Source organism: Phocoena sinus, chromosome 11, assembly GCF_008692025.1.
Source record: "Phocoena sinus isolate mPhoSin1 chromosome 11, mPhoSin1.pri, whole genome shotgun sequence".
NCBI lineage: Eukaryota > Metazoa > Chordata > Mammalia > Artiodactyla > Phocoenidae > Phocoena > Phocoena sinus.
In genome coordinates, this window is record NC_045773.1 from 18,775,858 (window position 1) to 18,920,036 (window position 144,179).

The 144,179-nt window shown below is 44.0% G+C and overlaps 3 protein-coding genes across 4 annotated transcripts; 2 read left to right on the top strand and 1 right to left on the bottom strand.

The window, feature by feature from the left end:
* The first annotated feature begins 21,982 nt into the window (after positions 1-21,982).
* PROK2 (prokineticin 2) lies at positions 21,983-35,244 on the top strand. Of its 2 annotated transcripts, XM_032648555.1 has the most exons (5): positions 21,983-22,353; positions 22,466-22,667; positions 26,114-26,239; positions 33,310-33,372; positions 34,888-35,244. In XM_032648555.1, the coding sequence occupies exons 1-5, from the start codon at positions 22,184-22,186 to the stop codon at positions 34,990-34,992; spliced, it is 666 nt and encodes a 221-aa protein (XP_032504446.1). In that variant the 5' UTR covers positions 21,983-22,183; the 3' UTR covers positions 34,993-35,244. The 2 variants fall into 2 exon arrangements, with proteins under 2 accessions (XP_032504446.1, XP_032504447.1); XM_032648556.1 differs by lacking the exon at positions 33,310-33,372 and having other exon boundaries at positions 21,989-22,353.
* Positions 26,115-112,137, top strand: EIF4E3 (eukaryotic translation initiation factor 4E family member 3). The gene is made up of 12 exons (XM_032648554.1): positions 26,115-26,239; positions 39,270-39,400; positions 40,989-41,097; positions 65,949-66,016; positions 69,300-69,470; positions 69,920-73,313; positions 87,994-88,066; positions 97,425-97,519; positions 99,117-99,177; positions 101,767-101,833; positions 105,556-105,711; positions 110,136-112,137. Exons 6-12 carry the CDS (start codon positions 73,132-73,134, stop codon positions 110,180-110,182), a joined length of 681 nt encoding a protein of 226 aa, XP_032504445.1. The 5' UTR covers positions 26,115-26,239; positions 39,270-39,400; positions 40,989-41,097; positions 65,949-66,016; positions 69,300-69,470; positions 69,920-73,131; the 3' UTR covers positions 110,183-112,137.
* On the bottom strand, positions 44,847-48,589 carry GPR27 (G protein-coupled receptor 27). The gene has a single exon (XM_032648553.1). The coding sequence runs from the start codon at positions 48,269-48,271 to the stop codon at positions 47,138-47,140; it is 1,134 nt and encodes a 377-aa protein (XP_032504444.1). The 5' UTR covers positions 48,272-48,589; the 3' UTR covers positions 44,847-47,137.
* Positions 112,138-144,179: the final 32,042 nt, after the last annotated feature.

Below are 144,179 nucleotides of genomic sequence, written 5' to 3' on the forward strand. Positions count from 1 at the left end.
AAATAAGTAAAAGAACAGGGTTTGTTATCTTTGCGGAAGTCTTTACCTGCAGTAATGGGTTCATTTAAATCAGGGTTTCTCAACCTCGGCATTATTCACATTTGGAGCTGCATCATTCTTTGCTGCGGGGGCTGTCTTGTGTGTTGTACGACTTTTTTTTATATGTATATAAATTTATTTATTTATTTTTGGCTGCGTTGGGTCTTCGTTGCTGCGTGCGGGCTTTCTCTAGCTGCAGCGAGCGGGGGCTACTCTTCGTTGCGGGGTACGCGCTTCTCATGGCGGTGGCTTCTCTTGTTGCAGAGCACGGGCCCTAGGCTCGAGGGCTTCAGTAGTTGTGGCTCGCGGGCTGTAGAGCGCAGGCTCAGTAGTTGTGGTGCACGGGCTTAGTTGCTCCGTGGCACGTGGGATCTTCCCGGACCAGGGCTCGAACCCGTGTTCCCTGCATTGGCAGGTGCATTCTCAACCACTGCGCCACCACAGGAAGTCCTTACAACAGGAAGTCTTACAACAGGAAGTCCTGTTGTAAGACGTTTACCAGTATCCCTGATCTCTACCAACTAGAGGCCAGGTGCACCCCCTCCCCCAAGTTCTGACAACAAAAATATCTCCAGACATTGCTAAATATCTCCTGTGGGGCAAAATCGCCCCCGGTTGCAAAGCACTGGTGATATGACCTTTTTCATTTAAAAAGCCATTTTTAAATCTATAAGTTTTACCTTGATTATTTACCAAGTTTATAATGAATGATAAATTATATCCAAACTACAAGAGAGTGAAGAAAATAATCTTCTTTTGGTCCTATAGACCGACCTTCTTTTAAGTAAACATTGAAAACAAAATCTGCAATTACATACACACACGCACACACACACACATATACACACACATACATACGTACATACATATCAATATATACATACATATGTACACTATACAGATATACACACGTATATATACACACTCACGTATATGTGTACATATATATGTACAAATCACAGAAGAAACTCACTCTAAGTGTACTTTAGGTAAGTCATTTCTCCCTGTATATCTCAGTTTCCACATCTACAAATGGAGAAACTTATGTAAGATAAGTCATGTAAGATATCTTACGTAGTAAGCTTATGCAAAATAGCTCAGAAGTATTTTTCTCTTTTAAAATTAGAATTATTCCATGATTCACTGAAAAAATTTCTAAGTTACCCTGGACCTTAACCAGTGATTCAGTTTACAAAAGAGGGATTTGCTTGCAAATTTTAGGTAAATAGGTCTATAGAATGAAGCATACTGTTTTTCTTTCCAAAAGTCTTGTTGAGGAATATAATTATTTTAAGGTAGAAGAATCGTCGTTGATGTATGTATTTTAAAATTCTACAAAGTGATTGTGCCATCATTGATTCAAGGTCAGGCTGGAAATCGTTATCCTCTGGAAGCATTCATGATCAGGTTCTTTGCATTCTTTTGCAACTGGCCACAGTCAAAGGGAATATGTCAAGAAAAGGTCAGCAGATGCTGAGGTGAATCCATTTGCAGAGAAGAAAGAAATGGAAGGGGCTATTTCCATGGCTTCTAAGAGAAACAGAGAGAAATGTGAAAAATGAAAACTAGTTTGCAGTGGCAAACAAAATGAACTAGTCTATAAGTATTTCATAATTTTAGCCCCATAAAGCCTCATTGTTTGGTGGTTATCTTTATTATGAGTAATCATGGGTTGCTTTGTGTTTGTTTCTAGCTTTTTCTGCTGATCTCTGTACCATCCATCTCTGAAATAGCACCCACCAATTTCTTTTTCATTTACCTCATTCTGGTATACAGAGAATATATGTAGTCATCAAGTAGGAAGTTAGAGACATACTATCCAATTTAAACGTATAAAGTACATTTTTAGAGTCAAAGAGTATGGCCTATAAAAATGAAAAGCCAAAGGTAAAGACTTTGGTAATGTCTTCCTTTAGAAATAGAATAATTTTGGAGATAGCGTCTGTTTTCCCAAGAGGTCGAGAAGGTTCTCACGGGAGCAGTTATGTTGCTTCCTGTGTCTTGGGAAGGTGTGTATAGCTCATCAGTAGCTGAGATGTGTACAAAGTATCCCTCTTGTCTCAGAAGTGGGGCACCCATCTCTTGCCTTTACCTGTGCATATCCATCCTCTCTTCCTTTGTTACTATCACCTTTATCTTCCTTAGGAGAACCACCTGTTTCTCACCTTAAGTTCAAGTGGTCTGGTGGGACTACCCTCACATGTGTACCATCCCCACCCCACCACCCCCATATCACAAGCCTGTCCAACAGTGCAGTCCGTCCCTGTGGCTATAGTGATGGGTTCAGAGATGAACACCTAACCCAAAATGGTCCACCGAGACTCAGTCCTGGGATCTCTGTTGGAATTATTGGAGAGGAAGGTTTAGCCCCTGCTTTCGGTAAATGAGAAACAGAGACGGTGTCAGCCTGGAGCTGCAGGAGCTACCTCATTCAAGAGAGCCCGACAGAGGAGACCAACTCAACCCAAAACATGATGAAGACCAGCCTGGACCCACCCCTGGTCCTTCCACTTTCTAGAGTACATAAAATCTTTCTCTTTGCTTAAGCCAGCATGAATGGGGTTTCATTAGTACTTGCAACTTAAAGCTTCCCGAGGAATTCAGAAGTCAAGTTCTGTAGAACCTGGAACAGAATAAGGACCCAGAGATACTTGTGAAATGAGCCCGTGTTTGTTTAGGGATCTGTACATCACTGGCAGAACTACAAGACACAAGCTAGGTAGTGGTTAACAAAAAAATCAGGGTGTGTATTTGGGGAGGGACACACACGGGCTTCAGAAGCACATGCGGTGTTCAAATGCTGAAGCTGAATGATGGCCACACAGGCCCTTGGTTTATTAGTATTTTTTAATGTACATATATATTTTACACTTCTATGGTTAGATTCTATGTTTCCATTTTTCTGAAGTTAAGAAACTTGCACAAAGCCACAGGGCTTACAAGTGGGGTTATATTACTCCTTAGCTCACAGGGTTGGGAGGATTAAATGAGACAAAGCAAGTAAGGCTTTAGAATCACGCGTGACACATGAGAAGCGCTCGAGATGTTAGATGTTGGTCTAATAATAACTGTTCGGGGATGTTGGGAGGATTATAGAAGGTAATACATACTAAACACTTAGCACAATTTCTGGCATCTAGTAAGTGCTTATTTTAATATTTGCTATTATCACTTTTATCAGAGCTGGTTCATATCTTTTCCTGACAGACATATCTTCCATAGAAGTGGGTCATCCATGGTATTTGTGGGCTGTGTATCTTCCTCCTGCCATCAGGCTCTCGTAGCTTAAGACATTTTGCTCAAAAAGGATATGGGTAGAGATATTGGTACATTTTCTGAATTCTTGTCCAGCCTTATGTTTCAAACAGCTTCACAGCAGTGTAGAAAAATTTTAATTTGTGTCTGTATCATACAATGCAGTAGTCACTAGCCACGTGTGGCTGTTTAAGTTAAATTGAAAATTTCATTCCTCACTTGCACCAGCCACATTTCAAGTGCTCCGTAAGCATATGTGACTGGTCGTACTGTCCTGGACTGCATGGATATGGAATATTTCCATCACTGGGGAAAGCTCTATTGGACTGCCCTGTGCTGTATCGGGAGTGATTAAAACCAGAAGTGGAAAAGCCGCAAACCCTCCATTTGCAGAACTGGGAAGGGAGGCATTTTGGGGGGAAGCCTTCCTGGCTGTCTCCCAAAAGAGGCCACAAGTTGACCTCACCCTGATTCAGTGATGATCGTCCAAGGTCTCCCTGAACCTTGCAGACTCAGAGCCTGACCTTCCGCACCTCCAGAGAGGGAGCAGGGCACTTGTGATAACCAGGTCTCCTTGGTGTGGGTCATGAAGTTAGAAGGCCAATCTGTTCATGTAGGATATAAACCCTCACTGCCCAAGGACCAGCGCTCAGTCCCGCTGGCTCCCAGAGCCTCTCCTCCCCTGTTTAAGCAGAGGGCTGCAGGGATCCAGAGTGAGCAAGGGCAGTGGCTTGTGTGGTCTGAATGTGCTCTTTGCCAAGCTTAAGGGAGACCTGCCTGTCACTGGAGACAGGCAGGCACATTCTCTGGCCGGGCGCCCTCAGGAGTGATGATGGTCAACATTGCTGAATTGTATTCTGGGGCTGTTCCTTTTCTTTTTTCCTCCCTCCCTCCCTCCCTTCCTTTTCTTCTTTCTTTCTTTTTTCTTTTAACACCTTGTTTGAAATAATTTTAGACTCAGAAGACATTGCAAAAATAATGCAAAGGGTTCCCTACTACCCTTCCCCCCACTTCCCCCAACAATAGCGTCTTAAATAATCAGAGTCCATTGTCAAGGCCAGGACACTGAGGCTGGCCTACTACCCTTTTCGTCTGATAATAGCAAATGTTCTATCGGGTCCTTAAAGTGCATCAGGCATATTTATTTCTCGTAACCGCGCTCTCCTGCAAGTAGTATTATTATTAGCTTCATTTTATTGATAAGAGGACTGAAGCTCTGAGAACTTCACTATCTTTCCCAAGGCTAGTCAGGTCGGAGATGGTAGAGCTGGGACTGGACTTCATCAAGTCTGACTGCAGAGCAAACACTCTTTAAATACAAATCAATGTTGAAGAACTTTAACAAGCAGGCCTCAAAGGTCAGACCGGAAGCCTTTTTACCTTTCACAGCCTACATCTCTGAGTTGATTCAGTATCTGTTAAATCTGCCCTGCCTCAGGAGGGGAAAAGGGGAGCTGTTGACTAGAGCCCCCAAATTTTGACAGCACATTACTAAACCCAAAATTTGCCCCAACTTTTAATAAATGTATAATGATATTTAATAAAAGTAAATAGTAGCATTCAAAATATAAAGTGTACCGCAGGGGGTTGTACATGTCAGACTCTGACTTAACAAGGTCATCAGTTGATATACGGTGACTCGTTATAATTGGGACATACATTCAAAAGTTAAAAAAAAACAAAACAGTAGAGGCCTAACACTTGAGGAAAACAGAGAAATTACAAACACATTCAGTAAATAGGTAGATAAAAATACAGAAGGATATGCAATGGTAATAGCCGACATTTTCAAAGACTCATATATGCCAGGCACTGTGCTAGGCACATAGATATTTAGATAAGTCACTTGCTTTTTTTCTTACTCTATGACATTAGCCTCATTATCATCTTTGTAATATAACAGCTAACAAACAAAGATTGGGGACGTACTGTATGCCACGCAATCTGCTAGACACTTTACATGGTCTCACTTAATACTTTCAGTTCTTCTTGTTATTACCTACCAGTCATTTCCTCCCTATTAGGTAGGTATAAGGGTGCTTATAGCTTACATTTATTGAACTCTTACAGTGATGCAGTTGATGGATCACATGTACTCCTTGTTTCATTTAATTCTCATAGCAAGTCTCTGAGGAGGGAGCCATCATTATCCCCATTTTACAGATGAGAAAGCTGAGGCTCAGAGCCATGAAGGAAAAGAGAGCGGTTGAAGGAGCCCTGATTCAGATGTAGACGTGTCTCTCCAGTGGTCAGGGGCTACACACCACGTGCTCTCAGATTTTAGAAGAGACAGTTAAATGTTGACTGCCGTCCTTTGCAAGGGAGGCCATGCACAGCTTTGACCCTGAAGAGTGAATAAGTAGCAAGACAGGAGAGGGACCACCCTGCGGGAGTGAAGGCAGAAGCAGGGATGCTGATGGATGCTCCTGGCTTGTGTGACTCCAGGAAAGAAACCTGCTTGCTTAGAATTCAAAGGTGAGACTACTGAACAGGAAGGCTGGGTTCAAACCACAGGGAATCTTCCATGCTTTTCAGAGGGAGTGTGGACTTAATGAGATGAGCTCTTCGTTTCAGAAACAGTTTAGGGCTTTGAACATGGTAGTGGTGAAACTGGGGCTCCACAAAGAACCATCTGGTAGCAACATGCAGTGGTTGCTGGCTCTCACTGCACTTTTCTCCCTGTAGGCATATAGCAGGGTCTCTGGTGAATAAAATTGCCTCTGCTTTCCCTTCACAGCTCCCACTGCCCTCTCTGCATATAAAAGAAAGGAAATCAGGAAGAATTTCATCTGACAGGATTCTGATCAAAACTTGACTGTTCCACTAGAAAAAAAAAAAATTGAAATCTACTCTTGTACACAAACAGTGTGTCGGAGATCAGTGTACAAATCAGACTGGCCATTAATTAATTTAAAAATAACAGCTGGAAGCACTTGGTGCTGGGATAAAATTTGGGGTTTTTCATCAGCTTTGAGGACTGTGAGCCCCTCAGACAAGGCGGGGTTCTGGAGCCCCACCCACTGTACAAGGAAAACACTTTGAAGCACCCATAACTCATCTGACCACACTCCCTGTCTGCTCCTCCCTCCATCTCCACCTGTTATGATGGCGGTCTGTTAAACAGCCCAACCCAGGAGAAAATGGGGGGGGGAGATTGCTGTAATGAGATCATAAAAGCGCCATTACTATGGATCATTGGCTATGGCTTGGAAATACTTTCGTTATGGTGAATTGCATCTATCAACTCAAAAACATTTTAGAAGTAAACAAATGAGTTACCAATTTACCACCTAGGATTCTCCAAGTGAGAGTTTATCCCACCAAAACTAATTTTCCAACAAACACCCTCCCCCCACCAGCCTATGCTATCCTTTTTGCAAATTCATGGACCAAATGTTGATGATACTTAGGTATACATTTAGCAAACCCAAACTCTGCCAAAGTGGGTGAAGGGCAAATGACACCAGTGGATAGAGAACCAGGGTGCTTTAACATGAATGCACAATTTGCTGGCCATCTCTCTTACTGTAGGAACGATAGTACCAACGACTGCCATGACTCAACATACAGGGCAGGAATATCTACAACATAGTCTCCTGTATTTGGAAAATGTGTTTATAACTGGTTTGTAGATGGGTACCCATACCTCACGTGTAGTCAAAAAACAAAATAAAACAAAACAAAGCACCCTGAACTAGGAAGCAAGAGAAGCATGCCCTACTCCTAGCTCTGTCTCCTTTTTCCTATGAGATGAAATCTTTTGGATTCTCAGTTTCCTCGTCTGTAAAGCAAGTTAGATGAATCAGAGTGTCTGAACATTCCTTGTATTTGGTTGATGAGCTCATCTCAGACTGTCTACATATTCAAAACACGTATTCTAAAGTTAGTGGATTTTTTGTTAAGGCTGGCATGTGGTCAAGATAGGGGATTTAGATTTGCCTAAAATTTTATCTCTGATATGTGGGAAAAGGGCTCTATCCCCACATGTTTTGGAAATGCTCTGTTGCACCATGTTGGGCTGGTGTCTTCTTGCAAGACTTCTCAGGGCCTTTAATGTGTCGATATGAATTGTGAGTCCTTAAGAAGTGTCCAAAATCATTTGATCATAAAGCTCTGTATTTTTCTAAGAAGGAACACTCACAGGCAAATGCTGTGTTAGAGCCCTGAGCCTCCAACCTTAAGCTCACTCTGCTGATCTTTCTGCCTAAAAATACAAGCAGGATGCCTTTGATAGGCTACCTGTGAGACCAGAGGTACCAGTCTTGTCTTAGAACTCTGACAAATGAAACTGCAGAAAAGAAATGTTGATTGCCTCTTTCCTTTATAAAAAAAAATTAATAGCTCTTCTGAATCTGTTTTTTAGGGAACCCTCTGGAAAAATTCCCCCTAAACACAAAGTCCAGAATTGTACCTATTTTCTGCCATTTTGTTTTTAAGTCTTGATCTCTTAGTTGAGAAAGAAGAAGTCTTAAGACGAGTTTGAGGAAACTTCATAGCATAGTGATTGCTTCTTCTGGTTATTGGTACCTAAATTTTTTATGGCAATATTTAAGTAAAGCATATAAATGGGAAGGGAAGCTATAATATTGAAGTTTTGGGCATCAAACCAACTTGGGTTAAAACCCAGCTCTACTACTTAGAAGTTACTGTGATTCTGTGTAACATAATTATTGTCTCCTAATCTCACTTCCCTTGTCTGTAAAATGGGGATTGTGATAGCTGCCCCATAGGGTAACTGCGGCTATTATAGAAGATGTATTGAGAATTACTGAGTGCCATCCATACGCAAAGCATAGAGAGAGATGGCTTTACGTTTAGGAATGAAGACTCTGTTAAACTGGTTTGTGCCTAACACTCCTCTACCTAAGATTGGTTCAGGATGGCAGAGTAGAAGGACGTGTGCTCCCTCTTGCAAGAGCACCGGAATCACAACTAACTGCTGGACAGTCATCTACAGGAAGACACTGGAACTCACCAGAAAAGAAACTCCACATCCAAAGACAAAGGAGAAGCCACAATGAGATTATAGGAGGGGCACAATCACAATAAAATCAAATCCCGTAACTGCTGGGTGGGTGACTCACAAACTGGAGAACACTTGTACCACAGAAGTCCACCCACTGGAGTGAAGGTTCTGAGCTCCACGTCAGGCTTCCCAACCTGGGGGTCCGGCAACGGGAGGAGGAATTCCCAGAGAATCAGACTTTGAAGTCTAGTGGGATTTGACTGCAGGACTTCGACAGGACTTGGGGAAACAGAGACTCCAGTCTTGGGGGGCACACACAAAGTAGTGTGTGCATCAGGACCCAGGGGGGAGGAGCAGTGACCCCATAGGAGACTGAACCAGACCTACCTGCTGGTGTTGGGGGGTCTCCTGCAGAGGCAGGGAGTGGCTGTGGCTCACCACGGGGATAGGGACACTGGCAGCAGAAGTTCTGGGAAGTACTCCTTGGCATGAGCCCCCCTGGAGTCCACCATTAGCCCCACCAAAGATCCTCCAGGGCCCAGTGCTGGGTCGCCTCAGGCCAAATAACCAACAGGGAGAGAACCCAGCCCCACCCATCAGCAGACAACTGGATTAAAGTTTTACTGTGCTCTGCCCACCAGAGCAACACCCAGCTCTACCCACCACCAGTCCCTCCCATCAGGGAGCTTGCACAAGCCTCTTAGATAGCCTCATCTAGTAGAGGACAGACAGCAGAAATAAGAAGAACTACAGTCCTTCACCCTGTGGAATGAAAACCACATTCACAGAAAGATAGACAAAATGAAAAGGCAGAGGACTATGTACCAGATGAAGGAACAAGATAAAACCCCAGGAAAACAATGAAATGAAGTGGAGATAGGCAACCTTCCAGAAAAAGAATTCAGAATAAGGGTAGTGAAGATGATCCAGGGCCCTGGAAAAAGAATGGAGGCAAAGATCGAGAATATGCAAGAAATGTTTCACAAAGACCTAGAAAAATTAAAGAACAAACACCTAGAAGAATTAAAGAACAAACTAACAGAGATGAACAATCCCATAACTGCAATGAAAAATACACTAGAAGGAATCAATAGCAGAATAACTGAGGCAGAAGAACGGATAAATGACCTGGAAGACAGAATGGTAGAAATCACTGCCACAGAACAGAGTAAAGAAAAAAGAATGAAAAGAAATGAAGAAAGCCTAAGAGACTTCTGGGACAACATTAAATGCAACAACATTCACATTATCAAAGTCCCAGAAGGAGAAGAGAGAGAGAAAGGACCCCAAAAAATATTTGAAGAGATTATAGTTGAAAACTTCCCTAATATGGGAAAGGAAATAGCCACCCAAGTCCAGGAAGCACAGAGAGTCCCAGGCAGGATAAACCCAAGGAGAAACATTCCGAAACACATAGTAATCAAATTGACAAAAATTAAAGACAAAGAAAAATTATTAAAAGCAACAAGGGAAAAATAACAAATAACACACAAGGGAACTCCCATAAGGTTAACAGCTGATTTCTCAGCAGAAACTCTACAAGCCAGAAGGGAGTGGCATGATATATTTAAAGCAATGAAAGGGCAGAATCTACAACAAAGATTACTCTACACAGCAAGGATCTCATTCAGATTTGACGGAAAAATCAAAAGCTTTACAGACAAGCAAAAGCTAAGAGAATCCAGCACCACCAAACCAGCTCTACAACAAATGCTAAAGGAACTTCTCTAAGTGGGAAACACGAGAGAAGAAAAGGACCTACAAATAAAACCCCAAAACAGTTAAGAAAATGGTAATAGGAACATACATATCGATAATTACCTTAAATGTGAATGGATTAAATGTCCAACTAAAAGACACAGGCTTGCTGAATGGATACAGAAATAAGACCCATATATATGCTGTCTACAAGAGACCCACTTCAGACCTAGGGACACATACAGACTGAAAGTGAGGAGATGGAAAAAGATATTCCATGCAAATGGAAATCAAAAGAAAGCTGGAGTAGCAATACTCATATCAGATAAAAGAGACTTTAAAATAAAGAATATTACAAGAGACAAGGAAGGACACTACATAATGATCAAGAGATCAGTTCAAGAATAAGATGTAACAATTATAAATATATATGCAGCCAACATAGGAGTACCTCAATACATAAGGCAAAAGCTAACAGCTATAAAAGAGGAAATCAGCAGTAACACAATAATAGTGGGGGACTTTAACATCTCACTTACACCAATGGACAGATCATCCAGACAGAAAATTAATAAGGAAATACAAGCTTTAAATGACACAATAAATAGATAGATTTAATTGATATTTATAGGACATTCCATCCAAACCCAGCAGATTACACTTTCTTTTCAAGTGCACACAGAACATTCTCCAGGATAGATCACATCTTGGGTCACAAATCAATTTTGTGACCCTCGGTAAACTTAAGAAAATTGGAATCATATCAAGGATCTTTTCTGACCACAATGTTATGAGATTAGAAATAAATTACAGGGCCTCCCTGGTGGCACAGTGGTTGGGAGTCCGCCTGCCGATGCAGGGGACGCGGGTTCGTGCCCTGGTCCGGGAGGATCCCACATGCCGCGGAGTGGCTGGGCCCGTGGGCCGTGGCCGCTGAGCCTGCGCGTCCAGAGCCTGTGCTCCACAACGGGAGAGGCCACAACAGTGAGAGGCCCGCGTACCGCAAAAAAAAATAAATAAATAGAAATAAACAGAAATAAATTACAGGGGGAAAAATGTAAAAAACACAAACACATGGAGGCTAAACAATACGTCACTAAAAAACCAAGAGATCACTGAAGAAATCAAAGAGGAAATCAAAAAATACCTAGAGACAGATGACAATGAAAACACAATGATCCAAAACCTATGGGATGCAGCAAAAGCAGTTCTAAGAGGGAAGTTTATAGCTATACAAGCCTACCTCAAGAAACAAGAAAAATGTCAAACAATGTAACCTTACACCTAAAGGAACTAGAGAATGAAGAACAAACAAAATGCAAAGTTAGTAGAAGGAAAGAAATCATAAAGATCAGAGCAGAAATAAATGAAACAGAAACAAAGAAAACAGGAGCAAAGATCAATAAAACTAAAAGCTGGTTCTTTGAGAAGATAAACGAAATTGATAAACCTTTAGCCAGACTCATCAAGAAAAAGAGGGAGAGGACTCAAATCAATAAAATTAGAAATGAAAAAGGAGAAGTTACAACGGACACTGCAGAAATACAAAGCATCCTAAGAGACTACTACCAGCAACTCTATGCCAATAAAATGGACAACCTGGAAGAAATGGACAAATTCTTAGAAAGGTATAACCTTCCAAGACTGAACCAGGAAGAAAGAGAAAATATGAACAGACCAATGACAAGCACTGAAACTGAAACTGTGATTAAAAATCTTCCAACAGGGCTTCCTTGGTGGCGCAGTGGTTGAGAGTCCGCCTGCCGATGCAGGGGACACGGGTTCGTGCCCCGGTCCGGAAAGATCCCACATGCCGCAGAGCGGCTGTGCCCGTGAGCCATGGCCGCTGAGCCTGCGCGTCCGGAGCCTGTGCTCCGTGGCGGGAGAGGCCACAACAGTGAGAGGCCTGCGTACCGGAAAAAAAAAAAAAAAAAAAAAATCTTCCAACAAACAAAAGTCCAGGACCAGATGGCTTCACAGGTGAATTCTGTCAAACACTTAGAGAGGAGCTAACACCCATCCTTCTCAAAACTGTCAAAAAATTGCAGAGGAAGGAACACTCCCAAACTCATTCTGTGAGGTCACCATCACCCTGATACCAAAACCAGACAAAGATACTACAAAAAAAGAAAAGTACAGACCAATATCACTGATGAATATAGATGCAAAAATCCTCAATAAAATACTAGCAAATAGAATCCAACAGCACATTAAAAGGATCATATACCACGATCAAGTGGAATTTATCCCAGGGATGCAAGCGTTCTTTAATATACACAAATCAATTGATGTGAAACACCATATTAACAAGCTGAAGAATAAATACCATATGATCATCTCAATAGATACAGAAAAATCTTTTGACAACATTCAACACCCATTTATGATAAAAACTCTGTAGAAAGTGGGCCTAGAGGGAACCTACCTCAACATAATAAAGGCCATATATGACAAAACCCCAGCAAACATCATTCTCAATGGTGAAAAAATGAAAGCATTTCCTCTAAGATCAGGAACAAGACAAGGGTGTCCGCTCTCGCCACTATTATTCAACATAGTTTTGGCAGTCCTGGCCACGGCAATAAGAGAAGAAAAAGAAATAAAAGGAAGACAAATTGGAAAAGAAGAAGTAAAACTGTCACTGTTTGCAGATGACATGATACTATACATAGATAATCCTAAAGATGCAATCAGAAAACTACTAGAGCTAATCAATGAATTTGGCAAAGTTGCAGGATATAAAATTAATGCACAGAAATCTCTGGCATTCTTATACAGTAACAATGAAAGATCAGAAAGAGAAATTAAGGAAACAATTCCATTCACCACTGCAAGAAAAGAATAAAATACCCAGGAAGAAAGCTACCTAAGGAAGTAAAAGACCTGTACTCAGAAAACTATAAGACACTGATGAAAGAAATCAAAGATGACACAAACAGATGGAGAGATATACCATGTTCTTGGATTGGAAGAATCAGTACTGTGAAAATGACTACACTACCCAAAGAAATCTACAAATTCAGTGCAATCCCTATCAAATTACCAATGGCATTTTTTACAGAATGAGAACAAAAAATCTTAAAATTTGTATGCAGACATAAAAGACCCTGAATAGCCAAACAATCTTGAGGGAAAGTGAAGCTGGAGGAATCAGACTCCCCGACTTCAGACTATTCTACAAAACTACAGTAATCAAGGCAATATGGTACTCACAGAAAAACAGAAATATAGATCAATGGAACAGGTTAGAAAGCCCAGAGATAAACCCACACACCTGTCATCAACTAATCTATGACAAAGGAGACAAGGATATACAATGGAGAAAAGACAGTCTCTTTAATAAGTGGTGCTGGGAGAACTGGACAGTTACATGTAAAAGAATAAAATTAGAATACTCCCTAACACCATACACAAAAATAAACTCAAAATGGATTAAAGACCTAAATGTAAGACCAGACACTATAAAACTCTTAGAGGAAAGCATAGGAAGAACACTCTTTGACATAAATCATAGCAAGATCTTTTTTGACCCACCTCCTAGTGAAATGGAAAAAAAAAAACAAAAATAAATAAATGGGACCTAATGAAAGTTAAAAGGTTTTGCCTAGCAAAGGAAACCATAAACAAGACAAAAAGACAACCCTCAGAGTGGGAGAAAATATTTGCAAACAAATCAACAGACAAAGGATTACTCTCCAAAATGTATAGACAGCTCATGCAGCTCAATATTAAAAAAAAAACAACCCAATCCAAAAATGGGCAGAAGACCTAAATAGACATTTCTCCAAAGAAGACATACAGATGACCAAGAGGCACATGAAAAGCTGCTCAACATCACTAATTATTAGAGAAATGCAAATCAAAACTACAGTGAGGTATCACCTCACACCAGTTAGAATGGGCATCATCAGAAAATCTACAAACAACAGATGCTGGAGAGGGTGTGGAGAAAAGGGAACCCTCTTGCACTGTTGGTGGGAATGTACATTGATACAGCCACTATGGAGAACAGTATGGAGGTTTCTTAAAAAATTAAAAATAGAATTACCATATGACCCAGCAATGCCACTCCTGGTCATATACCCAGAAAAACCATAATTCAAAAAGACACAGGCACCCCAATGTTCATTGCAGCACTATTTACAATAGCCAGGACATGGAAGCAGCTTAAGTGACCATCAACAGACAAATAGATAAAGAAGATGTGGTACATGTATACAGTGGAATATTACTAAGCCATAAAAAGGAATGAAACTGAATCATTCAGTTTGGATGGACCTAGAGACTGTCCTACAGAGTGAAGTAAGTCAGAAAGAGAAAAACAAATATTGTATATTAATGCATATATGTGGAATCTACGAAAATGGTACAGATGAACCAGTTTTCAAGGCAGAAATAGAGACACAGATGTAGAGAGCAAACGTATGGACACCAAGGAGGAAAGGGGGGGGGGTATAAATTAGGAGATTGGGATTGACATGTATATACTAATATGTATAAAATAGATAAGTAATAAGAAACTGCTATATAAAAACTAAAATTCAAAAAAAAATTCCTCTACCCAGATGCCTTATTATTTCACATCCTTTCTGTCAGAAGAAAAATAAATATGATTCACATTTAGGGGAGAAAAACAAATTGCTAAATGAAATTTAGTGTGGGATAATGAATAAATGTTGATCTAGAATAATAAACAAGTAATGACCTAGCCGTGTCTTTTATCTTTAAGAAAAACTCTTTACTATATGAGACTTCCTCTTTCACTCTGGAAAGTTATCAAATATGCTACAGATGTGCATAACGATCCCTCCCTTTTGATGAAATACATGATATATAAGCTTTAGCCTTAGGCCCCTCTTCAAGCTAAAAACGAATTTTAAAGCCATTCAGCATTATAATGAATAAAACCTAAATCTTTTAGAAGCAAATGATCATCCTGACCCCTCATATTATTTCAGATGTATCTTATACTAATTGTTTTAAGAAAACTCTTTCTCCTGGATTAATATTTCAACTATTTAAAAATAGGTAAACTTTATTGTACATTATCACTTGAATAGACCAAATAATTTTAGTGCCTCCGTAGACAATTGGCTTTCAAATTGAAGCATAGTGATTTATTTTTTAAAATAAAGAGAAATCATCAGCATTGAAATAGATTAAAATAGATGTCTACTTAGAATTGTAAAAGCAATTCCATTTTTCTTATGTCACATTTAAAGCATGGTTATTATTTTTAAAAGATATTTCAGATGGATATTATGGGTTTATTAACAAGAAAAGCCACCGTGTAATAGCACAATGATAAAGGATGAAGGGTGAAAAAACAAGCCGAATACCTATTTTACTTTTTTTGAATGCATCTCAATGAAAATCATTTACACAAAGAAAAATGGGACCGAGCTATTAAATTATCAGGCCCACCTATTATGCTGTGATAATTAGAAGTCATACGAAGATGATACACAAAAAAAGTAAGTTGTCAAGCAAGTTGGAATCACTTTTTGTTTGTTTGTTTGTTTGTTTGTTTTGGGTTTTTTTTGGAATCACTTTTAAAAGTAGAACTTCACGTACAAGAGTAATGAAAGTGCTCTTCGTTTATATACGTGAGAAAAGGTTTCAGGCTCCCAGTTCAAGATGGCAGACCAAACACACATTTATTGCCCTTCTACCTCAAATTCTACCAACAAATATATATTGAGCACCTACTATGTAACAGGCAACTAAGATGAAATTACATCTAACAAGGTGAACATGGTAGGTGTCCATCAGGAAGGTAGCACTTGGGGAAAATTCCCAAACTCAGGAAGCAGATGAATTAAACTGAAAAACCAGAGAGATCATCAAAAGTACAGCCCAGGGCTTCCCTGGTGGCGCAGTGGTTGGGAGTCCGCCTGCCGATGCAGGGGACACGGGTTCATGCCCCGGTCCGGGAAGATCCCACGTGCCGCGGAGTGGCTGGGCCCGTGAGCCATGGACGCTGAGCCTGTGCGTCCGGAGCCTGTGCTCCGCAACGGGAGAGGCCACGACAGTGAGAGGCCCGCGTACCGCAAAAAAAAATAATAAATAAAAAAAATAATAAAACAAAAGTACAGCCCATAACAAGCCCAGGAAAATATGGTGGTAATGAATTTGCCCTAAAATAAAAGAAAAAGAAATAAATTTGCCCTGAGGCTCAGTAGAGAAACTCCAGACTCCTCTTCTTTATCACCTAAAGCAGGAGTCAGCAGAAGCTATAAAGGACCAGATAATAAATGTTTTTAGCTTTGTGGGCCATACAATCTTCCTCTCAAAAGCACTCCACTCTTCCCTTGTAGTCTAAAAGCAGTCACAGACAACACAAAATCGTGGTGTAGCTGTGTTCCAATAAAACATTATTTAAAAAAACAGGTAGTAAATCACAGTTTGCCAATCCCAGGCTATATTGTATGAAATGGACAAATAAAAAATAATTTAAAGGGAATATATCTGGCCAGAATATTATCTCCAGCCCAGCCTCTTCTCTGTACCCCAGGCCTGTCTGGCTGCCCTTCCCCACATCCAGGTAGTTTCCTGCACCCCAGCATACCTGTTGTTGATCAGTTATACAAGATGAATCCTGGTGATGAATCTTGACCTTTCCTTTTCCACTGTTTATCTCGATCAATAGTAGGTTCTGCCTGTTCACTGCTTGAGTAAATCACTTCACTTCTCTCCCTCTTTACTGCCAATAACCGTAGCAGAAGCCCCTTGGACCACTACAGTAGCCTCCCATCAGATACATCTTCATCCACCCATCCATCTATCTGTCCATCCATCTACCCGCCCACCCACCCATCCATCCATCCAATCCCTTCTCCACATTTTCAGTAATTCGTTCACCAAATGTTTATCGAGTGCCTGCCGTGTGCCAGCCACTCTTCCAGGCACTGGACTTAAATTGGTGAACAAAAGATATTTTTTTTAAATCCCCAATTTTGTGGAGCTTCTATTCCGGTAATGTGTGAGGCGGGTGGAGCAAGACAGTAAATATAATATATAAGTAAATAACAGCACCAGAAGGTGCTAAGTGCTCTAGAGGAGAAAGCAAAACGTGAAAAGGAGTAGAGTGAGGGGTATCTGGAGAGCTGGGGCAGTTGCACGTTTATCAGGGTGGTTGGGAGAAGCCTCTGAGGTCGGGGTGGAAGGAGGGAGGGATTCAGTCATGTTCCTATCATTGTGGGGAAGAGCAGTTCTGACAAAGAGAGGTTTCAGAACAAAGTTCGCAGTGTGGGGGCCTGCCTGTGTGTTTTGGAGCCTCCAGGAGGCTGGTATGGCTGGAGTGGAAGGAGCTGAGGCAGCTGGAGGGATGATAGGATGTAGAGGGCAAGGGTGAAAGGGTGAGGCCAGGGGGCCAGTAAGGAGGCGATGCTAGTCATCCAGGCTGGAGATGATGATGGCTCCAAACAAGAGGGTGGCCCTGGGCTTCCCTGGTGGTGCAGTGGTTGAGAGTCCGCCTGCCGATGCAGGGGACACGGGTTCGTGCCCCGGTCCGGGAAGATCCCACATGTCGCGGAGCGGCTGGGCCTGTGAGCCATGGCCGCTGAGCCTGCGCGTCGGGAGAAGCCACAACAGTGGCCCTGACAAAAGGAAAAGAAGGGTGGCCCTGACAAAAGGAAAAGTGGTCGGATTCCAGATGGATTGGACAGGGGGTGTGGGAGAAAGAGAAGGTCAACGGTGGCCCCAAGGTCATCCTCAGGAGGTTGGAGTTGCCTTCACCCAAAGAGCTTCAGGGTAGGGACACGAGGAGTTTGGTACTGGAAAAGAGTCTCCTTTTCAAAAGCTACTTGCGCCATGCCTGGTCCATCCTTATGTTTTCTCTCTTCCCCAGCCATATTAAGACTAAGATCCTCAGCGTGGCCTACAAAAGGCTCTGTATTGGGTCCCTACCACTGCTCTGGCTTCACATTTGTACCAGACTTCCCTTTAGACTCGTTCTTTGGGCAACACTGGCCTCTCTTCAGCTCCTTGAACATGGATGCTCTTTCCAGTCTCCAGTAAGCAATTCCCCAGCCTGGAATAATGCCCAGCCACCACGCATTCCCGCTGCCCGCATTTATCTCAGTTAAATCCTGTTCAAGCTTCAGATCTCAGTTTTGACACCATTAGCTTAAGGAAACCTCCAGGTCTCCCCATATGCTCTCTCCTAGTGCTCTACATGTTTCCTGTAATTACATAATTGTATGATTATTTGATTCATGTCCTTCTTCCCACTAGACTATAAAATCCCAGGGCGCTGGATTCACATGCTTTGCCCACCACTGTACCTCCAGTGCCTTACACAATATCTGCGTATAGTAAGTACTTAGTAGCTGTCTGTTGAATAAATGAATTTCAGTTTACCACCGGCCTAAAAGAAAATCGTTTTTACATTTACTTTTTTTCAGAGTCTTTGTATAATTCTAGTATAGGGAATACTGAACTGGAAAAAACACAAAGGAAATAATACATTATCATTTATAATAATTACTAGTATCCTTCAAAGTTCATTATGCTTATTACCGAGTCCAAAGTTGTACTGCTCGCCGCACAACAGGTCAATAAATCAAGAGATGCGTTGTTAGGGCAAGGAATAGTGACTTTATTCAGAAAGCCAGCACACCGAGAACATGGTGGACTTGTATCCCAAAGAACCCTCTTGCCTGAGTTAGAATTTAGGCTTCTTTTATACTAAAAGGGGAGGGAGTAAAGTCAAACATTTCCTGGTTGCCGTCAGCCTCCGGGAGGGGATGTGTTAATTTCTTCCTCCCTGCAGTCATTCACGGGTGGGTCTGGTCAGGATGTTCCCTGAGAGCTAAACAAAGGTATTTCAGCTTAATGCTCATTACCTGCGAGGCAGGGTTCCCAGAGATGGGCCTTCATGGATAATTTAAGCTTATAGGCAACATCCCTTTAGTGATTAACTTGTAATAGAATTCAGAGGTTCTTCCCTATTACGTGCTCATTAAGGAGTCCAAGCCATGAAGGATTCCTTTCCTGTAAAATATGGTGCTGCCCACCAGACTTCTGGTTCTCCTCAGAAACCAGAGTGTATTACAGACTTGCATTGTCTGTCACCTTGAAGACAGACTAAGTCCTTTGACTTCTTCTTGGCCATTAAAACGTGAGCAGAAGTGATAGGTGTCAATTCCAGGCAGAGGCATTTGAGAGCTGGTGTGCAACCCTCCAGCTCCATTCACCTGGCTTGGTTCCCTGTGGCTGCCATGAGAAATTACCACTACTGGGGGGCTTAAAACAACAAAAACTTAATCTCTCACAGTTTGGGAGGCTAAAAGTCCAAAATCAAGGTGACAACAAGGCCATGCCTCTTCGGAAGGCTCTAGGGAAGAAACTTTCCTTGATTCTTCCACGTTCTGGTGGTTGTTGGCAATCCTTGGGGCTCCTTGGCTTGTAGATGCATCACTCCAGTCTCTGCCTCCATCTTCACTGAGCCTTCTCTTTGTGTGTCTTTGTGTCCAAGTATCCCTCTTCTTTCTCATATAAGGACACCAGTCATTGGATTTAGGCCCACCCTAATTCGGTAGGACCTCGTCTTAAATTGATTACATCTGCAAAGACCCTACTTCCAAATAGGGTCATATTTACAGGTACTGTGGGGTAAGAACTTGAAAACAGCTTTCGGTGGGGACATAATTTAACCCATTACACCACCCTACACTGGCAGTCATGAAGCACATGTTGAGATGGAGGCTTGGTCAGCCTGAGTCCCAGAGGGACTATAATCAGAGGTTTGTATCTCCTAGTGTACCTCATTTCAGTCACATGTCCCCCGAGTAGAGTGGCAGGCTGAATCAACTGCCCCAGGTAAAGCATGTATCCCTCTAGGTTTTTGATGAGTAAATTTAATTGATTCATGTAAATTAAATGTGCCCACACTGTATATCTCTTTCTTGTAACCTGTATCCAGACTGTCGTCCATAGGATATACTCTCAGTGATCATCAGTTCCTGAGGGCCTGACACATGCCTATGTGCCAAGAGGAGTGTGTGCTAAATTAGACACAAGGATCCTTATCCCAGTGAGTATATAATCTAGTCTGGTGGGCAAGATAGAAAAAACTATCAGTGTTGGCTGACATTATCAGAGGACGCCACAGGAAGAGACTTAATAAGAGGCAGTGCTTAACAGGGCTCCCAGTATGTTTTAAGGACTGTGCTAATAAGCGCCTTAAGGTATTATAATCTTTAAACCCCATGGAGGTGGTATACCTTGAGGTTGGTATTTTTTCATCCATTTTACAACTAAGAAAACAGAGGCTTTAAAAGATTTAAGCAACTTGTCCACTGGTCACTGAGAATTCCAATCCAAGTCAGTCTGATTCACAAACCTGGCGTCTGTGGACTTTCCTGTACTGCCCCTTCAATTCAGCTGAGCCTTGATGGTCTGCTGGAACACGGGAGGCTACACTCCGAACTACACAAAGTTTGCTTCTCCTTCTATAGTTATCCCACGGCTGCATTGATCATATGGGACAATTAACGGTAAGGAAGAGAACAGAATAAACTACTCATCAATTTCTATTTCGCTATTGGCCTTCCTAGCTGATATTTATGAACTAATTAAACTCAGCCTTTCATCTTTCTAAGATGGAACTACCTTTCAGACTTCAATTTTCTAACTTGGCCGTGGATGCAAAGATCTGTCATATCAGAGGCCTTCATTTCTCCTCTAAAGCATTAAAACAATTAAAAGAAACAGCAGGATCAAAAGAATCAATATGAAACCAAACCAACCCTATTGTTAAGTGTTTCCAACCTTGTTTCAAAACAGCCTTATGAGGATTGTTTTCCAAACAGCAGTGTATGAAGCCATCTACTTTTGAAAACTGATTTTCCTATGAATACGTATCTGGTTTTCTATGCTTGGAGAAGCAGGGAATACCCAAACTGGCGTTCAGTAGTAACAAATATGAAATAGACCATTAAAAAAAAAAGTTGTAGGAATGTTAAAATCCTTGTTGACTGGTTTTTACGTTTACCCGGCAGCATTCCAGTGCTAGCGTTGGCACGGAGACTGGAAAAGGAAACTTTCCACCAATCTGTCACTTGCTACTGTTCCCACTTATTTTACCGTGGATCCAATTTTAACAGTTTTTTAAAACATAAAAAAAAAAGTTTGATGCTTTTTTGCTTTCTCTTTCAAGACGTTTCTCAAACATAAAAACACGCATGAAAAAGCTTTGTAAAATCAGTCAAAGATCTAGTTTTCCAAATACTCAGCTGTTTTCATTAGGATAATTGCCTGGTTTTTTGTTTTGTTTTGTTTTTCCACGTTTAGTCTGAATGCTTTGCCATGGGGGAGCCACACAGTCTGAAAGTAACTTTGTCCCCACTCTCCTCACTGCATTTATTACAGAGGCTGGAAGACGCATCTGCTTTTCAACAGTTTGTGGTCCTTTTGAGACCAGGGAAAGCTGAGGTTTCAGGAAGAAAGTTGGGCTTCCCAAAACTTCGGTGGCAGCAAGTTTGGTATGGTCACACCTAGGATTTCTTGAAATCAATTTCGTTGAGGAAGAACAGTCTGAGATTCTTGGAGCTAGGCTCAAGGTCACAGGTGGAAGGCAAATCTGTCACTGGTCCTCTCGTAGGTGGCCTAGAACCCAGTAGGCACTCAAGTCATGTGGACACAAATGAACGAATCCTAGTACCGCCGTATGGCATCTTACAAAGACTGAACGGTGATTATCTTGGGCTAGAAAGTAAAAGAGAGAGCTGCCTACCTAGAGCTTAAGGGGCCTCAGGCTGGCATCCGAAGCCTGGCGATCTCATTCCGCTTTGGCATCATTCTGAATTGCTCTGCCTGAAGCTGGCGCGATGTTAAAGAGAGAAAATGCATGCGAGGAAAATCAGAGAGCAGAGGGTCGGAACCAGATGTGAGCAGAAAGGAACAGCATTTGAAATGAAAGAAAGAAATTGGACTCCCACAGCTGGAAGCACAGACCCCCTCAGCGTCGTCAGGGATGTGGGATAATTTTGCCCTCCCTTTGTTCTCCCCCCCCCCACCCCACCCCCCGTCTTCCACGTTCCCAGGGCGTTTGTTTGATGTCTTTCTCTGTTCGATTACTGGACCCTAAGGACGGAACCAGAGTCAGTAGGTGACATACAAAAATGAACGAATTGAGCGGTTCTTATAACCTCCCTTGCTCCCCCCCCGTGTGTCCACAGCGCCTAGCATGTAGTAGGCGCTCCTTAAACATCTGGAGAGCAAATGAGCTGCAAGTTTGCGGCGCTGAGCACGTGGAACTGGGGAAACCAGGACAGCAGAGGAGGGTGTCCCCGACCACAAAAGCCATGCGGGCGCGTGCGGAAGGCTGCGGCGGGCGCTGCCTGCGTGGCGCCCGGGGCGGGGGCGCGGGGGCCCGCGGCAGCACGTGCGCGGTGAGGACGCGGGCCGGGCCGGGTGGGCGCGGGAGGTGTGCCCGCGCCGTGGCCCCCGCGCGTGCGGCTGCCCGGGTGGCGGTGTGAGTCACTGCGGGGCTTGTCTTTATAGCCGCCGGCAGGCTCGCGCGAGACGCCGGCCCGCCAGCCAGCCGCTCCGCGCTCCAACCCGCGCGCCCCCAACGGCCCCCCAACCGCCGCCCAGGCCCGAGGGCGCCATGAGTAGCCCGCGCTGCGCCCCGCTGCTGCTCCTGCTGCTGCTGCCGCCGCTGCTGCTCAAGCCCCCCGCGGGGGACGCCGCCGTCATCACCGGGGTAAGCGGCCCCCGGTGCACCTGTCCGCCCGGGCCGCGCGCGCCCGAGAGGCACCGGGTGGGGGGGTGGGGTGGCGACCGCAACGGGGAGGCGGGGGCCACCGGGGGGTCATCCCGGGTGGGGACTCCTGCTCCAGTCGCCCGTTGGCGCACTTGGAAAAGTGCCCCGCTCCCAAAGCCGCGGACGGCCGGGACATCGGGCGCTCCCTGGAAGAAAAAGTGACCACAGTCTCACCTCATCACCTTCATCACCACCATCTCCCGCTTGCTTCCCCCTCTCTCCTCGTGTTTGGTCTGTTTTTCTCTTAAGCTGAAAGAAGTTTCCTTTCGCGGTTTTCTCAAGCACTTTCCCCAGACGTTCCAGCCTCTATCCTTAAAATTTTAGTGTCCTGAAATGCAGAGGGGCAAGACCAGTACCCCCAAATCCCGGGAGCCTGAATTCTGTAGTCAAGGAGTTTGCTCCCCCAGGCATCCTCCGCAAAAACCCTTGGAAATAACTTGGTCTGAGGACATATGTGCACTTTGAAAAGCAATGTGGACGCTGCCTTCTGGGTTCCAGGTTTTTTGGTTTGTTTGTTTTTGTTTTTCCAGCGTCCCGAGGTTCTCCCTGTAAAAGTTTTCCACTTCCAGTTACTGATAAAGCACCTCCAGCGCTCTGGCTTAATTATGGAGTAGGTTGCCATGTAGATGTTGCAGTTTAGAGAGATGTCTTCATCATTTGTACAAGTAGGAACTAGTTCAGTTCTCTTCTGCGTCCACCAACAACCAGTTTTCTTTGTGTGGATCCCAAGGATGAGTTTACAGCACAAGATAAAAATGTCTAGTCTTCGTCAACAATGCAAAATCGCTACCATTTCCTGCTTGTTAAATGCTTTACTCTTCTTTTTTAAGTCTGAAATTATTTTACACCTCCATTAAATTATTTCAGATATCTAAGTGCACACAATAGGGTTTAAATAAAACTTCTGTGTTTGAAATGATGATGCACAGATAATCAAATAACATTTAAATTTAAGGGAAATGTCATTGTCTTGAGAAAATTAAGCTCTGTTGTCTCCATGTTAGTTAATAGGCTTATAGCACATTGAAAGTCCTCATACTAGAACAGTATGTGGTTACAGCCAATAGGTATTTGGGTGACAGCCAAGAGATGCTTAATTATAAGCATTGTGATATTTATTAGAATAGTTTGTAGAGATTTTTACAAATGTATTTGAATAGCTTTGTCAGTCCCTGTGGTTGAAAAAGAGTTTTTACAGGTCTTTCGAATACATGAGAATTGAAACCTGATGAGTTTCTTTTCCCCCTCTTCCCCTGCTGGCTCATTTTAAATTTCTCCTAATCCTCTGAGTCCCAGATTCCTTTGTGATATAAGTATCTTTTTGTTCCATTCACAAGACAACACTATTTGAATAGATCAGCAGCGGGTTAAATATGAAGGGCATTAGGAAACAGCTGTCTAATTAAAAATATATAAACCTATGCAGGTCTTTGTATGTCTGAGAACTGAAGCTTTTTGTGTTACGAAATGAAATTTTATCACATTGAATGTTTATCTGTTAAGGTTTAGACTGGGCTTATTATATAATGATGTGTGCTGTTTTTCTTGTTGTTTTAAATCAGTGCTACAAAAAAAAGAGAGAATTTAAAAAATTTCTCTAAAACAACATGGCAATAAAGAAATGTAGTTATGTTTCCATGACAGGAACCATCTGGAGTCAAATAAAAAACTCAATAACTTATCTAGATATGTCATCTCTAGGCTGTTAAACGTCCAAGTGATTGGTTGAATTTTAAGAGATTTTGGCTGAATTTTGATTGTCTTATTAAAAGAGCTAGTGGGGCTTCAGAATTCCTGCTCTTGAGCATCTGTTGAAGTAAAATATTGCCTGAAACCTCCACCTTAAATATTTACTTTTGGGGGGGGTAGTATATGTAGTTATTTTTAAATTGATTTATATGGCCACATAAATTTTTTAAAGCAGTATTGGAAAAGATCGTGTATTGAACGTCTCATTTATGGAATGTAAAATGGCTACATATGTGTGATTTCTGGCATTCAAATAAAAATCGGAAAAGTGGGAATGTTTATATATTTTCCTATAAATGTTCGAATACCCCAAGATGAAAATTGTAGTTTAAATCCAGATATTTGTTTTAAATAGCTCGAGAAAAAATTCTTATGGAGGAAAGAAAACCAACTCTAAAACAAGATAGCTGATCACTTTTAACGAAAAAATAGTGAATAAGAGTGTGCCCATATATTTCCATTTTGAGAAGTTATAGCTGTCCCCAAAACCAAGAACTCTGAAGAAGTGTTTTAGTTGTTTCCATGAAATCTACATTTAAAATTTGTGTCTAAATTATACACTTTTTAGCTTCCTACGTATATAGTACAGGATGCTTTTACCTTATCACTAGCAAAACATTACTGCACACCGTTGAGACAAAGCATCCTATTTATGGTTGGTTTAGGAGAGAATAGTTCTTCAGATCTATTTTCATGCAAATAAGTTTAGACTTCATTATTTACTTCTACTTAGTCAAGTATGGAAATTCTTCCGTAGTTAATTCTTTGATTATATGTATTTACAATTTTTTATATCAGGAACAACAGTCTTGAGTAATCACTGTTGATAATTGCATCTGTCGCTTGCATTCCTAAATCTGATGGATCTTATAGGATAGTTCAGGTAATTTTGTAATGTACACATATGTATATCCTAAGCCAGTAATTTCCTTTTTGCAGGTTACTCACCCGGAAAAGAGTAATATAAGGCAAAAAGTCTTGCTCTGTCCATTCTCAACCTGTGAGATTTCTTTCTTTCAAAAGGAAATGGTGAAAATCAAGTCAGTGGTGTGAGAAACATCAAATCTTGTGAACCAAAATGCAAATATTTGAAAGAGAAAATGAGTAGTATTTCAAAAATCGACATCAGTGCCTTTATGGGTCTGGAGCATTTCATGCCAGATTTAGAGACCATTTAAATCCCTTTTTAAAATTGGGCCCAATGTATTCTGCAGTTAATAGTTATAAAATCTTGTGATTCGATTTATGGAGTTCCTAATGGCCATGTATGGTAAAAGACTAATATAGACACGTTCTTCAAATTCAAAGCTGGTTCATCCATAAAGTGCAAGAAAAAGAGAGCTCATTTTGTTTTTTAAAAATCTTGTGGTTTAAGATTTTCATAATGTGTGGGCCATTATTTAGGTGATTTTTTTTTTTTTTTTTTTAACCCAAGTGGGAAAATCACTTCTGGTCAGATTTTGTTGTAAATATGTTCAAGCAAATGAAGATAACAGTTCTTTTTTTATATGTAAGATTCTTAAAATCATAGTGGTTGGATATTAAAAGGGCATGTTTTTTTTACTGCTAATTTTAGATCCCCTTAGCCTGAGTCATTCCTGTTATCTGTATTTATGTGTTTGCTTATTACATTTCAGGCCTGCGACAAGGACCCCCAGTGCGGTGGAGGCATGTGCTGTGCTGTTAGTATCTGGGTTAAGAGCATACGGATTTGCACACCGATGGGCAAAGTGGGAGACAGCTGCCACCCGCTGACTCGTAAAGTTAGTATATATATTTGTGTTCTTGGTGCTTCTCTTACATTGTAGTAACTCAACTCTGAGCAAGGCCTGTGTGACATGAAACCCAGGGTAACGTGCTAGAAGTTGGGAATCAGAAGTTGAAGTGGAAAACCACTTCCTCACTCCTTTCCCTTTCCATTTGAGAGAATTGTATCCTTTACCATCCTTATTCTATTAATCATTTACATATCATGCTTCTCGTGGCATTAGAAGCATTTCATGAAAATAATTTCAAACACTTAAATTTGCTTAAAAAAATTTAGGATATATATATATATACTGCGTATGCTTCTTTGCAGAAATCAGAGTATGCACGCTCTTGAAAAGACGTTTAACATCAGACCTGCCAAAAAGGCAGAAGTAAATAAGTTTGTGTTTTGGTTTTTGCAGAAAATCATCCATGATGCAATCACTCTTGTATCTTAACTTGAAAGTCCTCTATTTTGACTCTCTCCACAGGATGCCTTGTTCACAACCGTGGAGGTTCATGATATTTAACGTGCCAATTTATTATCTAACAGCTCAATATCACAATGCCCTGAACGCCACTTTTGAAAAGTGACTGCCGAGAAGCGGCAGGACCAATGGCAGGAGTGGACAGGGCTTTAGAGGTTGTGTGTTCCCAGGGGTTGCAGACTCTCCTGACTGCAGGGGTCGGGCAGCTGTACATGACATCTGGAAGGGGGTGGGTGGCAGGCAGGAGAGAGCAGAAAAGTTTGTGGAACCTGGAGAATCCTTGCCCTTCAGATTCAAAACGTTTGAAATACAGTATGAGTACAGCCAGATCCCCCAGGGATGCCAGGTTGCAGGTGCCTTGCTCTTCTAGTGGTACGTCTTCATTTACCCAACAGTTACGCGGGGTGCAGGGGCAGGGATATGTGCTGAAGGACAAGTCCCAGGCCTGGTGGCTCGTTGGCGGCGAGTTCAGTCACCTGCAGTGTTCTCTCTACACGTGGTATCCTCTCGTCTTAAAATAGGTTGAATGTTTTCAAAGCAAGCTAGATTCCACCTTCTGCTTCTTTTTTTTTTTTTCCCCCACGTGCGGCTTAGGGTTTAAAACTGTAGTAGTGCCAAACATCTTTCCCGTCCTCCAGAGTTACAGATAACAGCTAATATTTTGACTCTCTTGGAATGAAATAAAGAAGGACGTATATTGGCTTGGGTTTCGCTCTGTGCGCTGTAGTGGGGACCCTGGTTGATTGGACGCATCTGAAGACGGCATTGGGCTCTCCTGTGGTTTTCTTGAGAAACACTTCCTGTTGTGTTTAGACCTTTCCTCCCCGTGAGCCGGTCTTGTCGTTTGTAAGCATGATATGCACCTTTTATTCTTGGCCATTTTGAGACAGGAAATGTTTTAAACCATTAGTTGTCTGGCTCTGTGCCAGACTCTGCCCCCCCCACTCCCGTCCCCACCCCAGGTGGGGAGGGATGGTGAAGCCCCAGCCGTCTTTGACCTTGATCTCAGTTTTTATCATCTGCCTTATCCAACGAGAGTCATCTTTTGTCCATTGGAGTTGCTGTTGCTGAAAAGTTGACTCTTAACTCACCCGCCTTTAAGACTTACGTTGTCTTCCTACAGTGTTAGTATGACCTCAACGTGTGCCCCAGGTACAAGAATCTCAGGGCCAGTTTGCTAAAGCGAGTGAAGAGTGACACATTCTGGGGGACTATTTTTGTATGAATCGCAGTACTAGTTGCCGTTCGTTGGATGCAGTGGTGTACCAGACACTGGATACTAAGTGTTGTGGATGTGTTTCTCACGGTAATACTCACAGGAAGCCTGCGAAGAAAGATTTACTTTTGTCCTATTTTCCGTGCAACAACGTTCAGCGGCAGAGGGGCTCAGTGAGTGGCTGAGGTCCCGAGGTGATAGGTCAGAGGGCAGGCTGTGGATTTCACTTCCGTCTGATGCTCCATTGTCTGTGTGGTCTTAACCACTATATTCTTCTACTTCCGTGAAAGCTGTCGTCGTGTTTAATTTGAACATGTTTTTCAGTGCAGTTAACCCGAACTGGTTTGTGTGGGGAAGATGCTCACTGAGATGAGGGACAATGGTCCAGAGTTGGCCCCTGTCTCATCCTGTAGTTCCGATGAGTTTTCCAAATCTGACATATTTTGACAAGAGAACCAGATTCTGCCTCCCTGGGTTCCTCTAGTTTCTAGTTGAGGTTTAGTGCAAGGTCAGTTCTGAAAGGAAACAAAGTCACTCTCCTGCCGTAAACCCAGGGACATCTCTGTGCTGTGTTTTTATCACACTTAATAGCGAAGTCTATAATAACCGAGTAGGGTTTTCCTAATAGAATTAAGTGATAAAAGAACTGAAGTACTGAAAAAATAAGATTTTAATGTCAGATCTGAACTTACCCCCTTGTCAGATGCCCACTTGAAATGTGTTTCTAGACCTCAGTGTTACAGCTTTTCATATTGGTTTTTTTTCTGTCTTGAAAACACATTTTCATAGGTCATTTCAATGACCGAGTTCTAGTCCCAGAGTTGTTACTTGTCTTGGGCGAAATTTATCCCGGTGAAAATCTAGTTCTTCCAGAGTATCTTTCAATTATATTCGATTCAAAACAACTCAAGAACAAACATTTTTTAATAAACATATCCTGGTGAAACTCCACTCTGAAGTTTTAGAGCTCATTAGTAGATGGTAAAAACGTAGATAGAAAATTCTTTTTAATGCGATGTGTTTATTACTTTTACCTCCCTGTTTTCTTTTTATTTGGTTAAAAAATAAAGTGGATTAACTCTGACTGTGGTCCCAGGTATTGGTGCTTTAAAAACATGGGCTATGAATAGGTGAGGACTACACCTGCTCAAATTTTAAACTTTCCATTCTGGTTTGGTCTTGACATTAGCCACAGGTGTTTGTTTATTTTGATAAAGTGAACAGTATTTGATGAATGAAACTGAGACCTTTAAGTAGAAACTGGTGGCCCCTGAGTTTATTTTACTGTTTTGTTTCTCAGATGTATCAATTAACTTGTAGAGTTTACAGTCACTGCTAGGCTACGGTTTTGTAATTGTAAAGTTTTTAACTTCACATTTGATAATTCAAAAATAGAACAAAATATGTCTACTTAAAAAGAATAGGATGCATGTTTTCTAAACACATTTTTAGGCAAATAATAGTTTTAACATGTATTGATTTTTAACAATTAGTTTTTTAACAATTAAGAATGCATTCCTAAATCGTATGTCTACTGGGAATACTTTGCTGTTTAAGAAACATTCGTTTCTATTAATACCCACACTTTTAGAGTTTATAAAGATTAGCCATGTCCATCCCATTCTGATTACCCATTGGCTTTGGAAGTTTAGAATTATGTGACTAGTACTTTTATTCTTATTGCTTATTATTTTATCAAAAAATTTTATCAACTATGTTTCCTTCAAACAATTAATCTTGTTTTTAAATTACATTCCATTTTTTATGTTAACATTTTTAGCCCTCATTTTGGTTTTCTATTTTTATTTTTGAGCTGCACTTTAAAACTTGACTAATACATTTTCCTTTTCTGAAGCAAAAAATTTCTGATTAAAACCTGGGTCTTGTTCATGTTAAAAAAAAAAAAAGGAAGAATTAAAAAGTTATTAGCTGTTTCTATTTCAGAACCAACTTATGGTGAAACATTATAATTTCCGAATAGAGTATAAATTTTTTTTTAATACTGACTAAAATATAACTAATATAAGTGCAAAATTTAGCGAAAGATGGGTGGAAGAAACAAAGTATACTCATTTGCTGTCACAGATGTCAAGAGCCACTGTCTGCATTTGCTCTCTCAGGACAGCTTCATGCCCGTGATTACAGGTTCAGATTGGCAGAGAGACTCACAAGACATGAATATGCTTTAGGTTAATACGGGGTTTCTCAACCTGGGCTCTTTTGATGTTTTAGACTGGATGACTCTTTGTTGTAGGAGCCGCCCTGTGCATTGTAGGATGTTTATTAGCAGCAGCTCTGGCCTCTACCCCCTAGATGACAGTAGCATCCCGTCCCAGTTGTGCCCACCAAAAGTGCTGCCAGACATTGCCACATGTCCCCTGGACGGGGAGGACGGGGGTGTTGGAGGCGGCTGGAATCACCCCGGTTGAGCACACCTGTCTAATACTTCATTTACTTAGCCTTACAGGACACAGCGTAGGAAGTACAGCATCTTAGCCTCCTTGGGAGCTCATCAGCTCCCCGAGCACACAGCTGCTTTTGCCCTCTCGTCCACACAGGTGCTGTGGCTGCCATACATGATTGCCAGGGTGTGTGTGTGTGTCGGGGGTGTCCTCTTGACTCATAGAAACTACCACTCATTTCTTGCAAATCTTTTATGATCCCCCTAGTTCCAGAGGCTCAAGGCTCCCCCAACTCAAGTGCAGTTTCACCCAACCAGTGAGGCTGACCCACCATCCCCTGCTTTTCTTTACCTTCTCTGGGGACACACTGCAGTGGGAGGCCCAGGTCCATGTCAGGTCGGCCTCCATCAACCCAGGCCCCAGGTTAACCCTCTACTCACAGGATGGGAGCAGATAAAGTACTGCATGATTTAGGGTTATGTGAGTATATACCTACTCCAAAAAGATTAGAAGAAACAGTTTAGAACTTTACCAAATTAAGATACGGTGGCACTCTGCATAGCTATTAAAACCAGAAGCTGTGGGACTTATCATTTTTATTTTATGCACTGTTATACCATTTGAATTTTTTTGAGCTGTGTACTTCTATTGAAAAAGTTGTAACAAGCCTGGTTTTATTAAGATTAAAAATATAACAGGGCCAGTACTTTTTATGTCACGTGACTAGGCTTTTCTGCACGTGTCCCATTATGTTTCCTTCTTTGACACAATTGACTCTGTTTTGAGAGACAGCACGAATAATACTTCTGTTTCATATCAGGACTGCTTTCTCTTTAAAAGTGCTGCGAATGTATTGGGAATCATGCCTTCTCAAGAGTGCTGAAGGTTCTGCCTCGGTAACTTCTAGAATTTGCTGGTTGGAAACCTAGACTATTAGAAACATTGGCTTGAGTGTATAGTTGATTCTAAAGTAAACCATCAAGTTGGTACTGAGTGATGAGCTCCTTGGCTCTATTTGTACATCTGAAGATGCATCTTCCACGAACACTTTCTCATGCATGTGTGGCTGTCAGACACCTATTAGGTTTGTCATACAGTGAATGTAGAAGTAGCAGTGAATGGACCAGTCAAGAAACGGGCAAGTTATCTATGGGGTGTATCGTGTCAGAAGTCGTGGTCTGTGTGGTTAAGAGCTCACAGATGGAGGAGAAAACTGCTACAGGCTGGTCCAGTGAAGAAGGGCTCAGAGGAAGGAGGGAGAAACACAGACTGGATCTTGGAAAAGCATAAAAATAAGAAAAGGGCATTCAGGTATAAAGGGACCTGCAGGACAGTCTAATCATTATGTTAAGTGCAGTTGGAGCAGATCTAGGTTGACGCTTCCACAATCTTGGTGCTCTCAGTAAGAAAAAGAATAACACAAAGATATTTTTGAAGGTTTCACAAAAGCACACGACCTAGTGAGCACGTTGCCAGGGCCCCTCCTAGACCCTGGAGGGACCCTATGTAAGCGAGAGCCTTTGGCTTCCGAGTTTGGGGGCATTGATCAGTGCCAGGCAGGGGGGCTTGGGGTGAATGGGGAGCTCCAGGACCTGAGAAGGTCACCCCTTTACCTCCAGGGAGGTCACAGCCTGTGGTGGGCGCAGGAGCTAGGACACACTCGAGAAAATATTTGTTAAATGCCTGTGTGCCAAGCAGAGTGCTGTGTCCTCAGAGACAAGAGTCCCTTTCTTCCCAGAGCCTGGAGTCTGGGCCTGGTGGTATTTGGAAGAAGATGGAGCTGGGTTTGACTGTGACACATTCCTTTTCTAGCTGGGTGACCTCAGTCAGGTGCGTTAATTCACCTCAAGAGGGGGCCACTTGGCTTGTGTCAAAATGAGGCAGAAATCTGGCTCCCGCTTTGGTGTGACATTCATACATGATGCCTTGATGTGGCCCGGCCCGTGGCAGGCCGCCAGCATTAATTTCTTTTTTCTGCTACTTTTGCTGAGGACGACCTACGTGACAAGCCAAAGAGTGACCATGGTGTCGAGATGCACAGAGCACCACACTGAAACCAAGAGGGCACTTCTTCTGAGTACCTGAAGCTATCTTACTGGGTATCTGTCATTGAAATTTAAGTCCCATGAAGGGCAGCGGCCTTTCCTGTTTGGTTCGTCACTGTATCTGCAGACCTAAAGTCGGGTCTGATATGTTGGTGACACTCAGTAAATGCCTGTTGAATGAATGAATAAAAGACACATGCTTGGCGTTCTCCATGGATACAGTTTGACACCCTTATTACAGTTAGAGCTCACTTGTTCCAGGCTCCTTGGATATCGCTGTCTGTGTTCATTTTTCTCAACCTCAGCACCGTTGACATTTTTTTATACCAGCTAATTCTTTGCTGTGGATACTGTCCCCTGACTTGTGGGATGTTTAGCAACATCCTTGGCCTGTAGCCACTGGGGGCCGGTAGTGCTGCCCCCTCCCCTCATTTGTGACACACAAAAATGTCTCTGGACGTTACCAGATGTCCCCTGGGGGGCTGGGGGCAGAATCACCCCAAATTGAGAACCATTGGTTTGTGGAGTCGTTCGGGGCTCGGTGAAAGGAATCTCTCAGATCTCAGGGTCACGAAAGGATCATAAAGGTCACGAGTTATAGCATCTCATACCATCCACTTGTAGCTGTCCAGGCCATTCCTGCTGCCTCCACCTCCTCTGACATAGTCTCGGTGGCAACAAACGAGCCAGCTATCCGTGGGCCTATCGACACACACAGTGACAGAACCATTCTAGCACGCGTCTGCATGGAGCCGATGGCCAAGGTGCCCCCGAGTAGGCGCTGTCATTAGAGCCTTGAAAATAATGCCCTTGCAAAAAGACAACGGAACTGGAATGGCTCAGCCTGTTCACCTCATACCTCCCCTGCCGTCCTACTGCTTCCCTTTCTTTCCTGTGTATTTATGATCTCAACCATCTCCCTGGCCCTTCCAGAACCATTTTGGAAGTGGAAGGCAGGAAAGAAGAAAGAGGAAGAGAAGAAAAAGGAAAAAGGAGGTAAGAAGAACACGAGCATGGGAGCACCCAAAGATAATGCCCAGAGTAATCAGCCTTGACCGTTGTTGGACACCCATAGAATTGGGTCCATCCAATTCTGTGGGTCATTCTGTGGGTCATCCAGTGCAACCTAACAATAAGGTTAGAATGGTTCTGCCACTGTCTGCAGACAACCTTTTGTTTGATGTATAAAGAAATGATTTAGAGGGCATCTGGAAGATGCATCTCAGATTTTCTCCTAAGGACAGATTACTGGTGTGGGGCGGCCTCTTTTGGTGGAAAGAATAGGAAATACGCTAGAATGATACCAGAGAGTTGGGAGGCGGGAAGGATGCATTTCCGTGCCTTGCGGAAACTGTAGAAGGATCCCGGAGGGATGAGTCTGTAAGAACTGGCCTCTCATATTACCCTGGGTCAGGTAATTTGCCATCCCATTTCATTGAATATCCATTGCCTCCAGGCCTGGGGTTAAACTTTCTCCCTATCACTTGCAAAGCATGCAGGTTCTCAAGAGGGCACCACCCCTACAGGGGGAAGAATGGTTTTTGCTGTTTGCCTCTAGAAAGCATACGTGTTTTGAGGGTCCTCCACTTGCCGCGGCACAGAGAACCACCACCCCTGTTGCTGGTTGACCCTCCTCAACCTGGCTTCACCCAAGACATGAGCAGGGCTTTTAGAAATAGCAATTGAACAGCTCTTGGAATGAAGCTGACCTTTCACTGCTGGTTCTCCCTAAGCCCAGGTTTGCTTTATTGCATTTCTGCAAATCGAGCTTGCCTCCTTCCCTAATTTTACTCTTATTGTCCCCTTGCCCCACCCAGAATTTTGACTTCGTCTCACATCTTTTTTTTTTTGGTGGTGGGGGGGGAGGAACGATTTCTGGGGGTTTTTTTATAGATTTTTTTTTGGGGGGGGGCCGCGCTGTGCGGCTTGCGGAATCTCAGTTCCCTGAGCGGGGATTGAACCCAGGCCACAGCAGTGAAAGCACCAAATCCTAACCACTAGACCACCAGGGAACTCCCTCACATATTTGCACAAATGTATGAATTTATATATTTCTCATTATCAGTGAATTTTTATTTGCTCACAGTATACATGTGGTTGTGCCCATAATGTTATGTTCTTCTTAAGGAGCTGCAGTCACAGGACGCTCTAAAAAGAATTAAAATGAGAACAAGTAGAAGGCAGTGTAGCTTGCTGGTTAAAAGCTTGGTCCCTCAGCTCCCCCTGCCAGCCAAGCTTCAAGTTCTGGATATGTGACCTTGGGCAAGCTCCTAATCTCTCTGTGCCTCAGTCTCTTGTCTGTAAAATTGGGTAAATTAAAGTATTTGCCATCTTCACAGAGTGGTCGTAAGGATGGAAAAGGATAATACATAAAAAAAATGCTGAGCCTGTTGTTTGATGAATAGTTAATACTCAGTAAACACTAGCTATTACTATTCAAAGAGATTTCTCAACAAAGTTTTTGTTTTTTTAACATTTCCTGCTCTGACTCAGTTTTCTTTTTTATTTTAGGTTCCATTTTTTGGACGGAGAATGCATCACACGTGTCCATGCCTGCCCGGCTTAGCCTGTTCACGGACTTCGTTTAACCGATATACTTGTTTAGCCCGAAAGTAACCACTTTAGAGGAGAAACTTTAAGTGTGAACAGCCACACGATGTCCGTAAAGTCTGTTTACCTGTGATTGTGCCAAACAATTAATATGCCAGAAAGAAATGCTATTGCTTCCTCAGCTTTCCAAGTAACGTTTTCCTCTTTGATTTTTTTTTTTTGCGGTACGCGGGCCTCTCACTGTTGTGGCCTCTCCCTTTGCGGAGCACAGGCTCCGGACACGCAGGCTCAGCGGCCATGGCTCACGGGTCCAGGCGCTCCGCGGCATGTGGGATCTTCCCCGACCGGGGCTCGAACCCGTGTCCCCTGCATCGGCAGGCGGACTCTCAACCACTGCGCCACCAGGGAAGCCCTCCTCTTTGATTTTTAAGTGATGTGTTACTTTTCTTTTTTTTTTAAAATCAAAAGCGGATTTATGTTTTGTATAGAAATGTAAAGTGCAAGGCATTATGGAGCCAGTTCTCATTCATTTCCCTGTTTGTGTTTTGGTTTGGCTTTTTTTTAATGCCAATAACTTGTCCATTTTCACAGAAGTGCGGAGAATAGGAATTTGATATTTTGGTACAGAAACTTTCTTTTTCTTAAAACACCCCCTGCCCCACTGCGTGCGCGCGCACACACACACACACACACACACACACACACACACACACACACACACACACCCCTTGGTCTCTTTCCCTCACTCCTCAGTGAGTTTTAAGACTCTCATTTTATTGTTTGGCATTTCCCTCTGAGCCTCTAGCATTTTAAAGTGGGGATCCACATCCTTGAGCTTGCTGGCAGAATCACTGATGAGAATCAAGCTTTTTGCCTGATACTTAAACAGTGAAAAGAATGTGTAGTCGAACTAGACCCCCCAAACTTCTCTTATATGGAGTGGAGGCAGGGGTGCTTCTGAACTTTAACTGGACCTGCTTATGCAAGTGGGTTTCAGCTCTGCAGTTTGACTAGTATGAGGACAGAAAGAATGGGAAGTCAAATTAATTTAGTCCAGATTTCTAGATTTGGGATTTTTTAAAAAGACTTTTCCAGTATAATATTACATTTATTTCTTTTCCTTTTTATAAAGTTGCTTTTTTTTTTAACGAAAGTCTCCTAGCTAGAGATGTTCTAGAAAATGTCACTTGAAGAGGAAGTATTGATTTTAATCTGGCATAACACTAGTTATCATTTTTAAATCGGTGTTAAGTTGTCATTTAAACTTTATTTGTAACCCAAAGGTCTGTTGTAATGGATTGCCCGACGTCCCGTCATTTGTACCTGTATCAATATTGCTGTGTAAAAATTCTGTATCAGAATAATGATGGTACTATATATCATTTGATTTATTTTTAATATCATATGCTTATTTTTGTCACAGCTGTCAGTTGGTATTGCAAGCGGATTTCTATATAGCCCACGTTCTAAAATGGGTAAAGACTCCAAAGTCGGTAATATAGTACTAATAGTGTGTAAGTTTTCATTTTACGTACTGGAAGGTTCTGTTTGCATGAGTTTTAAGGTAGTATAAAAATAATGTGTTAAATCAGTGAGGTTTTGGAGCATGAAGGAAAATTATGACATGCAAAACTGACTGTAATCAGGAATGGACTCACAGGACTTCACTGTCTTGATTCAGCCAATAGTAACAGGGTGTTGATCACGGGTGGTTAGGCAGGGTGCTAGGTGCTGGCCGTACGGCGATGCCAGTGTAGCCTGGCCTTGAAAAACCCACCAAGTGTTGTAAATGGATTCAACGTTGCAAATAAACAACTTCTGGAATGTGTTTAACTGACTAAAGTGGCCGTGCTAACCCACTAACAGTTGCAAAAAAAAATTGTCCATTTTGTAATTGTACTAAGTGCCATACTTGGTCATAGAAGGACTAATTTTGGTTCAGTTTAGTTTGGGTTCAAGAAACATTCCTTGGTCAGTTTGTTGGATAAGAAAAATAGACTTCAAGTGGAGTTATGGGTAATTTTGCTCAGTGCTCTTTTTATATAACGTTCAACATGTCCTTTTTCATAAGTGGTGAAAATTTGATTGGGTCCATCATCTGTTTCCCCCCAGGTTAAAAGACGTATAACTTTTATAAAATTTTGCTTTTATATATATCAACTTAATATTTTAAATCGCTACCTAAAAACTTAGACTACATGTACACAGCCAAGAGAACAAATGTGAAGCTTGTGTAGAAAACTTAGAACTGTACCTACTGAGTCACTACGATCCAAAGAAAAACAGAACTTTGTCATTTGTTACCTCTCTCCATCGTCATTATTTTTATTGAGGAGTGTACCCTTCTATTTGGTTATTATTATTTAACTTGTTACCAAAGTTAGCACCTATCAAACCATTGTTTCAAAAACCTTGTGATCATGCTTCATGGAGAGCCTTTAAAATAATTCTGTGCAAAGCACACAAAGTCTTGGGCTGTAAAGATGGTGGTGCTGTTTCTTCCAGTCCCCGGGACAATCTCTCACTGAAGCTGGAACTTCGTAGGCCAGAATTTCTAAAAGTAAGGTAAAGTGAGAATTTATGCAAGAAAACTTAAGTCATCTATCTAGTCTGATATAAATATTGTGAATGGATTCCATGCTTTCTAAGGTAGAAATAGACCTTATGCCAGCAGCTACTGACCAAACTCAGATGGACCTTTGGATTTCTTGGCAAACATTGATTTTCATGAAAACTGTCATGTCTGACTTGAGCCTTTTTTCAAGAGCAGCATTTTTTTTAACTGTAGAAAAGTGTGTGCCAAAACTGTGCCCTCACAAACCCGGTTATCTAACTGAAGACCTTCATCCTTCCCAGCACATCCCTGTGTCTTTTGTTGGAGCTTTACCAACCCAGACCAGCGATGGGTGAAACACATAAACAGACTTTACTCATCGTTGGTCCTATCAGAAATCTCACCCGACTCTTTTCTCACTTCATTTTTCACAAGATTATAAAGTCAGGCACCGTTTTAATGGTTTTCACAAGTGGTGTTTTCTCACGTGACTGGGAACAGGCCTGTTCCCTAGAGACAGTACTGAGGCTGGCATGAGCGTGTGTGGTTCATTCTTCAAAGCAAACAAGCAAAGCAATAACTTCTTATGGAAATTTTTAAACATCAACAAAACTAAACCAAATTGTATGAGGAAGCCTCTATCTCCATCATGCAGCTTCTTATCAATAATTATCTCCATGCCAGTCTTGTTTCACCTCTACCCACCTCCCGCCCCACCCTCAAACCTTCACCTCTCCTGTCTTGTCTCGAATCAAATCAGTTTCGTCCCTTCTCCATAGGGTCCACTGTGAGATGGACGGGCACAGCCTTGTGTGTTGGTAGTAACATCAATCCTTCTTCTTTTATGATGGCTCTCTGCTTAGATGTTGCCAAGGACCTTTCACTGATCAGCCTGTCCTCCTGAACATTTCCTCTTAAGATATATTTTTGAAATCTCAAGTTGGAGTTCAAAATGGAGGCGCAAAATATTTTCAGACCCAGGATGTGCGTATATGAGTGAATATTTACTCTTGTATAAAATTTTAAAAGAAAACGTTTGCTGCTCGAAGTAAGAAATGTTCACAGTAATATTGCTAACTGTGTATTGTGATTGGGCTCTGGGAGTTAAATGTTGTCTGCTATCGTTAGTCCGCTGGACAACTGATGTTAAACATTCCCTGTTAATTCTCCTGGATTCGGTTAGGGAGGGGGGAAATCCCTGAATGGAAGGTATGGCTGGTAGACTCCAATTGTCTTCCACAATTCATTTATCCATTCTCAAATTCTCTCTCTCCCCCGCCTCCCCGTCCCTCTCTCTCTTCTCTCTTTCCTCCCTCGCCCGCTCCCTCCTTTCTCCCTTCTTTCTCTCCCTCCCCTTGCCCCTCCCCCAAGACGTTTTACCTGGGTACCGGGTCACTCATCTGGACATCTAGAGACTGCATTTACCAGCAACCGGTAGCCAGATGTAACTTAGCAATGGAGCGTGGGCAGAAGTGATATGCCTCACTGCCTTAAAAGTAAATTGCACTCCCCTTCCTCTCCAGCAGGGAGATGCAGCAATGAATCTGGCTCCTTTGGACCCAGAGAGTGAAGGTAGGGCTAACCCACCAGTGGGTCACTGAACGACTTCCTGAAGCAGTCACCCAGCAGCCCAGAGAAGCAGTTCAGCCACTCTGATTCGAGGGCTCTGTTCAAACACTTCCGCTTCTCCCCTAATCAATATGAACGGAATCATTTTTTCAAAAGTGCATCATTTGGTTAATACCTCTTTCTGTGATCTTAAAAACTTTGTTCTGGTGTTCTTGCACAGTGAGTGGTTGCCCTGCAGAAGGTGGACTCAACCCCCAACCCCCCAAATTGGTTTGGATGTTGGGACAGATGCTGCCACACACACTGGAAAGACGTGACGACATTGATGACTCACGTCGTGGGATTTTTCTGGTGAGAACAGAGCAGGTGTACGTCAGCCCAAAGTGGCAACAGCAAGGCAGTTTGGTTCGTTTTAGCTTTTATTATGGTCAGGAGGCAGGGCTGGGTGAGAATTCCTACCTGCTGGGGTGGGGAAGAACAGAGAGGAGAGTGTGAGGCTGGAGTGTGGTCAGTGCTTAAACACCCAGAATGGAGTTTTCATGTTTATTGCAGTCCTGAAAAAATATCATAATGACAAACTGATAACCAAATGGAAGAAGAATCTTCAAATCAGAAATGGTTAAATTCACATTCTTTGGTCACAAGAGCATTCCTTTTCCATACACTAGGAAAATGTGTAAATGTATTTTTTTTTAATTTATTTTGGCTGCGTTGGGTCTTTGTTGCTGCGCGTGGGCTTTCTCCAGTTGTGGCGATCGGCGGCTACTCTTCGTTGCGGTGCGCGGTGCACTGGCTTCTCTTGTTGCGGAGCACGGGCTCCAGGCACGTGGGCTTCAGTAGTTGTGGTGCACGGGCTCAGTAGGTGTGGCATGAGGGCTCAGTAACTGTGGCTCGCGGGCTCTAGAGCGCAGGCTCAGTAGCTGTGGCGCACGGGCTTAATTGCTCCGCGTCATGCGGGATCTTCCCAGACCAGGGATCAAACCTGTGTCCCCTGCCTTGGCAGGCGGATTCCCAACCACTGCACTACCAGGGAAGCCCCTAAATGTATTTCTTGACGCTACTGTTTCAAACTCAAATATGTCATCTACCCACGGATTAAGAAATTTGGGAGACAGAGTCACTGAGGCTCATTACAACGCAAATTTTCTTATGCCATTTAGATGAATTTTAATCTCACCAAGAGGTGCTAGAAAAAAAAGAATAAACTTCAAAAGACAGACTTTCAGTGAACGAAGCTGTTTTTCCAACTAGCAAAAAGTAAAGTAACATGCCGTTAGCAGAAGACTAATCACGCCTTTGTATAATTGTGTTCCTTTTAATAGAAGCAGGTATTAAATATATATCTAAAGGTGTTGAATTCTAATATCTTTATAAAACTTATAAAGTAACTTACAAATTAAAAAAAAATCTTTTGTCAGACCACATGTCACCCTACTCATAAAGGATTAGAACAATTATGCAAATCAAATTCTAGAAATAGCTTTGGTATCCCATAATTCCTCAAGATAGATATGCAAATGAACTGGATCGTGACTGTGGGTTAAAAGAATTACACACTATACGGTTAAACTCTTTAGTATGTCACTCTGCAGAATGAATACCTGTGACAGGGGTTCTTTCCTATCTGTTCTTCCTTTTTTTTTTTTTTTTAACATGTTCTTTTTTTCTTCTGCTAAGCACATTGCAATGCAAATTGGTCAGGACTCAGGGACTGTGGGGGAAAATATAACGGGGTGGGGGGGAATAAATATGTTAAATGAAAAAGGCGAGGACAAGTTTCATCCCCTCATGCATTTTGAGTTTTATGATCTCTAGAGAATATTTTAATAAGGCATGTATTAAGTCAGCGTTGCAACTTTAATAATTTTTCAAAGCCTTTCAAACTTACAGCACATCTACGTATTTTCAAGAAAGTGAAACCATTTATTGCACCCTCCAGGTTCCAACACAGGTTCTAACCGAAAAACAGTGTGTGCTTCTCAGATATCACATCCTGGCAGAAAGCAAGATTTTCATCCCAGAAAGCTACGCAGACTGGCATAACTCAGGTAATAAAAATATCCCGAGTGATGTTTTTAAATATACACTTTCCTACCAGTTTACATCTTCTCTACCTAGAATAGGCTGGCCACTTAAAACTTAATTTGTAAATGACTAAATTATTCCTCCTAGAAGCCAAGTGGTAAAATAGCTTTAATTTACTTGTCTCCTTAATGTTACTGAGAAATAAGACAGTTGCATTTATGCCTTGACGTTGCAGCTTAAAACATTTGTGCATGTTTTCTCTGTGTAATTTGAAGTGACTTTGAGTCTTCAGGCTTTCAGATATAAATTTCAAGCTGTTTATTTATCTTAAATGCCTGCAACCAGTATATAGGGTGAATCGAATACTTACTAAGACTTTTCTTCTCCTTTTCCCTCGAGCAAAAGCTCGAAATACCTTTTTCTGTAGGGTGAGCCTGCTACTCCTCCTTCCTTTGGAAAGAGAGGAGAGTGGTCTCCTGGAGAGCTACCTGTTTGATTCCTGTTCGGTTCTGACATTTCTAATCTGACTTGCTGGCTCTCCCTGCAAAAAGATTTTAGGTAACAAACTTTCTCCATTCGAACGACCACATCCCTTACTGGCACTTGAGCATTCGCATAGAGTTGGAACAGAAAACTTTGAAGAGAGAATTATGTGGTTTTATTTCCCTTAGAAACACTTATTTTGAAAATGGACCCCAGAGTGAGGAGCATGCGGGAATCAGAAAGATGGGGAAGGTGGAAACTGGACAATGTTTTGTTCCGTCTTCTGGTTTTTCCTGCTTTCCTCTGTAGGGCAACCAGAGACAGTCTGCCTAAGGGCCCTTTCCGGGCAATCAGCTGTGAGGTCTGTTCTCCTCATTATCCCGAGCTCTTTTTCTCGATCCCTCTTCTGGCGTATGTCATGTTCTGCCTTGATTTGTGGTTTGAGGCACATTGGCCAGGTTTCTCCAATTACCTTGCTAACTCATCAGCGAGAGAACTGGACCTTTCTTATCCTGTGTTTCCCCTGCACTTCCCAACATAGAAACTGGCTTCTTATTCACTTAAATACCTTTGTGACCACCTAGAGGGGTGGGATAGGGAGGGTCAGAGGGAGATAGACGCAAGAGGGAAGAGATATGGGAACATATGTATATGTATAACTGATTCACTTTGTTATAAAGCAGAAACTAACACACCATTGTAAAGCAATTATACTCCGACAAAGATGTAAAAAAAAAAAAAAAAGAATCCTGGCTGCTTCAGTCATTCTTGTAAAACAATAAAATTAAACTTATAAAAAAAAAACCTATGGATTAGATGGATTCATTCAGGTGGTTTTCCAGATACCTGTAACTAAATTTATCCTACTAAAAGCTTAAAAATACACTGATCATGGTAACAGTTTTTATAAAGTGCAATTAAATAGAACCAGCCTTGTAATAGTTATTTTTAAAAATCTTCTAGAGTTATTTCAATCTAAGAAATCAAGTCAAATCTATTGTATTATTTTTTTCCAGAGCCAGGTTAATCTAACAGTTAACAGCCGGCTGAATGATCTGATAACTGGAAATGTGAATTGAATTAAATAAGCCTAATTTTAAAAAATTTGTGACTACAGTTCCAGCATATCAGGCATATCTGTCAAGGGAGTGGAGAGGATGGAATTGTTTTAAGTATTGTTGCAGTTAATTGTTGCTTCAAATAACAGGCTTTCTGAATATTAGTGCCTGAAGCAATAGCAGTTTTTATTTCAAGACCAGAAATCTAAAATCTAGAGATACGAGTTTGCATGTTTGGGTAAGTAGATCAACAATGTTAAAACAGATGTCTGCTCTTCTTATCTTTCTGGTCTGCTATTTTCACCGTGTTGACAGTATCTCTTCTCATGGTTGCAAGATGGCTGCTGTGGCTCCAAGCATTACAGCCTCATCAAAAATATCCCAAAAGGAAGGAAAAGGGAGGGCAAGAGGGCTCTGTTCTTAGGCTGAGGTAGATCCCAAAAGTCTTGTCCAAGTTGGAGAAAAAGCATAAAGAACCCCGTGGACTCAGATCAAGTTTGCTTTTAATATTGTTTACTCGAGAAACAGCTAATAAACAATGCAAAGGATAATGATATGGGTCTAGAATATGGATGGGTGGAGACAGTTTCCCATTACCTCCTTTGCCCCTCACAGAGGGGGTCTTGAAGTCCAGTGGTCTTGGAGGATCACACAGAGTGGCACGTCTACCGGGTGAATGGAGAACAGTGTTTCGAGTCCACTGCATTTTACAACCTCAGCCATCTCAGTTCGCGGACAACTTGAAATGCCCGTAAGCCTGCTGCTCAGCCCACCGTGGCACTCAGATCTATTGACTGTGTTTGGAGACTTGGAAAGTTTTCAGGACCTGCATGGGGACAATCTCCCCTTCTCTGTAGAGGTTAGTTCACCCTTTATGTCTAAGAGTTCAGCCTGTATGTTCGAAAGCTTAACAGCGGTTGAGTTGGGAAAAGAGGAAGTAAGGACTTTGGACGCAAGAAACAACACAGCAAAGGCATGTTGGTGTGACCCAGTATGGTCTGTTCGGGGCACTGCCAGTGACTTGCAGTGGCTGGAGCACAGAGCCTGAGTCGGGAGTGGGAGGATGTGAGACCAGCGCGGGAGCCAGGAGCCCAGGTGTGCACCGTGCGAGCCCAGCAGAGGGGTGACTGGGCCAAGAAGGCCTTCCAGAAGCCTTGGATCTGAGTCCAGCACAAACCTGATATTCAGCTAAGACGCTGGGGTACAGCTGTACAGGTTAGTTATGCCCGTGTCATCCCAGTTATTACACATTGTGAATATTGCCTCTGCTCTGGAGGAGGTGGCGAGGGAGTCCCCAGGCAGAGGAGGGGGACGGGCTTTCCAGGGAGCGCTTATACAAAGGTAACCAGAGAAGGGCGAGATGGAAATATAAGGGGAAGATGAGGCCAGGGTGGTGGAGGGGCCGGACCATAAAAGGCCTTCTGTGGCAAACCAGAATTTTGCACTGGTATGGGTCATGGAAAGACAGTGAAGGGTAGAACCAATCTTGCCAACCCAATGATCCATCCTGACTCAGCCCCGGGACCTGGGACCCTGTTACCTCTTATGGGCAGGGTGTTTGAAAATGTAGATGGCTGATGGTGAGCCCAAAGCCTTGGCAGAAATGATTGTGTTGTATTTTCTTTCTTTCAAAAAGAGGGAGAAAGAAAGGAAGAAAAAGAGAAGGAAGGAAGAAAATAGAGGAGGAAAGGAGGGAGAGAAGGAATAAGAGAGGGAGGAAGGGAAGAAAGAAGAGGAAAAAGGGAAGAAAGGAAAAGGAAAGAAAGAAGGAAAGGTAGAAACCAATATGGCAAGACTGACAAGATCTGGCAAGGCTGAATGGTGCATATGGAGGTTATTCTTCATCGTTATGGTTATTGATTTGTTCTTCGCCTCCCCACTTAGAGATATTTCAATTTGTAAAAAATGAACATGGTCAGGTGGAAATCTAAAAGTAGATATGTCTTTCCGCAAAGCGATTTGACATATGGTGTCAAAAGACCTAAAGATGCTCATTTTTGACCCAATAATTCCATGCCAGGACATGCAGAGATTTATAGACAAGCAATCTATTTTCTTTTGCTTCAAGTATAGACATAACCCATTAATTTCACCTGGGGAGGAGTGGCGGAGGAGTTGTGCTAAATTAACTTGTCAATGACAGAAAATGTGCTATTTTAATGGAAGTCTTCCCCAAATACATTGTTCCTGTCCTGGTACAAGAAGTAGAGTATTCTGAAATACAAGTAACCTTCTCTTGATGATTCTTTATTAAGATAATTAACAATCAAAGTACAGGCTAATAAATTCAGTGATGAAAGTAGCTGTTGAGGTGCAAGGGGAGTTTTGCTCCTGCACCCTATTCCTCTGGACAGCTAGTTCCTCCGCATCTCTTGGTTCTTCTTTTTCCTTTACAGTTGGCCGTCATTTCTCGTTACTTGTCACTTGAATTCTCATTAGAAATCTCCCATCCAGTCAGAACAAAGCAAAACAAAAAACAGGAGTTAGCCCTGACAGCCTAGTTCCCATGCCATGGCAGGTGCTAAAAATTCTGACCATCACATAGGCTTAGTGACTTCTGTTTTTTGAACTTGGATCACTTGTGGCTGGTGGGGGGATGTTGGACGAGGAGAGATTTACTTCCTCGGCCTGTCTTTAGATAAGCTAAGATTTCTGATGAGTGGCCCTTGGATAATTAATGTCTACCCGGTCGTATGATCTGGGGAGAAACAGGCTGATAGTTACTCGTACTTTCCAAATAGGAGACTGTCTGCATAGACTGATTGACATTTACGGACAAAATAAAATAATGCTGACCATTCACCTGCGAAATTGGCCACACCCTCTTATTATGACTTATCCATCTTGGACTGAATATTTAGTAGTTTATATTATGCGCAACTCAAATTTCAATATATTTACTGTACCCACTTTAATTATTATTTTATCAAAATGGTTACTTTGCTTACATTCATGTTTTATATGTTCATAAAAAAGTTTTGAAGCAGTATATATATATACTGCTTCTTCCCTTGAAGAGAAGATCTGCAGATTTTTTATCTTGCATTTTAAGTTAACAAGCCTCCAAATGTCTTAGAAATTATGGTCAGCTAAACAGCATGCACTAAAAGGATAATAAAAACATGAGTACCTTACTTAGACGCATATTACCACCTGTCACAGTCTCAAACAACAACAGGAACAAAAACCCACTCCAGAATGAAAATACTGGTATATTTATATAATGCAAAGAGAAATACAGATATAAATCCTCAAAACGGAAGATACGTTAATAAAAATGTAGCGTTATAAGCGAAAAAATACAGTACTTGCAGAATTTAGTCTTTCAACTTAAGGTTACAACGTGTCTAACAAAGAAATAGTACTTAAAATTATAGTTCTCATTATTAATTTAAAATAACCATCAGGAGAACAGCACAGCTTAACCTAGCAAACATTTTAAGGAAATGCTTTGTCTCATAGAAGTAGAGTATCATTATATTCCATCCATTTATACCATGAACAAAAGAATAACAGTTTTCAAAGTGGCAATTAGTTTCATCAGACAGAATAAAACTGGGCTCTTCAAAGCACAAACTGTTCCCCTAAAATTATTTTAATTTTTATTGGCAAAAAATACCTAAACAGTTTTGATTTAGCACTCTGCTTGTCTCTGAGCCCTCCCCTCCGTGAACCACAATCAGTACATACAAAAACATGCAATACTGTATTTTCTCCACACCATTACTAACCAAAACACTTCTTACTCTTTTGAAAGGTACAGTTTTACAGAAATGTTTCCACTCAAGATTGGTATGATACAAAGAGCAGTTGTCGCTGACGGGCATTTGCTAGTAGTATAAAGCAAGGTAGGAAACAAATCTTGTGTTACTTGTTACTGATTAAAAATGACTGCCTTGCTACTCGTTCCCATTTCTGCTCTTTAAATTCAATATCAATACTGAACAAAATTCTCAACGCCTTCAAAGAACCACAGCAGTCCAACTGACCCCACCGATGGCAATTCAGAGGGAACTTGAGACAACTTTCCCTCTTTTCTCCTGCTGCCAACAGAAGACCCTCAAGAAATCAAACTTGTTAAGTCCCCCTGGGTTCCTCTACCTCAATGCAAAATGTAATGCCACTTGAGGTTGTCAAAAATAGCTTCTGTAGAAAACTGGCCATGGTCTTTAGGAAAGGTTGCATGAAAAAAAATTAGTTTAGCTTTTATTGTAAAAAAAAAAAAAAAAAAAAAAAGAGTAACTCATGGAATAAAAGACATCAGTGCCAGTACAAAGATTCCAGGGCCTGCTGTCAGGATGAAAATATATTTAGGAGAACAATCGCAAGGAGCTGGGGTGGGGCTGGGACTTCGAAACCCTCCCCCCAAAAGGAGTCTGTACAATCCTAGTGATGATGCACTTCGAGAGCCGTTTTGAAGGCAGCTCAGAAAATTAAAAAGGGGGCAGAAGGGGGAGAAAAGACGTCACTGTCCAAGCCAAAGGGAGAGGCCGGGTTGCGGTGCAGGTGAAGGGAGAGCCACTTATAAACCGATGCCTTTCAAGTCGCAGGGGAGGGTGGCCTGGGTGGCCTGGGGGCTCTGGCAACAGGGGAACTGGGCTCGGAAGCAGTCCCTGAGCTCTCTGTTGAAGAGGAAGCACACGACGGGGTTGATGCCGGCCTGCGCGAAGGTCAGCCACACGGAGGCCGTCAGGTAGGCCTGGGGGACAGCGCCGGGCCGCACCAGGACCCGCATGTAACTGGCCACGACGTAGGGCCCCCAGAGGAACAGGAAGAGCAGCGTGATGGCATAGAACATCTTGCACAGCCTCTTCTCTGTCTTGAACTCCTCGAGCACGAGGAGGCGGCGCGCGCCACGGCCGGGCCCGGCCGGCCGGATGCCCACGAGCGCGGGCGGCGTGGGCCCGCGGCCGAAGCCCGCCGTCCAGTTGGCGGCCGCCTGGCCGGTGGCACCGGGGCCGTGGAAGGTCCAGTCGTGGCTGACGGCGGGCACGAGGCGCGCGGGCCGCATCTTGCGGCGATCGTGGATGAAGAAGAGCAGGCGGAGGTAGACGAGGTGCGTGGCGCCCACCACCACGGCCAGCAGCAGCAGGAAGCCCAGCGCGCCGGGGGCGCCGTCGGGCCGCTGCTCCAGGGCGCACGGCGCGTCCTCCTCGTCGCCGCCGCCGCCGCCGTCCAGCACTGGCGGGAAGGCCGCGGCCAGCGCCAGCGCCCAGGCGGCGCACACCAGCATGGCGGCGCATGGCCAGCCGGCCAGGCGCTCGGCGTAGAATCGGTGGTGCGCTATGGCCAGGTAGCGGGTGACGCCCACGCCGAGCAGCAGGAAGGCGGCGTGGAAGCAGAAGAGCGCGGCCAGGAAGGCGAGCAGCTTGCAGCCCAGCGCGCCCGGCGGCGCCCCCGCGGCGGCCGCTGCCCGCCGCGCCGCCAGCATGACGGCCGGGAGGCAGGCGAGCGCGCGCAGCCCGTCGGCCAGGCACAGGTCGAGCAGCAGGTAGTACGGGGCGCGGTGCAGGCTGCGCTCCCGCACGATCAGCAGCGCGAACAGCACGTTGCCCGCGAGGCTAACGCACAGCAGTAGGCTGAGCGTGGCCAGCTTGAGGCCCAGGGCGGCCGCCTCGCCGCCGCCGCCGCCGCCCGGCTCGCTCGCGTTCGCCATCGCGGCCTCCCCGGGCCGGGCTCCGCGCTCCGCTCCGGGGCCGACCCCGGCCTCGCCGCTCCGCAGGCCTGCCGGCCGGCCGGAACTCAACCAAGCGCGCGGGTCTTCGGCGAGCTCCCGGGCCGGCGGGGCTCAGCCCGCGCCCGGGTGACCCCTCCTCGGCTCCCCGAGCTGCCGCCGCGTCGCCGCCATCTCAGGAATGGTGCGCGCAGGAGGCGACGGCCACTCCCTGCGCCTCGGGCGCCGCGGGCTTCACTGCGGACCGGGCCGCGCCACCGCCCGCAGCCCCTGCATCCTCCTCCTCCTCCTCCTCCACCTCCGCCGCCGCCGCCGCCGCCGCCGCCGCCGCTGCGCTTCTGGGCTCTGCCCCGCGCCGGGCCAGCGGCCGTCCCCGCCGCCGCCGCCGCCGCCGCCGCCGCCGCGGAGCCCCCTCCCCTCCGCCGGAGCGCGCCGCGTGGCCGCCGCCGCCAGCCCCGCCGAGGCATCCCGCGCCGCCCGGGCCGGGCTGGGCTGGGGGCGCCGCCGCAGCAGCTGCGGGGCCGGGAGGCGGCCGGGAGGGAGGCAGGGCCCAGGACGCGAGGTGGCGGCAGGTCGCGTTTGGCCCCAGGTAACGGGGGTCCGGCGGCGGTGCCCGGCGCCCGCCCTGGGGTCACTGAGGTGGCCGTGCGCGGGGTGGGGGGGGGGGAGGTTGCCTGGCATGGCAGGGTCGGGAGGCCTCGGGGCGTGGGGGCGGGGTGTGGGACCGGAGGATCTGGGATGAGCCCTCTGCCCGCAAGCTCATAGTAATTCACAGTCATCGTCGTGATCACAGCCTTGTAACCTCTAGTATTCAGGTCAGCACTGATGTGGGCGGTAGTGTTCTGGGGAGCTTTACGCCCTCAGCGTTCACAGAAATGACAAAGTTGGTTCTATGCTTAAACCCGCTTTATATCTGAGGAAGCAGAGGCTTGGAGGTCAAGGGAGTTGAGAGCCGGTAAGTGGTAGAGCTGAGATTCAAATTTCACTCGGTCTGATTTCCACGGCTGGACTCGCCAGCGACCCTGAAGCATACCCTGTTCTCTGCCCCATTCGTGGTCCCAGTGAAGGCATCTGTCAGGGAAAAGAAATTCAGCATTTTCCCTTGATTTGGAAGGTGAATCCCATGCCACCTTCCTCCCAGGGTGTCAGTCTTCTGGGAAGCCCGAAAGGGCAGCCCCTGTTCTGATCCTCACCTGCACCAAATTGTCTCCAGGCTTTGCGTAGGCTGTTCCCTCTGCCTGGACCAGCCCCTCAACGGGCTCCCCATCCTCTGGGTCACTCTTCTGACCAGTCTAGCTTACTCTGTACCATTGCCCATTCATTTCCTTCTTAGCATTTAATTATTTGGTATTACGTATTTTTATTGCTTTTGAAGATCCCGTCCTTTCAACTGATCTCTAAGCTCCAGGAAGGCAAGCAACTGTGTCTAGTTTTTCCTAACCCTGTATCCGCAATGCCTAGGATGGAGAAGCCAGAATTAAGAAATATGTTCTTTCTTAGGTACACTCATTTTTTTCTTTGTTTTATGCAGAATATTATTTATTGGCATGGCAGGCACTGTGATGGGCATTTTTAGGATGACACAAGATCATAGAAAGCCTTGTCAGACTGAGGAGTCTAAACTTTAGTCTATAGGCAGTCAGGAGCCCTTGGAGGTTTTTGAGGGAAGTGCTGTGATTAGAAAACGACTGATGTGCGTCAGGAAGATTATTTTGACAGTAGTGTTTAAGAGGAATGACAGAGCAGAGTCTGGAAGTCTAGTCCAGAGCCTTAGCCTTTAATGTGCCCAGAAACCACTGGGGATCCTGATTCAGTACGTCTGGATGGGGCTGGAGATGATGCCTTTCTAATAATTTCTTAGGCGACACTAATGTCTCTGGTCTACAGACCACACTTGGAATAGCAAGGACCTTGAGGGCATTTGGACATTTTGTAAAAATCTAAGTGATGGCCAATGAGGGCCTGACTTAGGGCCCCTAAGTGGCCAGGGACAAGTGGCTGACCAGGCAAGTCTACGGATATTTGTTGACAGAAAAGAGAAGTAGATTTTGGAGAGTGTTTTGGTCAGGAATTGCATTTTGATAATAGTAGCTCAAAAATGTACACGAGTTTATTTTCTTCATAAAACAAGAAGTCTGGAGGTTAATGGCATTGAATTATTGGCTGTAAGTCTGAGTCTCTGAAAATCTTTTAGCCCTTTCCTCGTGATCAGTAGGCTGCTGACACCCCAGCCATTCCCTCGGCATTCCAGGCAGAAAGGAGGAAAAGAAAAGAAGAGCAAAAGTGTCCTTGCCATCTAAGTGGGCCTCCTCTGAAGAGTTTTCTAGAAGGCCTACATGATAACAGACACGTATTCATTGGGTACCACTCTCAGCAAAGGATATTGGGGAGTGATTTCTTACTTTGATATTTTAGAGCCAGGCACATAGCCACAGACGGTGAGTTCCAGCCTTGATGTGGACCTTAGCACTTGGGCTGCTTCTGCCCAGAGGAAGGGATGCCTTCTTTTAACGCAACCACAACTCTGGTTCCTTTATGACACTGTTAAGGGCAGCCTGTGTTCGCTGAGCACTTGCTATGTACCAGGCGGTGTGCTGAGTACTTGACATGTGTTGTCTCGTTTCATCATTCTAAAGGCCTTACGGGGTGGGTACTGTTATAATTTCCATTTTGCAGATGAGGCAGAGAGGTTAATTTGTTCAGGCTTTCACCAAAAGTAAGTGTGAGAGCTGGGACTGCAAGGCAGAAAGTCTGACTCTAGAGCCCACGCTCACAACCACCACGTATTGCCCCTTCACTGTAACTGCAGAAAAAGGTGCTACCTTGGTAAAAACAAACAACCCAACACTACTGATATTCACAGAATTAAAGCCGCTTCAAAGAGGGGAGAGATTTTCAAAAGCATCTCATCCAGTGTTTTCATTCTGTGAACTCATACATGGCCGAGTGGGCAGTAGAATCCGGGTCTTCTCACTCCTAGGTCAGTCCCCTTACCACTTAGATGAAATCTTCATAGTATTTGTTCTAATGATCACCTGACATTTCGCTTAACCTCTTGGCATCTCAAATGTTCCCATTTACAAAAGGAGAAATTGGACCAAATGATTTCAGAGGGTCCTCACCTCTGAGGTTCACTTTGTATATGAGAAAATGAAAGGTAAATGGTTATACAATCCCGGATGGGGAGAGATTTATTCTGCATAAAAAGACCCATAAGGAGAGACAGTAGTTCCTTATGATTTAGGTTTCTCTAAGGTTTCTGCTTCTCTCCAGGACTCAGTACGCTTCTCTTTGGGATTTGGATTAGTCATCTTCTAAGGATCAAATAGCAGAAGCAGCAATAGAAAATATATAAATCACGGCTCTCACAGCAGTTATATGCCTGCTTCTTTCATTGTCACCATTTGTTCAGAAGATTAATACTTAAGGAAAAACTATTAACGTTTCATTGCCAGAATCAACTTATTTTCCCTTTATTGTTTCTCGGGAGCTTCACTGAAGAATTTAAAATAGTTTCTTAGGCGCCAGTTTGAGTGCTAGCATCTCAAAGCGTAACAGCTCGGTGGGATTCTTCCCTCTAAGAGAAATTGCTTCCTTTTGCACATAGATAGAAAAGTTGGGGTTTCCACCCCAAATTAGTTCTGTTACTTCTTTGCTGCACATGTAGGTGATGTGAATGGTAATGGAAGTCTGCTGTTCGGAAGACTGGTCGACAGACCTTGACAGATTCAATCAAGGCCATGGTCCCCATCATCACGGGAGCCAGTTTGGCTGATGTCTCCTGTCCAGCCTCAGGCTTCTGGCTAGTCATCTGCCAATGGGCATGTTGAGCGTCAAGTTAGAGGAGGTTGGTTTGACTTAGTCTCATCCCAACTCTTAGAAAACATGAGGCAAAATCTATGTCCAATGGATGCTGAGTTATCAAAGGATATTACTCAGATTGGCCTCTCCATGGGAGGGAGTCATAACTTCAGGACTGCAAATGGACTTGGAGTTAAATATACCTTAGTTCATATCCGAGTCCCATCAATTACTAACATGTATCCTTAGCCAAGTCCTTTACCTCCTCTGAACCTCTGAGCTTCAAAGGCCTTTTGCGAGGAAGATTCCATTAAATTCGATCCATTTACAAAAAAAGAGTGTAACGCAAGGTGTGCACCCAGGTGGTGTGTAATAAATGGTAACTACATTTTTTGCTCTTACTAGACTATAAATGCCTTGGCTAACCATGGCTTGATTGACTTTTATATTCTCAACCTAGCCTAGGAGGATGCCATACACACACACACAGACACACACAGACACACACACACACATATATGTGTATATATATGTGTCTCAATATTTGTGTGGCAGGTGTGAATGTCAGTCTATAAAATCAAGGGTGCCAGAAATATAACTGCTTCGTAGAAACTTAATTTCTGACTGAGTTGCCATTTTGCATTGATGGTGAAGAAAAACATGTAAACTTGGTGCTTCTGGGGTTTCATCATGGACCTTTGCTTCTTTGGGATGTGACCTAATTCCAGGCTAGTGCCCAGATTGCCCAGCACACAGTCGTTCAGGGTAGTGTGTGCATGTGTATGGGAGGTCAGTGATGTTTGGTCAGTTGTTGCCATGTTTTTTCTCTCCTTAAAAGTCATTGTGGTTTGGTGATTCTTAGCTGTCTCATGCCAGACTTGGGGCGTGAGAATAGGGGCTGAGGATCTATATCGTATTAGATGTCTCTCAGCTCTATGTCTGGGAAACCCAGTGCAGATCCCCTCTCTCAGTACCCTCTCGCTCTTCCCTTCTGCCTTCGTCTCTGGGGGCTCCCTGTCTACTCCAGCACTGGGGAATACTGTTCTTTCTGTTCTAGATAGTATAATTGGTCAGTTCTCCTGGGAATCGGTGGTCCAGAATTTTAGGTGTTTGGGAGAACAAAAGTCAGGAAGCTACCTTCCGTAAACCTCCTCCTTGGCGAGGAAGCCTGGACCCTGCTATCTGCTTCAGTGTGGGGAAGGAAAGGGAAAAACAGGAAGAAAATGATCAGGTCATATCTCAAAATATTGTCCTTGCTGTATATGTTTGTTGAATGAATGACTGTAATATGTCATTCATGTGTACGTTCATGGCATACTGTCACACTTCTAATAAGCAAAATATGGTTTAGTGGAAAACTCTTTTAACAGTTTTCTCCATGTGCAAAAAATGAAGTTGGACCCTTACCTCACAAATATAATGTACAAAAAATTAACTCAAATGTATCATAGACATAAATGTAAGGGCTAAAACTGTAAAACTTAGAAGAAAACATAGGAGTGAATTTTCATAACTTTAGATTAGGCAATAGTTTCTTAGATATGACACCAAAAGGATGAGCAAAAAGTGGAAAAGATAGATAAATTGGATTTTATTAAATTTTTAAAGTTTGCACTTCAAAGAACACCTTCAAGAAAGTGAGAAGACAACCTACAGAATGCGAGAAGGTATTTTCAAGTTATATATCTGATGAGGGAATTGTGTCTAGAATATATAAAGAATGCCTATGAATCAACAGTAAAAAGCCAAACAGTCCAATTTAAAATTGGGCAAAGGGTTTGAATAGGCATTTCTTCAAAAAGATACACAAATGGCCAATAAATACATGGAAAGATGCCTACCATCGTTAAACATTAGAAAGATGCGAATCAAAACCATAGCGAGATACCACTTCACACCTAGTGGGATGGCTGTTATCAAAAAAATAGACAATAGCAAGTGTTGACGATGATGTGGAGAAATTAGAACCTCATACAATGCTGGTGTATAAATATAAAACGATGCTGCTGTTTTGGAAAATGGTTAGGAAATTTCTCATAAGTTAAACATAGAGTTACCTATGACCCAGCAGTATATACCACTCCTAGGTATATACCCAAGAGAAATAAAAACATGTCCACATAAAATTTGTACACAGATGTTTATAGCAGCATTTCTCATACCAGCCAAGGGGGGAGCAATCCAATTGTCTGTCAGTGGATGAGTGGATAAACAAAATGTGAGTTCTCCACGTAGTGGAATATTACACACTCATAAAAGGGGATGAAATACTGACATATGCTGCAACATGGACGAACCTTGAAAACATTATGCTAAGTGGAAGAAGTCAAATGCAGAAGACCATGTATTGTACACTTGCATTTCTATAAAATGGCCAGAGTTGGCACATCTATGGAGACAGAAAGCGGATTGGTAGTTGCCAGGGACTTGGGGTAGAGGGGATTGAAGAGTGACTGCAAATGGGTATTGGAGCGTTTGTTTTGGGGGTGATGAAGTTGTTCTAAAGTTAGGTAGTGATGATGGTTGCACAACTCTGGATGTCCTAAGCAAGTACCATAATTGTGCCCATATTTCATATTAAAGTCAGGTCACCTCTGTAACCTTAGGATGTATCCTTATCAAAAGAGTGCTGCCGGCCTAGAAAGTGACATGGACTCCTCATTGCTTCCTGAGTGAATGTAAGCCTTTAAGGTGTGAACTCTCGGGCCCTTCCCTGGGGTTGGTCACAGAAATCAGTATGTCTTGCCATAAGGTTATGTGTACAAGGGCTGTGTCTTTGGTTTGCTTCTGTATTTACATGCTTTGATGCCGAAATGAACTTGGGAGGAGGGATTAAGAAATTCTTATTCAGTCAGTAGCTTTACAGTCCAGCGTCTACCCATTGGGAAAGATGTTTTTTTTTTTTAGCTCCATTAGTGCACCAAGGTGTTTTGCATACACTGTCTAGTTTACTTCTACAAAACCCTGTACCCCCATTTTACAGATGAGAAACCTCGAGTCTTATGTTAATTACAGCAGTTAATTACATAGTCTATAGTGGTAAAGCAAGGTTAAAGCCTGGTCTACCTGGCCTGAAAGCCTGCATTCTTAATAAGTACACATACAGGGCTGCGTTGACTAATACATAATTGAGGGGGAAAAAAACCTATCAATATCTTATAAATAAATACTAAACTGAAGGTTGTATTACTTGGTACAGAATTGAGAAAAACCATTATGCTATAGGCGGTATTTTAATCGTTTGAAAATGAACGCTTCTAACATTTAGAAGAAACAAAAATATACACTTGTCACCACTTAAAATCTCATTTTTTGATATTTTGGTAGTATATTTTTTTCAAAGAGTTATAGCCATGGCTGCAAGTGAGAAAAAAGCCTTTTATGTGGCCCCTCTCTTTTCTATTGTATAATGTTTAATAGCTGCTTCAGCTCCCTCTAGGGTTAAATCATGTTGTGATCCTAAATTTTACTTTTGAAAGATGGAATGCAACTATCAGGACAAGGGTGCTACTGTGAGTGCCAAAGATGATAGGATCAAACCTGTTGCTTAAATGTTCTCTTCCTGTGTGTGGAATCATGATATAATTAGTAGATATCAGAGCTACTACTTCTGTAATCCCCTCCTCCCCCTCCTCTCTTATGTACTCAAAAATCAAATAGTGCATTGATTGTTGTTATTTTCTATTCTAGAGAATTATAGAGACTATAATTTTTAAGATACAGTTTTTTGGAGTACACCCTTATCTAATGGTCTAAGCTATGGTACTGAGGCCCATAAGACACACCTTTAGGGATGTACCTACTCTTTCTTGATTTTCTGTCTTACCAGTTATCCAATAACTTTCTTGTAATGAAAAATGAACGTTTAACTCTTTAAAATACCCACCCTCTATACACGTTCGCATCCACACGCATAAATTCTTCCTCCGCCCGCCCCAAGCTTTGCACTGGGTTTTGATTTAGATGAAGTGTAGAATCTTTCACTGGCCAGAATTCTTACCACTGTTAGGGAGAGTATCTGCAAAAATAAAAGGTGGGCTTACCTCAGAGACAAGGCAGACCGATTTTGATGGTGAAACAAGCCACATAAAAGGTATGACTTTGGCACATTTCTCCTTAGACTTCCATGTGATTTTAAGAAGGTCTGATTTCAGTGTCACAGACATTATGAGTAAACAGCTGCATTTCTCAGAGCCACCCCACCCCCTGCTGCCACCCTTCTGCCACTCTCCTAACAGGCATAGAACTCTAATGAATACAAGTTAGTTAGAGTCAGCTTGGCATCAGTGAGCTGTGGAATTGTAAAATTCCATCTTGTGTAGTATAGTTCACAGCTGAATCACACATGAAAACTACATTTTGTGAATTGTACACCTTTTTTGTTATCCTCAGAGCTAATGATTGTGGTTTTTCCTCCCCGTAAAGTGATGTGTGCCTGTAACCCACTCAAATTTTTTTTTTTTTTTTTTTTTTTTTTGGCGGTACGCGGGCCTCTCACTGTTGTGGCCTCTCCCGTTGCGGAGCAACAGGCTCCGGACTTGCAGGCTCAGCGGCCATGGCTCACGGGCCCAGCCGCTCCGCGGCTTGTGGGATCTTCCCAGACCGGGGCACGAACCCGTGTCCCCTGCATCGGCAGGTGGACTCTCAACCACTGCGCCACCAGGGAAGCCCCCACTCAAACTTTTTGACAGAACCATACAGTTTCACTCACTACAGCCAAACTCATCATGCAGTCAGGTGGTTGTATTTTTGTCCTTGGAGACATCTCTCCTGGAACCTTCATTCTCTTCAATCTGATCTGAACAGCCGTCTGCACGACTGTTGCCCTGGCACTTCCCTTCAACGTCATGTTTGTCTCTTCACTACCTTCCTATGTCAGAGCTCCTGTTTCCTGTAGCCCACATCTTTTTCTTCTTCTTTCCTTCTCTTTCTTTCTTTTTTCATTTCTTTATTTATAAATTTATTTATTTATTTATTGGCTGTGTTGCGTCTTCGTTGCTGTGCGAGGGCTTTCTCCAGTTGCGGCGAGCGGGGGCCACTCTTCATCGCGGCACGCGGGCCTCTCACTGTCGTGGCCTCTCTTGTTGCGGAGCACAGGCTCCAGACGCGCAGGCTCAGTAGCTGTGGCTCACGGGCCCAGCTGCTCCGTGGCATGTGGGATCCTCCCAGACCAGGGCTTGAACCCGTGTCCCCCGCATTGGCAGGCAGATTCTCAACCACTGCACCACCAGGGAAGACCTTTTCTCATTTATTTTTTTTATTTGTTTATTTTTTTTTTTCTCATTTATTTTTATGTGGTGTATATATCTCAGTAAGATTTTACATATCTGAAACCGCACTTTTTTTACCTTCATACGTGATTGATAGTTTGGCTGGGAATAGAATTCTCCTAGTTTGGAAATAATGGCTAATGATGTTGAGCATCTTCTCATGTGCTTATCTGCCATCTCTGTATCTTCTTTGCTGATAAATCTGTTCAATTTTTTGCCCTTTTTTCATGATACCATTTGTATATATTTTTATTATTGAGTTTTGAAAGTTTTAAGAATATATTCTGGAGTCAAGTTCTTTTTCAGATACATGATTCACAAATATTTTCTCTTGGTCTGTGGCTTCTCTTTTTATTCTTTTAATAGTGTCTTTTGACAAGCACAAGATTTTGATTTTCACCAAGTCCAGTTTATCATTTTGAATTATTTTATGAATCTGATTTTTCTGTCATATCTAAGACATCCTTGCCTAAGTCAGGGTCACAAAGATTTTCTTCTGCGTTTTCTTCTAGAGGTTTTATTTTCTTAAAATTTTGTGTTTCATATTAAGCTAAGTCTTATAAATGGTATGAGGTATGGGAGGTATGGATTGAAGTTCTTTTTTTTTTGCATATGGATAGCCAATTGTTCCATCCCTCTCTTGAAAAACTACTATTGTTCACACAATTGCCTTTGCATTTTTGTCAAAAATCAATTGTTCATATATATGTGTGTTTGTTTCTGGACTCGCTATTCTGTTCAGTTTATCTACATCTATCTTGAGGGCGATACTACACTGTATTGATTAATGTGGCTTTTCAATAAGCTTTTAAAATCAGGGAGTGTTATTTCTCCAAATTTGTTCTTCTTTTTCAGAATGTTTTGGCTATTCTGAGTTATTAGCATTTATATATAGATCTTAGAATCAGTTTGTCAAATTCTACAGAAAAGCCTGTTGGGATTTTAATTGGGATTGTGTATAGATCAATTTGGGGAGAATTGAAATCTTAACAATACTCCATCTTCCTCTACATGATCAAGGTATATTTCTCCATTTATTTAGGTCTTTAATTTCTTTCAGCAATATTTTGTAGTTATCAGTGTACAGTTTTTACACATCTTTCACCACATTTATCCATAAGTATTTCATAATTTTGATACTATTATAAATGGTATTTTTAAAAACTTCCATTTCTCATTCTTCAATCCTAGTATATAAATATATTATTGAGTTTTGTATTGATCTTGTATCCTGAGATTTTATTAAACTCACTTATTAATTCTAGTAGCTTTTTGGGGCAAATTCCATCAGGTTTTGTACATAGATGATTGTGTTGTCTGTGAATAAGGACAGTTTTACTTTTTCTTTTCCAATGCTTTTTATTTCTTTTTCTTGCCTTATTGCACTGGCAGTAAGTACAATGTTAAATAGAAGTGATGAGAATGGACCTCATTAGTCTCTTCCCCCATATTAGAGGAAAAGCATTCAGTTTTTCACCATTAAGCATGATATTAGCTGTAGGTTTTTGTAGATACCTGTAGATGAGGAAGTTCCCTTCTATCTGTACTTCCCTGAGAGTTTTTTTTTTTTTAAATCAGGAATGAATGTTGGATTGGCAAATGCTTTTTCTGCATCTTTTGAGATGATTTACTATTTCAGTTTGTTAAATGATGAATTATATTAATTGACTCCCAAATGTTAAACCAATGTGCATTCCTGTGAGAACCTCTAGTTAGTCCTGATGTATTATCCTTTTTATGTTTTCCTATATTCTACTTGCTAAGATTTTGTTTGAGATTTTTGCATCTATATTCATGAAGGTTATTTGTTTCTAATTTTCTCCTCTTGTACTGGTTTGTCTGTTTTTTGCTTCAGAGTGGGGCTGGCCTAATAGAATGAGTTGGAAAGTATTCTCTCCTTTCCAGTTTTTTTTTCTGTGTGTAGTTTGTGTAGAAGAAGAATTTATGTAGTTGGTATTATTTTTTCCTTAAATATTTGGTAGAATTCACGAGTGAAGCCATTTGAGCCTTGAATTTCCTTTGTGGGAAGGTATTTAACTACATATTACATTTCTTTTATAGATATATGGCTATTCAAGTTAGTATCTATTTCTTGAGTAAACTTTGGTAGTTTGTGTCTTTCAAGGAATTTTTCCATCTCATCAGTGTTAATTCATTTTCAGAGACTTATTAATCAGCCCTTTGTTTTCTTTAGAATTCCCTCGCTGTCTGTAGAGCCTGCTTGATATCATCTATCTCATTCCTGATTTTGGTAGTTTGTTTCTTCTCAATTTTTTCCTGAAAAGTCTGACTAGAGGTTTGTCAGTTTTTTTAAATCTCAAAGAACTATATTTTTGTTTCATTAATTTTCTCTGTTGTTTTTCTGTTTTCCACTTTATTGGTTTCTACTCTGATCTTTATTATTTCCTTTCTTTTACTTAATTTGAGTCCAGTTTTCTCTTTCCAGTTTCTTAACATGAAGCTGAGTTCATTGATTTGAGACCACTATTCTAAGTATTCTTATTATAAAATTTTCCCTCAGTACTCTTTTAGCAGCCTCCCACAAATTTGATGTATGTGTTTTCATACTTATTCATTTGAAAATACTTTCTAATTTCCCTTTTGATTGCTTTTTTGAACCACGGGTTATATAGAAGTGTGTTATTAACTTATATATATTTGGAGATTCCCAGGGATATTGCTGTTATTAATTTTTAATTTAATTCCATCGTATCAGAGAACATACGCATGTGACTTGAATTCTATTAAGTTTATTGTGATTTGTTTTATGGCCCAGAATATGGTCTGTCTTACTTAAATGCTCCTTGTGTACTTGAAAAGAATGTGTATTGTGTGGTTGTTAAATAGAATGTTCTATAAATGTCCGGCCAAGTCAGTCGATAATGTTGTTGAAATATTTTATACTCTTAGTGAATTTCCGTCTACTTGTTCTATCAGTTATTGAGAGAGGGGTGTTGAAATCTCAGACTATAATTATGGATTTTCGTATTTCTCTTAGCACTTCTAACCGTTTTTTCTTCATGTATTTTGGAGTTCTGTCATCATCAGGAGCAACATGTTTAGAATTGCTGTGTCCTCTTGATGAAGTAACTCCTTTACATGATTAATTGACCTTTGTCATTCCTGGTAATATTCTTTGCTCTGAAATTTAATTAGTGTGATAATAATATAGCCACTCCAGCTTTCTTTTGATTAGAAGTGGCACAGTATATCTTTTATCTACTCTTATTTTTATATTTAAAAAATTATTTCATGGTAGGATATGCTCATAAAATCAAGCTAAGGATCAATGTAATGTCTAATTTTGCTTAACAGTCTATGCCTGGGATTTCAGGATGTCTGCTTGTATGTGTGTGTTTGCGTGTGTGCATGGGTGTGTGGTTTCGAATGAATTCTTGAAGTTCTTTCATTTTCTTAACAGTTTTTCTCATATAGTCTTGGTTCATGGGAGGTGCTCAGTAAATATTTGTTAAATTGAAAGTTTTTGTGTATTACCTGCAGAAAGAAAAATAGACTTTCTATCCTTTTTACTTTTAACCTGCTTCTGTCCTGTTGCCTTTCTGCTCTTTTTTTGTTGTCATTGTTAAGGTTTGTTTTATGTCCAGGATGTAATCTATATTAGTGAACATTCTAGAGCATTTGAAAAAAATGCGTATTCTGCTAAAGTGCGGTATATCTCAGTTAGGTATTGTTGACTGATTTTGTTGTTCATTTCTTCTTTACCCGTGCTGATGTTCTCTGTCTCATAGTTCTATCGATTGCTGAGAGTGGAGTGTTTAAGTCTTCAGCTATAATTGTGGATTGCCTTTCTCCTTTCTGCTCTTTCAGCGTCTGCTTTGTGTATTTTGAGGCTCTTTTGTTTGGTGCACACATATTTGGAGTCATTATGTCTTCCTGGTGGGTTGATCCTTTCATCCTTAGGTAATGTCGTTTGTCTCTAGTAAACTTTGCTCTGAAATCTATTTTATCTGATATTAGGAGAGCCGCTCTTACTTCTTTGTTTTAGGTTAATATTTACATGGTATATCTTTTTCCATTCCTTTTCCTTTCCATTTAACCATGTTGTATTTGAAGTGAGTTTTTTGTTTATAGGATATTGTAGGATCACAGGGTTTTTGCTCGTGTCATTGTTTGTTTGTTTGATCCACTCTGCCTGGTGAAGGTAGAAGCCTAAGCTCCCCTCTTGGCCTTGCTGGTTTGGGTAGAGGTAGGGTCACAGTCTTTCCCATGGTGTTTGGTTGGTGTAGAGTAGTTCTTGTCTAAAAGTTTTTATCTTGCTTGGCTACTCCTTTCCGTGTCCTTTGGTTAGGGAGAAAGGCTTTTGTTGGGGCTTTTCTTGTCTGTACCCATTGTCGTTTCCAGGTTGTCAGCTTTTCCAGCTCCAAATCTGGGATATACGTGGCCAAAAAAAAAAAGAAGAAGAAGAAAAATCCCAGGGAACTCACCATCATGTCATTCCTTGGGTCCCAAGGTCCCTAGCTGGTGTGCCACCTTCTTTAAACCTTCTGTTTGTTTCATATATAATGTTTAGGAGTTTTCACTGTACTCTGTGAGAAAAACTGAGAAAGGCATTTCTACTCCATCTTGCTGGAAGCATATTTCTTCTCTATTGTCTCTGAAAAGATGTGTTACTGGACACAGAATTCTAAGATGACATTTTTAAAATTTCAGCACTTTGAAGAGATTGCTCCACTATCCTCTTGCTTGTATTATTTCCCATGAGAACTCTTCTCTAATCCTTATTTTTGTTTCTCTGTTCATAGCGTATCTTTTTCCTGGTATCGAACAATTTGATTATGCTCTGCTTTGGTGTGATTTTCTTCATGTTTTTGGTGTTTGGAGTTCATTGAGATACTTGGATCTGTTGGTCTATATCTCTTAAACGGTCCCTCTCTAGAAGCAGATGGTTCGACCAAACTTACAGCAAATGCTAAAACAGCTGTTAATTTGTAGTTGAACTCTGATGTTTACTAGTCCCGTATTGTTTATTTAATAAGCATCTATAGTCTTTGTACACTTTTTCCACAGTGTTCAGTTTTTAGCATTTGGGAGCATAATTCGAATCCTTCCCTAAGTCAAAGGCCGAGCTCATTTTTCATATGACAGAGAGACGTCTTCAGGGAGGTGAAACTTGTCCTCAAGAGAAGAGTTTATACATGTTGGGAGCACAGGCTTGGAACCAGACTGACTTGGGTTTCAACTCTGTACGTCTTGCCGTGTAATTGTGGGAATGTTCTTTAACCATTTTGAGCCTCCAGTGTGTAAAACGGGGATGATAATTGTATCTACCTCATGGGGTTGATATGTGGAATAGCTGAGATAAGTAAATATGGAACATAGTTAAGCAGTCGTGAAATTGTAGCTATTATTGCTGTTGGTATTTTTTTTAAAGTAGTCTGTGTTTTTTAGTGCAGCTTTAGGTTGACAGTAAAATTGAGCAGAAGGTACAGAGACTTCCGTTACTCCTGTTACCCCTACATATGCACTTCCTCCCCTACCGTCAAAATCCACCCAGAGGGGTCCAATCCATGAACCTACATTGACACATCATTGTCATCCAAAGTCTGTAGTTTACCTTAGGATTCAATCTTGGTGCTGTACATTCACTGGGTTTGGACAAATGTATAATGACATGTATCTGCCATTAGAGTACTGTACAGAGTAGTTTCACTGCCCTAAAATTCCTCTTTTCTTTGTCTATTCCTCCCTCCCTCCCCGCTAACTCCTGGCAAATACTGATCCTTTTACCGTCTCCATGTTTTTCCGTTTTCCAGAGTGTCATATAGTCAGAATCATATAGTACGTAGCCTTTTCAGATTGACTCCTGTCACTTAGTAATATGCACTTAAGCTTCCTCATGTGCTTTCATGGCTTGATAGTTCTTTTCTTTTTATCCTTGAATAATATTCCAGTTAATGGTTGTACCACAGTTTATTTATCCACTTACCTGCTGAAGGACATCTTGGGTGCTTCCAGGTTTTGGCAATTATGAATCAAGTTGCTATAGACATTTATCTGCAGATTTTTGTGTGAACATATTTTCAACTACAGTACTTTGGCTAAATATCAAATAATATGATAGCTGGATCGTATGGTAAGAGTATGTTTAGGTTTGTAAGAAATCGCCACTGTCTTCCAAAATGGCTGTACCATTTGCATTACCACCAGCAGTGAATGAGAGTTCCTGTTGCTCCACATCTTCATCAGCATTTGGTGTTGTCAGTGTTTTGGATTTTGGCCATTCTAATCAGTGTGTACCCACATCCTGTTGTTGTTTTGATTCGTAATTCCCTAATGACACGTGACGTTGAGCATATTTTCATATGCTTATTTGCCATCTGTATATTTTCTTTGGTGAGTTGTCCAGGTCTTTGCCCATTTTTAAATCAGGTTGTTCATTTTCTTATTGTTGAGTGTTAAGAGTTCTTTGTATATTTTGGAACTGTTGGCGTTTTCATTTGAATGATCATTGTCTTAAGTGCTTGGACAAAGGCTTTGTTGAGACCTCAGCATTCTAGGCTGCAAAACATGTAAAATCTTTTTTCTCATCTTTTGGAAGGAGGTAGAGAAATTATCTTCACCTGAAAAAAATTACAAGATGTTCCCAAAGGAACATCTTTATCCAAAAAGAATTTCCAGCTACCTCTTAGATATACTGTGACTTCATGGACCTTCCAAGCTGTGAATCTTTCCCCACAAAATTAGCTTGTACCATGTGTTTCTTGATGATTGCCTTAGTAAGTAGTGGGAAATGACTGCTCATCACAGCCTTGCCTTTCTTCTGTGTCTTTCTTACATGCATGTCAATTAACAAGGGCCTGTGCTGTAATCAGCAGCAGTGACAGTACACCTGTTAACAAATCACCCCAACTTCCAGAGAACTGGCCTAGATCATTCTGTAAAACATAGTCACTAATGCTGTAGAAGAAAAATATGTCCTATTGTTAATGAACGTGGTATTATATTGTCTGATTTCCATCCTTCACCCCTTCACTGTGCGTCAGTAGATGTATATCATGGGATTCACTTTCATTTTATGCCTTTTATTTATGCCCCAGTTCTTTTGCAAGTAATTTTAATTCTCCCTTTTATGAGAGTGAGGCTCTGTGTCTTTGTAGTTCTATATAAAATAAAGGGAATGATTGTTTTTAATGCATATTTGAAAGAAATATAATGGATTTCAGCTACAACAATTTCTCCCCATTTAGAGGAGATGAACACCTAGTTAGATGAAGAACGTCATTCCTAGTATAATTTGAATACATCCTGTTTCCATGACAACTTGTACTTACCAGCTTGCCTGCAAAAGAAGTGTTTACACTGGGGTTCCATTTCTTTTAATTCCAATAATTTCATTCCAGTTTGGGGCTATTTTTTTTTTTTTTTTGACATGGGCTGCTTCTGAGGGAAAGAAACCAAAAGACCATTTTGGAGGTAACTTCACCTTCAGAGTAAAAGGAGGGGAGTCACAGGGCAAATGCTAATGAGCATGGGAAATGAAGATATTTTTGCAGGTCATAATCATTTTCTCCTATCTTCCAGTTAAATTAAATCAACAGAGGTGATGCAACAACTTATTAAGATACTCTTTGATTGGACAGAGAATGATTCAGTTCTTCATTTCCATCTGGACATTATACTCATTAGGCTTGTTTCCTTACTGCTAATATATGTCTTGCCTTTATGGACGGTTTGTGCCCTCTTACTGCTAAATTTCGATTCTTGCAAAGAGTATGGTCTTATTAATGGTTTTCCCTCAGAATGAAAGATAGGAGATTATTTGCATCATTGACTATGCTTTTGCAACATATGAAAGAAATGATACTGTATTTTATTGACAAGATTATGTTTCATACAATATAAAAGATGACCCTCGGGTATTTTAGGAATGATAGAGAATCATCTCAAAGTTAGGATAGTTCAGAGTTTAGTTCTGAGGGATCTAGAAGGTTTTGAAAGGACAAAAATGATTCTTAATTATCTCCAAGATCATTGTCAACATAGTAAATATTTATGACACATGCAAGGTGATCTGTGGGCTACCAGGTTGCTCATAACTCCCACTAGGGACCACATTTTGTAACACACTTTGTGTAAATAATATGTGCATATCCTTCACTTCCCAGAAAAAGACACCATCTTACCATAAAAACCAAGAAACTGTTAAAGACATACCATAACGTGCAAATTAACATTATCTACAGAATATGTAGCAAATGAAAATCAACAGGAAAGAAGTAAAAAAATGACAATATCTTTCTTTATTGGGAGCATGCAGTTCCTGCTGATGGTAAGAGATTAAGTGACTGTGCGAGGTTTCATTGGCCTAAAATGCTGTTTGAAAGCATCTTCGTGATTCCTAATGTAGCACTTTGCACACGGTAGTTATTGTTCTAAGAATTTTATGCGATTACAGGTTTTGGGGTTTTTTTTTTTAGAAAACAAGTAATGTGGTTTCATTTCAAAAATTGCTTATTTTCCTTTTCTAATCGCCCATCAGTTGATAATAGCTTCTCAAATTTTAGACTACTCAGCTCTTAATAAGTAAATGACTTATAAAACATTTCATGAATGTTTTAATCACACAGGGATTCATCATCTCAATATTTATTGAGTATACGCTACACGAGCCACCTGTTCTGTGGAGACCACAAAGGTAGGCTTCCCACCCTCAAGGAACTTAGGCTAATATGGAAAATAAGGTACAGGTGGTCATTGCGTAACATGGCTCATCACCTCCTAATCGTTTGCTGAGCAAGTTGATATTTTCTATATCAGGATTTCTTAAGCCATAGAATGATGTGATTATTTAAGATTAAACATAAAGCTGTAGAAAGCACGATGCCCTTCCTCGGAATACTGGCTTGCAGAATGCTCCCCTTGGTGATATCTGAGCCATAATTGACAGCTCAAAACGAAATCTTATCCATAAAGCAGTGAGCTTCTTAGCCGTGAAGAAGTGACCAGCTGGTTGCTGGTCACTCTACCAGCAATACACTCCCACCATACCAGCAATTTTCAGCCGCTGTGGGGACTGGAGGCCTCCATGATGGACGTGGCAAGCCACGTGCAACAGCCCATACTCCGTAGACGTGCTCCTAGCAAGACCAACCGCCCCGGTTTGCCGAGGACCGAGGAGGGGTTTTCCAGGACTTCCCGTGCCCCAGTCCCAGGCAGACCAGGACAGTCGGTTGCTCTACACATTCTTCTTTAACTCTCCAGAGTGCAAAGGAGAACACCTGTGGTCAAACAAGCACAGGAGGTGTGCGGCTCTCCCCGCCAGGAACGGTCATCAGGAAACAGCGCCCAGCACTCGCGGGGCATTTTAAGGGCTCATGCAGAGCCTCGCCTCCAGACAGCACCGCGAGGCAGGGACTAGCAGGGCACTCACTGTTCAAGTGAGAAAAAAGGAGATGCAGAGAGCTTGACTCAGTTTTCCAAAATCACCCAGCTGTTAAGTGTGGGCAGCTCACCTTGCCTCTCTACTGTCCATCTTTTCCTCTCCTTTAAAAACTTCCAAAGACCATGTGGAAGCCTGCTGGCCTTCCTCTTCAGGTCCCGTTTCTCATCTGAGTCATCCTCACCTCTCTGGCTGATCGATGGGCCTGGGGGAGCATTAATAACTAGTCTTCGATAAGGAGTCAGTGGTTTGCAGAGTATATTTATTGCAGGGAGGGGAGGGCACATAGTGGACACAAACCTTGGCAACAATTTAAATGCCCAACAGTAGGAGTTGCTTTTTAGGAAAACTAATGTGCTATCCCCAGAAAGGATACACTGACCGGGGAGAAAGTCTAGAAACTGGGAGACGAATGCACAGACTGTTCCTTTCAAGCAGTAGCTGTTGTATACCCAGTTCATTTACTGAACAGCTCCTGGTGATGTGTCATACATATGGCTGGCCGTGGGCACACAGCAGAGCAGAACAGGGGCCTGGCCCTCTGGGACCGGATGCTCTGGTGTGGGATACGCTAGGTCAGTGCGGCTGGGACACGTGCTGGGAAGGAAATGATCAGGGGTGGAGGCGACTTGCTGTAGAGCGGGAGGCTGGGGAAGAGGCTGCCCGGAAGGCCTGCGTGGGAGAAGGGACAGCTGTGCAGAACAGAGGGGCTGGAGGTTCAGGAGAGGAACCAACAGGGGCCGATGCCTCAACGCTGCCACAGACTTGGAAAGGCAGGAAGGATCCAGAAGATGCTGAGGTGAGCCCTGGTGGCCACCGGAAAGTCTGAGCTTTCTCCCAAGAGCTGTAAGAAGCCAGTGGAAAACTTCAGACATGGTCAAATGGGTGTTTGGGGACAATTGCTCAGGCTGCTGTCCCACAGCGGGTTGGAGGGAGGCTGGTGCCGGAAGCAGGGAGACTAGTGTGCTTGGCTGGACCTCAGCAGGTGAGGTCCGAGGGCGGGTGCCACCCCTGGGAATAAAGAGGAAGACCAGTGCAAGGGCGGGAAGACAGGACAAGGACTCAGGGAGGTGGAAGGTGGGACAACCGAACCTCAGTGCCACAATTTCCAAGCCCAGTGACTGGGAGGACCGCCGTCTCCTCATCACAAGGGCTTTAATAAGTGCTCTTTCCCTTTGCCCTCTCTTTTCCACTTGCAACCCTGAACCAGACCTTCAGGGGTCTTTTAGATTCTGTAACATTGCTTGAGCTTTTTCCATGTGCAGCTTGCAGGGTGCCTTAGACGTGTTTTCTCATGCATGCCTCAAAGCAGCAACAAGAGGGAGCTCTTGTTATTTACCTCTTAGTTCCACAGGAGAAATCTGGAGCTCAGCAAGGTGAATAAAACTTCCCCGGGTCACACAGCTTACCTGGGGCAAGGTCTTGGTGAAGGCAGGATTCAGTCTCACTAAAGCAATCACTCTCACACCACACTACAGTCTCCCCTTACACCCCCAGTGTCCCAGAGGCGTTTCTAGTCTCCCCCACCCGTCCTAGCCTTGCCCTGGGACGGACCAACCGCAGCCCTTGCCTTTGCTGGAAGTGTCTGTCAGGGTCTGTGCCTCTGGCCTGTGCCTCCAGGCCCAGTATCTGGGGAGACAGGTCTGCCATCTAGTGGCCACTGCCTTCCTTTTTCCTCCGAGCTTTTAAAAGAAAGGAAAACGTCGGGAGTTTCCACATACAAGACAGGCCTGCATATTTATAGCATCACACCCTGTAAACAGGAAACTTTTCAGTCTTAGAGAAGGAGCCCAGTAACATAAACATAGCATATTGCCAATGAGTTTCTCCACCCATTCAACAAACACTTAAATAGATATATGTATTGTGTGTGTGTGTATCAAATATTCATTCCACTGCTAAGTGTGCTTCCTGAAATAGGGATTTCTTTTGTCTGTATTGCTCGCTAATGAATCTCAAGACCCTAGAACAGTGGCATTTACATAGCAGACATGCCACAGATATTTACTGAAAGTGGAATAAATGACTGCTTAATATTTACTGCATCTTTACTGTATACCAGGCACTTGATGTGTACGTTTTCTCATTTAATCCTAATGACATCTCGAGAGGTAGGGACTATCAGGATACCCATTTCTTAGATGTGGAGACAGAGGTGCAGAGGGATAAGAAGCTTTCCAGGTTTGGGGAGAACTGGCTTTTGACTCAGATGTTCTGACTTTAGAGACCCTGTGTTTCATACTGTGCGGAGTGCCCCTTGTGTGCCAGGCCTCGTGTGCAGAATTGCCACCGTTCAGACGAGCGGTAGAAATACCTCCTGGGGACCACTTGCCATTCCCCTGCCACGTTTTGTCTTTACTGAGTGAAGCTTCCCTTTCCACAGTGCTGTGACAGCAGTAAACGGAGTGAATTCAGGAAAGGCTGGCTGTCCAACGAGTCCCTGTCACTAGCTAGCTCTGTGGCTGTGTCACCTTGTACAGTGGCCCTGAACCTCAGTCAAAGGAGGAGACTGAGTTCGGATCCCTGCCTTCCCTTCCAGCTCCAACATTCTACTGTTCCTGTGACTCCCAGGGAGCCGGATGTGAGTGGAAGACAGAGGACCACTTGTTACTAGGCAACCAGTACCCACCTCACCCATGTTGCCATGGTGATGATGAAAGTCTGGCCGATGGGATTACCAGCTCCTGTTAATTGCATATGAAAGCTGAAGGTCTCCGTCTCTTGCTTGCTTGCTCTCTCCATCTTACTTTCTTGTTCTTCTAGGGACTGTGGAGAGATCTCCTCTCCTCCATCTGCAGTGTCCCTGAGGCAGCCATAGTGCAATGGAAAGCAACTAGAAATGGAGACTGGCAGTGCCTCTGAGTAGCTGTGTGACCTTGGGCAGGTTACTGGGCTTCTCTGGGCCTCCATTTACCCATTTGGAAAATGAAGGTGTTGGAGTAGTGGTCCCTGTCTAAGGCTCTTCCCGGCTCTCAAATCCTTTTTGATGCCTAGGGAGCATGTCAGGGGAGCAGACCACACTGTTACTAGGCAACCGGCAGGCACCCTGCCCAAGTTGCCTTGGTGACTGGATGCTGGAAGGGAGGGGAGTAGCTGCTGCAGCTCACTGCTTAATTATTTATGAGTGCCTCAAGTCTTTTTTGTTGCTTTCATTGCTAGGGGCTGTGGGGTCACCTTCTCTTCCTCCCTCCTGCCGCCCCAAGCTGTCTGAGTTGCGTGTTATGCAGTGGGAGAGCACATTGGCCTGGATCTCAAGCTACCCACGTTCTAGTCCTGCCTGTGTTATTTCCTAGAGCTGTGGCCTCGGGTAAGTCATCTCACCTCTCTGGGCCTCAGTTTCTCCATTTGTAATATGATGGGTGTGCGTAGGTAATCTCCAAGTTCCCTTTCTACCCTGAAATCATTGGAATTCCTGCTGCCCAGTTGCAAAGTGGGAAAGATGAGGGGAATTTTCCTCATTTATTATCTTCTTCTAAGGGTGATTCTGAAGAGTGATAACAAGAGTTAAGTCTCTTACACATTTCAGACAGGAAGGGAACGAAAGTAATGCCCATTGTTCCCTCCTTGCTTCTCACCTTAGTCATGTTGCCTGACTTCTTTTATTAATCTTAAGGTGATTTAAGTTTTATATTTTTTGTATATCACCTGCTTCCAAAATAGATTTGAGGGGTTCACGGTATAAGATGCACACGTGCAACTGGATCATTAACATAAAATAGGAATATGTGATGCTTTTTCATTGGTTAATATTGATGTTGTGATGGAACAGCAGATGTGATTTTGAGCATCCTGGAAGCCAAAGCAAAAAGAGAGGGAGGTACATAATTGATATTCAATAAAGACAAATTGCCTGACTGTTCCTAGTTCTAAATTCTGCAAGTGATTTGTCATGTGGTGCATACTCTCTTTTAGAAACTGCAGATAAAACTGTTAAAATATTCCTTTCTTGCTGAGAGTATTGTCACAGAACATAAGGGAGAAGCTAAACTTGACAGTTTGACTAGTTCTAATCAATAGAAAGGAAAAACTCCCTTTCTACCAATGCTTTGGAATTTTATATAAAGATTAAAGATGTCATTAAGTGAATATAAAATTTCAGAATCAGCCATTATTTATAAATCAATTATATATAAATGCATGTAACCATTTGCATGGTAATTTAGCAATGTAATTTAGCAATTTTAGACACAGGCAAAAATCCTTCTTCTCCAAACTTATTCTGAAATAAACTTGTGCAGTTGAGGAAAGACATTAAATATAAAAATGCTTATGGTAGCATTATTTAACAAAGAAAATGACTGCAAACCAAATAAATCTTGAGGGCTAGTGAATTAAATTACATTACTTCTTTAGAATGGATTCCTTTGCAGTCCTTAAAAAGAAGTAGATTTATATGTTTTGATATGAAAGTCTTCAAATATATAATGTCAATTAAGATAAGGAGGGGCGGCAGTGGTATAAAATGCTTCTATTTCTTTATAAAAGATACAGGTAGTAGGTATACAATTTATATTTGTAGATATATGCCTTTACAGGCATACTTGCATTTTTCCGGAAGGAAACTGTTAACAGTGGTTTCCTCTGGGCAAGAAGACTGATAGCCTTGGGAGGGAAGGAGACTTATTATTCATTTTCTTATTTTTACTATGTGGACCTGTTAGTTTTCCAGCTAGAGAGGCAGTAGAGACTGGCAGTTAGAAGCCTAGACTCTGGAGCCTGAATACGTATGTTCCAATCCTGGCTCTCTCACTAACTGGGTAACCTTGGGGTTAATTTAACTTCTCCACTTCTCATCTATTAAATATGCTAATAATAGTATCTTCCTCATTGGATTTTGTGAGGATTAAATGAGTTAATAAGGATAAAGTGCTCAGAATAGCTTAAACACTGCCATATATGCATTTTCTGGAAAAAATAAAAGGAGAAATTAACCAACCCCAAAAATGCATCTAACCGAAAGCACCCCTTGTATCTCAGAGGTGGAAGGGCTTTTAAATATGTCACTGCTTCCAGCATCATACGTTGTATAAAAATTACGTTCGAAGCAGGGATAGGAAAGCAGCGGTTTTGTTTTCATTGTGGTCATTTTATCAGAACTTGAATACCTTTTAGGGAAGGCACCTACCCTGGGACTCATAACAGGTGTTTACAATGCCTGTGAAACCCCCGAACCCATCTAGTTTTGTAGCTCCTCTTCTAGTCCATCCCAGAGTTGCTCAGGTTAAGAGCGGAGTGTATGCTAGGCCACGGAGAAAATCTTTGAGGAGACAGAACTCTACATCCACAGCTGGTAAAGGCCAGAGAGGCACTATCCAGAAATTCAAGCTTAAGGAGGGTGTCCATGTCCACGCCAGTTATGACATGTGTGTTCACATGCCCTCATGCGTCTCCTTTTCTTTTGAAAGAGAGAACGATAGACACTTGCCAAGGGGCGGTGCTAGGAGGCTCAGGAATCTTAATGGCCATAGGGGCTTCCTCCGTATTCAAAGGTGCAGAAAGCGGAGGGCTGGGTTCCTGGTGCTCAGTTTCCTCCTCCTTCCTTGTGGGTGCTTTGGGGCAAGTGTGGAGACCTTGGGCTGATTTTGGGCACCCTCATTTAAAGTTGGTCACACTCTGGGCACCTGGTGGCCCCTTCAAATCAGCTGAGTTAGGAAACATGCAAAACTGACCTGTAACAACTTCATCCCCCGGTCAGTGGTCCTAGTTCTGTCTGTCTGACCCTTTCTTTCTGCACTCTTGGGCACTCCAGTCTCTATTCATTTGGCCAGCGGTTCCCCGGGCATCTGTCTCTCACATCCAACTGTGCTTCCATCTGCCCTTCCATCCCTCCACCCCTCCTCCTACCATCTGCCAGCTTTCCCACCCATCCTTCAGACTGCTGGTATGTCTGTCCACCCCTCCTCCCCTCCCACCATGTGGGTCTGAGACTCCATCCACTGGACCATCCATCCCTCCATCCCTCCATCCCTCCATCTTTCTGTAGCCCACCCATACGACTTGCTCACCGCCTGTCTGGCTGCAGAACCCACCGCTTGACCCTTCCTCTGTTCCTCCCACCCCTGTAGCCTGGAATCCGTCCCCGCCGCTGCTCTGCCCTCCCCCAGACCCGCGAGTCCGTCAGTCCCCGCACGCTGGGTCGGTGCCTGCGCCGAATCGGCCCCCCACTCGCGTGGGCAGTGCTTTTGTTCGGCGGCCCCGGGCGGCCCGGCGGCGCGGCTCCAAGGCCGGGCGGGCGAAGGGCCGGGCCGGGGCGGGGCGCGCGCGGGGCGGGGCGGGGCGGCCGCGGCGGGGCGGGCGGGAGCCTGGGTGACTCAGCCGCTGCTCGCCCCGCGGTCCGTGCGTCCGCCGGTCTCGCAGGCGGGGCGGAGAAAATGGCGTTGCCCCCGGCCGCCGCGCCCCCCTCCGGGGCCCGGGCACCACCGGGGCCCCGCGCCGCCGCCGCCGCCGCCGCCGCCGCCACCGCGCCGCCGCTGGGCCTGCAGCAGCTCTCGGAGCTGCGGCCCGAGCCGGGTGGGGTCCCGCTGCACTCGCCCTGGACCTTCTGGCTCGACAGGTGAGTGGGTCGCGGGGCTCGCCACCGCCGCCGTGCGCCCGCCGGGCCTGCGCCGTCGCTTTGTCTCGGGGCCCACCTCCCCCGCCCCGCGCCGGGTGAGCTCGGGCGGCCCGGCCCCCAGCCCCGGGCCCCGGGCGCCGGCCCCGCCGCGCGAGCTCGCGCAGAGCCGGCTCGGAAGCCGAGGGTTTTGGGCCGACGCGAGCGGCTGTCGGGCGGCCTCGCCTCACGGCCGGGAGAGAAAACACGCAGTCGCCAAAGTTTCGGCAGCACTTTTCCTCTTTCTTTCCTGCCGTAGAAGAAACGCCGGCGGGCGGGTATCCCGGCTGGGCAGTGGGAGATGCTGGGCCTGGCGTGGGTGATCGGTCCTCGCTGTAAAGTGAGGCGAGTGATGCTGTCCTGGTCACCCCTCACGGGGCTCTTGGGGAACTCGGGACACGACCCTCGCCGTGACAGCGCTCGGGAAAGTCGACCAGCCCCCTGGGAAGTGTGCGGAGGTGGTATTACTATGGCACAGCGGGCGCCTACCCCCGTCCACCGATGCAGCCTTTGAAATCTTTCTCATCCACTGGGCAGCTATTTCTTGAGCACTTACTGTGGACCCACACGCCTGCTAGGCGCTGGGGATTCAGTGGTGAGCCCTGCCTCACCTTGTTGGTAAAGTGGGGACAATTATAGCTTTCTCAGGGGACAGCTCAGGTACCTTCTCAGAAATGCCTACATGACTGCCGCATCTAAGTTAGCACCCCTCCTCCCTCCCTTCACTCATGTCCTCCCTGTTTTTCTTCATAAAGTTCATAATGCTACTGAGTTGTGCTGTGTAGGAAACTGTTTATTTTTCCATCTGTCTCAATCCCTCAACATTTCCCCCTCTGTTACGGGCCAGTGAGCAGGAACTTGTGTCTGGCACCTAGTAGGAGCGCAAGAAATTTTTGACCGATGAATAAATGGATGAATTGCAAAGTCCCGTCGTAGTATCTGTCACCCAGCCGGTGCCCAAGGATGACACTTCAGGGTTGTCCCAAGAGCTTATGGAAGTTTTGATGACACTGTATCTCAATGGTTAATTGTTAGGGAGGCATGGGAGTGTCCGTTTGCTGTGAAATTTACTCAGTAGACGCAAATCTGTTTTTTGTTTGTTAGTTTGTTTTGGTTTTGGTTTTTTGGTTGTTTTTTTTTTTTTTGCCTTACACGGGCTTCTCACTGTTGTGGCCTCTTCCGTTGCGGAGCACAGACTCCGGACGCACAGGCTCAGCGGCCCTGGCGCACGGGCCCAGCCGCTCCGCGGCATGTGGGATCCTCCTGGACTCGGGGCACGAACCTGTGTTCCCTGCATCAGCAGGCGGACTCTCAACCACTGCGCCACCAGGGAAAACCGCAAATCTGGTTTTTAAAAGCCTTGCGTAAAATACCTGCAAGAATTTTAAAAAGCGATATTCATCTTTTCTTAGGGAGACAAGCTCATTCCTTTCTTCCTGTTGGAATTAGCACCCATCTACAAGAACTGACACTTGGAGTCATTGTCTTTTCTGGGGACACAGAGAAGTTGGGGAGTGGGTAAGATACAGTGAGTCTGTTGGGGTTTTTTTATTTTTAATATTTTCACTTTAGTTATGAGATGCTAAGAGCGTTTTACTGTCAAAACAAGAATGGTTTTGGCAAATTGTAGCAGAATGAAATCATGTGTGTCTTTGTTTTCAAAGGTGTGTTGTAATTGCTATTACCTGGTATCTGTTTTCAAGGTGTTAAATCTGGACCTCTGGACCATTGGATACTGGTGGGCTGCTGGAAACAGTATCAACAGAGTGTGTTTAAACAGGTCAAAAATTAGTCTCCTTACAGGCACAACATTTTTAAGAATGGTCTAAGATACTAATACTATATAGCAACACAACTTTTAAAGAATATCGGGTATGTTTTTTTTTGGAAGCATAGTTGATGTACGATATTATGTAAGTTACACAGTGTACAATATAGTGATTCATAACTTTTAAAGGTTATACTCCATTTATAGTTATTATAAAATCTTGACTCTATTCCCTGTGTTGTAAGTATATCTTTATAGCTTAACACAACTTTTAAAGAATATCTAATATCTTTTAAGTTAAAACCACGGTAACTCCAGTGAAGACAGACTATAGCCTTCCTACTGTGTGTTTGCACATTTTTGTTCTCTGAAAGCCAGTAATCAAATGAAACATGTTACTGCCACCATGTCCAAATCTTCAACAGAAGTGGCTGTATTAATTTAGAAATAATATTTAGTTCCAGCATTGCACATATGAATTCATTTTGCCTGATCCGTCATCCCATAGCTACTATTGAACTTTCTCCACTTCTCTGGAGGTGCAGGGTGCCCCTCTTTCCCTCGGAGTTGTGAACATATTGTGTTCTAGAGGTTCCCTTGTATCTTCCCCACCCCCCCCCCCCCCCAGAGAAACAAGATTGTAGAGAGGGTGGTAAGGCTCTCAGGAGAGCCCTCCAAGGGCAGCCTTCACCTCAGGTAGCTGATGTCTGCCGCCTATGACGTCAGTCTTGAGAACCACACCATCCAAAGGTCTCCTGCTACTTGAAAGTCTTTGGCACCTACCTCTTGGCCTGTCCTACCTTCCAGCCTACTCTGTGACGGTGAACAAAATGTTCTAGCCTCACTAGGCCTCACTTGCATGGTTTGTGAAATGGGAATAAATAATCATAGGATATTCTGAGGGCTACATGAGCAGTATGAATGTAAAATACCAACAAGTGTCCTAGCATAGAATACGTGTACAGTAAATGCTAACCACTAAAATTATTATCCAGTGCCCCCTGATTACCACCCGTTCGCCCATCAGTGCTTCCCCAGAGCAACTTGTCTGAATTCAGTGTGAGGAAGCCAGCATCCTAATTTATTCCCATCATGGATGAATTTGAGAGTCCCCCCAGTAGAGTTATTTGCAGTTTCAGTAGTAAACTCCAGTAAGTCTTTATTTGTTTTGTTTTTTAATTAGACTTTATGGCTAAGGATTCAAACATTTGGGGGATAATTTTGGCTGGGGGTGTAGGATGAAGAGTTTTCCTCCCCTTTTCTGGCTATGTAAAACTCGGACCTGTCTTGATTCTTGGAGGCCACTCTTGTTTGTGTGCCTCTGACTGCTTTGTTTTCATCTCATGATGACCCTCCCCTGTCCTCTTAAGTTTTATGCATGGGCTCAGTGCTCAGGCCTCTTCTCTTGTTCCCATCCACACCAGTGATCTCATCCAGTCACAAGGCTTTCAGCTGCGTCTGTACACTGGTGATTCCCAAAACCTTACACTCATGCATCCAGATCCTCCTCTCCGTCTCCATGTGGGTGTCTAATACACATCCTTACTCAACACGTGCCAAACCACTTCCTCGGCTGCCGTCCCCACCTTGTCTCCTTCGTCTGTGTCATCTCAGACCAGAGCAGTTTACAACCACCCCATCCTTCCAGTTGTTCATCGCCCCCCCGCCCAAATCTTGGAGTCATCTGTGATTCTCTTCCTCTTCCTCCTTACCTCCCCCTCTTTTCTATCCCCTTCCCCATCCTTCTTCCTCCTGCTACATCCGTTAACAACAAATGCTATTGATTCTATGCTCAAAATGCATCTAGCATCCAATGTATTCTCACCACCTGCATCCCAGACCCTGGACCACACCACATCTGTCACCTGGATGAAGGCAAGAGCATCCTAACTGCTCTCCCTGCTTCTGCTCTTGCCCCATACAGTTCATTCCCATCACAGCAGCCAGAGCGGTCCCTTTAAATACCACAGTTCAAACGTGTCACTTCTCTGCTCCAGGGCCCTCTGCAAGCAAAAGCCAGAGTGCTTATCGTGGCCCGTGAGACTCTGCAGTAAGTCCTGCCCCTGCCTGGTACACCTTTCTCCTGCTGTCTCTCTGCCACTCTCCCTACTGCACATGCCCTTCTGGCTTGCTGGACCCCTCTTTCTCCATCATCCTAAGCATGGGCCTTTGCCACTGGGGGTCCTTCCTCCTGGGATGCTCTTCCCTCAATCATCTGCTAGGTCTAAGCTTCCCTTACTTCCAGTCTCTGCTCGAATGACATCGTCTCAGCGAGACCTTCCCTGACCATTGATAGAAAATGACCTGCATCTCCTGACACATTCCCCGAGGCCCTGCTCCTGCTTTGTTGTCTCTGTAGGGTTAGCACTGTTCGTCTGTCTTCTCTCACCAGAATGTACACGTCCCAGGGTTCTTTTCCCCACCACTCTGTCCTCAGCTCCTAGATCAGAGCCTAGGCCAGCTCAGCCCACACTAAATATTTAGAGGGCTCTTGAATTCTAGCCACAGTGACTTTCCCTTCTCCTGCGGCGGCTGATTTTACTCTAATTATCAGTTGCAAATCTGCATCCTAGCCCTGACCTCTCTCCTGAGTTCTGGACACACATGACCTACCCTGTTACGGTCAACACCACCACCATCCTACCTGGAATCCCCTTCTGTCTCACGTACCCTTCCCCGTCCAGCTCTGTACTTGACGTTGCTCCAAGGCTAAGCCGTCCCGTCCTCTCCGTGTCCCTCCCTCTGCACATCCTGGGCCCCTCCAGCCCCCGTCACACTCTCTAGCGTCCTGCTCCCAAGCTTGTCTCTCCCCAAGCCTCCCTGACCTGGGCTCACAGCTTAGCCTTCTAAACTACGCCTGGTCTCGAAGTTCCAAAACTCCCCTGCCCCTCTCCTCCGCCACGGCAGTGGATTTTGACTCTGTCTCTCACCACCTAAGGGTGCCTCTGTCGTGGGGTTATGTGCTCCAGCCAGGTGGAATTGTGGGTCTGCACCCCTACCTTTACCAGCAGCTCTGACTGACTTTTGTGGTAGAAACTTCTGTATTGCTCTTTTTAATGTGAAACCCACCTCCTTTTCAGCTTCATCACCTGTGTCTCCCCAACTCCATCATACCGCTCAGTCGGCCCATTCTCTCTGGTAACAACAGCAAACGCCTGGCCCTTCTGTTGGATAAACCATGGACTTGCCAGCCTCTGAGATTTGTCTCGTGAAGTTCCTTCTGCTCGGGTTGCCCTCCTCCCCTTCGTCTACCTAAAAAGCTGCCACACATCCTTCGAGGCCTTCTTGAGTTGCCACCTCTATAATTGTCCTTCAAAGCGCTTGGCCCAGGCATGATTAAGCCCACCTCCTTTGTGGTCCTACCGCATTTTTATAGCCTGTATTTGTATTAAGGATCGTTAATTCCTCCTCCCTCGCTCATGACCACGAGACACGTAACTGCCTCGCGTCTGCTCCCGGAGTGCGCCTTGGTGTGCAGAGGAGGTACCTAGTGAGTATTTGTGCTCTCGTGTTTTGAATCGCAAAGGTGGGCCCTCACTACATGGCCCACCGACCCCACCCCATCAGGACTTAGCTCCGCCCAGTCAGCGTTAAAAAATACAGGCTCCTCTCCCTGCTCCAGACCTGCTCCGTCAGACCTCGGGTAGAATGTGCATTTGGAACAAATGCCTCAGGTGCTAAAACTTCACAGCTGCTGCACTGCCTGTTGATGAGATTAACGGAACATATTAGTTGCCAGTCGCTGTTGTAGGTACTGAGAGTGCAAAGATGACAACGTGGGCCTGGGCCTCCCAGGAGGTCACACACCATCTGCTTCAGTGGCATCAGTGAAGAGTTCGGCCAGGTACTGAATTCTAGAGGGACCCACCTTCCAGGGTGGAGTACGTTCAAGTGTGTTCCAATGGTGTCTCCATAAGAACACGTCTCATGGAGGCGGGGTGGGACCAGCCTTGACAAAGAGGATCCGCAAATCATCCTTGTTCATCCCAGAGCGGCCTACTGGGTCTAGGTGAGGGCAGGGAGCTGCATGGAAGGCCGTAGGTGACAGGGAGAAAGTGGCTGGAGTTTCGACTTTTCCTATCCTTTTTCCCCATTCTTGCCTTTCTGAACCCACAAGCTCTCTTAATGGCCAGGATTTTATTTTTTGTAAGAGGCAATGACGTTCTGGCTACTTCAGGCAGGGAAAGGCCCTGACCTAGGGGATCACAGCCTGTCCAACTGTGGGTCAGTAGCTGCTTCATACAGACAGGCCTAAAGGTCCTAAACGTCCTCACTCAGAAAGCTTCCTAGTCCTTACCTGGTACTAGCTTCTCGAAAATACATTTTCCTGCTTTCAGGATTACAGAGGCCATTTCCTTATTTCCAAACCTAAGACAGCTGGCAAGACTTCAGTGACCTGGCCCTTCTTAGTTCCGTTGTCAGCTCTGGAACACTGTTAACACTTCTCTTTCACCCAGCCTCCGTGTACTAAAGGATTAATTAGATATCGAAATGAAAAGAGTCCCAGTTGCTACCGGCAAGGAGCTCACAGGCCAGGAGTGACGATAGACAAGCGAAGGGAAAAAATTCAAAATCAAATAAACCTGCAAAAATAAAGCATTTAGATAGTTTCAATAGATGCACTATTAAATGTCATGAATAGGCCCTGGCCCGTTTTTGCAGGTGACCCTTTCTCAGACAGGAAGCTGGTGTAGCCACGAGCCACAGATCTATTTAAAAGTGATTAAAATGAAATCATCTTCAATGGAGTGAATGATATGCGAGGCACCCCCTTCATCAAGCATCTGGGCTTGTGCAGATTTTCTCTGTGGTAGCTGAGCCTGATGTTAGTAAATTCAACAAGACGACGGGCTTTTAGGAGACATGTCCCCGGCTTTAAAATTTTCCCCGTTGAGGTTATTCTCTCGGCTGAAATGAACTGATCTCTCATATAAGGTGAAGTCATCATTCGTTTTTTCACCAAACGTTTATTGTGTGCATGTGCCCTGGGCATGTCTATCCATAACTTGGCTATCCTGTAACACATGTAAAGTTTTAAACTTTTTTTTTTTCACTTTAACCTATTAATGTTCACAGCTGTTTACTTCAGTGCACCGGGCCCTAGACTGGAGCTGTACATAATTATCCACAGAATCCTCACAGTACTGAAGTAGGCTGTACCAGCAACATTTTACACATGAGACAGCTGCGGCGCGGACAGGTAACTTGCCTGAGGTCACACAGCTAACACAGAACAGAAACGGGATTTGGAGTAAGGACTGTGTAACCCCGAAAAGCACTGGCATCCCTCACCCCAGTGAACACTGCTTCCCTGTGCGTGTGGACAGTGAATGGGACACAGTTCTCCCGTATTTCATATCCTCAAATATGGGAGCTGGGCAGGACTTGAGAGGTCATCTGGGCCTGCCCCCGAATTTCTCAAATAAGGAAACTAGGGGCCAGTGTCACAGGAGATAATTAAGCCAAGGACTCCCTGCTTTCTAATTGGCAGAGAAAAAGAGAGCCCCACCTAAAACCCATGTTTAAGTGCCTTTATAGGATTTTCCTTCACATTTAATGATAACCCCGTCTTAATCATCTCTTTGGGTGATGAAAAAAATGCATCTGTGAAAATGATGATTTTTTTTTTTACATTTTTCTGATGCTGCAGTCTATATTCCATTAGCTCTTATTTCCCGTTTCTTACGGTGATTTGCTTTACATGATATAAATCAACAAACCTCAAACTTTAATGTATAGACAAATCACCTGGGATTCAGCAGGTGTCAGGCGCGGCCTGGAGACTCTGCAGCTCTAACAAGCTCCCAGGCAGTGCTGCTGGTTGATGGAATATAAGTGGCAGGGATGTGGGCAGGGTTTGGGGAAACCTTTTCGGCTTCTTTCCTTTGTAGGAAGCATCTCCAGAAATCCAGGTCCCTGGTAAGTGTTGCTGGGGTCTGCTAAGGAATGGTTAAGGTAATTTCTGAGGTACTGACCAAGGCGTCTGTCCCCGTGAGTTTTATCCCCGAGCTTAGCCTGCAGCGCCCAGCTGGGGTTTAATGGAGAAGGCACGTTTGGACCGCTGTGAAGTCAGGGTTGAGGGTTGCGAGGTGCAGCAGAGCTGAGGATGTATTTGGTGCCGCGCTGTGTTTGCAGCACCAGGCAGGGTAGGGCATCCTGCTGGAAGTGATCGGGCTCCTGACAAAGAGCCAGGTCGCCAGGGACCCCTGGTTCAAGCACCAACTCTCCTATTAGCCAACCGGGAGCCTTTGGGCAAGGCGCCACCCGGAGACCTAGTCTGCTTATCTGCAGGGTGGGGTTGCAACCGTTCTTTACCTCAAGGTGTTTAATTAACGATGCATGCGTGTAGCACACGATGCGTGATCTTTTCACCTACTGGGAGCACGGTAAGTATCTCTTGAATGAGAGAGAGGATAAAAATGCTTTGAAGCATCTCAGACTCAAATTGAGCTAAATGAGTTCTCTCTTGGCAAGATTCTCAGGAACCTGCTTTAATGAATAGATAAAGATGATTTGTAAATAACACATTGAATTATTGCATGCAAATGGTGGTTACGGGCCTGGAAACCGTTTAAGTTGAATAGTTGGTCCAACTTATTGAACTTCCTCCCTTCTCCTAATTCCCCAAATGAAAAGGGGTTTTAACCAGTTTTGCATAGAGAATCTTAAGATGCGTTTGCTCTAATTCCATGATTAAGTTGAAGACACACAGGGGCACTATAAAGCTGGACTTGGGGATTTTGTAACATTAAGAGTTCCCCTGACATCTTACACTAATCATCTACCTGGCAGACCTCGGAGGATCCCTCCCCACTCCTGCCTTAACCATAACAGCTTCTGGATCCGTCAGGTCCAAGTGGAAGCAGCTCCTGGAAGCTGTGGCCTTAAGCCCAGAGAGACTGGCACCGGATGGGCCTTCTTTCCTGAGGATGGACCCAGGGGTTTCTCAGCTCTGTGTCACTCTCACAGACTTCTTGGGATTTTTGCCCTCAGTCCCACAGATTAGAAGATGTGCTTGGCGTCTCTTAGTTGTGACGGCTTCCCCCTCTGTTCCTCTTGTGCTCCTGCTGCTGCCGCTGGTGACGACAGCCACTGTTGCTTGTTAGATGCCAGTTGCTGTGTAAATACTTTATGCGCCTTAGCTCTTGCGGTCTAAGTAGGGATAGAGACCATTCTCAGAAAGGGGAAGCGAGGCTCAGGAGGGTCAGGCTTGTCACACAGCGGGTGGCTGGCAGAGCTGGAACTCAGTTCTGTCAATTTCAAAGACCATCCTCTCAAGCCCTCTGCTTTCCTGCCTTCCTGCCACAGCCCAGCTTGGCTTTTGTTTGGTAAATTATCTTCCTCTCATGTCCAGCCTCAGAAAATGGTGACCTGTAAATGCCTTCTTCCCGAATTGTGTTCCTTGTATCACGTTTTGGGGTATCATTATTGCCAAGGGTTCTGGTGGCGTCTAACCCTGTCCCGCGTCTCTGCTTCTCCCCCGCAGCCCTTGCCCCCCGCCAGGCAGTGTGGCTAAATGGGTGGTGGTGGTGGAGGGGAGAGTGAGTGGCAAGGGCAGTGGGTGGGCCCAAGGATGGAGTAGATAACCTAAGAAGGGCTGAGAGGGGGATTTGGCGGAAGATGTGCTATCTGTGACCACCCATGCTCACAGTGACTGCTTGGTGTTTTACTGAGAAGCGTCCTCATCCAAGAGGAAGATCGTGGGCATCAGAGCCAGAGAGACCAGGGAAAGAACCCAGATCTGCTCCTCAAAAACACGCTCACTGAGTTTGTTTCTTAGTCTGTAAATGGAGATGATGATACCAACCTGGCAAGCTTGCTGTAAGGATTAGAGATCTATATGCAAACCCCTCTCATATAGTATAGTACGTGCTCAGTAAAAGGAAGCCATTACTATATTACTATCATTAAATCAGAGGGGAAACTCCTAGTGGAACATTTCAAACTCCTTAACCTGATCCACCAGGAGGTGTTTCTTGTTCCACTGCTGTGTTCCCAGCTCCAGCTGTGTACTGTGAGAGGGTGACATAGTATTCAAAGAATGTGAAAGTAGGTCCTGATTCCTTGGTTCAGCGATTGTCCACAGCTTTGGCCGTATAGCCTTCCAGGAATGGATACATTCAACGTTATATTACTGGTATATTCCTCCCTCAACTTCCTCTCACACTTCCTGCCTCCCAGGCCAACAAAGAGGAACCTAAACATTGTTTCTTTGCCTTCAGGAATCTGGGAAATTCAGAGAGGCAGGGGTGCCAGTTCTAGAGCATACGCTTCATGAGGACAAGGGCTTCGTCTCGAATGAGCACTGCTGTCTCCTCGTCAGCTAAAAGAGGTGTGCACTGAATCTTTGGTGATTAAATAGACTATAGGTCTTCTTAGGCTGTTTGTTGCACATGTACGGCAGGGTTTCTCAGCATGGACTCTTGCCATTTTGGACCTGATCACCCTTTGTTGTGGGTGCTATCCTGTCCAGCCCTGGCTTCTGCCCACTCCATGCCAGCAGCACCCCTCAAGTGGTGATAGCCGGAAATGTCTCTGGATATTGCCAGATGTCTTCTCCTCAGAGGCCCCATCACCTCTACCTAGATGAGCACCCTTGGTCTGCAGAGAGAGGGTTTGGTTAGGGTTCTGTTGAGAGGTTTGGGTTTGTAATGTGAAGGAAGTCAAAAGAATTTTTTAAAGATGTGAGAGTGTACTGTATGTTTGATACCAGTAAAAAAAAAAAAAAAAAAAAGTCTCTTTCATTGAAATCCACTACACACACTTCCCTCCCAGTTTCTGCAACTATCTGTTAGAGGAACAGGGAAGAGAGGGTTGCCGGCTGCCTGCTTCCCGGGGCTGCAGCTTTGCCAGCAGCTGACCGCACTGCTACTTTAAGAAACAGTAACTGTAGATGGTACAGCTTCCAGTTCACTGTTGAATCAGCAAGTCCAGTACAGACTGACCTGTTTACAAGGCAGATCACTTAACGAATCTCGGCTTGTTTTCCCTTTTAAAATTGATTTTGTGGATATGGCTCTGTTCTGTTTGCTAAGGACGGCTGAGGTTCAGGCACGAGGTATAGGCTTTTTAGTGTTTTCTAGTGACTGTCTGGATTAGATTTGGCTTGCGGGAGAATGGCTTTCCTTGCGCTGGCCAAGCCAGCCAACGATTCACTACTGTCAGAAGTTCCGACAGTATTTTTCTTATTTTGACACCTGGATATACATAAAACTGTCCAGCACCCGGAAGGAACCCTGAAAATTAGAGAATCCAACCTCCTTCATTAAGAAATGAGGCAACACATGGCACAGGGAGATCACCTCGGTGCTTTGCGACCACCTAGAGGAGTGGGCCAAGGAGGGTGGGAGGGAGGGAGATGCAAGAGGGAGGAGATACGGGGATATATGTATATGTATAGCTGATTTACTGTGTTATGCAGCAGAAACTAACACAACACTGTAAAGCAATTATACTCCAATAAAGATGTTAAAAAAAAAAAAGAAATTAGGCAAGTCATTTTCCATAGAAGCTGACACATTTCCTTTCAAACACCAATACATCCGCATCCTGAGGTGTTAAGCAGAATAGAGCTATTGTTGAGCGTGATCCTGTTGGTTTTCGTGAGGACCTTCTCTGCCTTGATCTGACGGAAAGACTATTCGAAGAACATAACGTGGGCACAATCTTGTATTAAAAGTAGGATTCAGCAAAAACGGCCGCCTTGATGAGAACACACCAAGAGTCAATTCTAAAACTCCATTAAAAAATGTAAGTGTGTAGGGGCTTCCCTGGTGACGCAGTGGTTAAGAATCCGCCTGCCAACGCAAGGGACACGGGTTCGAGCCCTGGTCCGGGAAGATCCCACACGCCGCAGAGCGACTAAGCCCGTGCGCCACAACTACTGAGCCTGCGCTCTAGAGCCCGCAAGCCACAACTACTGAACCCGCGTGCCTAGAGCCTGTGCTGTGCAACAAGAGAAGCCACCGCAATGAGACGCCCAGCCCCCCCCCCCGCTCGCCGCAACTAGAGAAAGCCTGCGTGCAGCAACGAAGACCCAACGCAGCCAAAAATAAATGAATAAATAAATAAGTAAATTTATTTTTTTAAAAAAGTGTGTATATGGCTTGACTGGACAGTTTAGCAGTGAGGGATAAAGAGCAGGAAGTCTCAGGTCACCTGTATGCAAATCAGGTCTTTGTGTCCTGAGGCCACACCTTATCAAACCTTTTTAGGCCCTGGGCTGCTGGGCTGTAAAATGGTAAGAAGTAATAATGACATCTGAATACGCAGGCTTGCGAGGATTCAGTGCTGTGATGAAGGTGACTTGCTGAGCACACAAGCAAGAATTCAGTCCATGCACGTCAGCCCCTGGCAGTGTTGTCCTACGAAGCGCTGCCTCCTTGTCTCATGCTAGAACCCTCCCTGGACTCTGGAGACTACAGAGGTTTCTTCCGAAACCTAGAGCAGTGAAACTGAACAGACCGAAATGACTTTGTATAATTATCTCCTGCACAAAAAAAAGAGTAAAAGACCAGAACGTGGGGACAGAGGCGTTTAAAAAGAGGCATATAAAGCAAAGGTTTATCAGTGATATTTTTTTCTGGGTGAAATGGTGGTATTCTCATGTTTTATTTGCTTAAATTGACATCATGTTGTATGAGGTGAACACAAATTATACTCATGCTAAACCATCATAAATTGAATGGTAGCTTTAAAAATTAGTAAAAGTTCGGGCTTCCCTGGTGGCACAGTGGTTGAGAGTCCGCCTGCCGATGCAGGGGACGCGGGTTCGTGCCCCGGTCCGGGGGGATCCCACATGCCGCGGAGCGGCTGGGCCCGTGAGCCATGGCCGCTGAGCCTGCGCGTCCGGAGCCTGTGCTCGGCAACGGGAGAGGCCACAACAGTGAGAGGCCCGCGTACCGCAAAAAAAAAACAATTAGTAAAAGTTCAAAATACACAGTTTTAAAAATGAAAAAGTGCAACGGACATTTCCTACCTTTGGATCCTTATACCACCCCGTCCCCCAACCCCATTAGGGAAAGAACCCTGTCTATATTCTGCTGTATGCTTTGGGCAGCCAGGGGTATATCTTCTGGGCATATTTGGTGGAGAAGTCAGCTAAACTCTTCAAAGGAAGAAAAGTCAGTATTAGAATAAATGCCAGTAGATTTTCATATAAAGGCAATAGACTGTTCATGTGAAAACCTACTCAGAAAAGGTTAAGGTTTGGGGGTTTTTTTGGTTCAGTTTTTTCCCCCAATCCTTTTGTAATTTAAACCCCCCAGACAGCATAAAACCTGTATCAAATAGCAAATTAGTATTTATGTAAGTCAATGCTGTAGTTCCCCGGGCAGTCCAGAGAGAGCGACGGATGCATTGTGGGTCAGACGCCACCGTCGCAGGTGCTGACCCAGCGCCTCGCTCTTCATCACGTTCTGTAACGTAGCTACTTGAGGCTCCGGCTCTGGCGGCAGAATGCAGTCATGGTGGTTATTGTGGGTTTGCGTTTGTCAGACACCGTCCGGCACACTCATCATAACTAGAAAAGAGTTGTAAACCTGGTGCTTTGGGGAAGGTTGATTTATCAGACTCCACCTGCTCAACAGGGTCCCTTGTTTGCCTCCACACTAGTCCGTAATCATGCTTCCTTGTGACCTCCAGGCTAGGGAGCGGTGTTCAGAAATGCGTTTTTTGTATCAGGTTCAACACCCAGGTCCATAATTCCGGGACTGTAGTCTGCAGAGCTCTGCCCCTGGTGTCTGATGCTTGCCCCACACCTGAGCCCAGCCCTCTGCTCTGCCATCCCCTCCACCTCTGAGCTGGCTCAGTTTTGTGCACATCTCTTGCCAGGAAGTTCACTATCTTGAGGTGCCCTGGGGACTGTGTCTCGGAGGGTCAGTGGCTGGTAGAGAGCATTCCTTTTACAGATTCCAGACCCTGGTGGGTCAGCTGTGAGCTGGTGCTTGCCCCTCACCGCCAGCCTCTTAGGTCATACATCCAGACGTGGGGCTGTCAAGCATTACTTGAGTTTTTCAACCTGAGGCCTGATGTAGCTGGACCCCAACATTCCTGAGCAAGACCTGCTAATCCAGTATAGGGAGAAAGGAAAGGTAGCAAGGATGGAGAGGCTTCACTTCTGCAGATTGAAGACACCATGTCCTGTTACCTCCAAACCCCGTACATGGTGCTGGGTGAAGCCCGTCTCAGTGGATGACTCCTCTGGTGAATAAGCTGGTAGTATGTTGCCATCTAGTGGAACGTATGGCAAACTAAAGATTAATGTACTCTGACCGCAGAGTTCAGCAGAGCTAATTAAATCAGCCCGAGAAAATAACGGAAAGTCTTTTCTAAAGGCAGGTGTTTTGGAAACACGTGCAAATTCAAGTGAGGCGAAGGGTGACTTTTAGTAGTCATGTTTTCTTAAAGTTGGCAAAAGGTCACCCAAGAGTTCTTGAATATTTACCACCAAGGAACTAACAAATTTTTTGATCATATAACCCGGTCAAGGCCCTGCATTGTCATTGTCATCTATACAACAGGCCCAGTTTCCTATCCAGGATCCTAGGCCCAAAAGGCTTGGCTATCACGTGGTTATTTTTGTATTTTTTAAAATGTGATTTTAAGGTTTCCAGTGTCTTTCTTACATTTCCAGTTTTCCTGTTAAACTTCCACAGGATAAATATGCTTATTTTTAGGAGACGCGAGCACCTGACTTGACAAAGTAGGAGTTTCCCATTTTAAATTCTAACTAGCATCCCAGAAGTGTCCGCTTCTGTGGTTTCAGACCTGACTTGTGTGAAGACCTGCAGACTTACATTACATACACTGTGGAATGTTTCACGACCACTGAAACATTTTCCTTGTTTCTTTGCTCTTTTGCTTCTGTTTGCTTAGATCCCTCCCTGGTGCCACAGCAGCTGAGTGCGCGTCAAATCTGAAGAAAATCTACACAGTACAAACGGTACAGGTAAGATCAAGAAAGCTGCTGTTCGTGGGACAGTTAATCATCCAACCTGAGACCTGTGCTGTGCTGGCAGCGCCCACCCGGGGCTGTGCCCTGACCTCAGCTCACATGTCCACTCTGGCAGAGCAGCCCTCAGCCACATCTACCCCAAAGGCCAGCGGAGCACATGCCCGAGTGGCCTGCTCTTCTCTTGGTGACGTGTGGAACCTTATCGTCTCCCAGACCCTCGTGACTCTGGTGTGGTTTTGACCATATCACTCTGTGTCCTCATTTAAGCACCAGCTTAGCCGCTCCCTCTCTGGGCTCTGTTTGCCATCGGTGAGAGGCCCTGGCACCACCTGCAAGCTTATGAAAGTCACAGGGACGGATAGTGTTGAGCCTGAAAGTGGAAGGTCTCGGCCCCGTGTCCTACTCCACGTTCAAATTCCGTCATCCTAAACTGGGCAGGGATCAGCCCTTTAATTTGTGTAAGACTGGTGTGATGGTAGCACCTGCCTCCATGGGTGGGTATGAGGACCGGATGAGATGATGTCTTCATCAGGCTTAGCAGGAGACCTGACACATGGTAGGTTGCCAGCAAATGTAAGCTCTTAGATCTCTTAGTTCTTTCTCTACACAACTCTTAGGATGAACATTCAAAAAACAAAACAAAACAAAACAAACCCTGGTTTATTTAGTTGATCACATTACTCTTTTCTTCCAAAGCAAATTCTATCAAGTTTCTCCCCCTCCATTGTTGTACACACGCTAAGCCTGTGAAGGCTGCTTCATACTTGCATTGACTGTGTGTCCGGAATTTTCTAGAAGGGCCAGTTTTAAATTGTGTGTTCTGCCCTTAAGTCTTTTAACGTGTTAGAAATTCCAGTAGATCGGTGTCTCTTCGGCAGCCTCTCACTCGCACAGGCGTTGTGCAGAGATCTTTTTTCAGACACTTCTCCCAGTATCTGGTTCAGGAAATTTAGTACTCATGGTTATGCAGCCCCAGGACTCTGATTGTAAAGTGCCTCGTGTGGCCACAGAGGGCCCTAAGCCGGGTGTAAAGACGCAGTCCCTACCACAGGCTGTCTCTGAACTATTTGAGAAAATGACCTAAGCATGTGGAGAGCAGAATAACAGCGCTGTTGTAAATAAGCATTCAGTGCCAAGTACAAGCAGTGTCACAAGACAGCACGTGGGCCACCGTCCAGAGGGACAGATGCTCTCAGAGTCCAGGAACGGGTCCCCTTCACTTCTCCCCTTGTTACCTCTTCCCAGCACCGCTGTGTAAACCTCAGAGCGCTTGATTCTAAAGCCTGTCCTCATGTAGAAGTCCTTAGAGCCCACTGATTTTTTTTTTTTTTTTTGAGGTCCTCGTTAGACTTTTCCCATGCTATTGTGACATTGGATCCACATCACAGCTGTGCCTGGGTTTCCAGGAAGGCATTGGTAAAGTTACACCGAGGGATTGGTTTGTTTCCCTGACCCTGTGTGATGACAACAGAGCATTGGTTGAGCCTTGGTATCTGGCAGCAAGTGACATAGGGTCTTCAGGGACCAGGCCGGCACATACTAGGAAATACCTTCTTAAAAACTTCATTGGGGGCTTCCCTGGTGGCGCAGTGGTTGAGTCCACCTGCCGATGCAGGGGACCACGGGTTCGTGCCCCGGTCCGGGAAGATCCCACATGCCGCGGAGCGACTAGGGCCGTGAGCCATGGCCGCTGAGCCTGCGCGTCCGGAGCCTGTGCTCCGCAACGGGAGAGGCCACAACGGTGAGAGGCCCGCGTACCGCAAAAAAAAAAAAAAAAAAAAAAAAAAATAAACTTCATTGGGATGTGATTTTTTCAGTAAATGCAGGTCTCTTAAGTGTAGAAGTTTGATAAATTTTGACAAAGATACACAAACGTGTAACTATCACCCGATCAGGATTTTAAAATTCCATCCTGTCAGGAAGGTTTTCTTCATGCCCTTTTCCTACCAGTCCTTTACCGGAAGCAACCACTATTCGCATTTCTGTCACCATGCATTGGCTTTGTCTTTTATTGAGCCTCATATGAATGGCGTACTGTATTGTGCTCGGTTCCTTTCACTCCATAAATACTGAAGGATCAAATGCACGAATGAGAAATTAATAAATGAATCACTTTTCTGTCACAGCAGACTGCTCACGTGATGATCTGTTAAGCTGTGACCACACATTCCCGGTGGCGGCAAAAATTGATTCTTGGTGTGGCCAAAAAAAATCATGCTGTTTTTATGTAGAAAGCACAGATAGGCATGCAGTACATAAATAGGTATATAGTCTCTTGGTGGTATTAAAGTTTCACAAGAAAGTGAGTAGGAAAAGGGCTCCTTCAACATAGGGGGGTGATAATGAAACACTGCCCCAAGGGGTCAGGAAGTTCTGTCATATCTCCGATGAGTCTGTCCTCCTCCGTTTCTTCATCTGTAAAATGGATAGTAGCAGTTCCTCCTCCCTAGGGTTGAGTGAGCGTTAAATGAGATTGCATAGTTCTTGGTAGTGCTTGGTACTTAGTAAGCCCTCAGCTGTGGGCAGCTTTTACAGAAGGTTGGATACTGCACTTCAGCTTCATTGGTTGACCGGGGAGGATGTGGGCCTGGGTGTAGGGTGGTCACACCGCCTGGGTTGGTATCTCACATCCGCTACTTAGTAGCTCAGGCAAGTTGCTTCTCTGTATCTGTTTGCTCATCTCTAAGACGGGCGTAATTGTGATCCCAACTGCATCGTGACGTTGTGAGAGTGAAATGGCACAAGGACGTAAAAAGCACCCAGTAAGTGCTGGAGAATAATAATGAATGCGTCTGCCGTTACTTGCCTACTTCTATGGGAACATCTTCTCGTACATTCCTCAAGTCATGTTTTAAATCACAAAGCTGCGTACCACTACTTCTAGATGATTTATTTCAAGCAGTTATTCCCCAGATTATACCACTGTGAATACCTCTACTTAGGAAAATGTATTTAACTTGTCGATGAGTTTGGGGATTTCAGGCTGTGTCCTTAATATCTGTGAATAGCCCTTAGTATTTGAGAACTAGCCTGGGTGCTGATTTTAAAGTCATTTGAGGATATGCCTTTGCCCCACTGTCTTTTCATTTTGTGGTTGTATGTGGATTCTTGAACTCTTGCTCCGTCAGCACTAAAAAATTACGTCCCTAATCGTGTCTGTTTTTCCCTCATCTGTGTTTAGATGCAGTGTAGTTATCGTGTGGTATTAATGATTGCTTTCCATAAGGACATATTGAATAATATGTCTTTTCGTACTTTGAGGCCCTCAGCAAATCAGAGATGCTGATGGGGGTGGCAGAGGAATTGTTATCCCCATTTATTAGCTGGAGGGGCTGAGGCTGGGAGGTAAGTGGCCTGAAAAGTGGCAGAAACAGCCAATCGCGCTGTGCTCTGGGACCGGAACTCCCTCCTCTTCTAGGTCCATCCTCTTGCTTTTGGTCCACCCTGACTGAGGAGTGAGGGAGGCCTGTGTCTCCAGCCGGCCCACTGACCCCTGCTGAGGACAGTCTCATCACAGCCACCAGTAATGCCCTCTGGTTGGAGTTAAATTTGTTCCCTACTTACCTGCCTTTCTTGGAAAATTCCATGTTTCATCTAGACGTGTTTTCCAGGCACTTACTGATTCCTTTTGCTCTTCTGTAAACATTTCAAAGTTTCCCACATTTCTTCTGTGTTTTTATGTCCTCAATACATGCAGCGCGGAATAGAACACAGCTGCTGACCAAGCCTGATTCTACCTGTGGCAGAAGGGAGTTACCGGCCAGGTAACGATTTGCAGGGGATCCTCCCTTGCTACCACAAGACCAAAATTCCAGCCCTGAAAACTCATTCCTGTGTAGCACTCTAACCCACCTCAGGTATCACGTTCAAGGTTTTGCCACACTGTGTCCTGTTGTTCTATGTCCTTTGCAGTGGTCCCATAAATTGACCGACTTTTTACTTAAATTTACGGAAAACAGAAGCTTCATATTTCTTCTGTAAATGGATATCCAGCATCATTTATCATAAACAGAAGGCCTTCAGAGAAATATAGATACAATCTCTTAAAATGAAGAGAATCTTCCTTCTGTACTTGCGTATGGCCGGTGATATCGAGGCATCGTCCCTTATCAGAAGGTTGTGGAGCTCCTGTGCTCTCGCAGGTCATTAAGGTAGGGCAGCAGATTGCTTTGCAAATCATTGGGAAAGGAGGGCTGTCCCTTTTGGGAGGAGAGGTTTTATAGGTCAGGACCGATAATGGAGAATGATAGAAAGATTGATTCAAAGTCGTCACTGCCCTGGAACACAGCAGGGCAGCCCACGGTGGGTGGCATCCTGCAATAGAGTGACCTGCAGTGAACCATTTGGGTGAAGGGACGGGGTCGAGGGAAGAAAGAGAGAAACTCCCTCCTGAAAAAAGAGGGGGAAAGCCCTGCAGGCAGGCCTACTTCATAGTTCTGTTTAGTGAAGCTTAGTATCGAGAGTAACAGGATTATGTAGCTGTCATTTAATTTATTCATGGGGTACGTGATGGGATCAACATTATAGTCACAGCCCAGTTGTGCAGAAACAGAACTGAAGTCAGAGTACCTGGATCCTGTCTGCTGGCATGTTGGCAGTGGAAGCCGCTGTGCAGGTGGGGTGGGAGATTAAATCTTGTAAAGTGAAAGTGATTCAGTCACTTCAGATGTAAAACTTGGTCTCTCAAGGGGGATCAGAATATGCCACCCCAAAAACGTCACTTTAACTTAGGAATTACTTTGAACTGAAGGCAGTTGAAAAACAGCAGACCCAGGAGGAGCTCTCTGACCTCCTCTATCTGCCTGAAATCAGGGCACAAATTACCCTTTTAAAGGTGACATAAATTTACATTTGTAAAGGTATCCCTTCTTCTTACCACTGGAGTCTGCGTAACAGACCAACTAAGCAAATGTATGTACCCTGTATTTCCTCAGCACAGTCACACCATATACCACCTCTAGGGGCCCCAGACCCCCTTTCCTTTGTCTGGTCACTCTCCACAATTTATCGTCCTTTGTTAAAATGGTGTATAAGCCTTTGAGTCCAATCACGTCTTTGGGTTTTCACCAAAGTGAAAGCCCTGTGCACTGAAAAATCTTAACACCGGTAAACATATACCTATGGGCCTTACCCAGGAAGCCGGATACACACTGCTCTGCTGTTTCCCTCAGCTTTCCTCCTGTTCTCTGAATGTGTGAACCCCACTTAGCTCCCTGACGCAGACTTTGTTTTTCATTCATTGACTTAACTGCGTGGTGAGAAATTGCCCACTCCCCTATCAGTCTTCCAAACTTTGATTCTCACTTTAAGTCAAGCCCTTTGGAATGCAAAGCAAAACCCATTTCTCTCTCCACTACCTGGCTCTCCCAGGTCAGAAACACTTTGCTTTCAGCCTGTTGTATCTGCTGTGAATTAAAAAACATCCATTAAGCTCTTCAGTTGCCTTTCTTCTGGGCTCTGCCCTTCCCATAAACCATTGACTTACTTGGTGGCATGCAAGCCCCAGCCAATTAGAAATACCTAAGGAATGAAAATGTTTGTTTAAAATTTCAGAAATACTTTGAAAGATTTCTATGCTATGACCCGCAGAAGAAATGCTGTATTTGTTGGGTTTTTGGGGGGTGTATTTGCTGGATGTTTTTCTTTTCTTTCTTTCTTTTTCCTTTTTTTTTTTAACACCATGTTGTCTGTCACCACATCTTTTCTTCTCAAGTATTTTCAAGTATATTCTCTCTTTTTTTTTTTTTTCCTTCAGAACATGTAGTAAAAAAAAAAAATGAGGAAATTTGCCAGTTTTCCTGGTAATGATTGATCATCTATTTGGCAAAGGACTGTTGGGAGGAGCATAATTGCTTCAAGCAGGACTAGTAGGTTGGGGAAATCCCAACTTAACAAATTTAAGTGGACACCATTGTCTAGTGAATCTAAGCACACCTGGGACTCACCACAGCGCCCTGCCCTCCTTGGTGTCCACACGTGTTGACTGAGTAAGTGATGCCTGACTTCCCTCCCTCTCCTTGGGTTGTCATTAAGGCTTTTGAAAAAAACACTTCATTATTATTAATAAACATTGTGCTTATGTTTACTGCAAACATCTACTGTTTGCAGACCACTTAGAATTAATTATAAGTCTAAGGGTTTTGAAATCTATTTGCAAGGTTCTATCTGTAGTAAAATTTAGATGATTTAACAAACACAAAAGCATGTTACAGAGAATATGACCAAGAATTATCAAGTTTCCCGTGAAACAGCGCTTTCGCTTCCGCAGGGGAGGAAGAAGGTCCAAGGAGCTGTGTGATGCCGGGTTCCTTCCTTCAGCTCTTTTGCCATCATACATGCTTGACTAGTATACTACACACTGCGTGAGGTTTGCAATATGGAAACAGACCGACTTAGTGCCATGGACTTTAATGGGGGTCTTTTCCATGAGGTCACCGCATATTTCACTCTCATTTTGTGTTCATGCAGAAACATGCAGATAGGCACTTGAATAAGTACGTTGGGTCAGGGTGAAGTCTCTCACTGTATCTTCTTGGGCTGTAATCTCCTCCTCTCACCTTTGCCAAGACTAACAAAATCAGTTGTCTGTGTTTTCAAGAGAAACTTCTAAAGCTACACACGGTAGCACGATCCTTAGTGTGAGGTTCTCACCTTTGGAATGGGAGAAGCATTTTGTTGTGTTTTCCAAAAGGTACTTCAAACACTGGGTGAAAAGTTAGGATTTGAGAACTTTGGCAAGGGTGTGAGGGCAGGTGCTCTGGCCTGGTATGCCTTTTAGGAGACTTGAAGTTTGCTGACACCAAAGTCCTTTTGGTGGAAGCCGGAATGTATATTCCAGCATAAGTGTGTCCATAAATTCTGCACAGGTCATTGCCACATCATTGCAGAAGTCCTAGGCTAGAGCTAAGGCAGTGGCATAGTCAGTGTGATGAAGGGCACGTGCTGGTGGGCAAACATCTTCAACAGGTGCCGCTCACTCTGTGACCTCGTCCATGACCTCGTGACCTCGTCCATGGCTTCTAGGACTGGAGAAAGATGTGCCTAAAATATGTAGTAATATCTGCAGAGGAAATAGCTTAGTGGTTAAGGGTACAGGTTTTGGAATCCAACTGCCTGGCCTCAGATTCCAGCTCTGCCTATTCACACCCATACCACAGGCTATAACTGAAATACTGGAGTAATCTTATTATTTGCACTGATAGCAAACCATTTATAAGGTGGGTATCTCCACAAAGACAGATGTCTGAGCATCTACTGTTACTACAGAGCTATTTTCAGTTACTTCCTACATTAGCACCGTTTCCGTATAAGGGACCCAAGGTATTCTTTTTGTTTGTTTTTTCCTAGCATTTAAAAAAATTTTTTTCTCATATCCTTTTTTTAAATAACTTTTATTGGAGTATAGTTGATTTACAAAGTGTTAGTTTCAGGTGTACAGCAAAGTGAATCAGTTATACATATATCCACTTTTGTTTTTTATATCCACTTTTGTTTTTTTAAGATTCTTTTCCCGTGTAGGCCATTACAGAGTATTGAGTAGAGTTCCCCGTACTATGTGGCAGGTACTTATAAGGTATTCTTAATAAATCTATTGTCAGGTGGTTTTTGTTTTTTTTTTTCTGCCTTCAGTTTCATCTTATCATTCCCTGTTGCTGGCCTTGCAGTTAATTTGGCTCCAGTTTTTTATACAACGTGGGCTCAAACAACCCATAAGGATTCTCATTCAACATCGATAAAATTTCATTCCACCTATGCCGCTCTGTTCATGGTGCCCTTGGATTCATGTTTCTGACTGTCCTGTTGCTTGTTCTGTTCTCCTCAGCTCCACTAGGAGGCCCAGACAACCACCCTTGACTTCACCACGCAGGGTGATATTTTTCATTTGTATAGTAATTCTGTTCATAGAGTTGGTAGCGTAGAGATTCCTGGTACCGTTCCAAACAAGCTGGGAAAGGCTTTCTTCTTTGTAAAAACTCCCTTCTTGTCCTAATCCTCGTGGTCATAGCACACAGTGATGCTTGGGAGGATTAGTCCGTGTGCCTCAGTTTCCTTATCTATAAAACAAGAATAATAATTGTACCTCCTAATTAGGTTGTCATTAAGATAAATTACATAAACATGTAAAAGTCAGAGACCAGGGCTTCCCTGGTGGCGCGGTGGTTGAGAGTCCGCCTGCCGATGCAGGGGACGCGGGTTCATGCCCCGGTCCGGGAAGATCCCACATGCCGCGGAGCGGCTGGGCCCGTGAGCCATGGCCGCTGAGCCTGCGCGTCCGGAGCCTGTGCTCCGCAACGGGAGAGGCCACAACAGTGAGAGGCCGGCGTACCGCAAAAAAAAAAAAAAAGTCAGAGACCAAATCCTGGCCCTATTACTGTTGCTGCTGTTACTGTCACTCTATTATTTTTATGTAATCTGTTTCTGACTACCAGCCACCCTGTGTCTTAGTTCCAGCTGTTGTAACAGAATACCATAGACTGGGTGGCTTCAGCAACAAACACTGATGTCTCACAGTTCTGCAGGCTGCAAGTTCAAGATCAGGGGTGCCAGAATGGTCAAGTCCTGGTGAAGGCATTCTTCCTGGGCTTATAGACAGATAGGCATCTTCTCATTATATCCGCACATGGTGGACAGAGAGGGCTAACTCTCTTCCTTTTCTTATTGGGACACTAATCCCATCATGGGGGTGGGGGTTCCATCCTCATGGCCTAATTATGCCCGAAGACCCCACCTCCTAATTCCATCCTTTTGGGGGCTTGGGTTTCACTATATGAGTTTGGAGAACACACAGTCATGGAATTCCTAACACCGTGCATCTTGGGCAACTTGTGGCTTTGGCAGCTGAGCTATTTCCTTTTCCTCCTGGGAGAGGAAAGGAAGGGGGACAGAGCACATGAGGTGATTCCTCTTTGCCTCCTCTGTACCCCATCCCCCAATCCAAAGTGTAACCGACTCTCTCTAGGCTTAGAAAGAAGACAGGGTCAGTGTCATGAGGAAATATGGTTCAGTACACATATTCAGCCCTACAGGCTTTTATTAGATGCCATATACCTGTCAGAAAAATCCTTAGCAAGGTCCTTACCCTGTTTTATGTGGAGACACATTGCATAGGAATGTTTGCTAAACCATAGCTTCCTGAAGCATACAACTTAGCCTGACTTCAGAAAAGAACATTCTTTAATGTTATGTTACATTTTCTAGCAGAAAATTAGGAAGAATACTAAGAAAAATCTAGTTTGAATGGGTAGGACTTAATGAGAATCTGATTGTTTTTTCTTTAATGCATTAATTTTATAAGCTAGCAGCACAGTAAGTCAATACTGGGTGTATTAAACAACGTGTTTTTCTTTTAAAGATATTCTGGAGTGTGTACAATAATATTCCTCCTGTGACTAGCCTGCCTTTGAGATGTAGTTATCATTTAATGAGAGGAGAGAGGCGGCCACTTTGGTAAGTGTCTTCTGTATAGTTTGAGGTTAAGGTGGGAGGGAAATGGTTGTGAACTTAATAAAATAACTTCATGCCAAATTGGAATGCCAAAGTAATTTTCTCCTGGTGGTGTCGCAAAGTCATTTTAGCCATGATTTAATTTTGAAATAGACCCCTTCCCTCTACCCCTTTCCCCTTGTGCTCCAGGGTGATGAGCAGGTGTCTCAGCATCCGCCCATGGAGGACCCCATTGCAGTCTCACAATACGTAGGTCCTCATTAGCTCGCTGAAGGTGCCGTGCAGGTCTTTGTATCGGGGTGTGGCATCATTTGGGTTTGTTCTTTCACTTGTTCAATAATGACCTGGACAGTGGAGTGAAAAAGCTTATAGGCTGGAGGGGAGATGAGGGAACAGATGTGGTACCCACATCTGTTATATGAACAAAGATCATATAACCTCAGACATACCTCATGTGGACCACATAGAAAGTGTATGATACTGACCACGGCCCAGGGTCGAGGGGAAGGTGTCTTTCTTCTTTAATAGCTGGAGTAGTGTTGAGGGTGGAGGACAGTAAGCCAGTTTGCCTAGGCTGGAGTCCCAACTAGTGGTAAATCCTTGCATCATGTCCCTCAACTGATCTAAGCCATTTACTCATTAATAAAATGGGAATATATCTTAGCTCTTTGGTAGCAAATGGCAGAAACGTAAACCGAGCCAAAAAGAAAAAAATCTTTTGGCTTCTGTAACTAAACAGTCTACCGGTAAGGCTGATTTCGGGCAGATCTGGGTGCTCAATTCTTCTTAGGAATCTGACACTCTCTGTCAGACTTGCTTTGCTTTCCTCTGCTTTGGCTTAATGTTCAGGCAGGTTCTCCCATTTGTGGTGACAAAATGGCTTTTATAAGCTCCAGTCTTAAGCCCTACAAGTTTGTCAGTGTCAGCATTCACCAGCTCCAATAAAATGCCAGGGCAGGCTCACATCGGCCCAGCGTGGGTTGCCTTTCCATCCCTGGCCAATCATAAAGACCAGGAAGCAAACGTGGGTCATAAGCCCACCTTTAAAGCTAGGATATGGGATCAGCCCTATCAGAAAGGGTCTGGCATAAGAGTAGGGGACAAGTAGCTCCTTAGAGGGAAATTGGGGTGCTCTTGCCAGAAGAGGGAGCAGTTACTACACAGGGAGACAGCAGATGTCCTCTACCGGGGCTGAGTCCCCTATTAGGCTTATGACACAAGACTGAAATGCGAATCAGATGAGGCGATGTCAAGAGCATGACATTGAAATGTAAAGGCCGTCTCACATGTGAAGCACTTGTATGAGTTTGTCCACCCCAGGGGGTCTAGGGAACCTCTCCTCACCAGCTCCTTGAGGAGGATGAGAACCTGGTATCCCATCACCTTCCCTACCCTTTTGGCCACTGAATCCCACCTTCTTCCCTCCCCATCCCCTTCCTTTTTCTTTCATCTGCTTCTGTTTGCAGTAAAACGAACCGGGGAGAGTTTATTGCAGAATGCTCCATTGTTTTTTGTTTTTAATGTCATCCATTGTTAAACTAGATGTATGTAGAGCTACTTAATCCATGAGTGTAACTGTGAACATTGGTCTTTGATCCAGGGAAGAGGAGAGTAATGCAAAGGGTGGCGTATGGAAGATGAAAGTTCCCAAGGACAGCACGGTAGGTTTGCTCTCATCCTTTTCTAGAAGCTAAATCTGGGGTTGTTGACAGCTTACGATGAACCTTTTGTGCGTTCCAGACAGTCCGCCTGGTAGACTCAGAATGGGACTGGGGGTGAGAAGTTCTATTCTGACCTTGGGGGTTTTCTGCCTTACACTGTCACCTTGAAAATGCATTGTGAGTCTCTGTAGAAATGGTGTAATAGTGTGACTGTATCATATAGTTCTGAACAGCTACATGCCTATAAACTTTGCAGAAAAGCTGATTAGGGCTGTCATGTCCTCCACAGCCATGACCGACATGTGGAAGTGGGTCTACGTAGTGAGAAGCAGGATCCTTCCCAGCAAAGGCTCGTCCCTTCCCCACCGGGGCGACAAGCACTTCTGAGAATGACCCTGGCACAGAGAGTGGGGATGTGTGGGAGGCCTTGCATCTCACCGCCCTTTGGGGTTTCATGTGAGGCTGTGTCCAGTCTCCCTCTGGGGTTGATGAAACCCTGGTTGATGGCACAGCCTGCTCGGGCGCTGGTTGGCAGTGGTCAAGCCTCGGAAACCTGGGTTTCCCAGGAGTGGGCTCTAATTCATTGTACCGACTGAAAAGAGCATTCAGATCTATTCTTAAGCCGCCTTTGAAAATGGATGAAAGGACACATGCTCCCCAGTCTCACCTTTTCATGGTTTCTTTCACGCGGACGAGCTCAGAGGATTGAAACGTCTCCAGGGACCCATAGGCTCGACCTTGCATTGTTTCCCGATGAGCGCAAGCCGAAAGATATGACCCAATTTGTTTGTTAAAGGTGCAAACTGTCGTTACGATGCATAGCTGCGAGCTTTGGCTAGTATTCGGCGTATATAATTTTTACAACGTCAGGGGAGCAAACCAAAAAACAAGCAAGGCCTGTGAAGCTCTTCCTGCCCCCCTGAAAGGAGGGAAAGTTGTTTTGAATTGCCATAAGGGCACCTTTTCCTTGCCATGTTCTTTATTTACTTGCAGTAGACATTGACTTCTGGTAGAAACAGTCATGATGTCAGCGTTGGATGAAAGGTAGCTGAAAGACAAGTTTGTCCTCTCTCCTTGTCAGCTCACTTGACCACATTCAGTCGCAAATAATAACGCTTTCACATCTGCACAAGTGTCCTCACCCCAAGCAGCTCAGCCCTCTCTGTTGCTGACCGGTGGGAATCCAGTGGGTCAACCGCCTCTGAATTCACCACAGGAGAGGGAACATCCCCTTCCCCTAACTTCCTCTCAACACCCTCATCTTTGTTCCTAATAGCGTAAGAGACTGCAGATGAGACAGATAAAAAACAGAAGGGATGGTTTCTAGGTGGGAGACAGGTAGACCAGACGGAGGGTCTAGGAAAGAGAAAAGAAAACCCTCCTTGAGGGTGAAAAGCCATGATGGTTAACTGCTGTGGTCTTGGTTAAAAATTCAGTGAGGCTGCTTTCAGCTCATTAGAACATGATAATACATACTCTCATTATAGTTAATATATTAGTGGGCGCCTGGTCCAGAGCAAACACGCAGCTATTTATGGAATGGATCTTAAATCTCCAGTGCTGTTGTTGCAGTCACAGTACTGAGCCCGTCGAACGCAACATTTGTTGACTAATTTCGTGGTCACAACAGCCCTGGGAGGTCGGTCCTATTATTATTCCTGTTCACTGAAGGAAACTGATGCTCAGAGAGGCTAACAAGCCTGCCCAGGGTACAGCTGTAAGCCGGCTGTCAGGAATCAAACCCGGTTCTGGTGGAGTTCAGGGCCTGTGAACCAAGACAAGGAAGAGATACGGAACCAAGAACTTTTCGAGGAAGAGGAACTGGAAAGAACTTGGAGACCTCCAGTTACCTGTGCGTGGATGCTGGCTGTTGATTGGATGGCATTAGGGGATCTTCAGCAGAAGAGGCTCCAGGTTTTCTCATAGGGAAGAGGTGGACTGGAGCGTGCACCGATTCTTCCAGGGAAATGCACATGTATGCACACACACCACAGTTCAGTCACTTAGCAGAAACAAAATGCCTTCAAGTGAATGGAAATCTGCAAGTCTCTGGTAGTCAGTAAACCAGAAATTTCCTTAAGTGTTCTTCACTTGTGTAACCTTGGAAGTACCTTATAAACTGCTAGAAAAGCAGGAAAGGGTTTTGAAGAGAAGGATGGTCCTAATAGCATTCAGTTATAACCAGCTGATACATTTTGAATCAGTGAGAGGCAAAGAAATTGGAAAAGTGTAGGTCATTTGAGTGCATTTTTCCCACGTTGTTCTCAACTTCATCAGAGGTGGCACTAGAGATTAGCTTTGTAGCTTCGGACCCCACGGTTTTGTGGACTCAGAGTTTGTGACTTGGGATCCCTTGTATCTCTCTGTGCAAAGCGATGTGTAAAACAGTACAAACATACGCCACCACGTGGGTGTTTACGCCTGTGATTCAGCGATGTCTGTGGGCTCCAAATATGGGCGTGGAAAGGGCGTGAGAGGTTAAAGAAACTGTGACTTGGGTAGCTCCTGAAGATAATTGTTTAAAAATGTATATGTGTTCCTTTTCTTTGGTTTTCTTTTGTTTTGCTTTTTGTTCTTTTCCCACACCAGTCCACAGTTTGGAAAGAGTTGTTGTTAGCGACTATCGGGGAACAGTTCACAGACTGTGCCGTCGCAGGTAATGAGACCCTCAGCTCTGGCCGTCCCAGCTCGCGCGTGCTTGGCTTGCGCTTGTTCCTTGCTGAGCTTTGTTTCTGTGTGTTTGCCTTTTTTACATATTTTGGAGTTGCTTATTTTGTAACTATGAAGTTACTTAGCTTTTTCCCATGTGCTCGTGGCGTTTTCATGTTGTATGTGTATGTGCATATGTATATATTACATATGTGTATATTACGTGGATATACATATGTGTATACGCCTATATATTTTTTTGCACTTGTAGCTCATCTTCATAGTGTCCGTGACCATCTGTCTAAAATAAATAGGCAGAAAAAAAGGAAAACTATTTTTTTTTAATTGAAGTATAATTGACATACAGCCTTATATATGTTCCAGAAGAAAATGAAATTTGACATTGGGCTCCTAACACCACTGGTGGTGGGCTTCCGTCGTCAGTTCCAGTTCTTCCAGAAGAGCCCAGTGGCTTAGTTGTCACCTGAAGTTTGTAGTTAGGTCAGCACAGTCCTTTCTGCCCCTCTCAATTACTTGCCCCTTCCTCCTGTCCCTCTCTTGGTCCCTTCTACTCAGAGTGAGAGATAAAGGGGAGGTGGGGATGAATCACCCTTAGCGTCTGTGATCTGACAATTGGGGCTGAAATGTAAAGTCTTCAGGACTTTACTTTGAAGATTTTACTTGAAGACTCACTCAGTTTTCAAATATTGAGTGAGTTTCTGAGAGCCCTGTGAATACATTTTTATTTTGCTTTTTTTGTTTGTTTAATTAAAGTATAGCTGATGTACAAAACCCATAAGTTACAGGTACACAACATAAAGAGTCACAATTTTCAAAGATTATACTCCATCTGTAGTCGTTACAAAATATTGACTCTGTTCCCCAAGCTGCGTGACACATCCCCGTAGCTTATTTTATACCTAATAGTTGGTACCTGTTAATCCCTTAGCCCATTTTTATTTTGCTTTGTTTTTGTCGTGAAACCACTGAAAGAGGAAAATTGAATTGCTCGTTTAAAGTTTTGTTTTTTCTTCTTGGGTAGTTCCTTCTGAATGCTTCTGAGGTAACATTTAGAATCACATTTTTCCTGTTCAGCTTTAATTTTTTTTTAACTCTTTGGTATTGACTGATTTGCCCTCAGGCGTCTTAACTGGTTCTGTCTTTGGGAACCCTTATAGGCCTAGCCGGTGCCAAGCAGGTTTCAGATTTACCTCACTAACAGTTTCAATCATTCTACTTTTGTTTTCCTTAATTCTTACACCTCTTTTTATTCACTGAAGACAGAACCTGGGTTAAGATGAAATTGTCTTAAAAGTACAGATCCCTTCCATTTAAATAGGGGGTAGGCAGCAACTTTACAATATGTAGTCAAAAATGCATCTTCGGTATAATTATAAACAAGTAAATCCCCGGGAGAGGAAGTTTTCTGTATGAATTATTCCTGTTTCCAGAACCAGGGAAAATAGTCTAAGTAATAATAAATAGGCAGGATTGAGCAAAGAAGACCTATTGTTCCGTGGTTGACTTTGGAACGAGAGCACCATTAAGTATTAACTGTTCGCTCTTAATTAACCCAGCTCCACCACTACAGCAGGTCAGCTCATCTCTCTGGTCCTCACTTCCCCCATCTTCAAACAGTGGCTCCTCCTAGCTCTGACGTCTTGTGCTGCCAGGACCCTAAAATAATCAGCGTTTTTGCTGGTTGATTCTGCTTATGAATATTACATGTTTGCTGATGGATCTCCTTTTGCATACGGGCTGTAGCCTTTTTACCATGCCCTTTCTGAAAGTGCTGTGCTAGGAGGTTACATGTAGGTGCCAAAAGCCAGACAAGACTGAAATATTGACAGTTCAGCATTTTCAGCACCCATAAAGCTACAGTACCCTCTGCCCAATAGTGTAGAAATGGGCAAGACAAAAAGACTGGAAAATGCTGCTCTTTTCCTGAAAGGCTGAGCTAGTGTCTTCATGACTATTCTTGAAAGTGGTAAATGCCAAAGCTTCCCTCTTCACTTGATGATTTTTTGTTCACATAGAATTTAACATTGAGCTCTAGCAAATATACTTTGAAGATAAATGAGGAAACAAGAAACACGTACATAAGACACATTTCTTGAGGGGATAATAAGTTTCTGTGGGTAGCCATGATCAGGTACTGTTTACTCTTTTGGAGATTTTTGTTTCAATGTGACATGTATACAGAAAAGGACACAAACTATTATGTGCATGCCTTAATAAATATTCTCAGAGTAAACAGATCCCTGTAACTGGCACCCAGATCAAGGAACAGAATGTTACTGGCCTCCAGAATCTCTCCACACCCTCCCTTCCCCCAGAGGTGGCCACAAGCCCAACTTCTGACACCTTCGACTGCTTTTGTCTGCTTTCAAACACTTCTATACGTGGAATTATTTAGTGTCACGTCATACACATTTAGCCAGAGTCAAGTTTATTTACAAAGGAAAGAAGGGAAAGAGGGAAAAAGGGAATGAAGGAGAGAAGGGAAGGACGGAGAAAAGAAAGGAATTATTTTACTGAAGATGAACTCCTTTAGTAATTGGACAGGTCCCCATTTAAATTGTATCTAAATGCTGGAACGTTTTAACCTCCAGAAGACACACGGGAAAACTGATAGCAGAAATATTGAGATGTACAGATTTATAGTAAATAAGGAAAATTAGGCAAAGCATATTAACTAAAGCAAAATTTCCTAACTTTGACAATGCTCATCTTTCACGTTTCACTCGTTGATGCTGAGTGTGCAAGGGCAGAGGGGTGACCCTGCTTCAGTAATATGCTGCCAACATGTATACCAGGAGCCAAGTCGTTACTCCCGTCATTTTCCTGCAAATTACTGTACACAAAGTGGCTCCAGAGGACAGTCACAATCCTACGTATCCAGCCACCATTCTCGAATGCCTGAGCAGCCCCAAATCCAGCATTTAGTTAAAAAAAAAAAAAAAAGACCTACATGAATCAAAGTAGATAAATGCTTTCCTGCCCATTTGCCGAAGTGCTCTAAGGGCGTGGCCACACTTAGAAGATACTTACTTTATACACAGAGCTAACAGATGGTCATTGATTCTCTAGCCTACAGTTAAAATGCCCAAACCAGAAGGGGGGTGGCTAGGGAGAAACAGGCAAGAGCCGGGATGATAAATAGGAAAGGAGCAGACCAGCAAAACCACAGAAAGCAAAATGAGCAACTCGGAACACGCAGTCTGGGTCCAGTTAGTGTTGGGGCCTGGAGCACCAACCACCCCGAGATCTCTGAATGGTTGGCGGGAAGTCGGGAGAAATACTTGCTGTTCTTCACAAAGACAGCCAAGCGTCGAGGAAAAAGTTCATGTGAGTTCAGTTGGCTTTCGGGGGGCCGATCATTATGCAACTTGAAAAAGTCTTATCAAAACAGAGTAAGAAATAGTCCAAAGCTTCGGTAACATGTTAAGAAGGGTAACTCACTTGTCTGGAAAATTTGTTTGGCCGGGACACTCTGTTTACCTAAGTCGCCGGATAAATGTGATGTGACTGCTGCAGCTTTGGCCCACTAACTTGCTTTTTGTCCAGCGATTCCCCCTTAGAAACAGTATTTATCACGGGTTCTCTCGTGCCACCTTGTCTTGATCATCTTCTCTACAACTTACAGATAAAATGATAAGTGCTAAAAAACCGGCTCCCAGCGGACTTGCAATTATCACTCACTTTTTCTTCCCCCTTCCTTCCGCTCAGATGACGAAGTAATAGGAGTTAGTGTCAGTGTCCGGGACCGGGAAGACGTCGTCCAAGTCTGGAATGTAAATGCCGCCGTAGTCGGGGAAGCCACCGTTTTAGAAAAGATCTATGAACTCCTGCCCCACATATCTTTTAAAGCCGTATTTTATAAACGTAAGTGCTTCATTTCCAGTTACTACTTTCTAGCTTATTCTATCACACTTTTAAAGACAGAAACCGTGTTGCCAATGAGGTGCAGGGAGAATCGCTTGAAATTCTATAATCCAATAAATAATTCAATAAAATACATGTTAAGGGTGTTTTAAAAAAAACCGTAGCCTCAGAAATTAAAGTGAGATTTCAGTTGTCGCCTAAACGCACGGATCAGAAAAGGAGATACTTACTGTTTTTGTTATTTCAAAAATTCAAACCTGATCTCAAACTTGTCATTCTCAGGAAAAATTACCTTCTATTCGAAGCAACAATAACCAAAAAAGTTATTATATGAGCTGGCAGGTAGATTTTCAATCATCCCTTCATAAACAGGGATTTATAATGTATAACATCTGTATCTGTGGGGGAACTCGTTCTGCGCACAGGCAAGATTGAATGTTCTACTGAAATGCTAATACGTCCTCATTACGGATGACTGTGGCACAGAAGAGAATGCACGCGCAGTGGTGAAATGTTAACAGTATGAATAGCTGTGTGGACCCATTGTTTCCATCATGATTCATGTTCATTGCTTTTGTGTGCTCTTTTGAAAAAGTCATCTTTTTCATAATGAAAACAGCTTAGTGCTATTAAACCAATGTTTGGTAGATCAAACTGCGGGTTACAGTTTTAACAGTGAGTTAGAGCAAAGGATTGACAGCCCTACACGTATATGATGAATCTCCTATTCCCCAGACTGTTCCAAGAGTCAGTAACCCAATTTTTTTAAACCACGGTATTTCATTGAATCTAAGATGCTCTTGATGATAAGTATTATTTTAGTATTACTAAGAAAGAAAAATACAAGGCTCCTAATGAAACTGTGGCACGTTCTTGATTCCGGGGGTCTTCATACGTGCAGTGGGGAGGCGGGGTGGGGAGTGCATCTTAGTATTGGTGAAATACACTCTATTACCGTTTCACTTTTCCCAACCCCTTGTCAAAAAGGAGAAGACAAAAAGTCAGATTTTGCTTTGTGATTGTCTTACTATGCTAAAGACTAAGCCTCCCTCTAAGCAATCATATAATCACAGGCCCAGTGATTTCGATTTTAAGCAGTGGGACAGATCTGCTGCTGCAGCTATTCAGGGGATGCTTAGCGTCTGAATTTTAAATGAAAGTTTCAATAAAAGAGACAGAGGATGGCACTGCAGAAGGCGCTCATTGACTGTGCCGTGCGGAAGCCGCACATCTGTAGATGCAGTTTTGCCTCCATAGGGAACATTAATTGTATCTTCAGCCCAGATATTCGTTGAAAGTTCACCGAGGGTCTTTTTTCTTTGTACTCCACGAGACTCACTCCAGCAGAAACCCTCCAAAAGGAAGCATGTTTCGCCGCCATTTATGAACGGGGCGAACACGTTCTTTACCTCCTTAGGACCTTCTCCACATTTGACTCCAAAGGGTAGAGAAGCGATTTGGAATATGGTCAAGTCAGGCAGTCCGGATTTTTGTCCCACTTCAACACTGTGAGCTCGAGCAAGTCTCGGTGTCTCCTCCTTCCACTTCCCCACCTGACTATTGAGAAGGTTGGTCTTAAATGATCTCCAAGGTCCCTTCTGCTTCAAAATTCTAACACGTAGGGTAGCAGCAGGCTCAACACATGATAGGAGTGTTTAGGCCACAGAGGTAACCGGGCCACTGAGCGGTTAGGCTAGTTTTTAGGCCAGTGGCAATAATGAGGTGAGACTAAGCAAGGATGAGTCATCACTTCGTTGCTGTGATGGCTGGGGTTGGGGGAGGGTGGGGGGAGAAAAAAGCCAGACAGAGGAGGGGACGTTGCAGCTCCCCAGATCAGGCGCCCTTTAGGGCGTCTACATTTATGTGGAGGCCATAGTGACGTTCGTGAGTTAGGCAGAACTGGCTGCGGGTCTCAGTAGAAATGCATATTTTAAGGGCATAAATTGACATTTAAAAATTCAAAGATTATTCAAATAAAAATTGGAATTGGAAAAAACAAGCAATTGTCTTTATTTTATATAAAGCAGGCAGTCCTTTACGCGGTAGGGTTATGTACCACGTGCTGCAGAATTGATTTGGAAAAATGAGGATTTGGGCAGAAATGTTACTCACAGCTTGACAAAGAACAGGCAGGGTGTTAGGTAGGTAGGTAAAGAACAGGTAGGGTGTTAGGTAGGTAGGTAAAGAACAGGCAGGGTGTTAGGTAGGTAGGTAAAGAACAGGTAGGGTGGTAGGGTGAACTAGGTCAGAAATGGCCAACTCCACGCTCTTCCTCAGTCTTGTTACAGGAGCCACATGACGGGGAGATTTTCCCGCATAGATCGAGCCCTAATGAATTTGGGCAGGGCCTCCAGTCGGGTGGCTGAGGGTCAGGCGGTTGATAAGTTATCTGTGTGTTAGATACAGTTTGGTTACTTGACCGAGAAACTTAAATGAATGGAGACCCCCTCCCCCCGCCAAATTCTGTTGGGCTCTTCGGAGCAGCTGAATGACAGATGTCTTCTGATGTGAGAATTGTTTAGAGCAGAGTTTGGCAAACTACGCTGTCAAGCCAAATCTGCCCCCTTCCCACCTGTTTTTGTATGGGCTGCAGCTGAGAATGGCTTTCACATTTTTCAATGGTTGGAAAAAAATCAAAAGAAGAACTACGTTTTGTAACATGTGAACATTGTATGAAATCCAAATTCCAGTATTTATATATAAACCGTATTGGTACCTAGCAATGCCTGTTTGGGTATATCTCATCTGTGGCTGCTTTAACGTTACAAGGGTAGGGTTAATAGTTGAGACAGAGACCCTGTGACCCACAGAGCCTAAGATGTTTATCCTCTGCCCCTTTCCAGAAAAAAGTTTGCTGACTCCTGGCTTTGACCTTTTCTATATTCCCTTTCAACCAGGGCTAACCCAAGGCCCACGGAACTTTTCCCTGTTCCCCAGAACTCTCCCGATTCTGAATGTTCTGTTCCCATCTCCATGACCCATCAGGATTGCACTGTCTTAACTATGACTGCCCCAAACTGTCCCTCCCACTGAGAAGTAATAAAAATCCACGGACAGTTCCTATCTCTTGATTTATCATTTGGGGTCCAGCATCGCAAAGAGGTTTGTGCCCCCCCCTCACTTGACCCAGTAGCAATGCTATACTTCATTGAAGAGCAGGCCACGTTTTGTTTGATGTCTGTCCTAAAAATCTTTCTTAAAAAGAAAAAGACCATACAAAGTGAAATATTTATAAAGTTCTACATGTGAGAAATGTTCAATTAAGTCAGCTTGGATTCCTGGCCACCCTTGGGAATTGGGCCAACCTGCGGTAACCCCGGGAGTGCAAAGTGTGCTTCTCTCAATGTTTTATCCAAGTGAAGAGCAGGTTTGGGTGAATAACCATGGTGATCCTAAAGGGCCAATGGTCCTGTTCCCCGCCTCGCCCCTACCACACACTAGTCTGAAGAATTTAATCCATCTTAAAAATACAGACTTAGGAGCGGCTTAGGAGGTGAGATGGGCCAGCCCATGTCTGCCCTCCTAGGACATCCTTCCTAGGGGGGGAGGGGGTATAGACAAAGCATGGGGGATCCTGAGTGGCCTTTGGCTTCTTCAGCCCCAGGTCAGTAACTTTTCCATTTGAGAGAAGAGGATCTGCCCTTGCTTCCTGATGATGGTTTAACCAAGTCCAGGAAGTGGATTTTCAAGCTGGGCCTTTCGCCTTGGAGGAAATCTTTTATATTTCACCGGTCTCCCAATTCCCACCTCCACTTTATAAAAACCTAAGTCTTTGGAAAATATTTTTCGTAGCATCATTTTTTTATTCTGAAGTTCCTAATTTTAATTAGTCATTTTGCAAGCCAGACAGTAGGGCTGGAAAAAAAGAAGAAAGAAAAAAAAAAACAAAAAACAACGTGATTGGGAAAAATAAAAGACCCATCCATTTAATGAAACTTCATTTCCCACAGAGGGTGTTTAAAGGTAGGGGAGGACCTAAGAGAACTGCTGTCCTCCTGGTGGTGTTCTCAGTTTTGTTTTACTTTTGTCTTGTTTTATTTTTGAAGATAAGCTTGTGAGTGGCCCTGTCTTGGTTCTGTGAGGCCCCTCCCCAGCACTGCATTCTGCGGGGCGCATTTCCCTACAGAATTTGCTGGCAGCCCAGTGTGTCCTCTTCATCAGCTTGCGGGGATTACTCATCCTCTCCGGCACAGCAAGAAGGAACAGGCAGCATGCCCATTGCTTGTTTATTCCTTGTTTTAATCTTCATTATTACGTTTCTCAGGAAATGCACGCCTTAGCTAACAGTTACTGGCACACAAAGGTATTTGAGTTCTTGCCAACATTTGGGGAAACTGAATGAGATGCCTTAGAGGAGGGTTGCCCCATCCTTTGCTTAAAGTTTTCTTTCCTTTTTTTCTTTTTTGTTTTTTTCTGTCCTTTAGCCCATGAAGAGCATCATGCTTTTGAAGGTGGACGTGGAAAACACTAATTGCACTCTGTACAGAATTCTTTGTCCTTTGCTGATTGGTTTTGGAAACGGTCTTAACAGGAGGGAGAGTGAAGAGAAGACTTGCCGAAGCCCGATGCTGGTCCATTTAGAGTGGGTTTCTGCCCTTGCAGATTGAGCAATTAGGATTCAAAGTGGCAGGTGGGGTGGAGGGAGATTGTGTGGGTTTTTACCGTCACATTACTTGCTTTTTTTTTTTTTTTGCTTTCTGAATTCTCTGTTCTTTTCACTCCAATTTTTTTTTTTTGCCCTTTTAAACTCCTCATTCAGTCTAATTATTGTTTTCTATACTCCCCTTTCATTGAGGCACAAGAAATTGGTTTCCCTTTAAGTAGCTCTGCTGTACCTAGTTAATGAGAATATGGATATTCGTGACAATACTGCTTTTGAAAACCACACTGTCCTCGGAGGAATACTAGCTGGGTGAAACCTGTCTTTTGATTATTTGTTGTGACACATTCCTACATACTGTGCACTGGGCATTGTTTTTTCTGTCCCAGGGAAAAGAAAAACCTTACTTAATCTGATTTTTCACTGAGAGCACACACATCTTCTATTTTTCCTTTTTAAGAATTTTTTTTTTTTTTCCCGAGATGAAAGGAAAGGAATAGTTGGGTTGCCAAACATGAAAACTATAATCACAGTTGAGGATCAGGATATAAATCAAACTGTAGATCTTTGGACCCTCGGTGGAAATACTTTCCAACCAGAATTTCAATTTGGCCTTTTCAAACAAAGGGAGGCGCTTGGAGTGGTAGCAAGGGGTTTGTCTCAATGGGAAACCTTATCATTTCTGATCTAAAGAGAAGGTGATATTTTAATTGTTTGAATTAAGCTGCTTCTAAATTTTGGGTGTGTGTACCCACTTAGGGCTTTCCAAATGAATTCAGACACATTTTGTTAAATGATCCCCTTTTACCGTTCATATTGTATGTCGTTTCCAATAATCAGTCATTCTCCGGTGTGGGCAGCTTTCCCCCTGCCTTTTTCATTTAGGAGCAGAAGTTAAATCTCATTTCCAGGATGAATGTGAACATTCACAAAGTTGAACTCTGAATGCATTCTGTTCACATTAATTTTTAGAATTGTTGAGATACATCGTATTACGTTACCAAATAAATACCGGTTTTAGTAGAAGGAAATGACCACCCTCTGGAACACTCAGAATGTTCTGATTTCCCTCCCTCGACTCTGCCAAGCCTCCTACTGCGTCTACCTGAAAAAGGCAGGGCCATTTGGAGACGCTTCCTCCTGCTGGCTTTTTTTTCTGGACTCAGGGGAGCTAAGGCATGCTTATACACTTCACAAAAGGGTGGTGCATCCCAACTTCATGGCACCCAGGATTTTTAATTCCTCTTGCAGTACTGACCAGCAGAGAGAGGTGGGGCTACTTGCAGCCCGCAACCTGTGTCTGTAAATAAAATCCTCCATTCAAACATTTTAAAGGATTTGAAACAATATCTTTTTACAAATATTGTGGTTGCATCACTAACCACATCAACCATAATAACAATGATCATGGCTTTCCTTTTCTTTTTCTAATGCTTTGTTTCTAAACTTGAGTTTCTCCAGTGATTTCAAAATGAGGTATAAGGATATCAGACCCATTTTTCAGAAGCCTGGAGCTTTTATTTTTTTAAACATTGTACTAACATCCAACTTGTTTTTAAATTATTGATCAAGGATTTTAAAAAAGTATTCTGGGCATGAATTTAAATTCTTTTTTATAATATAAGTATTTTTCTGATAGAGTAGAAAAACGGATATAATTGACTTATCTTCATTATAATTGTCGTATATATTTCCATAAGTAAATGGATGTTGAAGTATTTTTATTTTTGAACTTTATTTAAAGCATTGTGATGACATGTTCAACTTTTGCATGTATGTAGCTTTTGAAGTAAAAAAATAAAAGGAATAGGCATGTTAGGCTCCCATTAATGTTTTCTATTGTTTATGATCACGAAACATGGCTTAACACACAAAGTTGGGTTTTTTTGTCCCAGAGAACTTGTGCCACTCTTTCTGACCCTGTGGAAAATACCAACTGTGAGAAGGGTTTAATTTGCCCAAGTTAAAAACCTATCATTTAAATTACCCTAAGAGAGGATTTTGTCAGATTTTGCTTTGGAAATTGCTTTAATTGACTATTTCGTTCTTAAGAGACAGTGTATGAACTAAGCTGATGTAATCAGTTTAAAAACCTCTCATTACCTTTTTGGATTAAAGAAGCTAATACTCTCTGGAGATACAAGGAAATGTTCTGTGGGGCATGTGACTTTAGTGTTAGGGTGGCGTCCCCCCCTCGGCCATTGCTGGGGAAAGGGGGTGCTTGCAGTAGAATCTGGGTGTCTTTCAGCGAAGTCTTTGCAGGTGTAGCCTGGACTCTCTGCATAGAGCCATCCAGAAGCCAGAGAGCTTGCTCTCTGGTCTTTGTCATTGCTATTAAATAAGGACAGATGGTACTCATTGAAAGTAACTTGTCTGTATTTCGGTTCTCTTTTGTAAGCGCTTTCTGAATGCCAGCTCACTCCGTTTTAATATTCCTCCCACCCACAGCGTTTCTGCATTTCTGAAGTGAGGGTGTAGTTTACAGAGGACACGTCCATTTACTGTAACGTGCCTGTTAAATTGAGGGATACAGTTGATGGAGAAAAAACATGGAAAGGAAAACACGATTCTGGTAAACTTTGAGTTGAACTTGACTCGGACCTTCTCCACGTTCTTGAATTTAGCCGATGTCTAGATCATACATATAGTCACAAGACTTTGTACTTGAAAGAAATTTTGAACATAATTGGGCCCGCTAGACATAGTGTATAATCTGCCCACAGAGAGATTGTCCTTAGTGAAAGGACAGGGGACTAGCCAGCGTGATAGAGCTGGGCATTGAAGTCTGCAGGCTACACCGCAGTCCAGGCTTCCTTAAACGGGGGACACTCCAAGTCTGTTCCCCTAATGCCAAAACATGTCACCCTGATCACGCACTAAATATCTGATCCAAGCTGGCCACTGATGCACCGATACATAATCAGATACCCTTGTTATAAGCAGCTCTCGTTCTCTGCCTGTCACACTCAGTGACCGAAGCAGTGTCACAGTGTGGTGTTAGAAAATAACCTTATTATCCCAGGAGGTGGGCATTTTGCTACACGATGCCCAACTCTGAGAGGATCCCAACTTCTGTATTTACACAAAGCTGACAACGTTTGGAGCGATCACATGGTGGCGCTGCTTTCCTGCCAGCGGTTCTGCCTCGGGAGCGTCATGTATCCAGCTCTGTTTGTATAATCATTTTAAGATTCCACTGCCTGTTGCTCTTGTGGTTTTATAAAAATCTGATGAGGTACTACCAGTAGAAGTTTAGCTCTCCTACACCTAGTAAAAACGTGTCAAAGATAGAGCACTCCGGATGTGCTTTAAAAAAAAAATCTCAAATCTTAGGCTCTCATTGAGCCTACAAGCGGTTAGGAAGAGAAGGAATGAAATAAACTAACATATAGGAAATACCAGAAATATTTCATCAAAATGGGCAAATCTTGCGCCCAAAGGGAGAAGTTAAGTTAGAGTTTGATTCTTTTAAAATATGAAACTCCCCTTTAAAAATGTAAGTCTGCTGTTCACCTTTCCTAGATTGATGTTTCTGTCACGTTGCGCTCCTTACAAGTGAAAGTAGAGGACTGCCTGTAGACAGTTTATTTCTTAAAAGAGGATATTCAGACCGATGACAAGTTACTTAAGAGTTTGGTGAGTCACGATGGTCAATGCCTGGAGAGCTAACTGCTGCAACAGCAGAGAGGGGTCAGAAGGTGAGGAAGAAAAGGATAGGAATGGAAGTGCAGTGAAAGCCCCCTTGGGGTCTCTTCTCCTACGCAGCAGTTAGAGTGGGCTCTTCCTCTCCATCTCCCATGAGGACAAAAGCCCAAATAGATGCCTCACACATCTGATGATACTGTTCTGTTTTTGTTTTCTGCTTTTACATATGCATCGAAATCTAACAGCACTTCTTATTTAGGTTAACCCATTCAGGCTCCGAGTCACTGTCTTATAGATCTGGCTGATACAACTCTACTCCTAAAACTCACAGACTCTTAGAATTTTAGAGTGGAAGGGACCTTTGAGATCATCTACCAGGGCTTCTCATCCCTTAGCATGCAGAGGAATTTACTGGGGTGCTTCCTTTCTCGACCCCGAACCTAGAGTTTCTGATTCAGATACCTGCGTTTTTAGCGAGCGCCCCAGGGGTTCTAATGTGGATGGTCTTCAGACCCCCACTTTGCAAACCCCTGATTATATCCAACCCCCTGATGTTTCAAGTGGGGAGAGCCTCACAGCCACCGCCACCCCCCCACCCCCCTGCAAGCTCTCTCAGGTGACCTGATTTGTGTGTATAATACCAACAACCTTCTGAAGGCTGGAGAAAGCCATCATTACTTAGACTTGAGAAGGTGATGTTCGTAAATAAGAACTTTATGGTTAGCACCATAAGCAGTAATAGGTAGCCCACCTCCGGAAGTCCATAATATAAAACCTTTAATACAGAATGGTGGCTTTTCTCTTTTCTAGATACCATTTCAGCCTGTTAAGAGAAAAGAAATTAATGTTCAGAAAAAGTAGGTACCCCATATGTGCAGTGACTCCTTTTCCATAATGTCTTGTGGCATCTGGGGTTCAGCATCATTGAACGAGATTAAATGAACATTACAGAGCTATAAAATTGCATGTAAAATAACTCAAAGGTGTTCAAATGACTATCAAAGTAGTCTGGGAGTGAATTTCCACTCAAATTAATTGTCACTCCTAGATGTGGCTTAGCAAAGCTGTTACTAAATTGGAAGGATCCTTTGATACGTGGAAGTATCCAAAAAAATCAAAGTATTCCCTAAACCACGTGAATGATAAGCAAAAGTCATTGTGAAGTCAGTATTATTTTGTTCATCGTTGCTACTACAATTGAGAGTGCCATTGTATATGTGTGTGTTGAATGTACCTTACTAGAATATCCAATACAACAGCCTTTTGGATATTCTATGCTCTTGTGTCCTTCGGAAATCTCAAGGTTGAAGAAACCTGTCTTAAATGGCTTTGTTTTGGTTGCTGCCTGAGAAAAGCGATCAACTCACTTAACGAAACGCACGATCTCTTTATGACAGTTTCAACTTAGGTTGAAGTCAGAGAATTTTTCTGAAACTTCTCTCTGGGAACAAGTGTTTGAGATTTATTAACCTGGCAACTTTGCATGAGAGAAACAAACAAAGTAAATATTAGCATTTCTGAGTTCTCTATAGAACTTTTTTTTTTTTTTACGAACAAAGAAGCGACTTTTGATGAAGGTTTAGGAGGTGAAAATTTTAATTTTAGCAGTTTACATAAGTGATGAATGGCGAATATTAAAGGACTTCAAGCATTTTAATTAAGTTACAGTGTTTCTATTTTCAATTAGAGCTATTAGCTTCGTGAGTATACATTAAATCACCGCCCCCCGAAGAAAAATTTCTCAGCCCTCAATCAGGTAATATGGCTGACAGCCACTGTATGGTTTTTCAAAAAGTCTTAACTACCTTCTCAGTAATTGGGTAATAACAAGTCACCATCCCTTTGCATGTCCCCCCCACGGAGATTTCAGTTTCATTGAGATTGTTACACAAAAGGATTTCTGAGCTTAAACTAGTGGGCACACTTGACCTTGGCACCTCCAGTACCCTTTGTCCCAAATGTAAAATCTTGTCACTCGCATTCAGATATTCATTCTTTTGAACCGTGTTACCTGTGTAACTTGAAGCAGGTTTATGTGCCTGATGTTTTGGATCTGCCTGTGGCCCCTCCTCCCCGTGGTATACCATCTGTGCCCTGTGCATTGGGGGCCCTTTCACATATGGCTACAAGCTGGTGTAATGCCCTTCCTTTTGATCTGGCTTCATCTCGTGATTTGCTCAGTATTTTTAAGGTCAGACTGAAAAGTTTTCTGTTCCAGTTATTTTTGATTTTATATCGTGTGTTGTGTTTGATGTTCAGATACATGTGAAAGTTGCTTCTCTAAGTCAGTAATTTTTATTCCAGCCTTTGGCAGCCATCAGGTAAGACTAGACTGTACTTTTCTTGCTTGAAAAAACATAGTGATTTATGTGTTTAGTGCACGTGTTTGGACTTTTCATGCAAAAGTTCTTGCCGTTTTCTGATTTGGGACTGTATTGCTGTGAATTGGTGCTCCTTCCTTTTCTTAAGTTAGAACTTCGTGGGGTTTGTTTAAGTGTTCATTAATCTGTAGAGCTTTATGTCGAGATCTTTCCTAATCTGTTGCCATGGATTCTTACGCTGTAACTGGGTTCTATAGTATAGAAATGTCGTTCTACTCCCTCAGGTTTAGAAATTCATGCAATGTTATAAACCACACTGCTTCATCTTAATAAGGTTCCAGGTATATATATGTGTGGTGATTGTGAAACCCTGTTTATTCCGGCACCTACTGAAACTTTCTGTCCACCTGTTTGGATGCGTGTGAAGCTCCTAGCATGGTGTCTGACACCTAGTAGGTTGCCATGCGTCCTCCGGCAGGAAGCAGCTATTCCTGTTTCTTCTACTCCCTTCTTCTTTTTTTTTTTTATTTTTTTTATTTTTTTGCGGTACGCAGGCCTCTCACTGTTGTGGCCTCTCCCCTTGCGGAGCACAGGCTCCGGACGCGCAGGCTCAGCGGCCATGGCTCACGGGCCCAGCCGCTCCGCGGCATGTGGGATTTTCCCGGACCGGGGCACGAACCCGTGTCCCCCGCATCGGCAGGCGGACTCTCAACTACTGCGCCACCAGGGAAGTCCCTCTTCTGCTCCCTTCTTGAATGTATTTGGTGATAGGGCTCACGTTGGTGTCTTAGAAAACACATTTTATTTTCATTCTTTTTCTTTACCCTTTACTAAGAATGGTTTCATTTTAGAGTAAGCCAATCATGCTTGTTTCTCTTTTGTCCCCCACTTTGCCCGTAAGATTCAGTTGCCCCTTATGTAGCCACATAAAGTCGATTTACTCTTGCTTTTAAACATATGCCTTTAAAAACAAGCAAAATACCAGCACTCTTATTTCTCCCATTCATCTGCAGACTCTTCCTATCTCTCCCTGTAAAAGCAAGCAGTTCAGGATTGTGTATATGATGCTCAATTAATTTTAACACAGTGAATTAAATGAGATTAATTAATTAAATGAGGAGCAGGGCGTAACACTCTGAAGGCTCTAAGACTTCCTAATATCTCCTCCACCCATTTGAGTCTGATGACTGCAGCCACGTATTCAGTGTGTACTTTATCACCTAGAGGTGATCCGTGCACTTTTGGAACGTGTTCTTGGTGGTTTTATAAGCATAGGCTCTGCCTCTCCACCTCAAATTCAGTTTTTTCGAGGCCAACTGGTGACTCTTTTAGTGTAGTAACCGCTGTTACAGAACTTTTAACTGCTTTCACTAATGAATGTATTTTTTAAAACTCTCTGGAATTCTACAGGAAGTTAGGTCTTTTGTTATAAAAAGAAAACAGTAGCATTTACAAGGCTCAGCAAGCCTTAAAATGTGTATCATTGAAATATGTATCTATTTCCCATCATCTGGCTCGGCCATGGTGCTGACTAGCGTATTTCTTGCCAGAGAAAATAAGTTTAAATCATAAGCATATTTAACTAGCAAGCATAAATCATAAGCCTTTCCAGTCATAAGCACGCTGAACTCTGGTACCGTTTGTACAGATGGTATGGTTAGTGTGTGTGCTCCGCCCAGCCTCAAAGATGTGGACAAGTTTTTACTCCCTGATTTCCTCTTTCACTGGGGAAACTTAAATCATTTGTTTTTGGTGCACATAGAATTCTAGAGAGCACAGACCTAGAGGAGGTTTCAGGTCCTAGGAAAGTTTTGGGTTTTGTGACTTACTGGAGAATGGAGGAAATGAAGGTTCAATACTAAAGCAATAATTCCCCCTTTTAAGGCAAACGTAATTGGTGTTTCGTGAAGATAGTCAAGTTCTGAAGGGCAAGACTTCGATTTTCAGAGTGTATCTTTAACAAAAAAAAATCACGGACTCAGAAATAAAATTTTAACACAAGTCCCTTGGCTTTCAAAGAGTGTTCCCCAGGTGGCTGGTTCTACAGAAATACTTCTGGATACTGCAAACAAAGCTCCTATTGTAAAATGTATTTTTAAAAGTCTAGTAAAACGATAGCACATCCATACTGACGTGCGTTGCGTGGCAAAACGTTAACATTTTGGAAGCCGGTAAGCGTAATTTACGTGCTCATTGATTTTGTTTTATGAAACAACACTTTTAAGACCTTTTTATTATAAAATAAAACCAAGATATAGAAAAACCACCCAAAACAAACGTGTAGCTTAGTGAATTGTTATACGGGGAAGATTCTTAGAACAGCACCCAGGTTGAGGACTGGTGCCCGCTACCCCAGGAGCTGTGCCCACTACCCCAGGAGCCCCGTTCATGAGTCCCCTTCTGGTCACAGCCCCACCTTCCCCATTAAAATAACCTTTATCCTAACTTAACGGTAAGCACTTCCTTGCATTTCCTTTTGGTTTTATCGCTCGAGTGATAAACCTTACTTTTATCTTTCTATGTAGAAGCTCCTCTACTTACGAAAGTTGAGGTCAGAAAAATTATTTATGAGCCCTTTCAATGATAAGTGCAGAGTGACCGTCTATAAACAATTGCTATCCCCCCAAGTCAACAGTTGGACAGGCTCTGATGTGCTTCTGCTGGGGTTTGCTGCTCTGGTCATAGCTATATTATTAACAGTAATAGCTAATGTGTATGGAGTTCCATGCCCTCTAAGCACGTGGAATAATTAATGTACTTTTCTCCAAAGCTCTAGGAGGTAGATCCTCTCATTGTTGTCCCCACTTTCTTTGTGTGGAAACTGAGGTTCAGAGAGGTGAAATAACGTGTCCGAGGTCACACAGTCAGCCTTTCTCAGAGCCAAGTTATATCCAAGGTAATGGCTCCAGCCCATTCTCCCAATGCTATGCTGCTTTGATGGAAGTTGAAGATTCCGAAGCACAAGGATTTTGAGATTCCATATAAGAGCTTACTTCTAAAGGAGAGGATCTACAGCTTTAAGAAAAAGATGGAAAAATTGCTGTCCTAGATCACCTTTTTTCCTTTTACAGATGAAAAAATGACCCAGAGAATATAAAGAATTTGTCTAAAGTCGCACAAACAGTTGGTGGCAAAGTTACAGACAGATCCCCAAACCTTCCAGCTGTTAAAACCAGTGATTTTTCCTTCGTTCCATACCTTATGTGGAAAAAAAAGACATTTTCTCTTCTGCTTTTTTGCATCATTTCCACAGAGCAGAGTTGACTTGAAACCAGTTTATAACTAGGCCGCACCACCCACTTGCGTATTTTCTCAAGGTTTTAACTGGGAATTAAAAAATTTGTATTTGAAGTTTGCTTCCCTGCGGCACTGACTGAGCGCCCAGTCTGTGGATGCACGCGCCTCACTCTTTTCTCCAAAGAATGTACAAGAATAACACATTTGACTGTTGTGGATGGCAGGCGAGAAAGAATCACTGGTATAGTGTAGGCCCTTCAGCACATTCACGGCCAATTCTGGATTATCCCAGCACAGATGGATTGTGCAAAATCCCTCTTCTGCTTCTTACTGGTGACCTTTAACTATTTGTGTTTGCAAATGCTTCTACCAGAGATTGCAAAGGAGAAGAGCAGAGAACATGGAATTTGATTCCATGACCAGAAGGTTAGGCATCCTGGTAAAAGGTTGGGAGGTTTTGGTGGCAGACTGTGGGATCCTGTCTGGGTTGAACCTCTCTGGGATGCCGGACTTGGCCTTGCGTGTAAACCTTCAGAAGGGAGGCAAACTGGGCATAATGCACGGAGCTTAGTTTGAAATTTGTGTTACTGCGTGGAAATCCTGTTAGCTTGTGCCTTGAGCAAATCACCCATCTTCTCTGAGCCCCGGTTTCCTGATCTTTAGAAGGGAAGAAGGTGGAGCTGCTTCAAGGCAAACGGCATACTTAGGCACCCAGCTCAGTACTTTGCTCATGCAAACCGTTAGTAAATGGTACTTCCACTGGTTGACCGTATCCACGAAGTAGGTCCGGTAAAGAGAAAGAGCCGATCCAGTGAAACTTTGGCACTTTCCTCTTGAGGAATTGGCCCAGCTTCAGCTGTCTGAAGTCCTGCAAGTTGCTGGTGGCAACACTGGCCAAACCCGCTGGTCTCCTAACTGCTTGTTCACTGGTCTTTCCGCCTCATCACACAATACTGGGGAAAACAAAGCTACCTGCTTCACCTGTGCTCTATATACCTGGCTTCTGAGTCCATTTGCCATGAACCAGTTTAAAACCTGAATGAACCTTCCAGTTATTTCTTAAGGACATGACTGCCATCATTACTCAGGAATATGTATTAAGAAGGAAGTTTGGGGGCTTCCCTGGTGGCGCAGTGGTTGAGAGTCCGCCTGCCGATGCAGGGGACACGGGTCCGTGCCCCGGTCCGGGAAGATCCCACGTACCGCGGAGCGGCTGGGCCCGTGAGCCATGGCCGCTGAGCCTGCGCGTCCGGAGCCTGTGCTCCTCAACGGGAGAGGCCACAGCAGTGAGAGGCTCGCGTACCGCCAAAAAAAAAAAAAAAAAAGAAAGGAAGTTTGGTTGTTGAAAATATTTCCAGGCCGAGCAAATTAGTATTGAAGCATGAGTCCCGTGTCGTCCAACATGGATTGCAGGCACGTAAACATGACACTGGACGAAGATTGTAGCAGGCTCCCAAGACTTCCCTGAGTTATAGGCATATTCTTTGAATCCTGCGTACCTTAAAGGAACGTTGATAGGCATTAATATAGCTGAGATAAGGATTATATGGGATACTGACTCATTCAGCAAGTATGTATTGAATCTTAGTTAAAGTAAGTATTGCATCCTAGTTAAGATGTGCCGGGCACTGGCACATATAAACAAGACATCATCCCTTCTTCGTGTAGCTTACAATTCAGGGGATTGGTAAATACCATAGAACTTCTGAACTACTGCACGGTAAGAAAGACAGGAAGTAGATCTTAAACATCTCTGAGTTCCAAATGCCTACGCATACTGCAGACTCAATGCAGGTTTGAATGAAGGAATGTCTGCATGTTACCCTGAGCAGAGGTGGTTTTTTTTTTTTAATCAAAATATCCTTAGATTTCTAAAGCTGAGTGTTTTCACTAATCTCAGTGTTGTTTTAGAATTCTCTGGTTATAGTTTTGACAATGAATTCAGTAACCACAAAGGCTGTTTATAATTTGTTGATGCTTTTCAAACATCTTTCAAAGCCAAGCGAACCCCTGACTTTTGCTCAGTAATTCACTGTGTCTTTCTGTCTCTACTTGAGGGGTAACCGTCGTAAAACGGCCTGTGCACCAACATGTTAAATATGGGCATTCTTACACTGTGGAATGTCTAAAGATTGCTTACTCTGTCATTTTTAAAAGCCCTGTAATTCCTTATAAAGCATATATAGCATCTGAACAAGAAATATGACACTAAGTCTAGGATTAAATAATATCTTGGGGCTGCTACCTTATGCATTTTCAGCAGTTTGGGAACTCCACTAAGTGCAGGTTAACGAGACCAGAGCATCATAAATGAGCATCTGTCCCATGGCCCAGCTGGAGACCCCTCCGATTATTCATTCCAGAAGCACGTGCTGACACCGAGTTCAGCCCTCTCGGCTCTCCCACTCTCAGTGGTCTTTTAAGATTGGCAGGAGGTCAAATCCTTCCAGCCCCACGCTTTGTGGCATGGCTAAATGTTCTCTGGGTCTTGCTTTGTAGCCCTGATGACTCAATTTTCAAAATTAAAGTAAACAAAAGGAGACCCTGGCCAGGGAGCAATCCAACCCTGAACGTTTACGTGGAAAAAAAAAGGCTGTGTGTGTGTGTGTGTGTGTGTGTGTGTGTGTGTGTAAGTGTTTTAAATGAGAACAGGCAGCTCTGCGGAGAAGAACGTGTTCGATTGGGCACCACTGCTGTTTTGCCCGCTGACCCGGGCTTTCGCAAGCCCAGGTTCATCCTTCCACTTCAAAGGCCTGGCTCTGAGCGGATCACACATTTTCCTTGATGACAAATTAATCAAACTTGATTTCTTGTACGAGATGGATACAAAAGAACTACAACTCCCCAAGGCCCGAAAGTCAATAAAGCCCTTCTGGCTCTGATTAGAGTAACAAAAGGATATCTGAGAGGCATCTTCCTCCTGCTGGAGGCTGTGGGACGGGGCTGAAAGCAAGCCAGGCTTGTAAAGGAGAAAGACCTTATTAAAACACATTTCAGCTGCGACTGAGTGCATGGCGAGCCCTCCTGACAGAGAAAATTACTTCTTAGTAGATGCTCACCTTTACTCAAGAGCAAAGTTTCCGCTTAGAAGGACTGAGAGGAAGTAGTATATTATGAATCTGAAATGTTTATAGATCTCTCCTTTTATGTTTCTGCTGTGAAGATGAGGTTAGAAAAAAAGAAAGAAAGAAATCGCTCTGTGATATCTGGCAAGCGTTAGAGATAGCCCTGAGTTTGGATAAGGAAATTGACTTCTACCTGGCTAAAAAGGGAATTCCCCGAGTGCAGGGGATTTATGTACCTGTGAAGGCAGGCCTAGCACAAGGTGAAGGAATGGGCTTCAAAGTGCTATTGCTGTGGGTCTGCGCCGACAGCGCACTCAAAGGAGAGAGTGAGAGAAGCTTTCTGCTAAATCGGGGAGCACAGGATTGCAACGCAGAACCCTCTTAGCAGCTTTGTCATCTGCCGGTTCTGTGGGGCATCCAAGGACAGTTTGCATCCTTGTGATTGCTCTGCCTTCTAAACTGAGAAGAATTGCTGTTGCATGAAATATGGTCCCCTAACTGTCCTGGGCGAGCTTTACGCTTTTCCCAATACGCCTTCACAAAAGGAGTGGTTCATACCTTGAGATCCCAATTTTGGAAAGAAGTTCCGGAAGGTTTTTTCCTTCCCCTTTAATAATGTAGGCAAAACACGCACGACTACACACTGTGGAGTCCGCTTCTGTAATTTTGTAAGGTCCGCTTGCCCAGAGCCTCTCCCGCCACCCGATGACTGGTGGCTGGTAAACGTGGGTGGAGGGAAGTGGGGTCACAGGGGTCCATCTCTCACGGCTGACACTTGGTTTGAAGATTCCTCCTCCAAGTATCTTTCTGACCCTGACAGGTAAGTTTCAAAATGTCTGTGGCATTCCAGGACCCTTAATAATTTAAAGCTGTCGTTTAGATTCCAGCAACGGGCAAACTATACTGAGGGTTCTGCCGCCCCCCGTGAGCTGTGAGCTGGAGCCGGCCTCAGCCCTGCTCTCTGACATGCACGCTCCAAGCTGCCAAACCCTCCACCCCCACCCCTCCCTGCTCACCCCTGTTTGGAGCTCTGGGGGTGAGCCCAGGCCCCCTCCCCCATCGAGCCAGTTCTGAGCTTTCCAGCTTGAGCGGAGCCCTCCTCTCTCGGAATCTAGGAGACACTCGAGCCTCTTTTACTCTGCACACACCGCGCCCCCCCGCCGCCGCCCACCGCCCCCCCCCCAACCCTCCGTGGCCCTTGGTTCATTCTGGTGTGCGTGTTCGTTTGTCAGGAGTCCCCAGGCCTTGCCACACTCCACCTCACCTGGGTAACAGGAAGGATGAACGCCCCCATCATTGGGTGGGAAGAGTAAATGAGAAAATTATGCATGAAGGCCCACTACGAACTGTTAAGCCTTGTTCTTGTGTAGGTTTTGCTGTTAATGCCTCATGGTACTGCCGTGTTTTGGTCAAGATAGGCCTGGGTTTTTTGTTTTGTTTGGGGGTTTTATTTTGTTTTGGTTTTTAGGTATTTGGCTAATTGTTTTAAAATCACATTCTAAAGTAGAGTCCAGAAACCCTTTATTTTTATGAAAATTCGTGTTTTTAGGATAAAAGTAGTACATGCTCATTTAAGCAAACGTGAACAATAATAATAGTAGCTGGCTGCCTCCCCATCACCTTTTTTATTCCTAAATGATTAGTAGGAAGTAACAGTGTTTATGAATATTTGAAGATATGCAAGAAAATTGGGCTGCTTCAGGCCAGGGTTGGGGTGAGGGGAGAATGCAGAGATGTAAAGAAAGTAAGGGATACTGAGTAGGAAAAAGGAGGGACCAAAGGAATGCGGTGAGCCTGGTGAAGAGGCACCGCCTTACCTCAGGTGGTACAAGAAAGTAATTTATTAGTAACACCTGTCTCTTCCCCGTGTTTAAGAACATCTTCAAAGGAAGCCTAGCTCCACCTCTTAACTCTGTTCCCGGAGGGGAGGTTTGAAGGCAGAGAGAACCTGCGAGAGCCCCCCTTGCACTTTCAAGGGTTTAGAACGCCCCCCCAAATTAGAAATTAAGTCGTCACTCCCCACTGATCGGCAAATATGCGTCATCTTGCCAGCAAGAGGCAGAAATTCTGGGCCCTGCAGAAACTTCAGTGGAGGTTTGTGGTCTTTAATTCATTTTCTTGTCAGTGTTGTGTCTCGTCTTTAAGAATGGCTTGTGCCTCTTCTGTTTATGTTGCTGAATTCTAGTCCCCATGACATGAGTTGTGCGCTGTAAATGGACGTTCTGCTGGACGGTTGGTTAGAGTTGGAGGGTGTGTCAGATTCTACAGAGGATGAAAATGGGAGGTCACTTTGGTCTTCTTGTTTGGTTTGCCTCAGTGGGTTGTAACGTCTCTTTGCCGACATGGAGCCCCCAGAACAGAGCAGCCCTGGAATGTCATTCAGATGAGATGGCAGAGGCTGCAGTGGTGTGAGGACTTTGCCTAGGACTGCGTGTTTGTGTGTGGTCTTTGTGCCTTGGGAGCGGAGAAGATGCCTTCTGCCTGTGGAAAGGCATCAGTGACTCCTGGTTATAATATACCCTTGTTCTAACAAAGCTCAGTAGCCATTTCACATATCCCTTTCATTTGTATATTTCACTTTTTACAAAAATTTTAAATCTTGTCTGGCAGACAGAAACAACTAATGAGTTCCTAGATTGAGCTGTTGGAGGACAAAATGTGTTTACCTGGGACAGGACACAGGTTTTGAAAGCAATTTGCGTTCAGAGTCTGTTACAGTGACTGGCTTCTTTATCTCCAGTTCTTAGAGATACTTTCTTCATTGAATGAAGTTCAAAATAGATCAAAAGTATCTTTTTTTTTTTTTTTTTTTTTTTTTTGTGTATGCGGGCCTCTCACTGTCGTGGCCTCATCCCGTTGCGGAGCACAGGCTCCGGACGCGCAGGCTCAGCGGCCATTGGCTCACGGGCCCAGCCGCTCCGTGGCACGTGGGATCTTCCCGGACCGGGGCACGAAACCCACGTCCCCTGCATCGGCAGGCGGACTCTCAACCCCTGCGCCACCAGGGAAGCCCAAAAGTATCTATTTTTAAAAGCTGTAGAAATTCTAAGGTTAATTTTTAGCCGAACAGGTAAACAAAGCACTCAGCTCATCTGATGGTTTCAAATTCACTACCCACGTGTAACCCGCCGGCGTCAACCTTGATAAACTAACCAGTGTGGTTTTCTTGAGATCCTTGCGAGACTCCTCCCAATTAGCTAGAGGGAGTCATCAAGAGACAACAAAGACCAGCTGTGCCTTGGAAACTCGTGGTGAGGGTTCGTTCTAGAGAGATTCCACCGTGGTGGAAGGTGAGCCCAGGAAAGTCCTCTCTCTCCGTCGGTTAGGTGGTAAGGTGTGGTCTCCTGCACCCAGGAGGACTCAGGCAGGTTGGAGACCCTCTGCCAGGGTTGCCATTGCAGATTTCCAAGATCCAGTACGTTAGGTCCTCCGGTGTTGTCAGTTACATAATCCCACCTCTGTGAGCTCAAGCACAATGAGGAGCCTTTCTCAGCTGCACCTGCCAGACACAGGTGTGGACCTTGTTGGAAGGAAGATAAACTGCCATTTACCTTTGGATATGAATGGGCTTCCTAAGTCCATGCTGGTCATCCTTTGATGATTCAGGAGCAGTCGCTGACCTGAATCAGGGTCCCATCTAGTGACACTCCCTTCTTTCAGCTGAGGGTGCTGGAACTTAGAGCAGAAAGGTCCCTTGTCCAAGGTCACAGAGCTAGTGAGCCTCAGAGCAGGATCTGGACCTCACTCCCCATATTCCACATACAGTTTCCTTTTCTCTAGGTGACTATAATTTTGTAGTTGTTTAAGTCACACATCCCTGTTCTCTATTCTGCCTTTATTTTCTGAATTCTGTCTATTCCAAGCCTGAAGTTTTCACTGAGGAAAATACATGTTTTAAAAGTAAGAATTAGGGGGCTTCCCTGGTGGCGCAGTGGTTGAGAGTCCGCCTGCAGATGCAGGGGACACGGGTTCGTGCCCCAGTCCGGGAAGATCCCACATGCCACGGAGCGGCTGGGCCCGTGAGCCATGGCCGCTGAGCCTGCGTGTCCGGAGCCTGTGCTCCGCAACGGGAGAGGCCACAGCAGTGAGAGGCCCGCGTACCGCAAAAAAAAAAAAAAAGTAAAAATTAAGCAAAACACCAAATTAACTTCAGTAGTTTAAGACATTAGGGTACAATGAGAGGGGGTCACCATAATCACCATTGCATTAGGGCTCCTGCATTCCAAGTGACAGAAAAACCAACCGAGACTGTCCTAAAGAAAAAAAAAATTATGAATGACACAGCTGACAAGTTGTGGAGGAATGGCTTTAGGCAGAGTCTGGTCCGGAGACCCGTTGTCTTGGTTCTTAGTTTTCTTTTGTCTTCATCTTCCCGGTCTAAACCTATATCCCCCCAGTTTTAAGTGCAAAAATACAGATTTTTTTCTCTCCTTCTCTCTCCGGAGTCCTAGTAAGTTCCAAGGTTGTGTACCATTGACTCTAACTAGTTCCCATTCTTATTCCTGAGCCAGTGACTGTGGACAGGGCACAGCCATGGGGTGACAGGGCAGTCTTAAGTCACATACCCATCCCTAATGCAGGAGTGAAGTCATGGTGGTGGTCCGCAGACAAGGGGGTATTGATACTGGGTGACAGAACTGGCTCATAGCAGGTGTTCAAAGGATCTTTGGAATGTAAAACAACCAGGGGTGAGCCCTAGGCCAGCCGATGGGGCATCTCCCAGGTGAAGACCTGGTTGGTCCTGAGGGTTTGCTGCCCGGTGGATGAGGGGGTTTCGTGCTGACCTGTAGCTGTGGTCATCACCCCAGGTCTAGGCCGCTTGCCTTGCACGGGCTCCCGTAGATGCCCGAGGAGAGTGAGCTGGATGTGGAGTGAGTGCCCTCAGCCCCGTACCATCCCACCGTTGGAACAAACCCCAGGGCCCTGCCTGCACAGACTCTTAACAGTCCATGTCTAGTTTTATAGGCCAGGTTATTTTGTAATAAATTCTTGTTTTCAAAGGATGAGCTGCTGTCTGATTCAAAAAGCAGATTTTCATCCACCAAAGAACCTTCCTGAAAGTCAAGATTTACTCTCTGTGCTAAAGCGTTAGAGCTGCTCAAAGTAAAAATGTCTCTGACTCTATGTTAAGGGAATTTGGCTTTGGTAGGAGAATCAAAAATGTCAAAGAAACAGAAATTTGGAAATAACACGATGGTTGATAGGACCCACCCTCTGCCGGCTGCCCCCTCCCCCTTCTCAAGTAGAAGAGCCCACTGTTCTTCCCATGGCGGTGGCAGTTTTCAGGGACGGTCTTGCCAAAGGTGAGGTAGGGAATATAATTCTTTCTAGTCAGGTTGGGTTTTGACTCTTCACAGGCTAGAAATACTTCCTTGCTGTAAATGCTGGAGGTGAGCGAAAGGATTAGACCCCAGCTGCAAATGCATGCCGTATGTCTTAGAAACGAATCTGGGCAACTGTGCTCGTCAGCTCGGCTTGCACGCCTGCTTCCCTCTCTTTCTGCCGCCAAATTTCCTCTCGTGGAGTTGGTCTCTCTCTTACTGGAGTATTTCCCATGTGTTTGCTAAAGGGAAATCACCACCAAGACATCTGCAAAGTCTCCAGGCTTTGAAGTACCCACAGGAAACTCGGCAAAGAGAAACCCAGAGTTACTTTGAGTCTCCCGGGTGGGTGGACCTACTGTTTGTTTGGTTTTGGTTTGGTTTGAGAGCAGCTGGGGGTGAAGCCCAAATCCAGGGCGCTGGCACCAGCGGAAATTAAAGTGTCTTCATTCTTCTCCTACCTGAGACAGGAGCTTTAAAGAAAACTTTTTTTTTTTTATTCAGAGCAGTGAAAAATAAAAGCACGCATAGAGAAGTGTTTAGTTTCCCCTTGTTCAAATGACAGTTCAGACCCGCGTGTGCTTTGAAAGTATGTGTTTTGAATTCATAACCGTTGAAATGTATGTAGCATGTAAGAGTTGACAAAGGGCGTCTGTGTACGTTAGCTCAGGTCACCTTTGTAACAAATCAAGGTGGTTAGCGTATTACCATTATTTTGGTGATGAGTTGACTGAGAGGAAGATGGAAAGACTTGCCTAGCATCACTTTGCCGGTGAGTGGCAGCCCGCGGTCCCTCTGATTCCAGAGGGAGCGCTGTACAGCTGAGAGACTCTTACTCCAGTTCCTGGGGGGAAGTGGCCTGACACTGAGCTGTTCTCCCCTCCACGTCGCCCTCAAATTGTGGAGTCATCTCTTCTTTCTTTGGGGGGGGGGGGGGGGCCAGTCTTCACGGCTCCCCAGATAAAATTAAAGAAATTAAACAGTAATCACGTATGATTAATAACATTTCTCGAGCTCTGTGCCCAAACCTGTTGTCAGTTACGTCTGTGAATTGGTGGGACCTCACAGGAACCTTCCGTATACGGTGAAGTCAGGGGACCTGCCTGCCTGAGGTCAGTTGGCTCGAGGTGGTAAGCCAGGATGCAGATGCAGGCGGTCCCCCAGCAGGCTCCTCCTCTCAACCCCGTCTCTGTATAACCCATACTGAGCACCTGCTAGTGCCCGGCCCTTTGTCTGCACTATCTCATTGACTCATCCCCATCCCCATTTTATAGACGACGAAACAGAGCTTCAGTGCGATTAAGTGACCTGCCCAGGTCCTGAGACTTAGGAAGAATTGGAGTCAAGAGCTGAGCCAGGCTGTTAATCCCCAAAGCCGATCTCAGAGCCTCTGCTCCATTCCATGGCCCCCAAAAATACCATTGACACTGCAACGTGTAAAACATGAGGAGAGCCCACTGCGGGGGTAGATGCCAGAGGCTGTACTACCCAGTACAGCAAGAGGGTCCCAGCTTAGAGCCCTGCCCCCAGCAGACGGTATGTCAGCGAGGCAGCAGACAGACAGGGATGCTGAGGCCCAAGGAGGCTCATTCACTTGCACAAAGACACTTCCACGTGTCTTACGGGGGGCTGGCACCAGGATCTGAATACAAGCTGGGTGCTGAGGGCCCTGGTCTAGGCAGTGGTGACTTTGACAACGTTGAACTTGAGAGCGCTGTCCCGGAGAATGGGGTTCGGGAGCCTGGCTTCCATTTCTGCCCCGTCCCCCTTACCCCGGCCCCTTCAGCCTCTCTCCATGTCACCCCTCTCCTCCAGAAATGTAGGAAAACTACCACCCACTTTCTTCTCAGGAATTTTGCAAAGAGTAACTGGATCGTTTCAGAATAGTTCTTTGAGCGGCATGTAGGAGAGTTGCCATCCAGAAGAAGAAAGTAAAATAACAATAATAATTATTCTATTTAAATGTATTTAAGGAAATCTCCCTGGGGGCAGTGAAGAGGAGACCGACTTATGCTTGTGGAAAATTCACAAGTTGGTGAAATGCCCGCGTCCCTGAGAGGCCGCTGGGTCGCTGGTGGAGTGACAGGGTCGTGGCACTGGATCTAAAGTCCCGGCACGAAGGGGTGGAAGCTTCTGAGCCAGAACTACCCAGGCTTCTGTACAAAAATAACTTGCCTGCCCATCTCAAAGGCCCACAGGGACGGCGCTTTGTGTGACCCCAGACTGGTTAGTGCCAAGTGCTCACCCAGCTTTTTTCAAAAACTACATTCCCTTGTCATCCGCAAAAGAGAACTTTACTTTTGGGGGCTTCAGCGTCTTCCCTGTAATTAATTCCTGCCCATTGACCACACGGGTTGCTGGGGCTTCTCCCCACCTGCCTGTAGAGGCTGTGTTTGTCTTTAGTGGTAAGCCTGGCAGATAATGAGATTTTGATGCCACCGAGCTGTTGTGGCAAGCTTATTCTGGGCTCTCCAGAGCCCTTGGCTGCTGCCATCTGGTCTGTTCAGATGTCGCCCTCTCTCCATTCGGAGGGCCTGGGTTTGGTGGGCACGATGTTCTCTTTACAGTCGACGTGGCTTTGATCTTGGAGACTGGCTTTCCCACTCAAACACCTGGTCGTGCTTAGGCTCTGCACAAGTCCACGCTCCTGCACAGCGTTCCTCTTCTCCTGATACGCAGAGGGTCACCATGCTGTGTGCAGCCACAGTGACGGCCTGCTCAGCCTCCCACAGCAGAGGTTTTTCCCCTCCAGTTGATGCAGACAAGATAACCTCGTAGGCAAACACTTGGGTACTTTCCCACCTCTTACAGCTCCATTCCCTGCTCCACGCCACTCCTGTACCCACTCCTCTCCACCCAGTGTGAGCAGAGACTGGCCCCCCCTAGAGCAGGGCTTCTCGAAGTGTCTGGGCATCTGATCAGAATAGTGATTCTGATCCGTGAACCGGGGGTGGGACTCAGATTCTGACGGGCTCCCAGGTGATGTCCATGCTGTTGGTCCATGAATCACATGTTGAGCAGCAGAGTTTTCCGTGACTTCTGGAATAATCTCCACTCTGGCCTCCCCCCACCCCCCAGTAATGTTCCTATCTCTCCTCCTTTCTCGTAACAAAACTTCACTGCCTTAAGTGCTATTCCTGTAGAAGCACCCTCCTGTCCCCAGGTGACTATTTCATACTCAAGTGATAACAGCTGATAGATAAGCAGGATGTAGAATCAGAAGCCTGTATCTTGAGAGCAGGGTATAGATTTACGCTGTGATGACTCTATGCGAATCACATGTGCAGTTGGTGAGCCGTTAATTGTTTTTCATGTATCCTGACAGTATTCTATCTCAATAAGAATTTTTTAAAAATCACTTCATTGACAGTATAAAATTAGGTATTTTAATCTTTTTAATGCATTTTCTCCCTCCATCCTCAAAAATGCAGAGAAGCACAGAAGAACGACTCAGCAGTCACTCAGAGTACCCAAACATAAGAGTAGCATCGCATCACTTGTGGTTGAAAAGGCTAGCTGTGTGCTTGTTACACTCGGTTCCCCAGCTGAGATCAGTCTGTTCCATTCAGGCTGGAGAAAAGCAGTTTCCATGTAAGAAGTCTGATAATATAATTAAAACATTGTCATTACAACTGGATTCAGGCTTCCCTTTTATCAAATCCTCAAGGATGACATTCAAAGTGAGCATGGACATTTGAAATCTAGCTGAAGCAATGGCTTTCTCTAGGAGGGAAGCTCTTTTATACCATCTTTAAAGGGGCTCTTAGGATTCTTCAGTTGATACATCGTGGTCAGCAGATGTGGAGCTGAGAGTTCAAGTCACCTAGATGCGTATCCCGGTTCCTTGGTTTTCCCCATGTTACTGAACCTTGTTTAGCCTGGCTTTCTGCATCGGTATAATAGGCACAGCTGTCGTTATCGTTGATGCGTGGCTTGTCATGTGATAGGTTCTCTAGACTCCACCCTTTTCCCTAGGACAGCCCTGGAAAGCTATCTAATGGCTGATGGGCACGGATACCCACCAATGAGAGCAAACCAGCCTGTATCACTGGAGAGGCCCTAGTGGCTCTGCTGTGCCTGCATGTCTCTTTAGTTCCTGGATTGCAGGGTGGCCCACAGTGGATGGGGAGGTTCCCTGTGGGGGGGCTGGTGCAGCCAGGACAGTGGGAGGGTTTGGGCTCTGGGGCTTGAAGGTGCTGCTCTGGATGGTCTGGTATGAAAGGATGTCAGTATCTAACTGGTCCGTCCCCACTTTGCCCATGAGAATCCTGAGGATTAGATGAGGCAAGTTGTCCAAGACAACACAGCCAGTGAGTGGTGGGCCAGGGGAGTGTCACTCTGGCTCCCATGGGCTTACCCACTGAGCGGCCTTCCTCGATAGGACATGAAATAAGGCACGTGAAAGTGTCTGTTACAGTCTCCGGCGTGTGGTTGGTGGGTACTCAGTAAATCTTAGTGTCCCTTGCCCTTTGTCTGCACTCGATTCCTGCCCGGTTCTCCGTGGAATCCAGTGCTGTCCTCCTGTTTGGGGCTGGCTGGGGTCGGTAGATGTGGCTTCCACCTTTGATCTCTCCGTTACCCAGCAGGGCCTGGTCGGTGCTGTGACTCAATGGTTTCCAGCTCTCCCAGGTGCACCACTGTGCACGGGAGTTTGCTCGCTACAGGTTGGTGAAGTATTCCAGGGCAGGATGTTTACATCCCCTGGAGGAATGGGCACAGAATCAAGTCAGCCCTTGCTTGGCAACCCCTGGCTGTTCTTTGCAGCCTAAGGCGCCCTGCCAAACCAGCTCAGGAGAGGCAAACATAACAACTGCTGATGCGCTTGTATTTTATAGAGAACATAATAAAAGTTTTCAGGATGATTTATTGTCCTAAACAAGAAAATACAATGGACGCCATCCATTATTCAACATGCTAATGATAACCTTTACTCTCTTGTCGAGGATGATCTAAGGTAGCGTTTGGTGGAAGTACAAAGAATACGCAGGGAACGCACACACACACACACACACACACACACACACAATCCCACGACATTCCATGCTGTGACATTTGGAAAATTAATTGTGGAACGAAGGGATTTAAAACCAAGTGGAAAGGTAGGTTTCCACGTTTGCGACTTTGCGAGTGTCATTAAAGTAAAATTAAAGGGGTTTCTTTAATTTTAGGTGATTGACTTGGAAATGTCCCCCACGCAAAGTGAGTTTTGAGACCTCATTGAAAGCTTTCTTGTGATGTTGTTTTTTGCTTTCTTGTAATTTTTATGAAGTATATTTCTTGCAACTGACATTATTCCAGCCACATGGAGAAGAGGGCCCAGAATTAGATCATTGCTCAAGATCGTCATTCATGGACCAGTTAACACTTAGGCGTCAGGGGTCGGGGAGATGACTTGACGTACCGTTGTTCCCTTTTAAGGGGAGAAACTGAGTGCTTTTTCCCCTGAGAATGACAGTTGACTGGAAAATAGAAAAGTTTGTTTTGGTTCCATGTGAGTTTGATAGAGTTGGCAGGATCTTCCGTTGCTGACGCAGGAGGACTTTTTCCCAAGTCAAGAGGAAATGGTAATCAAAGGTATTTCCCCCGTGTTTAGTGATGCTCTGTATGTTTCAGTGGGTATCAGTAAAAGGTAAATCAGTACAGACAGGTGATTTAGATGCACACCATAACTCAAGTATTGATACCACCAGAGAGAAGTACATTTCTAAATTTCTCTCCTTGAAGCTTTTTCACTAGTTTGTGGACCAAAATAGTCTTCTAATGGAGAGGAGAGCCTGGAGAGAGTTGAGAGCTGAGCCTAGGCTGCCTGTTCCTGTCTTTCAGGAGACTATTAAAGACATTTAAAAAAATAAACAAAAGCAAAAGCTTTTGCTGATTCCCTTAAATGGTTTTTTGGCTGTGAAAATGGAAGCATCCCTAAAAAATCTTAATGTCCTCAGCAATTCTCCAAAAATTTCCTCCATCATGATTTTCAGATTTATGAGTAATAATAGAAGGCAGCATTTCTCAATTCTGAATCAGAGCAGAACAGGCTGTGTTGGGAGCAGTCAGGACTTGGGCTCCAGAGTAGTTGGATGGGTGACCTAGACAAGGTGGTTAACCTCAGCCAGGTTATAATTCCACTGTTGTGACGTCCGAAAGATTGTTGGTCATTATAAGGTTGAAATAAAGCAATGTAGGTAAAGTATTTAGTATGGTACCTAGCACAAAGGAATCCTTCAAGAAATATTGCCCTTCCACTTCCCTCCCTCAAAAGGAAAAACAAAAAAATGCTTAAATATATGTCAAAGTTAAAAAATAAAATTGAGAATTTAAGGAAACTTCCCCAAATAAGACATAGTCATATACTTAGTATTAACAAAAGAGAGTCTGTTTTTATACTTTCATCCCTTTAGTAAATGTTGATTGAGTGCCTGTCATGTGTAGGTGCTAGGAACAATATCCTTCTACTCAGAAGCTGGTGAAACCCAGCTACGCAAGCAGTCAAGTCGAATTTTAAAGGTTTTTCCAGGAGGTAAAAGTGACTAGGGGCGATGCTACTAAAACCAACTGGATATAAAGTTGAACCACCGGGTCTCATTCTAGAGTTTTCCAAAAGATAGCTCTTAAACTATGTTCTCCTTCATTGAGGGGCTTCCAGAAGTCTTCAGTCTTCTCTCCACCACTGCCTACCTGCAACGTCATGTTTAGGATTATTCTGAAGCATTCTGAGACTTTCCACAACTATGTCTATTTCAAGTCTTTTCTCAGAAGATGGAACTCCACAGAAGGCAGTTCACGTGATTTTTAGTCCGAATCTATAAATAATTGGTGTATCCATTTTAGCCCCCCAAACTCCCATCTGGTTCTCTGTTCACATGAGACACTAGGCCAACAACTTGGAAGGGTAATAATATCTCGCGATGCATGGACATTGTAGGATAATTGCAATGATAGTCGATGCTCCTCGCTTCTGATTTTTTGAGGACTGGAACTTGGGCTTTCCCAAGGTAATTAGCACAAGATCAGCAGGCTGGTTGGGGGAAATAAATCACGTGGAGGAAGGCATTTATTACCTCTTCCCTGTTCACTTGTCCTGCGTGCTTGCAGTCATCGAGACTCCTGGTTCAGGATCAGAAGGCCTGACCTGGTCCCTGCTCCTATGCAGACTTTTTCTAATTCCCGCATGTGAGAGAGGCAGAAGACCACAGCTTGTTTGGGGGATCCCAGATGGAGTTTGCAGGATGGAGATAAGAAAATGGATCTCTTTTGATTGGTAAACTGAGAAATTTAAATTGGAACAGCAATGAAAAAACCATACATGTTGCGGGGTGGGGTCGGGGTGAGGCAACCCATGATGTTGCTTTCGCGTCTGTAAAGAGTCATTTTGTAGAGTGATCTGCACTTTAAGAATTCCTAATGGGTACAGGCAGTTTAGACTCTGAGCTCGGTGTGTTGGAGTCTCTGATCTTGTTCTTCTGATTGGGGGGCGGGGGGGAGGGCGGGAAGGGGAAACAATAAGAGACACACAAACACACACTCAAGAAAAGATGGGGGAAATGTGAGCACCAGGCGTGTCCCTGCTGGTTTGGGGATGACAGTTGAAGAGAGAAGAACATTTCAAGTGCAGGGAGTGAAGCAAGAATAGCGCCCCCCCCCCCCCCTCCCCGGCCAGGAGAGGGCAGAAGGGTCAGCAAAGGTAAGTTTATGAGCCAAAGAGAGTTGGGGGAGGGGAGGGGGTGGAAGGGGGGATGGGGTTAGAGAATCAGGGGAGCGAAAACCCAGCACACGAAACCCGCCATGATATGTTGGAGATGTTTAATTTGAAATTGTGATCCCTACAATTACTGAAAATGGAGCAGTTGAAAAGGAAAGCAGTTCCACTGTGACAGGGCAGGAAGAACCCGAGACACATTGGACATTTGAATGCCTTTAATAAAAAAATAAAAATAAAAAAGCCTTTTTGACAAAGTTCTCCTTTTAGATCTGGTGAAATGCGTATTTTGCGTATTTTGCCTCCTTCCTCGTGAATCACTGTGTGCTCTGTATCTTCTTTATGGAGAGTAAAGAAGCATCCAGAGATGGAAAACTGCCTGGCGCCAGCAGCTCAGACTTTTCCTCTGGATCCTATAGGAATGATGAGAAAATAAGTGAGGTGGTCTGGGAGGGAGATGGGATGTGAACAAAGAATTCTGGAGTGTGAGAGCTGGAGGTGGATCGCTGTGTTAGGTCTTAGGCTTCTTGTCGTTAAAGAGGATAGGACATGACTTTAGTAAAACCCTCACTACCACCCCAGATCTCCCCCATCCCCATCCCATTCCATGAACCCACCTGGAATGGGAGAGCCCCCTCTCCTCCCACCAAACGCACCTGGAATTGAAACCGTCTTTTCCCTTGTGCCCTCCTGGCAGTGGAAGCCACAGAACTGCCAAGTTCTGATGAAGGCGTTCAGTTCAGGTCCATTCACGATGTACATTCACTTTGTGGGTGGAAAGAAACCTGGAGAAGACAGAGGAAACACAGCTTAAAGCCTCCAGAAACTGGCAGGCAGACTTCCAGAAGGAGGCTTCTCCAAGGAATCTTCTCCTCGTATTAAACCTGGGTCTGAAACACATTTGCAAATGATCAGGCTTAAAAGTGGGATTGGGTTTCCTTGTGTCTTGCTGATAGGGGCCCAGAGACTTTTGTGGGTTGTTTTTTTTTTTTTTTGGAAGATGAGAAGGCAGAAATAAGGCACCATGAGAATGCAGAGCTGAAAATTCTGGGCAGCAAATCACTAACTTAGACCAGCCTCTTCCTCTGATAAATGCTTCCCAAATACATCATGGCCTTCATGGAAAATACTGCTTCCTAATGTCAGATTATGCAGTAATAGCCGCTGAATGAGAACATAAATGCGTTTAAAAGAAATTCATCAGTTGGCTCTAAGGCTCTTGTGTCTGCTCACTTATTCTCTGCAGTGTTCAGCCATTAGCAGACCGCAATGAAACAGCTTTTTATTTACAGACCTCCGTTTATGATACATTTACCTGGTGTGATTAATTAAAGATGATTTTTAACCCCATATCTTTCTTTAAAATGCTGAAGAGGCAGTCCAGAGTTTTTCCATCCATAAATGGTGGTCATAAACTACCATAAGATGGCACTGTAACATAAGTTATGGGAAGAGTCAGCTGTATGGTGTAAGGACTGAAAGAATGAAAAGTTGAGCGCCAGATTTGCAGGTGAGCAGACGGGAATCATTCCCAAAGAGCTGCATTAACTAGGAAACGTGCTAAAAGCATGTTATACTCACACTGGATTTTAATCAGGGAGACGCTGTCCAGGAATTCAATGCAGACAAGCCCTTTTACTTTTTCAGAGAAAATGAATTCCACTACAACGTGAAAGAAAAGATTTCAAAAATACTAAGAGAAGTGAGGCTGCAATTGCGGGTACAAAAAAATATGGGAAGGTGTTTTCCACTCTGGGTTCTGTGTCAGGAATATAATAACTGAGGTCAGAATGAAAAGATTGTCGAACCTTTTCCTATTCTTCTGACTTCCCTGTCATCCCGGGAGGGGGAGAGAGGCAATCTTAGAAAAATGGCCAACCCCACAGGGCCTGGCTGTGGTGTCTGAATGTGGTGCCAGCACATGTATCCCCTCGGTTTTGTTGTTGTTTTGTGTTTTTTTGTTCTGTTTTTTTAACAAAATAAGCATTGACTTTTACAGATGAGCACTGGGGAATAAAAGTATTTTGGGATATTGATGCAGTAGGCATCGTTGGTTGCATTTTTTTTTTTTTTTGCCATGCTCTGTTCGAGAGGGGCTCAGTCAGTGCTGCCTCTGCCAAAGTGGCCCTGATCTAGTGGCCCTGGTTTAGTGGCAATCCCTTAGAGATTATAGAGGAAAGGGGCAGAAACGTCATCCAAATTCCTTTGTAGGGGCTCCATAGCTTCAGGTGCAGTGGAAAACAGCAGTCTCACCAGTGTGTTCTCTGGCTTCATAGAAAAGCTCTTAAAAAAAAAAAAAAAAATCAGTTTCTTGGAGATCTTAAGCTATTGTGATACCAAGTGGGTACTCTCTTTGGGTTGGCATAAAAGCAGGTACGTGCTCTTCTCTGCTTAGCAAGCAGGTATCCAGGCCCTGATCAATACCGTACACTCGGGAGAGGTGCTGAATGCTGCTGGAGCCATGAGATGGCTTTTGGAAGCACTTAGCCTCCCTGCAAACAGCGGACTACGCTTGGCCAAGAGGAGGTCATTGGGGAGCCTGGCTTTATGTAGAACGTCAGGCTCCTTTTCTTAATGATTTTTAACCCCCATCACTCCAGTAGAGAAAATAGGGGGAATGTCAGGCAACTGACAATACTGGTCAAAGACCAATCAGAGATGCATCACGGGGGATGTTGTAGCCTAGAAAGCCCACGCCTGGTACCGTGGCCTCGGAAGCCCACAGAGCCCAACTTCTAGCTGATGCAAAAACCGATGGGTTTTCTCTCTGGTGGGTTAAGCCTCCAATTGGGGGAAGACAGTCTTGGCTGGTCTCTGGCAAGTAAGCCCCACGCCAGAGAGTCTATGGCACACACATGGAGTCATCACCCATCTCACTCTATTGAGTAGACTTGACCATTGCGACCTCTCAGCTCCCGTTGTAAAATCACTGTGGTATTAAGATGTCTGTTTCTCAGAGAACATTAAGTGGAGGTTTGTCTGGGGGTGGAGCAAAGGGAGAAGACTTGCTTTTTAATACACCAGTGTCCTCTGCTTCTGTTGGCAAAAATCTGTTGTGAAATCTCATACCTGCTTTGTTCCTCTGATTACCTGCTTGCTTAAGAATACTGAATTACCCCTCCCAGCTCTTGCTAATTGTCTTCATAAATGTTATTTTGAAAATACTGTTTTAGACACCCCCGAGACATTTTTTTCTCAAATGGACAAAGTTGTATCTTTGTTCATAGGTGTGTGAAAGTTGATACTTAAGGATCCCAATCCGTTTCCTGAAACTCTTAGTGCCAGAATATAGAATCGGGGGGATTTTATAAAGGTATGATGGTGCATGGACCATGTATCATGTACCCTGTAACTGGTAATTTAATATTTCTGCAGAGAAATGTGTGAATGTTCAGGTTAATGGTCCAAGTAACGTCTATAAAGATCCAGTATCAGGTCAGGTCTTGCCAACATTGAGTTAATTAGAAAAATAAAACTTTGAATTTCTGAATTATGAATGAGGGAATGTTTTTATATTGTATAAGTGCTTATATTTTAGAAGAAATACGGTGTTGAAGTTACATTCAAAATCTGTGGATTATGTAGAAAGGTAGACTTCTGAGGTCTGGCTCTGAAGTTGCCTCTAATCATAATTTCTTATATATCCATCACTTTCTACTTTTTATTTCTTACTGACTAATTAGAACCTCCAGCCATGAGGTTGCAAACTCGTGTGTTTAAGGAGACCAGAAAGATACTGTGAACTGGGTGGTAGACAACAGGGAATGCTGAGGATCAGGGCAAAGGAGAAACCCGCAGTGTCCAGCGGAGGCGCCCACAACCAGGCAGTTCCTGATGTCTGCTGCCACATGGGAGAATATCCCAGGTCATGCCCTCATCAAGATAAATCAGAAAAAAAATTATTTGAAATACGTTCAACTTTTAAATCTTAGTAAATAATTCAATTTTTTAAACATTCCATGCAAAGCATATCACCTGTGATGTTTTCATTAGCACTCAAAACCATTTATATACCAAAAGAAGAAAAAAACACCAAAACCCTCCACACACACACAGACACACACACACACACACAGACACACACACACACCCCACCTTATCATCCTCACCTTCCCCCAAGCAGATTCTCCCTGCTTTCTTGTGGTCGCTGTCATTTCCACTCCGGCTTTGATGGCCTCCCTAGTCAACCTTGACACCCATGGCCGTGTATTTAAACTGTGCGTTGGATATAACAGAATGACCCCCTTTAGCCTAGACCTCGCATCATTCCTGTTATCTCACTAATGAGATGTGGAGGGCCAGTCCTAGGATGCCCATATGCACCCCTGTTTTCTCCTTTCCTACACTGACCTGTCTCTCCAAAGAGCCACACACATTATGCCTCTGCGTATTGTCCCGTCTCCTCATTCACGTTTTTTAAATTGAAGTATAACTGACATGTAATATTATATTAGTTTTAGGTGTACAACACGATTCGATGTTTGGGCATATTGCAAAATGATCACTACAGTAAGTCTAGTTACCATCTGTCGCCATACATAGTTATAAAATATTTTTTTCTTACGATCACTTTTAAGATACACTCTCTTAACATTTCAGATATGCAATACGGTATTATTAACTATAGTCACTATGCTGTACATTACACCCCCATGATTTATTTATTTTGTAACTGGAAATTTATACCTTTTGACTCCCTTTCCCCGTTTTGCTCAGTCCTGATCCCCTGCTACTGGCAACCACCAGTCGGTTCTCTGTATCTATAAGCTTGTTTTTTTTTTTTCCTCCTTTTTCTAATTCGAGATATGAGTGAGATCATATGGTATTTGTCTTTCTCTGTCTCACTTATTTCACTTAGCATAATGCCCTCAAAATCCATCCATGTTGCTGAAAATGGCAAGATTTCTTCCTTTCTTATGGCTAACATTTCATTGTATATATGTACCACATCTCCTTTATTCACCTGTTGATGGAGACTTGCGCTGTTTCCATCTCTTGGCTATCATAAGTAACGCTGCAGTAAACACTGAGGTGCGTGTATCTTTTCAAATTAAAGTTTTTATTTTCTTCAGCTGAGAATCCAGAAGTGGAATTGCTGGATCCTTTGGTAGTCTATTTTTAATTTTTGGAGGAAACTCCCTACTGTTCTCCATAGTGGCTGCACCAATTTACATTTCCACCAACACGGCACAAGGGTGCCTTTTCTCCACATCCTTGACAACGCTTGTTATCTCTTGTCTTTTTGAGAGTAGGCATTCTAACAGGTGTGAGATGGTATCTCCTTGCAGTTTTAATTTGTTTTTCCCTGATGATTAGTGATGTTGAGATCGTTTCATGAAGCTGTTGGCCATCTGTACGTCCTCTTTGGGAAAATGTCTACTTATATCTTCTCGTTTTTTAATCGAGTTGTTTTTTTTTGCTATTGAGTTGTATTAGTTCTTTATATGTGTTGGATATTAGCCCCTTAACAGGTAAATGATTTGCATATATTGTCTCCATTCAGTAGGTTGTCTTTTCATTTCGTTGGTGGTTTACTTTGCTGTGCAGAATCCTTATCCACTTTCAATCTGACCCGGTAGAGATAAACCAGTTCCCTAATTAACAAATCCTATGGGCTTTTTCTCTGTTTTCTTTGTTTGTTTGTTTTTTTGTTGCGTTAAAAAGAAAACTGTATGATACAGTTTAAAATTGTATAGTTGATATACGATGTTGTGTTAGTTTCAGGTGTACAACAAAGTGAATCAATTATACATTTACATATACCCACTCTTTTTTAGATTCTTTTCCTATATAGGCCATTACAGAATCTTGAGTAGAGTTCCCTGTGCTCTACAGTAGGTCCTTATTAGTTATCTATTTTACATATATGAGTGTGTATATGTCAATCCCAATCTCCCAATTTATCCCCTGGGCCCCCCTGCACTTAGCTCTTTCTGTGTTTTCTTGAACTAACTTGAATCGTTTACACCTTTTGAAAGTTCCTCTTCCCTGTTGTCTATGTCATTACATGCCTTGGGTTTTCTCCTTTTTCCCCTATCTTTTCACTCACCATACTCCAGCTTCGTCCTGCCAGGTTATGGCTTCAGCCTCCTTCCTCCCTGTACTCACAGCCACTTTATTTTTTGGACATAACGACCATCTCGGCCATTACACAATCTAGACTTGTAGGTGTGGCTTCTCTCCTCAGAGACAAGACCTCAGCTTCCAGTTGGATATTCCACAGGCTACTCACACTCGACCTCTCCAGAATGGAGCCTCGCACATTCCTCTCTAATCCAGATCCGCTTCCTCGTCTCCATTCTCCTGTTCGTGTATTAAAATCAGTCATCTGTGACCTAACACACTTCCCATCCCAACAGTCAGTGAAACCAGTAGGGTCCATCTCCCTCGTGGTTCTTTCTCATCCTCACTGTCAGAGCCTTTCTTACTCTTATTACTACTGTCCCCATTCTCGGGGTCTTAACCCACCAGCCTGTCCTATGAAATTGGAGAGTATAGTTCCTAAATCCCAACAACCATCATGTTTTCACCTGATTGTCCAACGGCTCCTCCACATTAAGTCGATTCTCATTTCTAAGCTGTTAAGACTATGAACCCTAATCTACCTGATTTTCAGTCTGATTGACCATGAGACCCATTTATACCCCGTATAAATTTGATAAACCTAACTACATTTTGAAACTTTCTCTTTCCTCTGGAAGGAAATGTGCGCTTCCTTATCTAAATTGAAGGCTTGCTCGCTGCCCAGAGACTAAGGTGCAGTTGCTGTAGTTTGACCAGTTCATACATTGTGCCACATAATGAAAATTGTTTTACCATCTTCATTTAGACTTCCTTCAACATGTTATGGCTTGTATGTACTCCCAATGGTAAAATAGAAGAAGAGGAGTTCGTGGCCTCTGAATATATTTAAAGCCCTTTTTATTGCCCTGACTATTTCCTGAGCAAGTGCTAAATGGCTGTGCAACTTGGCCGAATAAAAACAACCTGTATGGCTGAGAGCCAACAGATTAGTAACAGAGTATGACATACACAGAGCCATGGCAGCAGGAAAAGTCAGGTTTAAATTTCCTGCTAATAATGGTCATCATCAGCATCTAATAGGGCCATGATAACTAACTTAAAAATAGTTTAAAATAGGACACGTTGTTATTATTATTATTTTTTAGGGCTCGCGGGCATCTCACTATTGCGGCCTCTCCCGTTGCGGAGCACAGGCTCCGGATGTGGCTCACGGGCCCAGCCGCTCCGCGGCATGTGGGATCCTCCCGGACTGAGGCACAAACCCGTGTCCCCTGCATCGGCAGGCGCACTCTCAACCACTGCGCCACCAGGGAAGCCCGAGGACACATTATTGAAATAGGGTTTTACATTAAATATACGGTTCATTCAAAAACCCCAAGGCGAGTGAACTTTTATTTCTTTTGGAAAAGATTTCTGGCTCTAGGTTTTGCAGTGGAATTTGTTAGAAAATGCTCTTGGTGCATTACGAGAGACATGCTAGTTTTTTTCATTGGCTCTCACTAGCAATGCAAGTCCCTTTATTTTGTCAATGCTCAGGCACAGGAATTTAAGCTTTTCTTTGGTTCTTAAATCTCTTCATGATACAATAACAATGAAAATGCTTTGTTTCTATCATCCCTGAGGACAGATGAAGGCTCATGTACCCCAAGGAAGTTTTATGTCTGGCGGAGCGAAGTGACACCACATAGCACTAGGTTAAGAAAGGCTTTTGTGGAATCCATCCTGAGTATCTTGTTCTACTCCAAAGAGAGGATGTGGAGAAATACTTCTTCCTTTCTCCTCTGAGCTCATCACGAAGGTCCAAACCCAACGATAAAATTGGGCGGAGGAGGTAAATTCATCTTTCCCCATACAACTGGAGTTGGATAACCAGCCTTCTAAACTGAATAGGTTCTCTTTTTTTTCAAAGTGGGCAAACGTATCCTAGCTTTCAAAGTTCAGGTTCCAACTCAAGGAATTGGAAATTCTCACATGCCCTCCAGAAGCTAATTGGTTTCTTAAAATATTACTAATGCCGTATTCAGATACTTTAGCATCCACCAAAACAACCACTGTAACTTGAGAAGGTGTGATGACTGGGAGAAAACACCAATGTGTTTTCACTTCCCAGTGAAACACTGACACTGGGGTCTGTGAACGCTTGCCTGTCTTGTACTGCTCTACGTTGAGTTTCGCAGCCTGGATTACGCTAACATTTCAATTTAACTTCAGGGCTGTAGCCATGGCACTAGTGGATGACTAAGCTATGGTTAATTATACAGGTGATGGAAGTAAGTGTCAAGAGAATGTAATCAACAGCTGAGGCTTTTGAAATCTTCCCATACCAAGTTTATATCCTCAAATTTCTGCACTTACGGCTGTGTGGCCGGAGATGATTCCAACATTATTATGTAAAGGTAAATCCCAGGACCTCCACACCCCGAGGATGTTTGACATGCCTTGACATGCCCAAGGGTTGCTGCACCCTAAGGAACAGCAGCTCTTAAATGCCTGCATGTGACTGAGATTATCAAGATCTGGCGCTTGAAGATTGTTCTATGTAGAAGACATTTGTTGGCTGAA

Excerpts from the sequence above, each read along its gene's own strand:
- PROK2 (XM_032648555.1), top strand. The coding sequence starts at position 22,184 with ATGAGCTGCAAGTTTGCGGCGCTGAGCACGTGGAACTGGGGAAACCAG. Across the intron at positions 26,240-33,309 it reads GCCACCCGCTGACTCGTAAA|AACCATTTTGGAAGTGGAAG; the intron begins GTTAGTATATAT and ends TGGCCCTTCCAG. Across the intron at positions 33,373-34,887 it reads GAAGAAAAAGGAAAAAGGAG|GTTCCATTTTTTGGACGGAG; the intron begins GTAAGAAGAACA and ends TTTTTATTTTAG.
- GPR27 (XM_032648553.1), bottom strand. The coding sequence starts at position 48,271 with ATGGCGAACGCGAGCGAGCCGGGCGGCGGCGGCGGCGGCGAGGCGGCC.
- EIF4E3 (XM_032648554.1), top strand. The coding sequence starts at position 73,132 with ATGGCGTTGCCCCCGGCCGCCGCGCCCCCCTCCGGGGCCCGGGCACCA. Across the intron at positions 97,520-99,116 it reads GGAGAGAGGCGGCCACTTTG|GGAAGAGGAGAGTAATGCAA; the intron begins GTAAGTGTCTTC and ends TCTTTGATCCAG. Across the intron at positions 105,712-110,135 it reads TAAAGCCGTATTTTATAAAC|CCCATGAAGAGCATCATGCT; the intron begins GTAAGTGCTTCA and ends TCTGTCCTTTAG.